The sequence below is a fragment of the Sturnira hondurensis genome, unplaced genomic scaffold (genome assembly GCF_014824575.4).
Source record: "Sturnira hondurensis isolate 20B ecotype Veracruz unplaced genomic scaffold, ASM1482457v3 Scaffold0003693, whole genome shotgun sequence".
Taxonomy (NCBI): domain Eukaryota; kingdom Metazoa; phylum Chordata; class Mammalia; order Chiroptera; family Phyllostomidae; genus Sturnira; species Sturnira hondurensis.
The window spans coordinates 853,797-997,975 of record NW_028076324.1 but is presented as its reverse complement, the minus strand read 5'-3'; positions in this window follow the sequence as shown (position 1 = coordinate 997,975).

Genomic DNA, 144,179 nt, shown 5'->3' with positions numbered 1-144,179 from the left:
GACAGATTAGAGAGGTCTGCAGATTTCATGGCTGACTTTTATTTCCATCCTACTGATGGCTCCTTCTTTCAAGTTGTGAAGTATCAGATAGGAGCAACTACCAAGAGTGAGGGAAGATAGGGCCCCAGAAGTCTGATAAAAATGAAGATGCATGGAATATGTATTTTTAAAGTACCAACTTAATTCTTATATTCTTTTTTTTCAAATATTATCTAATTTCACACGGCCCCACTGAAAGTTTGGGACTTGAACGACTGCCTATTAAGCATGTTTTGAAAACAGAAGTTCAGGGTCACTAGTGACAGAAGACATGCACTGGAGACAGATAAGATGCCACAATAAAATGACAAATTGTTTGTTGCTTTCAGTTTTATATCCCACATGTGAGTGAAATCACGTGGTTCTTAAATTTGTCTGTTTGGTTTAAATGAACAAACAAGAAAGACAAACAAACAAAACCTCAAGGACACAGACAACATTATGGTGGTTACCAGGGAGAAGGGGTGGGGGTAGGAGGGGATAAAGGGCATCAAATATGTGGTGACAGAAGATGATTGGACTTTGGATGGTGGGCACACAATGCTATTTACAGATCATGTATTGTAGAAATATATACTTGAAACCTATACGATCTTATTAACCAATATTATCCCAATAAACTTAATTTTAAAAGAGCAAAAACAAAGAAAGCTAACCCATTAGAAAACTTCCCTTGTTTGTAAATAAATACATATAGAAAAATTGTAAATCAATTGTGTCTGTTTTAAAGATTCAACTTTAGCATGCTCATTAAAGCTTAGCATACGGCTTCAAATTCTTCATTTCCTCTAAGACCCCTTTTTTCATACATCCACTGATCTATATGATAAGTGGCTCATTAATTAGATTGATCAGTTAAAGTTTAGCCAGAAAAACGGAACCCATGTAAGGTACTTTAGACAGGGAATTTAATAAGCAATTGCCAGCAGATAGGATGGTAAAGGCAACTCAGAGATTAGCAGGAAGTCACCACTAGTTCCTTACACGTAGAAACCAAGGCAGGCGCGCGGTAGTCACAAAACACAGCCACTGGGACTACCAAGTAGAAACTGGAAACAAAAAGAGCAGGGATAGTACAATTAGAGAGAAGACACAGCTGCTGATTAAGATGCTGCCAGACATACAGAGAGACAAGAAGAAACACTCTAGACTTGAACTCCTTCTTTCCAAACTCTCATTACAGAATCACTAGTTTCTCAGAGTTTGGAAATGATGGACTCACTAATTTGGGGGGATATGGAACCCATCAGAAGAAGGGCCAGAAATGATCTGTCACCAAATAGACAAATGACCAGCACAACAGGAAGGTTCACATCTGCTATTAAAAGAAAAATAAAGCTCAGTGGATTGAGCATGGGCCTGTAAACCAGAGGATCATGGTTCGATTCCTAGTCAGGGCACATGCCTGGGTTGCAGGCCAGTTCCCAGTGGGGGACACACCAGAGGCAACCAAACATTGATATTTCTCTCTCTCTTTCCTTCCCTTCCTCTCTAAAGATAAGTAAATAAAATCTTTAAAGAAAAAAAAATAAAATGGATTTTTATTATTAGGTAGGTATTTATGTAACTTCCTAAGTAAGATAATGTTGTATGTCAGAAAGGGTGTAATCCTTTTAAAAAACATTTTTTGCTCACTGCTGGGCAACTCATAAAAATATCAAGAGTGCTAACATATTATTAGCTAAAGTCACTAAAAATTCATTTTTGTCACTATGTTTTGCTATCTATCAATTTAGTTGATTTCTATAAAACTTGACTGTTAAAAGAGTAAAATAAAGCAATGAACCAAAACGACAAATACAGATTTCTTCATTAAAAGATATTTAGTAGAAAATCTTTGATGGATTTGATATATTTAGCAAATAACATATAGGTAGATCATTATTTTTTCTTTTTTTTATATTCTTGTTCAAGAACAGTTGTTTCCACTTCCCCCTCACCACTGCCCCCACCCCAGCCATCGCCACCTCCTAAAGCACTCATGAACATTTCTAAAAAACAAAACCTTTAGGGGATTTATGAAATTATAATATTTATTTCTTACTTAATCTTTATTATATTTTCCATTACCATTTAGTTCCCCTTATACCACCCCCCCTCAGCAATCACCACACTGCTGTCTATGTCCATGAAATTATATTTAAAAGGAGAAAAATTATCTCTTCTATTTTATAATACTAATATGCTAAGTATAAATCAGTAAGATGGTATATGAAATACTTTGTCGTTTAAAATATAAGCTGGGATGGGTACTCAATTCTCTTTCTATTGTATTTATATTCTCTTCCTATTGTAAATGAAAAAGAGAAATTAAATATGGTCATATTTTTCCTTCATTGCAAAAGTTGTTTTGAGGCACAACATTTTGGGAATTATATCTACCTTCCATAACACTATTTCTACAATACTTACTTTAAATCTCCCATGACGTTATATCACAGACACCTTGAATGAACAATTTCTGAGTCATTTACAACTGAAGCACTTTTAGTTTAGAAAATTAATCTTTCTGATGTTACTTTGACTGAGTACAGATTAACCTATGATTAAGTTATCTAAGTGAATCAAAGATTGTATGCATGTCATTGTAAATGTCTGCAAAAAAAATGTGGTTCTCTTATCCTTGATGTTAAGCAATAATTAGAGCTATTGTGTTTGCTACAACAATTTGATTGCCAGAGAGAAATATTTTCAACTTTAATTATTTTATCCAGTTTTAGAAAATACATATACTAATTTAAATATATTCATCATTTTAAACATTTTGATTAGAATGAACAAACCAAGTAATCACCTGCTTGCCTCACAGGTTTGGGGATTGCGTTTTGCAGACTCTTTCTGAGAAAGCATTTCCTGTCCTTGTCCCTCTCTCCTCCTCTTCCCTTTCCCTTGTTCCTCTGTCTAATGCTTGCTATCCAGATGTTCTATAGCTTCTTCCAACTAACTGTTTCTTTTCCTCATGTGTAAAATTGGTATTTATACTGGCAGATTGAGAATTCTATCCAATAGTGATTGCAGGAACATAGTTTATCTACCAACCCGCCAGAGAGAGGCTTGTCCCAGAACCCGGACCTCAAGACCCTGTTTGTCCCCGTGTTGGGCTGTACTCTCCCCTGCTCCTGACCTGTGCTGCAGCCGCCTCCTCCTCCTAGTGTGAGCTACCAACCGAGTCCGCATCTGGGACAACTACAGTCTCCCACTCCAGAGGCATCATGCACCCTGGCAAGACCATGACCTTTCAACCTTCTTTAGGGTAGGGGAAACTCTGCCTCTGGCTTTGTTTTCTATCGGTAAACCTGACTCGGGTCCCCAAATAAATAGGGACTACTTCTAGATCCTGTTATTCTTTTTTTTTTTAAGATTTTATTTATTTGTCTTTAGAGAGGAAGGGAAGGAGAGAAGGAGAGAAATATCAATGTATGGTTGCTTCTTGTGAGTCCCCTGCTGGGAACTGGCCTGCAACCCAGGCATGTGGCCTGACTGGGAATCGAACTGCGATCGTGTGGTTCGCAGGCCCGCTCTCAATCCACTGAGCTATACCAGCCAGGCCTAGATCCTGTTATTCTTGAATACTGGTTCCTAGGTACCTGAAACTGTGTTTCCCCAGAGCATACAGGCCCACAGCTTCAGCTCCAGTTGCTGAATTGTGTTTTTATTCAGTTTCTGGACCTGGAAGATGTCTGTTTTATTTTTGGTCTGGGCTATTTCAATATCATATGTTTTTATATTTTGTATGCTATCATGATTGGGAGCAAAGTAATAACCCTCACACTATAGTACTTTGATACTTTCTATACACTAAAGACTTGAAGATTACTAAGTGGGAGAATAAAGATAAATTATTTGCTATAATGTTAAAAATGCTAATAATGATTTTAAGAAAACACCACCATTTATGTGGGTAGCCATGATACAGCACCCACTGACCTGGGCAGAATTCAGACATTGTGACATTTGAATCACATGTAAACTTTGTGATGTTCTTACAGCTATCTCCATTTTATAGTTGAGGAAAACTAGGCAAATAAGCTTAAGTGACTTGCTTGATGTCCAAAACCTGAGCAGAGACACAGCAGAAATTGAAGAAATTGAAGATTTACTTGATTCTAAAACTGACACAGTTTCTAATATATCAAACCACCTCCCTAAGTGTTAATTAAAAAGTAAAAGATGTATACTATAACTATATTTCAATGAAAATATTCCTTTTTTATTGTATGTTTGTTCCAGATGTTATTTTTCTGAGCCCCCAAACTGCCCACTATTTTGCAATATGAAGAAGCCGGGAAATACTTTTGTGTGAGTGTGAATTAAATAATGCTATCTATACCACAAAAGTCTCTGTTATGACATCAAGTGACAGTTGAAATTACCCTTCATTGTCAGAATGACTGTGTAACTTTAAAAAGTTGCTTTTTTCTTTTTCAAGTTTGTTTTGTTTTGGTTTCCTGACTTGGACTAATTTAGAAAACATTGTCATGAACAGTTGTTAAGAGTTCAGCTAAAACTCAACCATGACTCCATCCGGGGCAGAGGTCAAATAAATGCTCATGCAACGTGCTCCCTTCCATGTACAACTGAACTACCACGATCAGCCCCTAATGTGGCGGTGTGATCCTGTCTGCACTTCAAATGTGAGTGAGTAGACGGGATACTACTGAGGCAGTTTAGAACTGAAGTGGCTTCCCTGTGCTCTCTTCTTGCTCCCTGGCTGTTGGATTGTATCTGGGCCGCAGAATGAGTGGAGCCTGAGTCGTGGAGCCTGAGTCGCTGAGCCAATTCTTGGAGCAGAGCTAGCTACAAGAGACTCAGTCACCTAAAACACCACTGAATTCACTTTGATGAAAGTAAAGTTTTTTAACCTTGAGATTTTTAGGAATGTTGTTACAGCAACTATTAATTAGCACACATGACTGACCACATATTCCTCAAATGTTTAACATGGTAAATATGTAATTATTTTTCAATGTTTTATATTAATCATCTAATTTTAAATGTACACTTTACTAAAAAAATAATACATTTCCTGTAGGTTTTCTGATTTCATGGCCCAGATTTGCATAACATAGATTGCAAATGGTGTGTTCAAAGCATGAAACAATATATTAATATTTGTCTTGCTAATATAGATTTTTAAAAGTTCACTATAGTCCAGGAATATATCATAAGAGCTATATTCAATCACTATGCTGAGTTTATTCCAGAACATCAAAAGTAGTTTAATATTGGAAAATTTCCCAATAAGCAACAGATGCACTGACAATGACTCATGAGAAAACTCCAACTTTTTACCTGTTACAGGTTGTGTGTGCCCTCTCAGAATGCAACTGCTTTTGGAGACAGGGTCTTTAAAGGGGCAATTTAGTTAAAATGAGATCATTAATGTGGGTCCCAATGCAGTAGGACTGGTGTTGGTAAGAAAAGATCAGGACACACACACATAAGACCATGTGATGGCACGGGAGGAAGACAGCCATCTACACACTATACAGAGTTTTCATAGGAAAACAACCCTGCTGACACCTTTATCTGGGACTTTTAATCTCCAAAATTATAAGAAAAGAAATTTCTGTTATTTAAGTCATCCAGTCTGTAGCATTTTGTTATGACAGCCTGGCCAAACTAACACACTCTCCTCCCATCTTTAATATTTATACATTCAGGGTAATAATTCCATAAAAAATCGGGCACATAATTAACTTTTCTGTTCTTTCTTGAGTAATAAATTGTTGTGCAATTACTTTAAGTCTCAACACAAAGTCTGGATTAAATAATGAATCCAACATGTTCATCAACTTACTGCTTCTGCCGTTTGAAGGAAAACTTCCACTCCCTCTTCTGAATGCCCAGAGTCATCATTGTCAGCCGTCTTAATTAGGGAAAAGAAATTCAGCCGGCTTCTGCTCTCTCTCCACGTCACCTATTTCCTTAGTTTCTAGCTGTGCTTTTGAACATTATGGGAAGAGTGGTCAGATGATACAGTACTTCTGACTGGGTTGGGCAGATTTCATGCTCTTTGGGCCTGGGACATAGGAAAAAGTGATTTTTCTCTCATAAGTATATTTCTTGTTCTTTAAGATTTTTTGTTCCTGGGAACACTTCACCTATACCTTTCATGTTATAGATGAAACACTCCATTTCCTAAGCCCTTGATTCATGTATGGTCCACATCACACAGCCTCATGCTGTTGAAGTCTTTCCTAAATAACCCACACCTACTTCATAGAAAATACTTACACATTTAATGCCCCTCCCACCAAAACCCTTAGCGTGCAAACTTATCCTGACACAGTCACTGTATCCTGCTAACAAAACCATGTGCAGTACGGTAAGCTTGAGAAATGCTGCATGTTAAATACTTGTCTCGTGAACATCACATCACCCATTTTTGTTAGCATAGTAAGAGGGTTAGTAGACCCATCAGACAGAAATGTATTTAATTTTCAAACACCTAGATGAAATGTTTTTTGCTTTGGAGTGTTATATGTTTATCCTTTATTAATGTCCTGTAGAAGTAGCATTCCATGATGTAGTACAGATACCTGAATATTTGTGCGCTCCTCAATTTATAAGCCCACTTATAATCAGGAAGGGCCAGTGTAGTCACTTGTTAGGTTACCAGTTTTGGTGAAATGGCTATGAACGGGTATGATGTAGGTCCCCTCTAGGCCAAGTGATCAATCCTGAATGCACAAACCTTCCTTTCTTCCTCTTAGAAACAGTGGAACAATGAGCAGAAATGGTGGAGTCACAAGAAAAACACCCTAGATTTTGTGTCATTGCTTGGAAGTGATTTTGTGTGAATGTGAAATTAATGTATACATAATTGCAAACACTGGAATTTTGATGCCAGCCAAATTTGACCCCGTCTGATCAATACATAATTTAGGGAACTATATTAGCTTGTAAAATGTGACTTCACTGCTAATGCGCTGGTCTTTGTTTCCACATCTTCTATAGGTAGCCCATACGTCAGAATTATGTAACAATGTTAATTCTCTATTAAGTCCATTTTATAGCTGTTTGTTAAATTTTTGCTTTTTGCCTACAATTCAAATAGATTTTTTACTTTGTAAACTGACAACCCATTAAACTCCTTCAGTTTCTAAAGAGCTCAAAATTTTGAAACTTTGAATTGTTTTCCCAAAATACCTGAAATATCATAACTATATAGTTACTTATACTTGTTTTCTGTTATTGGATTTTCCATATTCCAAAACTGAACAGTGACAAATACACTACCTAAAATAGAGTAAAAACTGTTTAAAGGGTATCTCTTTCAATCATGGAAAGTTTCACTTTCCTCATTCTTTTCAGGTCAGGCCCCTGACTCTGTCCTCCCAGAGTGCTTCTCTTTTTTGTTTCTCTAACATGTCTTTCAAGTTCCAATTCAAGAAAAACCCTGCCTCAGTTCAGCCCACTCTCTCTAATATATTTTCAGGATAGAAATTCTGCACATTTTTCTCCAGATATTGCTTAATAATTAATTTTAAGAGTTTCATTTATGTATGTCTTCTCTTCCCTAAAGGAAAGAATACCACCTTTTATTTTTCCTTTTATAGGCTATTCAGTAATAAGCTTAGAGATGAGTATACAGTAGCCCCATAATAATCTTCCATTATTATGAAAAGTATAGTATAATTCTTAAGAGGTCATATTCTGGAGTCAGATGCCCTGAGATCCTAGCCCTATTACCTAACAATGGTGTGACTCCTAGAAAATTATGTGCTGAGCCCCGTAGTCCTCAAAAGGATGCTAATCATACCTACGACAAAGGCTTACTGACAAGCATACGTGGAATAATGTATGCACAATACTTAGTGCAGTGCTTAATACCGAGGGTTGAATTGGTGATTAGGACTGGCATTTCCTGCTTTGTCATTCATTTTCATAGAATATAAGCAATCTAATGGTCACTAAGAAATGTCAGTGGCAATAATGGACTCCCGGGATATAAAGCCTACAAAAAGCTACAGGCAGCAACCTTGGAATAAGAGACTATTAGTGCAATTCTTAAAATATCATTAAGGAAGCATTATGGAGAAAGTCAGTATTAAAACCATGACATTTTATAGAATTGTGTTGGTACTAAAATGCATAAATAAAAAACTATTATAAATGTTATATAATTGTCTTTGTTTTAAATATTAAAAATTTGAAGAGTATTTGTCTCTAAGACAGTGGATAAAATATTTTATTAATTAGATTAGTTAAATGTACATATAAATCATTATTTCCTATAATTGGATATTGATGCATACTTTTAGTTTTATGAGTAAAATGTGAACACTTGTTTATAATTCAGTGTCTTAAAGATTTTTGTCAAAAGGTAAAAATTAAATTCAGACATAACCAGTATGTATCCAATATGTGGGAAATTATTCTTTTTAATGTATCTAATTCACAAATAACTTTATCACTACTTGGGAATGTATTTTTCACTTTTGTGTTTATGCTCCAGTAAACTGGGGGAAATATGACTCGGGGCCAGTTGTGGTAATGTGGTAATTAAGGCTTGAACAAATGTCATCATTAATAAGTGACTCAAATGAGGTGTGCGTAATAAATAGAAGTCTTCAGCTGCTATGGCAGGCCTGGTTTCCGTGGTAATTGTACCTGGAACTGGTTCAATTCCTAATAATGAACCAACAGAAAAGTTTAAATAGACTGAGACATTTGTAAACTACTATTGTGTTCTGCAAGTCAAAACTTCATAGGCATTGAAGACTTTAAGGATGCATGGTGTACTTAAAACAAAAAAGAATACAATTACAAAGACAAAACGCCTAATTTTAAGAATGCCATTTTAAAATCTAAAACAGAATTTGCTTATCAAGATATCATTACTTCAGGATGAGACTCATGCTTCTCATTTCAGTTCAATAACTTAATTAATATTTGTAATGCATTTAAAGTAGGATCTGGTACATCACAGGCACTATACATATGTTTTCTATAACAACAATAATAGTATTTTCTATTCACATTATGTAATTCATACCATAAATTAAATATATTATTTTTAGTACTTAGAATAACTAATTAAAGCAAAAGCACTAATTAAAACTGTTAGAACTGTTCCCCCTGAGGCCTGTTACAAGTTGAATTGTCCCCCCGACACGTAAAAGACAGGCTGAGATTCCTAGGCTTTGAGTGCCCCGGCATTCATTTCAGAGGCACCACTCCCAAGACCGTCTCCAGTCAACATACTGCCAGCAGAGAGGCTGTATAAAAGAGCGAGGCCATCTCCTTGCACCGAGGTGCCTTTGTTTCAGAAATCTCGGTTGATTTAAAAGACTGACCATTTGGGCTACTTGTTTGTTTTCTGTCCCCACTCTTGTTTCAAATTCACCAGTAAAGAGCGAGCCTGCAACCCTGGGACTTACTACTTAGACCCAGTAAAAGTAGGACCGTAGGCACATGCTCACCACCTTCTCTCTCTTTTTACATGACAGCTTGCTTGGGGGCGCCAGGTATGCTATGTCAGTCCCAGGTCTTCTACGTATCAAGCCTTTATCTTTTCAGTTTCCTGATGATTATTGCTGAAGGGCACCTTGCAAACATGAGAACCACAAGGGCTGGCTTCAGCCACAATGCTGGTTATTGATAGGCTGAGACCAGTCGAAATAAACGGCGTTCTCATTTCCCCCAATTACAGTACGTGTTAGAGATCTTTGCACGTGTTCAATGCACAGTTTAAACTCCTAATATGCCAGAAGACTAATTACCTAATTCTTCTGCTACTAAAAAGTAAAAGCCTGAGATAGCCCATGCCTCTCATGCAGGAGCTTATTTCTATTCATGGGCCTCAGTGTAGTCCTTCTCAAAAGTCTTCTCAAATAAATGAGAAATGGAGGTACAAAATTCAGTTTCACTTTTTTCTAATTTTATTTTAACCAGTTGAATTTACTCTTAAATTCAAACATTAAAGGTTAACTTCAACAAATGACTGATTGATCATTAGTTGACGGACTTTATGGGAATTCCCATTTTATGGGAATAGGAAATATGTTGGGTTAAACATATTTAATATGCTGAGTTAAAACCCTCCCCTCAATTTATATCCAAATCCAAGTAGAATTAGTAATTTTCACTTGTTCTTTAAAGGTGACTTGAGGTTGTTATCACATGTTTATATAGATCATATCTGTCTCCATTTAATTTTATAAGTTTGAAGCTTATGCCAGGCAATAATTTTTTGGTAATCATAGAAGTGTTTATTTTTTAATTGAAATATACTTCACATATATTATTGTGTAAATTTAAGGTATTCAACATGGTAATTTGATAAATTTATATATTGTAATATAATTGCCATTGTAGTGATAGTTAACACCTCTATCTATTCACATACTTTTCTGCGGTGGGAATAATTAAGATATAACCTCTTATCAAGTTTGATCATTTTAATATTGTCTGTATTCCCTACACTGTGCATTAGATCCCCAAAACTTATTTACCTGGTAGTTCTCAAGTTCTTACCCTTAAACAACATCTCTCCTATTTCCCCAGCCCCCAAACCCTGATAACCACCATTTTAGTCTGTTTTTACAAGTTTGGCTTTTTGTGGTTCCACATAGAGGTGATATCATATAGTATTTGTCTTTCTCCAACTTCTCTCCCTTAGCATAATGTCCTTAAGTTCCTTTTCTGTTGTTGCAGATGTCATGATTTCCTTCTTTCTCATGGCTGATACTTCATTGTACCTTTATACCACATTTTTTTATCCATCAATTCTTTGATGGCAGGTTGTTTTTATACGTTGACTGTTGTGGATACTGTTGCAATAAACATGGAAGTGCATATATCTCTTTCATGCCCAGAAGAGAAATTGCTGAATCCTATGGTAGGTCTATTTTTAATTGAGGATCTTCCATCTTGTTTTTCCTAGCTGCTGAACCAATTTACATTCCTGCTAAGAGTGCACAAGAGTTCCCTTCCTTCCACATTCTCAAAAACCCTTGTTATTTTTGCTCTTCTTCATAATAGACCGTCTAATACTGCCTAATAGACAGATTACCTCTGAGGTAATATCTGATTGTGGTTTTGATTTGAATTCCCCTAATGATTAGTGGTATTGAGCACCTTTTCATGTACCTGATGAGCATTTATATACCTTTGGGAAAATGTTTATTCAAGTTGTTTGGTCATTTCTTTGTTTGTCGTCTCTACTTTATTTTTTTAATTGTTTATTCTATTACAGTTGTCCCAACATTTTTCCCTTTCCCCACCATTAACACAGCCCATGCCTCTCGCCCACAGTCAGTCCCCTCTCTGTTGTCCACATCCATGAGTCGTTCATACATGTTCTTTGACTAATCCCATCCTTCTCCTGCCACCATTCTCCACCCTTCCTCCCTTCCTACAGCTATCAGTATGTTCCATGTGTCCATGTCTCTGGGTCTATTTTCTAATTGGTTTATTTTGTTCATTAGATTTCAGTTATAAGTGAGGTTATCTGGTATTTGTCTTTCACCAACTGGCTTCTTTCACTTAGCATAATGCTCTCCAGTTCCACCCATGCTAGTGCAAAGGTTTGGGCCTTATTCATTCTTTCTGCTGTGTAGTATTCCATTGTATAAATGTATCACTTTGGCTGTTTCCAACACTTGGCTATTGTAATATCATGGTTATGTCAAGCATTATTAAGATTCATAAGGCAATGATAAATCTAGTCTAGAATAGTCATAATTTTTAATGAAATTCTTGAAAATATTGTGCTATTTTTGTGATAAATTATTTCAAAAAACATGCCAAGTTAAGCCCTGGCTGGTGTGGCCCAGTGGATTGAGTGCCAGCCTGTGAACCAGAATTATCGGTTCCATTCCCAGTCAGGGCACGTGCCTGGGTTGTGCGCCCGGTCCCCAGGTGGAGGTGTGCAGGAGGCAGCCACACATTGATGTTTCTTTCCCTCTCTTTCTCCCTCCCTTCCCCTCTCTCTAAGAATAAATAAATAAAATTAAAAAAAATAAAAATAAAAAGCATACCAAGAAGTAAAGACACGAAGAAGTATTTCAATGTAGAATTACTATAGCAACTGCTCTTGAATAATCATGCACCAATAAATCGGTAAAGCACTCCCCATGGCATCATGATGTAGCTTTAACTAGTTTCTTAATTAGCAGAGTATGCGTAATGGTCTATAGGTACATGGTGCTATAATCCTGGCCATGATCTTTGTGGAATTGAATCTAGTTCATGTGTTATTACATCCCATCATTTGACATAGTGCCCAGCAGTCACCGGCTACTGACATGTACTCTGGAAGTACCATAGAAGGACAGCTGTGCTAAACAGAGTCTTACAGAATAATCAAGAAAGTGATTTTTAACCAGAGACTGGAAAATTGTGTAGAAAACTATCAGGGCAAAGGAGGGGGAGGAGTACAGTGTGAGACTATTTCAGGCACAAAGTGATAGCACCTGTGACGGTGGAACAGGGTAACTAAAAGAAGTCTGACCCAGACCCCAGGTTTCAGTGACCGAGAGAGGAGGCCGACAAGAATACGAGGAAAAAACTGAGCAGTTCCTCATCATAGGAGGCCTTCTAAACCGTAATGAGCACTGCAGACTTCAGCCGAAGACCAGTGGGTGCTGCAGTGAGTTAAATAGGGTCCCTCCAAATTCATGTGCTCCTGGAACCATGCAATATAACCTTATTTGGAAATAGGGTCTTTGGAGATATAATTAAAGTAAACAATGAGATGGGAGCATATTGCATTAGGGGTGACCCTGAATCTAGTGAAAGTGTCCTTATAAGAGACAGAAAAAACAAAGGAACCCAGAGAAGATGTTGTGAAGACAGAAGCAGAGACTGAAGTGATGTTACCTACAAGCCAAGAAAGGCCTAGGATTCTCAGCTGTCTTCCAAAACTTGGGAAAAGGCAGAGGCTGCTTTCTTCCTTAGAGCCCCCAGGTGGAACTGGGGGCCCCCAGGCCCTGCCAAGTCCTCAGTTTGGTTTGTTGGCATCCAGACCTATGAAAGAGCTAATTACTGTTGTTTTAAGCCACTCAGGCTGAAATAATCTGGTACAGCAGCCCTAGAAAATTAATACAGATATCACAGAACTATTTTTAGCAGGGGAGTTCTGTCACTTGTAAGATTAATAAGGTTAGAATGGTGAGAGTCCAAAGTGGATGAGAACAGAGTAAGTAGAAGAAATTGCTATATTAACTCTTGCTATAACTAGTAATGAAGATTGGAATCAGAGGCAAAGTAAGAAAATGGAGCAGTGCTCTCCCCCCATGAGGTAACTGGAAATGTGTGGAGAAAATTTTGGTTGTCATAGTGACGAGGAGGAGCTCGGGCCCTGACTGCCTGGGTCTCAGGATGCTACCGTCCAATCATTTGTTGAGATATTGTGTACGACTAAGAGCTGGTTCGTCTATAATCCCGGAAGTGCCTGCAATGAGGAACAGTGAAAAAATCAGCAAAAAATCAAATATTATATACTTGTTTTGTGTAAAGTCTCACTTAGCTGTTGCTATCAAGCTTTTAGATTATGCTTTCCTTACTCTTAATAGGAGAAAAAAAGCAAATCCAAATTTTTCCCAAGAAATATGTATCATATTGGAAAAGAAGAAGAATTTTCATATTAAAGGCTATTTTTGTTTTTGTATTTGAAAAAATGCCAATGAAAAGGCAGCCATACAAGTATTGCTTAATCATAATAAATTAGCCTCAAACAAAAATAATTTAGACAAGAAATGAACAGAATAATAATTAGACAATAGCCATGTCAAATAACTGACTTCTTTCAACTTATTTTTCCCAGGCATGACGTTTCAAGTAGAAGAAATGTATCAGGAAAAAAAACACTGAAGGGAAAAAAACTACAATCAGATTCACAAAGCTTTTATTCTGAATGTGAAGAGCCAACAAATTGAAGACTCGGCTGGGAAAATATAATATATAAGCTGAAAGATTAAGGATTCTTTTAATGGAAGGCTATAATTTGTAATTTACTGCAAAGCCCAAACAAGACACAAGTATACCTGTTGACATTTAATAAGCACCCAATATACCCAAAAGCACACGCCTATTTATAATCTAGTAGCATTTTACCAAGCTGAAAATACATTTTACAAATATGATACCAGTTACCTAAAGCTTTCTAGTGCTTGAAAGAGTAATCAGAAAATATAAGTGGGCTGGTGGAGGTTATTGTTGAAATGAGCTTGGAGCTTCTGATACAAATGGTTGTTTTCAACTCCCACTAGCAAATTGTTGCTATAACATCTATTTTCCTAGAACTATTTGGGGTATCTTAGACTTTCTATTGTTTTGAAGTTTCTTTAAAATTTCAAGAGTGATTTTTCAACATTGTTTTTTGAGTGGAAGCCTACAGTCATTCTGACCAAAAGGACAAATTGATACTATTCTTATGTGGCTTTATACATATCAAGTCTACCAATTCATTTTGCTGTTTAAACCACTGGTATCATTCATGAAAGTAAAATTTATGTAAATTAAATTTTTCCTCCTTTTCTCTGATTTTTTCCTTCAATATCCTCCCTTAATTTATTTTAGATAAGTACAAATGAATTTCTTTTTAGATGGGAAATATAAGATTTATTAGATAACCAGACAGCATTTTCTAGATCTGATTCAAATGGTGCTATCACTTTGACCCTTGGAGTAGCAAGGTCTTTTGAATTGATTCTGGATTTTTAATACATTCATTCCTTCTTATTCACTACTTCCTCAGGATGGTGCTAGCTAGTACCATATTCTATATTTTTTCAGTGCTGATGATAAAAATGCAAGATTAACTTCTCCACTCCACTCAGTTCAATTATAATTAACAAATACTAATTGAGCAGCTATTACTAGAGGTACCTGACACGGGTACAACACAGATGAGGAAAAGCAGGTCCTTTCTCTGCTTTTCTCTGCTCTGTAATCAAGATTACACTCTACATGGAATAATAACTGTTGCAGGTCAGGCTTCCCCAGGAAGAAGACTCTGACACAGAGATTTGTGTGCAGGAAGTTTATGAATAACAACAAAAAATACCTGGATTGTGTTGCAGTCACAAGAACATGTCACCCAAACAAGCTTTTGGAGTCACCCCAATTTGAGCTGAACTTTAGCGTTCCATCGCTGGGCAGTCGCTGGACATGGGCTACCTCTGGGAAGGAGGCCTGACCTTGGGCAAGGAAGCTCAGCGTGCCCAAGAGAACTGCCTGAACAGAGATAAACTGAGGGCCCTCTGCTGAAACCACCTCCCTCGTGGGCTCTGAGAATGTCACTCCCTCTAGAAAGGGGACCGGGACGGTGCCCTAGGACCACTGCCACAATTGTTAAACTTTATGTGAGTTAGAGTGCCCTTGAAAGACCATGACGGAAATGAGAGAAAAGACACATGAAAGGCCATGGTATTGGGAAAATGAGGTATGTTCGGGGGGCAAGAAAGGAGACAGAAAAGGTGGATTGGTGCTGCGTAATGAAATGCTTTTTAATTTCTTGGTGAGAGTCTACATTTAATTGGAACCATATAAAGAAAGGCTACAAATGAATTCCTTTTAAGAATCTGTACTTAACTGAAAACAACTGAAGAGTTTTGATAGATGCATGATAAAATGGGAGATGTGCTTTTTATAAATATGAATCTGATAGATGTATACAGAATGAACTGTAGGGAAAGGAAAGGTGATACTTTTAAGAATTGTTAAGGCCTGAGATTTTACTCTATCAGCAAATTTACAAGACTCTCAGACACTGGCAGGAGACGGGAAGCACCTGGCTCAGAGAAAATAAAACTTCATTGTTCACAGCAATAACAACAGCCAGCACTATTATTTATGTCTGTTTCCTGATCCCGAATTCTCCCTGGGTGACAAGAAAGTGACATCAGAACGTGTAGTGAGTGACATTAGGAGAAGGAAAACCCAAGTTTAGGAAACCTGACAAATCTAATAGGCTATCCTGCCTACTTTTGTCTCAGATGGACACATTTTCTTTATTAGCGGAACCAGGTACTCGACGTATCTCTACTTCCTTGGCTATTTGCTATGAAACATCTTTGTAAAGATAGTCCAGAACCAGGGCATTCAGTGCCTCTGCTTTGAAAAGTTGCAGAAATACAAGAAATCTGTGGAGAGTTTCCCCCGTCAGAGAAATGCTGTTGAATTTCCTCCCTATATAGTAATAGGTGGAAGGAAGACTTTTACATCCTTCTGTCAAAATGGATTATTGAGTACAATTGGGGCTGAAATTGCCTTAAGATGGAAGTAGATCCTGTTCAAGTAAGAAATGATTTACAGCAGCTTGTGTTTAGGCTGGTACTATTCCTTAGGGTCAACTGAGGTCATAGCTACAAGTTTTACTCTGTATATGCAAGTAAATAACTAGCTGAAAAATGACTACACTACAAATTTAACTTTGTGTATATAAACAATTTATAGCATTCACCTCTCTTTTTTATTTCTAACCTATTTTCCTTTTAGGATTAAGTAAATCATACTATTTAAATCACCATATAAGCTATTCTTTATATTCTGAAAGTGTAAATGAGAAAAATTAAGACCTTTTTCAAAAATCTCAGGGTAAAAATATAGACTGTAAATTATCACTGTATTAAAAACAAAAGACAAAAAGTCCTAATACCTGGATCTACTTACCCCTAGCCATATCACTTACTATGTTTTTGAACATACTGGACACTTATATCACAGCAGTATGAGAGTTCCAGTCTCTTTGATATCTATTATGTTTCCCAAATTTAATATACAGAAGGTAATACACATCCTCAATTGTAGCTTGCAATTTTCTTTCTCTTAGTAACTTCTCTGGAAAATGGAAGAGACAGAAGGCACTACTAGATCAATGCTGACAGTACAGTGTCTCTGTCTCCCAGGCGCTCTCAAGGCTCACAATTCCTCAACACCATGCGCCCCATGTTCCAGAGATGATGTATTCCTTACCTCCTGAGTGAGGTTCTAAAAGCCCTGCAGTTATATACAGTTTTGCCTTTCTCCATTTTTGAATATGAAAAAGCAGTCATTCCCTCATTTAAAAAATCTAGTATATGTTTTATTTGCTGTCAAAGAGAAGCAGTTCTCTTAAATGTTCTCACTGAAAAGCAATTTTCCTCCCCAGTGTTGTAATGAGTAACCCAGTCCGAGAACAGAGGATACAGATGAGAAGGCTGTGACAACTGAATGAAGACACTCACAGAAACCTGGTACGGGGGGGGGGCTCCCTTATCTCCAAAATAATTACCCCCCCTGTTAGTTAGTTTTTCAGCCTACTATAAAAAGGGTAAGAAAAGATAAGAGGACAGGGAAGAGAAAGCCAAACTACTTCATTTGCTTTCCGATCTCCTGAAATTGCAATGAAGAACAAGAGGAAAGGGTATGGTGATCACCAGAGGAAAAGGGGATGGGGAGGTAGAAGGGGGGAAGGTGGAGAAAAGGTGACGGGAGACTTGGGTGGTGAACACACAATGTGACATACAGATGATATTTTATAGAATGGTACACCAGAAACCTACATAATTGTATTAAGTGATGTCACCCCAATAGATTCAATATTTTTTAAAGATGAAATAAGAAGGTTTTAAAAAATGAACTTTGTTTTTCCTTTTATGTTTTTTACATTTCATTGTGTTTTTTTGTTGTTTTGTTTTGCGGCAGGGGTGACTGTTTTTATGTTACATCAGGAAACCAGGTGCCTCATTTCCATTTCTCTGTTTGGTGTCATCACTGGGGCACCTGCTTGTTTTGGGAAGCTATTTTGACCTCACTTTGCCAATTGTTCTGTAGAATGAAATAATTACCATGAACAAATATTTAAAGAAAATTTTCTAAAAGGAGACAACTTCAGTTCTCATAAAAATATTAATTATGAGAAGTTATACCCAGTACAATGGGTATAACTGTAATTGAAAGTATAACAGCAAATTTTAGAATTACTTTATAGAACTCTTATTTTAAAATATCAGCTCTTGATCTACAGTGGTGAACACACAACACCGTGTGCAGATGGTGTGTTGTGGAATTGTGTGCCAGAAACCTGTATAATTTTGTTAACCAGTGTCACTCCAATATATTTGATGAGAAGGAAAAAAATAAAATAGCAGCTCTAATTAACCTCTCAGATGATGAGATTTTTTTACTATTTTTTAATTTTTCAATTACAGTTTACCTAAATATTTTATTGGTCTCACATGTATACCCCAGTGGTTAGACATTATATAACTTACTAAGTAATCATCCTGGTAAATATAATTCCCCTCTGATACCATACATTGTTATTAGAATATTATTGACTATATTCTGTATGCTGCACTTTACATCCCCATGACTATTCTATAAAAACCAGTTTGATGATGAGATCTTTTAAATTCCTTGGCTCAGCCCTGGCTGGTGTGGCTCAGTGGATTGAGTGTTGGCCTGTGAACCCAAAGGTTGCTGGTTCGATTCCCAGTCAGGGCACATGCCTGGGTTGCAGGCCAGGTCCCCAATGGGGGGCATGTGAGAGGAAACAGCACACTGATGTTTCTCTCCCTCTCTTTCTCTCTACCTTCCCCTCTATAAAATAAATAAATACAATCTTAAAAAACCAACAAAATAAATCCCATGGCTCAGACTTAGTATCTTACCTTTGGGAATATTGCCTCATTATTAATTCATTAAAATGTTTGTATTCACCTAAGGTAACAATTTCCCAACTTTATTATAATTTTGTCAAATGTTAGACCCTGTGTAATTGGTTAAATGTAATATGCCATTAATTATAAAGTTTGATCTTGAAATTATTCTTTAATCCAAATACAATATTTTCTATTTATTCAGTAAAAATAATCTCACATATATCCTGATTATTGTATATTTCCTAGGCTAAGGCATATTTTATAATACTGCTTTCAAAATTACTTTAGACACTGTAGATGAGAGAAGAAATTACAAGTTTTTGTAATGAAAGAACATAAACTTTAGTAAAAATTTTGTTAGTATTTCTTTTAATTAGCTTATTTTAGTTATTAAGATGTTGAAGATAAACATTTTCTTTCAAAAACTGAATATAAAAACCACAATATATCTTTGAATTAAAGGAATATAGGTTATACTGTGAAAAACTGAAATTTATCAATATATCATATTTTTACCCTTGTTCCTAGAATTTATATTTGTACCTAATGGTAGTAGATTTACTGTACTACATGGTGGTAGTTGAAATGGGAGTAATGCAAGGCACAACACTAGAGCACACCCGAATGTTTCTATTTAGCCATTGGCAGTGAACTATGACCTTTGACACTATACAAAATTGATAGATCCAATAATAATCTAGGACTGACATTATTTTCAATGTTCTGTTGTCTGCTATATGTAGCTATTGCCCATTTATTTCCTATTTTAAAATATATTTTGGATACATCTTACAAAAGCCAAAAAACATTTCTCATGTATACAAATTTATTCTCAACATACGTGCTGCCCAGTCTAGAAACTTTAGCTTGGTTTTCAGATGATATATTCCATGACTTTAATACAAATAAAGCCTCCCCATGTTTGTGTAACAGCTTGTATCTTTCATTGGGGAATTAACATGATCTCATTTTACTCTTACAATCAACCTTTTGATGTATGTGAGTACTGCATGAAAGATTGTATTGTCAAATCAGACTCAAGTGAACCACAGATCTTTAGATTGTCACCAGTTTCAGGCTTTATTAATAATTTTAAGGATCCCAGTAATCACTAGGACAGGCGAAGCAGAGAGAGATCCCATCTCCAACATTATCTCCACATTTTCATTCTTGCAAACTAGGACAGGCTCAGGCCCGAAGTAACATGAGGGGTCTTTTAGAAATGCATGAGCCTTATCACTGATACAGAAAGTGCTCTCTAGGTCGGAAAACAGCAACATTGGATACTCAGTTTCACTGTTTATCTTCTGTTTTTTGTCAATAGACTCCTGTTTTGTTTACCAAACACTATCTAGTACAACTAAATTCATCCAGCTAAAAGCAGGCCATAGGTGAGCATCCCCACTAGAAAATCCATTGTTTTTTGCTAAATAAGTTAGTGCGCTTACAAGAGTGTTTGAATAGGACGATGCTTTCTTTTCCAAGGACTGCAGAACTGCTGTTTAACTACTGACTTCCGTGGGTCAGAAAGGCCACTTCATCCCCAGCTGATGAAAGAAGAGACTAAGGCAGATGAAAGTTAAAATGAACTTGCATGATTTCACTCCTATCCTAACCTCCAGTAATAAAACTCACCGAAGTAGAGAGCACAGAGATGGTCACCAGGGGCTGGGCGGGGAGGGCAATAGGGAGACAGATGCTGGTCAGTAGATTCTGAATCACTTCTGGAGATCTAACAAACAACAGTGTGACAGTCGTTAACAATTTTGTGTGTATACTTGAAATTTTCTAACAGAGATCTTAAGTGTCCTCACCACACAAAGAGAAAAGAAAAAAAAAAAGATGAGGAATGGTAATGGTGTGAGGTGATTATTTGTCAATTAGCTTGCTTGTGGTGAATATATCACGGTGCACATGTACGAGGTGAGGCCAAAGTAGGTTTACAGCTATGTATCAGATCATCAAGTTCCACACCTTAAATATAAATAATTTTGAATTGTTAACTCTACCTCAATAAAGCTGGAGGAAAAGATACATTTATGGGTTAAAATTTGTAATTAATTTTAATACTGTTGAAATGCAGAGTTATCTTGATAATCAGACAATAGTTTTCTGGTTAGACTTGTGAAAATTAGAAAAGTAAACACACATTTAATCAAGATCACTCTCTCTGCTCATATTTCTACTATTTTTTTTAACAATTGTCACTAGAGAGACTGGCTGTCAATAAGTTTTAGTTACTAAAAGACAGGGCACAGTTTTTACCACGGTGAGTAAAGTTTCCTTGGCTTTTAAAACTTTCCAGACTGAATACAGAAATTTTATAGACCTAAACTACAAGCAAATACATAGGTAGGTAGGTAGGTAGATCCATAGATAGATGATAGATTTTTTGGCTAAAATTGCTTGTAGAAAAAACTACATTGTAAAACCAATAGTGCATTTCACTATTCATTCATTTATTAACTCAACTAATATGTATTAATTAGCTATATATTCATCACTGCACTAGGACCTCAGGTTACAAGGTTAAAGGGCAGATGTCACCCAGTTGGTAACATCCTTATATGCTTTGAGAAGTCTCTCCTGAGAAAACTTGGGCAGGGACCTGAGGATGAGCGGCAGTTACGTACATTACCAAAGTGGGAGGTAGAGCATTGCAGGTAGTGAGAACATCATGTGCAGAGACCTTGAGTCAAGATGCAGGAAGATGCCTGTAAAGAAAAGCCACGCTGATCAAAGTAGAGAGGATGCTGAAGAGAGAGGGAAGGGGTGGACCCTGGCAGTAGGTTAAATTTCACATCTTAGAGGTCTTACAGCTATGAGGACAGTTTTAGACTTTATCCCAATGTCAACGTGAAAGTATTAGATGGTGTTCAGCGCGAGATGTGAACAGAAATAACTGATGCTGTTGTATGTAAATGGATTGCAAGAAGGGTTACTTCAACAGCCAACAGCGTATGCAAAAAATTCTACCTGCTTTACAGAGATGGGAAAAATTCAACATGTATTTGGAAGCTATAACTTAAATAGGATCAAATGATCGACTGGTTATGAAGAATAGGAGAGAAGATGTCCGCAATGATACATAAGATAGTTTTCAGTTTCAAGCAATACAGCCTAATGTAGCTAATTTAAGCAGAAAATTTGAAGTAAAATTATGATGGGACGCTAACAGTATCAGCGAGAGAGCTGAGAAACACGGCTCAGGCATTATCAGTTGGAAACAGCATCCCCAACCAGAACTGTTTTTGTGAAGAAAGATAAGCAGTGGGCTCTGGATGTAGTCACAGCAACACAACCGCAGCTGCTCTTGACAATGTTTGTTGTTCCAACATCTATCATTGTCATCTGCTACTGCCTATGTTTCTTTGCCTGATTCCTTATTAAAAACTCAACGTGGCTTTCAAGCCCGAGTTAATATGCATAAAATTCAGCTGCAAGGGAGACTAGGGGAGGGGATACCTAGTTTTGTTAAATTCACAGGAAATTAGAGCTTATTTTCCAGCAGAGAGAAACACTTTCCAAACATTAGAAAGAGTTCAAATACTAAAAAACACCCTCTGCCACAAACACGCACAAGGAATAAGGACAGTAAGTAGAAAAAGTCTCCTAAAATTGCTATGGTAAGGATCAAAATATAGATGTATGTTGCATATTAATGCTAAACAATGGTCTAGTTAATTATTATGGAAATTTTCTGAATTTGGAGACAAAGGGAAAATTTTTAAGCTGCAGCAATAGACTGATAGTTGATGTGTCATATGCATGATGGCTGTCAGAAGGCAATGGCATGGCATTTAATGGTGAAAGAAAACTGCCTACTAAGCTTCTACAACCACATAAAGAACCTTCAATTTCTGGGAGATATTACGATGTTATAAATGCCAATAATTTTAACGGAGATTAAAGAGACAACCTAGTTAAAAAGGTATTACGCTAAATGAAGTGAGACGGAGAAAGGCAAATACTGTATGATTTCACTTATATGTAGGATCTAAAGAACAAAATAAACAAACGAAATAGAAACAGACTCATAGATACAGAGAACAGACTGTCAGTTGCCAGAGAGGAGGTGGCTGGGGGCCGGGTGAAAAAGGTGGAGGGATTAAGTAGTACAAAAATTGGTAGTGACAGAATAGCCACATAAATGTGGATTATAGCACACGGAACATATTCGATAGTATTGTAATTGGGCCAGATGGGTACTTGAAACAACAGTGGGGGTAAATTTCATTACTTACGGTAATGTTTTTGTCTTCTTGTCAAATATTAATATTTTAGTATCTTTTTCTTTCTTCTTTCAAGATTTATATTTTCTGTTTTGGGGAACACCTGTTATATATTTCAGTCTGACATATCAATTTGTCCCTTAAAAATAGAGTTTATTCTTAATGCATTTAAGAGGTTGAGTGATGCTTTTGGATATGTTGCGATAATTTTACTTTATACTTTCCATTTGCCCTGCCTTTTCTATTTCCTCTCTTTTTCCTTGATGTCTTAGATTTTTCTTCCCTTTTCCCATTACTCCTTTAAGTTTGAAATTATGTATACTCTTTTTTTTTCTGTCTTTTTTTATTTTTTTATTTAATTATTTTTCAGGTACAGTTTTCTGAAATTATGTATAGTCTTAAAATCATGTGACTTAGAAATATTAACATACACTAATTGACCTCGGCAATTTTAAAATTATTAATATACTGTCTTCTGCTTTGAACAATTTAACTTTTATCACCCATCCCTTTGTGTTCAGAACTTCAGTTCTTCACTAACCCCACAATGTACATATAATTATTGATGTACACAGTTGCTATTTTCTTTTTTACCACAGTCACCAATTTTTCTGTTCAATATTCCTCCTCATGATTCAGATCTTTGTTTTCCTATTTCCATAAATACATTCTTTTTAAATTGTAACACTGAAGTTCTTGTATTTCTCTAAGAATTTTTCAAAATGACTGTTGAATTTGTACTTCAATAATATTTTGATAAGTATACAATCCTAACTTCACAGCTATTAATAAAGTTATGATGAAGATAACATTAAAAACGTATGGCTTTTTATCTTTGATAATCTGAAATCAGCCCTCAATATAGTTGTTGCTTCTTTGCAAACAGTATTTCCTCTCTGGCTGTTCTTCAGATCTTCGTTATTCTGCTCTGTCATTCTGATGGTTCTAGACCTTTTCTAAGGTCTAGAAAACCTTATTTTATTTTCCCAACTTGCAATTATTCTGAAGCTATAGATTCTTGTCTTTCATCACTTATGTCTTTATAGTGTCTCTTCCCAACCCTCCCTTCTGTATTTCCCCTTCTTACATCTTGTTTCCTCTCCCTACCTCTTGGCTTCTCTTTCATACAGAGGTAATTCACCTCTTTATCTCCCCACACTTCTTCCCGGTCATTTCTTCAGATTCTATTTCATTTTATTCAATCACTTTTCAGCTGTTTATATCATCTGCTTAACCTGCTCATTACACTAACCATTCATTATTGTATGGGCTTTGGTCATTTTCATAGAGTATTTTTACTTACTCTTGCTTTTCACACCATCTTTTATTCCATAGGTGTGTTGTCCTACTTACTTTACAATTTGTATCTGAAAATTCCAACATTTGAGATTTCTTTCTATCCATCCTCACCCTCCTGTCCTGCACTGTGCTTTTCATTCTCACACCTGATGGCTTTTTCCATTGCTAATTATACTCAAAGAATCTTTTCTGCTGGGGGTCTCTGAGGCCTGCATTTTAGTCGCTTTGCTTCACAGATAATTTGCCTTTATTCTTTCCCTGGCCTGGAAACTAAGAATATAAACTTCTAAATGGAGTGTTTTTGGACCATGCAAGCAAGAGCCAAGGTAAGAACAGGTATTATTCCTTGTTATCTCTACGTAAGATTTGTTTCTTTCTTGATCTATCTTCAAAGTAAATTGATAATGTAGCCCCTTGGCAGTAGGGCTCTTCTACCAGGTAGACAGACCCTGGCCACTGTGGGTGGTCTCCACCTTTCCCCAAAGCCATCAGAGTGAAAGGTCAAGTTCACTAGGATTCACACAGGACCCCACTTCTGTGGGTGCTCACTGGGTTGATCTGGAGACTTGCTCTCACTTTGATTTCAGGCTACGGAGATTTTTTTATACTGTCTCACCAGCTAAGATATATACTCCTAACATATAATTTAGCATTTTTATGTATTTCAAAATATATGGTTTTCTAGTCTGCCTTACTATTGGAAAAACTGCTTTTCATATTGTTGCAAAATTGAATTCCTTTTCATATATGGCATATGTGAAATGCAAAGAATCATTTTCTGGAGATCATTTGCTAAAGTAAATTGTAGTGAGATACTACATATATTTTAGAAAATGTGTTAACATTTTATATCACTAGTTCAAAAGTAACCAAAGGGAAACAATCACTCATGAAACAGAAAATACTTAGAATTTTGAAGGCAAGAGAACAAATATTATTAGCTTAATATCACATTAGCTTAAATAACATAAATTGATAAGAGCAAGTCATTATCAGTTAATATCTTTGATACTTTATAGATATGTGTGGTGGGTATACATATATTTGTGTATTTATTTAGAGTGTTATTAATTAACAAGGGCAGAGTACTTTCACAGAGTATTAACACACACACACACACAGCTCAACAACTCATATTCCAAAACCTCAAATCATTTAACAAAAGCCCAAGACTCTATAAAACTTCCCTGCTGGCAAATTCACCTTAGCTTTATTTATTTACATAGTATGAATTTAGATTCAGGGCTATAGCCACTGGCATATCTAAATTACTTTATATACTACTGATTGCTGTTTAGAATTGAGTTTTCTCATATTGTCAAGGCTAATGAAACCTCAACTTCAAGTCCTTTCACTCCTTCCCCATGATCTATAGGCTCACACCCCAAAGGGCTTTTCTTCTCCTGACTCTGACAGCTTTGAGAGAAATAAACAGACTGTACCATTCACTGTCATTCCCCGCTCCCAGAAATTACATTTGCTTTCCAAGATATTCTCTTTCGAAATCACTCACAAGTGAAACAGGGAACAAAGTGCTCTGCCTTTGCAGTTGTTGTATATTACATTATGTGATATTACTTTATTCCCCCTGTGTTTCATTATTATACAAAAGAAGCCTAGAGCTTTGCTGAAATGGGTAGAAAATAGTGTGTGGAAATACGTTACATTAAATACAAATTTCCCAAAAGTCAGTTATTAGAATCTTCTTTTTTTAAGTTATGATAATTTTATTTATTTATTTATTTATTTATTTAAATTTAATTCTTGTTCAAGTACAGTTTTCTGTCTTATATTCCCAGCCCTGCCTGCCCGCCCAGTACTCCCACCTCCTTCCCATTCCCCCCCCACCTTAGTTATTGTCCATGTGTCCTTTATACTTGTTCATGTGAGTCCATCCCCTTTTCCCCTATGATTCTCTCCCCTCTCCCCTCTGGACCCTGTCAGCCTGTTCTGTATTTGAGTGTCATTAGTCATATTTTGCTTGCTTGTTTGTTTTGTTGTTTAGATTCCTGTTAACAGTGATATCATATGGTATTTGTCTTTCACTGCCTGGCTTATTTCGCTCAGCATAATGCTTTCCAGTTCCATTCCTGATGTTGCAAAGGGTAGGAGCTCCTTCTTCCTTTCTGCAGCGCAGAATTCCTTTGTGTAAATGTACCATAGCTTTTTGATCCAGTCATTTACCGATGGGCATCTAGAATCTTCTAATGCAGTGGCAAACTTGCAGAGTTGAATGCGTACAATCAGAATTAATCAGCTCAACTGAAATTGATTACCAGCGGCATTTTAAAGAATGTCTCTATTCTTATGTCCTTCGGTAGTGTAAAGTGTCTACATGCCGAATGGAGCTAGCCTATGACACATATTAAGGCTCCTGGTGAAGGTGAGTTGATTGAGTGGTACATCTGTTTGCTCCACCCCTTCTCCTCGGATTGTGACTGAACTGAACTGGATCAGAGGAGGCTCAGTTGTTAGAAGGTGACTTAAGCAGTCACCCATCTTCCTACATTCATTTCCTTCTTTGTGTGTTGTTGTTTAGATAATCTACAGCTCTCAGCACTCCACTGTGAATACAGGTGGTGAAAACACTCAAGTCCTTCATGCAGTGTATCTAAAAGAGAGGTGAGTCCCTCTGATTGAGGGAGCAGCCATTGCCCTGCCACCTATGTATATTACTGGGGTGACCCTGACCACACTTAGTGCACACATTTCTTTACCTACAACCTACACTTCATACATTTGGCTCCAGCGGAAGTGCCTGAATTCTGTCAGGTGCAAGCAGGTAGATGGTATATGAGGTTTTTTTTTTTTTTTCCAAAAAGTGTATTAGCATCATCATGCTAAAAAATAATTGAGAAATGGTAGGCAGCGGATGACACAAGTGGTAATAGAGAAATGAGCATTTTTTGTTGCACGTGGACATAGTGAAAATGGATAAGGATTTAAAGAGGAGGTTGGCTACATGTATATGTGTCATAAAATATTCAGTACGGACAACAGTCCTGAAGAGCAGGGGATGGAACAGTAGACAGTTACTCTCTGTAATCTACTTTTACATCTCCCAACAACTGCTCCCTTTTCCACATCATGGCCATAGCAATTTATGAAATATAAATAAGACTGCTCACTCTCTTGCTTAGGAGGAGCTTTCATTTGTTCCCCCTTTACTTAGTGAAACATCCTGATTCCTTCCCAGGGTTGCCCTGTCCCAGCCCCAAATCCATGGTCATCCTGTACCAACTCTCCACAGCCTCTGTTGTGTCTCTCAAACATGCTCAGTCCCCTGGCTATGCTAAATCTTAACCCTGCTATGAAAGTTTTTCTCACAATTCTTGCATAGCTGCCCCATCCAACTCCTGACATTGAAGAGGTCTTCTGACCATCCTATCCAGGTAAATTATCGGCCTGGCCCGTTTATTTCCCCCATAACCTGAATCACAATCCGCAAAGTTATTTTCCTCTCATTCTTCTGCCAAGTTTTTGAATATCCCACAAGAATACAAGCTCTGTGAGGACTCCTAAATGTCTACTGTATAATACTATTCTTAGAGTTGGGGATAGAAACATGAATAAGATACACCAAAATATTTGTGTCTCATGATGTGTATCTGCTGGGAAGGATGAGTTAAATAGCTCTCACCATAAAGGGCTTAAGAAAAAAATAGCAGATTATATAAAAGTGATAGCTAGACAAAGCACCCAACCATTTTTGTTTACACTTCTTGTTTTAGTTACAGTCTGAGTTATTTAACTTTCATTTATTACATTTTTAAGAAAGGTAATAATGTGACATTTTGATTTTAGAAATATACACTGTCTGGGTATAATGAGAGTTCTGAACTCTAAAGCTTAAAGCAAATAGTAGATATTAGGTCAGTTTTGACATACTATGAAATTCTATTTGAAGTACACTATTTTGCATTGACATTTCCTTACTCGCTAATTCTATTTTCTTCAATTGTCTGGATATATCATAATATCCTTCTATTATTATGTTAATACAAAAAAGACATCAGCAAATTTGTTTTTTCTGTCAGTTCTTTATAAAAATGATATAACATTTATTGATATGCCATTCTTACCATCACAATGTCCAATCACCTGTGATTCCCTCAAGATTTATCCAAAGTATTTTAGATATTGACTCCAATGAAAAGCAAAAGTTTTACATATACATGCCCCTCAAAGCAAAATAATGTCTTTAAATCCAAAAGCAAACTTTGAACCAAAAATGACGAGTTACGAAAACAATTAAATGTGGATTATTTTAGTTTTTATTGTGTTCTTCATTCTGTTTATAATAATATATTTACATATTATGAGCTCTTCCTAAAAATCTAGGAAAAAATATCATTTTATATATGTCATGCTATTACTTTAAGTTCTTTAAGAACATAGAGAGCCTCAAGAGAGAAGGAAATGTTATTTCTGTTATATATATATCAATAAAATACTAACATCAGTGTCTATGTACTTTATAGAGACTGCATGGAAATGAATACATGGGTCAGTAGACACTGATTTTCAACTTTGATTTTATTTGCAACTCGGGAGTCGTATCAAGTACGTATATCTCACAGTGCTCTTCAGTGCACTGCTGTGCTTCTTTTCAGGTTTGCCTAGCAACTATTAATCTTCTCTTATATTTTAAAACCTTACAAAAAGAAATAAGAATTCTAAACAGATCAGAATATGCCCACAAGTAGCTTCTCTATGGACATATGAATGCTTAAGTGCACACTCAAGAGTCTTTTTTAATGCAGATTCTTAGCCAATATTATGAGCATCTGTTTCCATGATGCTTTTCGATACACTAAAATTTAGAACCTAAATGTCAACACAAAGAGTGTCTGGAGTTGTAAAGGGACAGTTTTATGTTCTTCAAACATTTTGTTCAAAGAAACACTTTGAGTTCAGCTACTTACTGAAATTTAACAGTCTGAATAAGAGAGCTCATTCTTGCCATCTTCTCAAGAGGTATATATCCAGGTATTACTTTTGATTTAGCAAACATTGTCCTACCACTAATATTTATGAACCCTTCTCATATTTCTGATTCAAAGAGGACTCTGAACAGGCAGTGGTGGAAAAACAAACAAACATAAGACTCTTTAAACTGCCAGGAACTTAACTGACATACCTGTTTATTAATTAAGTTCAACAAAAGACAAATTATTAGGCACACATGGGATTATCATTTCCTGAATATTCTTGTGTGATAAAAGACTAAATTCCATTTGAGGGTTAAACCGATTACAGCTTAGACCTCAGTGAAGAGGTGGATAAAGGATATTTTAGAAACCTGCACATGACATGCTGCCTTCTCACACCCACAAGAAAACTTAAAGGTAAGTCTCCTACCAGTCTAAGAAAGATTAAAACATTATTTTATGATTTGCATTAAATCAATAAATACATTTAATAGCATCTCAAAGTCATAAGCTTTGGACCAAGATTCAGGATTAAAGAATAATAATTTTTTCTCTGAATTACCATTAGAAATCAACCTGTTCAGCACTCTCATTTTACTGCGAAGGATACAGAGGCCTATACCTGTAAGTATTGCTGAAGATCAACTAAGAAAACCTAAAATTAATGTCGTTCGACAATTTAGATTTTAAGGTCCCGACATACATCTCTTTCTCTTCATATTTTAGCAAACCATCCTGAGTATAGCAGACACCTAATAGTTTTTGAAATGAATGTCTTCTATCTGCACCATAATTTTTCATCTGAATGTTTTCCCTAAAAATTTAGAAATCTAATATTAACAATGGGGTGAAGTTATAATCGTAAACATCTGTGGATACCTTCCATATTATAAATTAAAAATGAGTCACATGTGAATCCCATGGACTGAGCATCAGATCTATCACCTATTTTGTCCTAAGAATCCCGAAGTAAGTCAAGTCTGGAGCATTCTTCCTAAACATCCACCAGCATGGACACTTGTGGCCACTGACCCATTCATAATCAAATGTAAGTCTCTATATCCTGTCTGGGGTATAGGTCCTGGGATGGCTGCATGCAAAAAACTTCCTCAATATCTCAAATAGCTTGAACATTGGTTTTTAGATGCAACTTGCATTGCCTGTATATACCCTTCAGGTAAAAACAAACAAAAAATTCTACTTTCATTCTACTAACTAACTTAGAGCCATTAGGTAGATGGTGGATGAGCAGACTCAGGAGTGAAATACTTCAGAGGATGCAGCGTGTTTTTCGAGCAAGGGATTCTGACTAACAAATTCTGTTTGTTACCATTATCACAACAGAATAAAGCACAGCAATAGTAATTTAAAAACTATCATGCAACTTTTTTTTTAAAGACCAAGGTAGAGTAGATATTACTGAGTGACAAACATGAACAAACACACAATAAAACTACATGGCACAGCGCAGGCCATTCAAGTGTCTGACGGCAGGCTTCCTGTCATACATACATTGGATACCCTGCTCATTTTCTCTCTTTACAGTTCTACACATTATGTACAGCTTTTGCTTGACTGTTACGTATGTGTTAAAATTGTTATAGCATAAGTCAAGAAATAAAGTGACATTAAAGGCTTCAAATATTCCCTGAATGGCTTTGAGGATTAAAGTTAATAACTATGAACAATTAGAATACAGCCCTTATAATTGGGTAATGTGTATATTTTACTATATGTTAATTTTTTTTAACTCTATTCAATAGATATCTCCTTCCCATATTCTCCTTCTTTTTTCCCCGATTAACTGCCTCTTTCTATCTAAACGTTTGCTAAATATACTCTATGTAAAAGTTACAGGAGTTTCACACAATTTTCTCAAGAACTCATAAGTAAAACTGTATACAACTCTTTGTAGATTTTTGCTTAGAATGGTCTATAGTGAAAAAAGATCTGCCTGCTTGAAGTAAGAAAGTGAATTACTTTGAGACAGTGGAGAGATCTCAAAGTAGGTAGGGATGCTGCTTGCACTGGCCTGCAGTGCCCGTGGCGTTATGGATGGAAAATCAAGACAAATTCACATGGACTACCAAGTCCTGTGGAGGAAAAGGGACAGCATGGCTACTCCCTCAAGGGGGGGTGCCCTGACCCTGCCTAGACAGGCTTTTATTGGTGTTTTTGAGCAAGAGTTCAGGTACAAGTTACTCATCATTGTCAGGCAGTAAACAGTAGATAGCATACAAAGAACTATTAGGGCTTCATCTAAGTTCGGGTCTATCAGCTAAAAGGCTACAAAACTTTGGGAAAACAAACTCATTTTCTTCTCCGGCATTTATCATTTAACTAAGAGCATTCTTAGCAAAGCAAGCTTCACAGGATTTTACATATCTTTTCTCAGGCCTAATCATCCGGGAACCCCACCCTTTCCAGCAGAGGGCTGTACTGCCCTCTGCCATTGTTTCAGGCTTAAGTCAGACGGGGGAGGCAGATAGCCAAGGAATTCTCTGAGATTTCTCTCAGACAGACTGAGGACTCAGGCTTCCTCAAAGCGGGTGGCGTGGGGAGGGCGGCAAGGGTCCATCACCCTCTTTCTCACCCTCTTCCTCTTTTCCCCAGGTCCTTCCTTGGGGCCTCCATGTGATCATGCCTGTCTTAAGTCGTGCCCTGACCCCTGGGGAATCTTACCCATCATTGGCTAACTGATCAAGCATTGTCTCCTTTGTGGCTTATGGTCTGAAGTTTGCTCACTCAGCCTTAGCCGTGAGGGGTTACAGCTCATGAAACCAGGCAGGGCGGTTCCCAACATAGGGAGGCTATTGAATCAAGTTCTTTTTTCAGAGGTAGAAAAACCTGCCAATTTACAGTACAAGTAAATCCGGCTATCCGCAGGATCCATGGAATAAAGAACTTCCTCCCAGCTGTCATGGAGACTCAAACCATGGTGACTGTATAGTTTGTATTTACCCCCCAAATAAAAATATAAACACTGCTTGGCTTTAAAATACTCCCCTATTGTGAAAGATGCAAAAGGGTATTTTTCCCACACATATCTGGCACCTTATAAAAAATTAAAACTCAGTGGGCATAAAAGGGAGAACCATGTCATATTTCAAGGGAAGAACATCTGGAGAGAACTGGCTTTATTGCAAGGTTAACTGTTTCCTAAGTACCACGTATGCTAGATTTTAAAAGACAGAGTAAAGAGTAAACAGCACTTTGGGGGAGACAAAGTGCCACATCTGTTTGACCAAGAGCTCCACAATGAACTCTTTCAACAAAGAGCCACATTTTATTCTCAATAACAATGGGCTACTGTGCATGCCAGTTCTACTTAACCATCCCTGGCAATTCTGGCCAAATCCGTATTGGTTTCCTGGTTTATATACAGATGCACCTATTATTAATTCTATTATTATAGTGAAGTCAATATGGGTTGTGATTTACCCTGCGTAGCTGTAGATTGTTAAGACTGCTGATACTGAGTCCTGATTCTTGAAGCTTTTCCTTTTTAATTTTCTTCTATCATCAACAACTAACAATTTCCTTGAGTTTTTAAAAGCCTTTTATAAAGATAATAGTACAATTGGTTATACATTTCTTTATGATGCATAGTATAAATTCTTCGGATTTGTGCCGCTGTGTTATGGTTATTTGACTGTTTTTCTCTCTTCTGTGATGCCTTCTGCCTAATCCTGTTAGGTGATGCCTTTCCTTTTACCTGTAGAGATGTCCTGGGGCTCGTTACTACCAATAGTGCTTTAATCTGGGAACTAAGTTTATGCAGTCAACCTAATTTCCTATTTTCCTGATTCATTTGTTGGCATGTCATTCATTCAACAACCACGATATCTACTGTGAGGTACTGTGAGGCTCCTAACATGACTCAGATACAGATGCGGTTCCTAATGCCACAGTCTTATTTCCATCCCCTCCCCACATCTACCTTCACTCTCACTGTCAGTAATTTTAGAAATTGCATTCATGTTCTTCTTCTTTTGCCTTTTTCAAGGATACCATTTGAGGTTTTCTTTAGATTCATTCTGGTTAATAATGAGATATTTACCAAACACACTGTATGTGTGTTTGTGAGTAGTAATTGTGCTTTTCATAAAATTTCTTAATCTATTCTCATAACAAACAATATAAGTGAAATCTTCCCTATTTTATGCATAGAGTAAGAATGATTTAGACATGTAAAGAGACTTTTCCGAGGCCACAAAGAATAAACGAGCAAATCCAGGACACATACATGTGACTGTACAACTCTGAAATTCACAGCTTTCTTACTGGTTGTCTACTTAGAACTTTATTATATTCCTCCATATTTACCTTGTTACTAGTAAATACGTCAATCACTTATCTCTATTGTCGCATGTATTTAATGTACATTTCAGTTAGATTTACAGATTTTTAGTACTTATCTGTACCCTGCACAACCTAGCTTAGATCTTGACAATGTTTCCTGTTAAACATTCATTTTTAATTAAGCACTTTTCTTTTTAAAAAGTAATACTTCTAAATACATACAGTACATAGACCATTTTCTTCTTTTATCTCAGTAATTTGGTAGCGCAAGAATTAAACACAGTTTTGTGACATTGGGCCTCACAAATAGGAAATCTGTGTCTAACAAATTGTTGAGATTGAAAACAGACTCTGCTGCTGCTTCACAGGATGCATTTACTAGAGTGCGACAATTTTCTGAATATAATGAGGTTTAGACGAACAATTAAAATAACGAACTCACACCTTTTATTAGTGTACACAGCGATGAGGGATAAAAGTGGCCGCCGTGCTCTACTACACCAGAACAGCCGCGGTTTCCTGACGGGGCGATTTCTTTGTTACAGAAAAGGAGGTTATCGATGGCTCATCTTAAAAAATCAATACATTAATTAGCACTTGGCAAAATAAGCAGTGCAAGAGTCAATAGTTAATGTCAATATAACCCCAAGTTAACATTTATTATATACATTTGATTATGAGTGAGTTTTATAGGATCAAGCAAGCAGAATAGCCACTACACACCTTCTTTTGTTCAACTAGAATTATGAGGTTGCACTGTATTCTTATTAATCCTCTCAGTTCTAAATTATCTGGTTCCCTTGGTGAGGAAAACCAGTTTTTCGTTTGTGGTTGAATTAACAGATTATTGAATTTGTCTAGAATCCACTGATGTGGTATATTTTGTTAATTATATGGTGATTGAAGTCAAGTTAAAGTACCCTTCCCCATACTATTGTGAAATAGCAGTCTTCTATGGGAATAATTTATTTACCTGGATCAATCAGTCAACTGTCTTTAGGAACATAAAGGTGTAAACCCTTGATTGAAAATGTTACCAGTCCCCATTTTGGGAGTGAATCTGTAGCCTGCACATCCATAATAAGCCATGGATGTTCGAAGGCATTAAGATTTTCATTTCTTCTTCCACTTTCATTACAAAGGATGACAGCCCCAGCTTTCCCACGTAGGAAACTCCACCGGTCCTTTCACTGTGATCCACAACAGTAATATTTGTGCTATTTGTTTTATTGTCATTTTCCAGTTCTCGAATCTAAGAGCTAGTCTTAAGTCTGAATATAAGTGCCTTATATTCAGCTTAGTCACCAATTCAGTTCTCACTTTTGAAATTAAGTTATTAATTTACAACCAGTGTGGAATAAATGTGGAATAAATACAAATAAATGTGGAATAAATAACCAATGTGGAATAAATACAACCAGTGTGCAGGTTGTATTTATTCCACATTGCTTCTAATTCACACCTACACTGAGGGTTTCTTCTGCGAATTCCACAGCCATATCCTTAGGGTAGCATACTGGGTAAAAATCGGAACTGGTGCTTCCAGACTTCTCGTGCTAACGAAAACATACCACGATCTTGTGGGGGCAGGGCACTGCCTAGTAACACGCAGCAAGGAAATGCCAGGCGGGGGCCATGGGTGACGCTGAAGTGCAGTAGAAAAGCTAGATGAAGTGTTAGCCCTCCAAAGTCATGAGGCAGAGACTGTTAAAGAGAGTTTGAACTCAGTGGCTGGTGCCAGAGGTGTGGCCTGAGAGGAACCTGACGAATTTCACCCTCACCTTGCCTTGGACTGGTGACTCCAAAATAACTAAGCTGGCTTCAGAAAATTGCTAAAGTGGTGACCTTCACTGGATATTAAAAGAAAATACACAGGCTTCAAAAACTTACACAAATGAGCAAAATAAAACAGCAAAACTCCAACAACCTCTTTTCAATGTCTTTGTTGCATTTTGAATTTTCCACATTGAACAAGTGTCATTTGTTTTGGAAATAATGAGTAGGTTTGTAGAAACATGAAACATAGCAGAACAGTGAGGAAAATACGAGTATCTGAAAAGGAACCTGTCAGAGTTATTTGTGAAAATGTATCTATTTTATTTTATTTTTTTAAAGATTTTATTTATTTATCTTTAGAGGGGAAGGGAAGGAGAGAAGGAGAGAACTATCAGTGTATGGTTGCCTCTTGTGAGTCCCCTGCCTGGACGGCCTGCAACCCAGGAATGTGCCCTGACTGGGAATCGAACCTCGATCATGTGGTTCACAGGCCATCAAACCGCGATCGTGTGGTTCGCAGGCCCGCCCGCGCTCAATCCACTGAGCTACACCAGCCAGGCCAAAAATGTATCTATTTTAAAGACTCACAAACATACTGTTGTTTAATAATCAATGAGTGCTTTTATCATTAAAGAAGCAGGGGGAGGGGTGGAAGGAAGTTCAATGGTAATGAAAAAATACAATTTAAAAAAAGGGAAAAAGAAAAGAAAAGAAGCAGATTCAATATTTCCCTCTATTTAGTCATGAGAAAATAACTACAAGAAAACATTACAATTGGGATCCTTCCTATTTTTCATGGGAGAGAAGCGAACTCTATTCATTCCCCTCCTTTTCCTATGCCTATGCATCCATTCTTTATTTAGGCATATTTTCCTGGAAAAACTTTTGGTCAAAACTTATGACACTGCTTGGCCTAAGAGCTAATTCTCTAGCTCTATTTTACTGACTCGATGGTAGCTGACAAAAGTGATGGAGAAGACTGGGTAAGAAAGCCATGATTTTAATTGTCTAGAGAACTCCAATTTGCACAATTAGGGCCTAGGTACATAAGAGGAGTAATTCTGGTGTGAACACATGCCAACCAGCCTTCTGCAACTCCATACTCTTTTGAAGCCAAAGCTGTGTGACTTTCTAGAAATCAATAATTCATGGAGTCCACAGGTCTTTATTGATATATTTTATTGATTTTTAAAGAAATCAGAAGCTCTGTCATATAAATAACCAAAAAGAAAAAAAGGTAAGCAAGAAAGTTTTGAAATTTAACTCTAAAATGCTATGAAAAATAGGAATAGTGATTCTTATAAAAAATTCAATGCCATTTTCCTCTGCGCATTTTTAAACAGTGAACTGTTTTGCCTAAAATCAAATTCTTATTTCAGAAATTAAGTTAAATTTTAATAATTCAGTAAATGCTTTTTGAGGTAAGTTTTCCCCAGTGCTCTCATTTGGTGTGACTCAAATAGAATGGAAGAGAGAACATTCTTCCTAATCCAGTGTTATCTGAAGTAGTAGAATTTTCCCTCCAAAGCTAAATGGTGCATCTAGAAGGTGCTGTTGATCTTTGAAAGTCTTGTCAGATACCTATATTTTAAAGTGTGACATTGCAGGGTCAAGTGCAAGGTTTCACCTGGCATTGCTAGAGATGTGGTGTTACACCTGGAGCAATAGGTACTTTGGATGTTACCCACCTCAGTAGCTGTTATTATTTTCCTCAACAGTCTTAGAAAATTAGAAGCTCAGTGTTTATTTATTTTTAATTTATCATTGGGATACTCTTTTTTTTCTCAAGTGCAAGAGTGAAGAAACTCAAATTTACTGAAAACTGCCTCTGTAGATGAATTAATTAAATGCATGCTCTGCTTCAATATATTTTGGCTTTACATAGCTATAAGTTTTAAATATTTCTTGTTATTTTTATATAATCACTCTGGGTTTCAACAAGTTTAGGTCATAATAGCTCTTTTATGAAAAGGATGGTATTGTTAACTCACAGGCATAAATGAATGTTTCACATAGTGATTTATTACTGTACTCAGAAATAATTTTTTAGGACTAATTGATTTGTCTTAACGCTTTAGACATTTTTGTTTTGGAAATAAAAGGAAGTGATCCACATCTTAAAAAATGCTCTTTGCTTCACAAAAGTCAAGTTTGTACAAATTTTCCACTTTTTAAATTATAGCAACCTAAGAAGAAAAACAAATCAACTGTTGAAGCAGAAAAAAAATATCCAAAATTTAACATCTAGGGCACCTACAATTAAGTCAGTGAACCAAAGCTTTCCATTTTGAACAGATGTTCCACACCTTTTCCAAGTACTGAACAGGTTTTTATACACACTTGGTCTATTTATATTGTACTTGGCTTGTCTTCAAGTTTCTATTAAATGACAGCTTTTGAATGAAAAGGGACATTTGATTATGTCAACATCAGGAGACACATTACTACACACGTCACTTCGTTCATGAAAGCAAGCTCCTTACTGATCAAGGAAACTGGTATTTGGACCTGGAGATCATGAGTAATTTTTTCTGACTTTTCTATGTAATTATGCTAGATTATCTACAGACAGAACAATTCCCGAGGTTTAGGTGTGGTAACTCCTTTTTTATTTTAACATTATCTTTTCATTTACTGTGTGAGATGAAGCCCGCCTTTGGCGTAAATGGTATCATTTTTCACTCCTGACTAGGTGTTGGTAAAAAAAAAAATCCTCACTTTCAGTTACCAAAACAATAAAGCAGCCACACACTGTTAGTCCGAAATTTATCTACACACCTGCTCAGGAATTTTTAAACTAGTAGACTGCAAAACTCATGGAGGCACGCTTATTCAGGAGTCTATTTATGTTTCTTCCCGAAGTAGTGATGCATAAAATAAAATGTCATCAAAAATAAAGAATCATTGTACATTATCATTCAATCTTGTAAGTGTGGTTTTACTATTTCATTGGAATTAATACTGAAGGTCTATGTATCAGCCACAAATAGTCTGCTTGCACTAGCCTTACTCCTCCTCTTTATCCTTACCTGCATACGACTGGGCTGTGCCTCTGCACAGGGCCAACTCTAGACTCCTACTCACACGATGCGATGTGATAGTACAACACGTACACCTATTCTTTTTTTTTGGGGGGGGAGGGCCTCACTAGGACCTTGAGAAGAGAAGTCAGAGCTACAAATATAACCTGGAACCTCTCCTTCAGCACTTTCCATAACACTGCTCAAACAGCATATCGTATTTACTATTGACATCTTACAGCTGAAGATAAAAAAAAGGACACCTAGCTTCCGTTGCATAGGATGAAGAACATGGCAGCAATCTCTCTTGAATTTTGGGAGGCTAGATGATGCTGGGGCGCGCAAGAGGGTTGGTCAGGATTTGGAAGCATCGTGGTGTTGTGAATGTGTTTATGGAAGAAGTGTTAGGTGGAGAAAACAAGAAAAAATAAGTCAAATTTCAACATGACAGTTTGCACAGTTTCTACCAGGCAGATTGCAAGGGTAACGGGTTATCATTAATAGGCAAAAGAAAGAAAGACAATGGTTGCTATAAATAGGCAAAAGAAAGAAAAACATTAGCAGAAACTGGTCTCAAAGTCTTTTCTCCTTAGGGATTATAAATGAAGTCTTTTGTTGGTGAAAATCTAAAAGAAAGGTCTTTTTTACTCATAATTCCTTCCTAGTTTCGACAAAAAGGTTATGTATCATTAGTCTCAACTGTTCTGTCAAAGTGCCTTCCCTGTTCCAGTGTTTTTAAAAATTCCTTTCTAGGTATCTTCTAAATTTTAACATAATTTTTTAGGCATTTTAACGATGTCACAGATCAGAGCAACGCAGTAATCACATTTCCATCCACCTTGTCTCACCCACTGGCACTCGGAACCCTGCAGTCCTGTGACTGTCTCACTCTGTTTACCCCAACGGGTCTCCATCTTCAGACAGACAAAAACTGAAGAGGCTGTTAAAATATAGGTTCTTCTGAACCAATGAAGATGTAGCATATCTTAATCTGAGCTGTAGCAAAGAACTGCTTATTTTTAAAAGCTCCCACACTCTGGTTTCTCTTCAGATCGCTTAAATTTTTCCTCTTTTAAAAGCTCCCTAGTGACTAAAAAATTTGAAAACTCCCTACTTAGATAAAATGTATATCATGTAAATAATCTTTAAGTTGCTCCAAAACTGCATGACTAAAACAAGCATAACAGAATGTTTCTAATGTAATTGGTTATCTAATCTTGAGTAACTGTTAATAAGAACTGCCTCTAAAATCACAAATTCTATGTCCAGGAACATGATGAAGAGACAAGACAGTAAATCTGATGTTTATACCTTGTGTGGCTGCTATTGGGTAACCCCGAGTCAATATTTATGACTAGAAAAGATTATCTGTAAAATACTCAAGGCAATGTTCACATTTTATTTTCAATTAAAATCACTTGTTAACTACCATAGTTGAGTAAGCTAACATACAATGCAAATTATCTCAGTTCGTAAGATCTTATACAAAATAAAACAGTCTAAATTAACCCCTCCTCAACTCAGTATCTAGCATAGTGACTAACATGTAACATACATTCCATTATTATACATTGACTCAGTTAACAATAAATTTCATTTTATTTTTTTAAATTTAATTATTTTTCAAGTAGAGTTTTCTGTCTGTTACTCCCATCCCATCCCACCCCCCACCGTGCTCCCCCCTCCCTCCCATTTCCACCCTTCTCAGTTGTTGTCCATGTATCCTTTATATATGTTCCTCTAACTCCCTCTCCTATTTCCCCTGAAAATTTCATTATAACTATTTCCCATTTGTCGACACTTGACTAATTTTAATGTCTTTAATAAAAATAAAATAAACATTTATGTTTTACGAACTTTAATAATCAAAATATTTCATTAAAATCAGTGTATTTGAAGAATCAGAAACTAAAAGTTGTAACAGTACCCAGACATTTCTATAAAGTTCAAATTATACTTATTGGAAAACAGGAATGTTCTTATTTTTCAAACTTTTTAATTACCATAAGAGAGGGGAATATTTTAAAATCAAACAAGTGGGTATTTTTAATGGGGTAAACATTAAAATGAATGAATGATTCATTCATTCATTCATTTAATGGGGTAAACATTAAAATGAATGAATGATTGAAGAACTTTTTTCATTATATATGCCATACAATCTTCCATCTTTGTCACTCACACTATCACTCATAAGCATATTCTTCTTAATGAGTTAACACAGTATACATGTCACACATGGGGAATCTTGGTGAAATGCAGGTTCTAGTTCCTGGGTCTATATAGGAGTCTGAGTCAACATCTCTAGCACACTAACAGGTGATGACTGGTGATCTAACTGTATGATCTGATGCAATTTATTCACTCACTCTGGATATCTGTGTTCTTAGCTGTAAAGCAAGGGGTTTGTTGTATATCAGCAAGGTGTCTTGCAGTTCTAAACTTAGATGTGTGTAGCATTCTATTACATGCTATTACTTACTTGTCTTATTTCCCTTTACTCATTTAAAAAATAATACACAAAAGGAAATGTGCCTGTGAAATCATGCCAAGAACTCTGGAAGGACTTTCCGTCTGTAAAGTCCTTTGCCCATTTCTTGAAGAGCTATGCAGTGACCCCTGCTGACTAGACAAGACACCTCAGCCACCAGCTGCTTACAACCTGGCTTCAAATGGCTTTAGTCTCAGATAGGTGCTCAGCAGGCACATGGCTTTAGCTCCTCTCTGCAGCTGTTCACAGTTGATAATGAACAGAGTCAATAATCTTTCTCTTTCTCGCTCACCCCCCACCTTCCCAGCCCTCTTGGCAACACTGGGTTTTTACCAAGCACAATTGAGTCACCTTTTGGCTGTTGAATGTGGAAACGAGGTACGTGCCATGTTATATATTGCAACTTCATCTGCAAAGTTCTCAAACAGTTACTGTAGAAACTGTCATAAGGAGTAGTAACTTGCAAGAACATAAATGCCATAACAGTTACTATATTGTTATTTATATGATAGAAAAGTTAAGTGTAGTTTTCACATACACAGCCACATTTTTCCTAAATATCATTTAAAGTTACCAGACATAAGTATCTTTAATTGTATTGAAGTATAAACATCCTCCAAGAGCTAGTTCTATGCTGTGTTCTCCTGCAACAAGCTTACTAAGTGAAAAGCTGAATAAGGCTCTATCATCCATTATTCCGAGCAAACAATTTATGAAAGTAATTCTTACAAGATTCAGTAAAATATTCTGTAACAAATGCATTCAAATAAATTTCTGTCAGGTATCATTTTCCATTCAGTAATAAAGCTGATAAATTTTAGAATAACAATATAAATAGACTTTACTAAATAGAGCTTTTTCTACAACACTTTCATTAGCTAACAACAACAACTGTGAAAAGTTTGGTTTTATTCACTATGCATTTTTTAAATGTATTCACTAAGCGCATACTTATTTCTATAATGCACTGAACAGATGCAGCTACACAGTAGCTGCACACAGTATGCTGTACACAGTAGGGAAGTTATTCAGGAGTGGATAGGCACAATTCTTCTCATCCTCCCCCTTTCCATCATTTTACTATGTCCAACTGAGATTCAAGTTTGACTAACTTCAAACAAAATGATAAAATATCTGACTTTTTCATATGCAACATAGATGAATACAATCCTTAATCCTAAAACTCATCTATGCATTGGAATTTCAGCCAGCAAAAGTTGGATACTTTGAAGTATTTTTAAAATCAGCATTATACCAATTAAATAGGACTGTGAATACCACCTGAGATATCTATCACTTCATCTATAAATCCAATTATTGGTAAATCCAGAGTAGGACTGTAAACAAGAATGTTCTGGAATACCTCCCTATGAGAGTGAAATCAAGGATATTGAATGGCACTCTGCCGGGCAGACCCACACTCAGAACGAAAGCTGGCAGGATATGCAGTCACTGATAAACAGCAAGATGTGGTTGAATAACCACCTACAGACAGGGCTGAAGAACTTCTTTGTGAGCATAATCTATGAGCAATGCAGAGAAAGTGGCATTGCTAAGGGATCCCAGGAAGACACAAGAGCTCGAAAACTACTCTGATGTGCCCTTCTCAAGGGACTTTTCCACTAATGACATAAGCAAAATCATCACCACAAGAAATGTTGACAAGCATTGAGGAAAAAGGCTTCTCTTGACCAAATTGAAGGTTGGCACCTGGCACAGTGTCCCATTTAATTGTATATTCACTGCATATCTCTCTTTTTGGTGTGAAAAGAATCTAATCTATATACACCATTATATCAAAGATATGCATACAATTACTTATAAACACATTTTTTAAAAAGACACAAAATGGAGAAACTATATATAAACCCTATCACCAACAAAGGGTTAGTGGCCAGAAAATAAAAATTACACTTCTAAGTCAGGAAGAAAAATCATACATTTCAATGGAAATATAAGCAAATGCAGACATGAAGTTCACAAAGTAAAAAATCAAAAGGGTCAAGATATACATCAAAAGATGTTTTGTCTTATAAGTTGTAATGTAAAAATAAATTATAACAATAATGAAATGCTATTTCACATTTATAACATAGTAAAACATTTATAAGCTGATGATAACAGGCATTTGTGAACATGTGGGAGACAGGAACTGATGTATAGTCATGGAGATTAGGTAAAATGTTACAAATTTCCAGTAAATTTGAAAATGTACATACTCCACAATGTAGAAATTCCGTAACTAGAAGTGTAACTCCGAAAATTCTAACACATGTACAGAGAAGACACGTACAAAGACACAGCATAAAAAGCTAAGTTTTCTGTAGCTAATGAATAAGTAAATGGAAAATAAACACATGATGCCATTCTGAATCAGAATCTACACTGAACAACTAAATTTTGATATATGTGACTCATAATGTTAAAAGTTACATAAAAAATAATGAGTGCTTCATCATACTATTTATAATTTTAAAATAGAAAATTCAAGCTTTATGGTGATGAAATAAATGGACAATTAATAGAAGCATATAGGAATAATTAGGTGTGATATGCAGGAATTTTATCACAAACATTAACTCTGGGGAACAAGCAATGAATGAGGAAGGAGGGTTGAGATAAGTGTAAGTATTTCAGTAAAGAAATGATGTGAAGTAAATGAAGAATAATGTCAACATCTGCTTAATCTTACTCATGGGCACACGTGCACCAGTGGTGCTACAGTGTGTAAACTTTCAGATGCTTCTTAATTAAAAATTTAAAAGGTGTATGTTGAAGGACACATCTTTGGATACATAAATGCTGGAAGTGTGTTACAGGAGAGCTGTATCAAAAATACTTTTATGCTGCTATTCATTTAGCTAATCAAGATCACGTCTCTACAAAAACAATTATTTATTTTAAGTGAAAGCAGCCACGCATCTTTCCTTTTAGATGCCTATATATCAATGCAAAGAAAAACAAAATGCTTCTCTCACATTGATTTTTAAGACGTATGCCTTCTGTGTTGATAAGAAAAGCTCCAAATTAAGCAGATTGCTTTGTTACAGAGGGGATTTTTCCCAACCGTGATCACAGAAGGCAGTCCTAAAACACAGCAGTAGTAACAAAAATTGGCATAAAGAGAAGACAGTAAAATAAAAATAAGAAGCATCCCTGTTCTACAGCTCTGTCCATCCACCCTGGATAAAAGCCAGAAACCTGGAGGGTAGACTTAGACGCCTTGTTTTCCCTAAATTCTGATGGAAGTTTAATCCCCACACTTTGACTTGTTACAGTTCCAATAAAGGTTATTCTACTCTCTTCCTCTTGCACTACTTCCCCTGCCCTTGTCCTATTTCAGGCCATTATCTCTGACAGCATCACTGAAATATCCTCCTAATTGGTCTTATTGACCCTGATTGTTACAGATATATCACTTTTCATATTTTAGTCAGTCTTCTATTTAAAAAGCGGATCTCAGGGAAAGCCTTGTCTGTCCCACAGTAACATCTTCCCTTGCTTTCCAGGGATTCAGAACCCCATCCTTAGTTCTTCCTTCCTCAATCCCTAGCTTCCTCCTGAGCCACTTCTCACCACTCACTTGCAGCTGCGTGACTTCACCCTGTTTGCGCATCAGCACTTTTACGCCAGCTCTTGTTTCCTTCACCCATGTGTCCTTCGTTTCTTCTGGGAAACTTTCTTTTAATCTGGGCCCAGTGCCCAGAGAGCTTTACAAATCCTGAGATACAGCATGTACACGTGGCCTCATGACTGCCGCCTCCTGGTGTGCACGCCTTTGGGTAAACCTCTACCCCTGAGTGCAGTACAACCTGCGACTTGCTTCTAGCCAATAAAATGTGACAAGGGGAATGCAATGTCACTCCTGGAACGATGCTTTCTGGTACAAAATGTTGTCTTGCTGGCATCTTCCTTTATCTCCAGTGCTAGCTTTGAGGGGGTAAGCCACCATAAAATAAGTGGGCATACTGAAGTAGACCACTTAGCAAGAAACTCCGGGTGTGCTCTAGATGCTGGCTCTCTCCAGCAAGAAATGGAAACTCGCAGTCCGGTGACCACAAAGAAACAAATTCTGCCACAACCAGAGGACTGACACCTGAAGTGGATCTTCTCCGGTTGAGCCTCTGATCAGAGCAGCCAATGCCTGAAGTATAGCCTGTGACAGACTCTGAACCAGAAAACACAGAGGATCTGTTGTTGCCTGATTTCCGACCTAGAAATCGGTAAAATAACAGTCGTCCACACACATGCACTAGTAGACATCTTTTAAGCTACTCAATATGTGCTGGTTTGTTACTATTAAAAGATACACTGAGACATATTAACATGTATGAGTCCATTTGAACAAAAATATACTCCATTTTGACAGTGCGCAACCAGACGCAGTTAGACATGCTCCCCTGACCAGAGCCAGGGGCCAGATGTGCAGCCAGAAGCAAAAGCAGGCTAACAGTTGTACGAGAAACAGAGTTTGCCCTTGCGCTATTTATTACTTAATGTACTCGAACAACTGTAAACCTACTCTTGTCCCACCTCGCATTAAAGAGAAGCTGCAAAAGCAAAGACAAAAAATGGATTAGCTGTAGCTTAAAGCCTCATTGGCTTGTTTGTAAATGCTTGCCCTTAGATTTTGATTCCATACTTTTGAGGCATTTCTAGGCTTAGATTTTAGGTTGTTTTTGCAGTTTCCATGGCATTAGAGTGATCTCAGTCTAATGACCTTCTTGTTCAAATAATTTAACACTACACAGCCCTAGATAACTGATATACTATGTTATGTGGAAGTTATAATTAAATCAGTCTTCCTGGCTACCTAACCCCATAAATTATTTGAGATGTACTCTTAGCACAGTTCCTGAAACACACTAGTTTTGCAATTAATGCTCATTGACTTAAAAAAGTAGATTTTATGTAAAAGTTGAAATCCTAGACATTACAGCAACATTTCAAACTCCGAAACCCTTGTGATTTATTTAGGAGACTGAAGAGGAGGAGACATTGTCTCAGGTCTTCCTGAGACATGATATGTGAGCCACTAGACTCTAGTGAAAACGCTTCTGGAAGCTTCTCCTCTATTTTTTCACAGTGCTTTACGCGTGTCTCTTACTAAGGTGCATGTATACATCGTTGATACGTTCTCCTAGTGCTCAATACACTTTGATGGTGGCCACCAGATTTTTAGTCTCACTACTCCCAGTTCTTAATGTACTACATAGCACAGCTACTGAACTGAATGATGCCAGGAAAATAAATTACTGAGTAGATCGCTGACTCTCCAACTGCCCCAAAGGTTACTTATTGACAAGTTTTTCAGTGACGCAAGACTGATATATTCCCATGATTCCTGGATTATTTCAGAATCCTCAGTCAGGGTGGAGTACATCAGTGTACTCACCAAAGGATATTCTCTTCAAGTTCACTAAAAGTTGTGTTTCGAAACATCTGGGACCATCACGATTTCAGCCCCATATAGTCTCAGTTAATAACAAATATTTGCACAAATATTCAGCATTCATGCTACTTAATCCTTTTTCTACTTGGTAAAATTTATTTGAATTGGTATAAAGTCTAAAGATAAAGATAAATAAAGTATTAAATAATAACATTTTGTGTGAGGAAGGACCATATGTTTATTTTTTTCTTTTTACAGAAAATATTCTTAAATATATAATATGGCACATTATATCAATTTGGATTTTTATATAATAATATTGCATATTGTATCTATTCATTTCAATAACAATAATTCATAAGATATCATAATGAATTGCTACTGAGACAACTCAGCAAAAATATTTTATATTTCAAAAATTTTTCTTAATACAGTTCTATGTTACAACCATAATTTCAAGGTCATCCCTTTCATTTGATAATTACAGTAAGATTTTCTACACATGAGTAAGCAAATTTGGGAACAGAAGATGATCAGAATTTGTTGATGGTCTGAGGTCAGCATGAGTTATTTTGACCTTACTTGATTTTTAACTTCAAATTGATTAAGGCATGCTAAAAAATTCATAACACCTCAGTCAATTTGTTAAAAACTTAAAAGCACTGTATTGGCATTCTTACACTGAAAAGAAGTAGATTAGAAATGTTTTGGAATTGATGGTAATGCTCTAAAGGCCATATTCTATTTTGTCCAAAATTATTTATAATTAAAAGAACTAATTCACTGATGGAAAAAGCTCCATTCTTAAAGAATGTCTTCATTTTGAACAAAAAGCTCATTTTACAGAGATTTCACATGTAACAAACTCAGTACCATTAATTGGGGAGTGTGGTGAGGCAACTGTCATTAACAAAGCAGCTCGATTTTTGAAGATTATCGAAATTAATGAAGATAACACTGAAATGGAAACAAAGCGGCGTTATGGAAAGTCATTCAACTATAATGAAAGCAAACGGCATTGCAACTTAATAGTAACAAGCACTAAAATGTTATATCCCCAAACCTGAACTGACCAACCAAAATCAGAACTTGATGGGTAGCCGCAGACCCCTCCCCAACACTCACACCCCCATGGGAACGATTTAATTTAACAACAATGACCAATCACAGATGAAAAAGGACGGCTGCAATTTTTTTACGGAGAGCATTTCATCTCAGAATATTCTTGTCCCAAGCTACACCACTGAGAATTATACAAACTTCTCTCTCCCATAGCCTTGAGGGGCATCACAGGGACGCAGCACGATGGTTTTAGATGAGCACATACTGAGCAAGAACAGATTAACAGACCACAAAAAATGCACTTGATGAACTTGGATACAATCAACACAAAAATCTTTTCTAAACTAAACTTTAACGTGTCAGAGATACTAAGAGCTTTGTTCAAGGCACACAGCAGTGAAACTGCTTGGAGCAGCAAGGCCAGTGTGAAGCAACGTGGATAAAGAAGCAGCTGTGCCAGTNGCCTTGAGGGGCATCACAGGGATGCAGCACAATGGTTTTAGATGAGCACATACTGAGCAAGAACAGATTAACAGACCACAAAAAATGCACTTGATGAACTTGGATACAATCAACACAAAAATCTTTTCTAAACTAAACTTTAACGTGTCAGAGATACTAAGAGCTTTGTTCAAGGCACACAGCAGTGAAACTGCTTGGAGCAGCAAGGCCAGCGTGAAGCAACATGGATAAAGAAGCAGCTGTGCCGGTCAGATGGGCAGAGCCTGGATGGTGTGCAATGCAGCGGAATGCCCCGCACTGTTCGACCTTTGAGTGTAGCCCACCCTATATTCCTGACCATTATTAGCTAAGTTTAACCCTCCACTGATCCCAGCAAGTCAGGATTGATATTACACCCGCTGTCTTGGGACCAGAGTCTGCTATATCTAAATGACCGAGGTAATATTCTGTTCTACCTTAAGAACTTTGTTCTATTTCTTGGCACACAGCTAAACTATATTATGTCTTTCCCAAAGCTATGTATATGATTAGATAAAATGTAAGCGAAATGATATACACTATTTCTAGATCAGATGCCCTAAATATTTCGAGCAACCTTCCCTACTCTGCCTTACTTCCCATTTACAGCCTGGATACGGAAGACCATGGTGATCCTGGGTATCACGTTTTGAAGGTGGCAGAGCATCTCTCAGCCTGAGTCCTAAATAAGTGTATGGAGCAGGGAACAACCACCTTCAGTCACACATATTGGAGTTGCTTAGGAAACAAAATTCATGTTGGATTTCGGTGCTGAGGTTTGAAAGCACGTGCTATAGCAACGAAGACAAGCTGTGCCTTTCTACTTGCTTCTAACCTTTCACACCTTTTAGTTTGCATAGGTTGTGTGACAAGACTTCTCCATTAACTTCCCGCACATAAACCATGACTCATCTGAGAATCAAGGCCGTGTTTACCCCACTCAGGTTGAGCAGGTCTGTGTCTTCCCAGGCCAAACTCCACAAGAGAAATTCTTTCAAAATAGATTCCCCCCTTTCACACAGAAACCCCTACCCGAAGACTTCTATTATTGTGCTCATAGTGGGTTAAATGATGACCTTAAAAAGTACAGCCATGTCTCAATCTGGGATTTGTGAATATTACCTCACCAGGCAAAAGGGTGAAAGTCACCATGTTTGGCAAAAGATGATATTAAGTTAAGGATCTTGAGGGGGAGGAGCTTATCCTGAATCCCTCAGATGAGCTCTCCATGCATCCTTATAAGAGGCAGACAGAGGGACTGTTGGGACACGGTGACACANAAACTCCACAAGAGAAATTCTTTCAAAATAGATTCCCCCCTTTCACACAGAAACCCCTACCCGAAGACTTCTATTATTGTGCTCATAGTGGGTTAAATGATGACCTTAAAAAGTACAGCCATGTCTCAATCTGGGATTTGTGAATATTACCTCACCAGGCAAAAGGGTGAAAGTCACCACGTTTGGCAAAAGATGATATTAAGTTAAGGATCTTGAGGGGGAGGAGCTTATCCTGAATCCCTCAGATGGGCTCTCCATGCGTCCTTATAAGAGGCAGAGGGACTGTTGGGGCACAGTGACACACTGAGCAGAGTCGCACAGGGAAGAAGAGGTAATGTGACCTTGGAGACAGAAATGGGAGTGATGTGACCCCCCCGCCCCCCCCGCCAAGGGACACCTGGAGGCACCAGACGTTGGAAGAAGTGAGGAGTAGAGCCAGCAGCAGAGCCTTCAGAGGGAGTGCAGCCCTGGGAACCCCTTGATTACGGGTTTCTGGGTTCCAGAAGTGGAAGAGAATAAGTGTTGCTCGTTTCAGGCCATCTACTTTACGGTGATTTGTTACAGCAGCCATGGCAATCTGACACAGAGAGCCCACCCAACACAGCAGAGTCCTTGGAGACGAGCATCACTCCAGGTTCCTGTTCCACAAAGTATGGCAATTTGGAGTTTTCAAGATCCAAGTCTCACTCGAGGTCAAGAGAATACTTCTCATATAACAGACTCTGGACCACACTCTGCTGGTACCAACATGAATATGACTCAACTATGCTTTTCTAGAACTCAGGAGTGAAAAGGGGAGAGGGCATATACATAAGTGATTATAATATAACGTGATATGGGACCAGAACTTCTGTACAGGATCCCTAGAGTGTCTGTGTAAATACTCGAAATAGTTACTCCATTCAGGGCTCCTTGCAGCTCCCCAAATAGGCCCAGCAGGCTCCCTCCTCAGATATTCACATTTTTCACACGGCTGTCCCCTTGTCTCCTGAAGCTTTAGCCCAAACATCCCCTCCAAGCTAATCTTTCATGGATCGCCCTATGTGAGTCTGCACTGGTCTCTCCCTGGCCCGTTGAAAAGGTTCCCCCCTCCTCCCTGATCTATTTTTCATAGCAATCATCATTGCCTCACAAACTTTTATATACATATACAAGTATATGATTTTAACCCACTTATGTGTTTATTTCCTGTATCTTCCAGAGGCAAGTAAAGGCATCATTTTACCTGTTTTGTCCACTGTTACATCCTTAGTACCCACAAGTATTTCTGGTACAAAGGTATTCAAAAATAAGAGTTATTTTCAACTAACACTTTGGTTGTATTTAATAAAAAGCAATCCTAATTAAATGAACTCCTTCAAGCATGAGTAGATTCACATCACCTAACTGTAATATCCTGTTTCTGAGGCAGGGTAAAGTAGAGAAGGAATGCTTAAAATGAATTTGAGTAAGCTAATTCTTAAATTGTCATTGTTTGTGAAACTTCAATATAAGCAAAAATAATTAAAGAAAATAACAGAAGACACAGTATTACTCTGGTAGTTTAAGGCAGAAAAGTTGCACATGGCAAATGAGCTATAACGTCTATCAGCCTTATAAAAATGTCAGGTCAAGAGAAGCACAGCTCAGTGGTTATATTAAGATGAAACTTAGCCCTTTCTTATGGTCTGCAGCACTGTAACAAGAATGTTTTACTGACACGGTGCCATAGTACATTCTCCAGAACTGCAAGTTCACTCTCCCTCCAGCCAGTAGCCAAGACAAACAATTACTACAAAGCACTTGGCTCATGAACAGGGTGGAGGAAACCTGCTTCGAAGACTGTTTTCATCACCGACATTTTCCACTTGGTGCTTCTCCACACCCACACATTAATGAACCTGTGGTCCCTGTACTTTTCTTCTTATCTTCTGTGCAAGCACATTTTATATTTGTATCATTTCTTTATGCTTTAAATGCTACTAGGTCTGAAAGACTTTTAAGCAATAAATATAATTTCAATGCTAAAATAATTAATTTGAAGTTTTGGGGTAAGTAAATAAACATGACTATGTACTCCAAGAAGAAAAAATATATAAGTTAAATATGATTCTCATAAGTCTTCACTAGTATCATTTCTCACATTAATTATAATAAAAGATATAATAATACTTAATATTAGCATTAAAAGAGAGGTCTGTATTAATATCATCAGCAGCTAATGAAAGTAAATTTTAAGTGGGAAAAACATATCATAAAATCACACCAGCAATGGCCATGACCCAAGGACTCTGTGTAATCTGCTCACAGGGCTCTGGTCTGTGCACAGCACGGGAGATGTAGCTAGTCCTTCCGTGCCCCCACCTGCCGCCCTCAATTATTCTGGAGAATTTGGAGACACAATTACAGTTAACAATGGAACATGTAACTCAACTAATGCATTATTCTAAAGTAAGCAATGTGGAAAAATAGACCCCAGAAAGAATATGTCTTTATTCCATGAATCCTTTAGCCAAGACATTTAGTAATAAACATTGTATCAGCCCTAATTTCTACAACCAGAATTTGTAAAAGGTGAAGCAGATTGCTCTCAAATACTACTAGCAATGATTCTGGAGTTTACTACACAAGACAAATTCTTTCGCCAAACATACAAAAAAGAATTATTGAGAACTAAGAGCAATAGACTGTTTCGATGATGGAGTATTGTAAAAAAAAAATAACTTATCAAAAGTTATCTGTAAATAAATTCAAAGTGCATACTATGGCTTTGATTAGGCATAGTAGCATTCGGGAAAGGGCAGCAGACAACTCAATTGCTTTTATTCATATGTATTTGCATTATGTCTTCCCACAAGGCCTCCTGCTGATGCCAATGCCTGCTAAAAGTCTGAGGCCCCTAGGCCAGAGTGACTGTTTTGAAAATGGTCACGCATCACAAGGGGGTCATTGAGGGTCAGCCCTGAAACTTCTGATGGAACAGGTCGAAAAAGTCACTCTGTTCTCATGTGGCTGAGATACGAAAGCGGGAAGTATTCCAGTCCGGGGCTGCTGAGTGACCATCTTGTCCTCATTTAAGAAGTGCTTGGTGGAAGCCAGACACAGGGAATCAGAGTTGAAGGGGCCAGGTCACACTTTTTAAGCACCTGGTTTCACTAACTGAAAACTTACGTAATTCTTTTACCTCATTAAAGCCTTTTTCTTTCTTAAGTCAATTTGGGTCGGATTTCTATCAGTCACAGCAAAACACATCATAGAAATACAAGGTTGTATTCAAAGAAAGAACTACAGTTAGAAAAACAAGACTGTTGCATCTGAGAATTTTATACGACATCAGCGCACAAAGCAAATACAGGCAAACTCTTCTTGAAGGACTGTTAGATCCAGGCCCTGAGGACTTCACTGTGGCTTGAGAGAAGGAGGGTCCAGCACAAATAATGCCCCCTTTTTTATTACAAACTCTTTCACTATAAATCATGAGCATGTAATTCTGTGAAATAACAATATGACACTCAAACACCTAATATGGCATTTTAGGTGAAATGTTCACATTAAAACTATAGACTTACAAATAATTATTACACCCATATTATTACCCTACCGACCCCCCTCACGCAGGACCTCTATAGGAAGAAACAATGCATCATCAACAACAATGGTGAAAACAGGTTTGGATGCCGATGGCAGCATAAGAAAATGTGCCACAGAAGCAAATGTTAACAGGACTTAGGAAGCACTTTCTGGGAAGAGGAACTTTGGTATAGGGCTTCAATGGTGCTGACAGGTGGCAGGAATGTCTCTATTGTGAGTATGGGTGTAGCTGACTGAGTACAATGTCATTAATATATTAAAAGCATGTAATAAATCCAACTTGCTTTGACTGTTTCTGTACATAATTATGTAAAAGCCTTCGATTTATAACTTGCCTGCCCAAGAGTTGAATTAATAAACATACTGGTTAACACAGAAATATGAAAGAAAAAGTTTCAGGATTCCCAGACTCTGCTAATATTAAAATGTACAAACATGAGTCTGCTCCTAGTAGAAGACTAATTAGTGAAAAGAACAATTAGTAACATTTTAGAAAAGTAAAAGAAATAAGTAATAGCTTTCCAATAATCTCTAAACCTAACTTTTTCATATTTACATTATTAGATCCAAATGAAATATTAGCATTCCCCAAGCTGATAAATGTCCCCCAGCAAAGAAATAATTCATCTAATTCACATGGTTTCTCTGATATAAGTGTTCTATTAAAAGACCTTAATTATATCTGAATTAAGGCCTTATTATGGAGCCTTAATTATATGTGAAAGTTCCATTATAACACTTGGCAAATGAGCAGACTATTTAAATCAGTCTAGAGCTACCTGCGAAGTCTGTCTTCTTTCATTGTTTTTGCTTAGCTCCTAGAACTATAGAAGTAGGTGAGTGGGAGAGGGTTTTAGACATGTCAAGAATAAGGAACTATATATGCCCGTAATCATTCTATGTAAGATTTGGCAGCTTTGTTATTCATATAATCTCTTTTAGGAATTTGCTTCTGAGGAAGGAACTGTGTAAACCCAGTCTCCATGATTTGGTTTAGACACGAAAATCACAAAAATGGAAAACCCCTGTGGCTCTGTTGAGATTTTTCTGGATAAAAAGGCCATTCACCTAATTTTTCTCCTCTCCTCCATTAGTCTTCCATCTTCTTCATCAAAGCTGGTTCTGATATCCCCACCTGCTCCCTGGGTGGGCGCTATAGAAAGAAGATGTCCTTCCATTCTTCCACCCAGGCTTTGTCCAAAGGTTCTTTTGGAGATTTGGGGTGCAGAGAGAACACTGAGGGTCTCTGGGTCAGTAAAGAGGTGTCTCTACAGCACAGACATGAGGAACTGAATTGTTCATCCAGAAAAGATTGAAAAGAAAATTAAAACTATTTCCCCTAAAGTAATTTTCAAGTAAAGAGTTTAGAAATAAAAATACCTTCAAAATATACATGTACAAGTGAATGGATTCACTTTCTTACAACACTGACTTGGGAATTAAGTTCTGGGTCTAAAATATGAAAGGGAGCCAGTAGTATAAAACATAGCAAAGGTAGCAAACTTATCTTTGTAATAAGATACAAAGTCAAGTTACATGTCAAGTTCATGTTTTGAAACTCTTACATTCTTAATACTTTCATCATTCAAGGAGAATGATTCATTTCAATGCATATCCAACAGTTTAGATGAAAGAACATATAAGTCTTTGAAGTTATTATTCGGCATAAATAGCATTTCCAGAGATGAAGCTCAGAGAGTTTCTCCCATGTCATTAGAAGTACAATTATTATAATAGTAAAACATGTCAGCTTCTATATGGAGAAAATAAAAAATGCAAATATCTGAAAATAGAGTTTTATTTTAATATTTTCACTGATAATTTTGCCCTAATTTTTAGACCCCTAAACTAATTAGTTTGCTTATCCATAATCGGTGAATAACACTTTTTCAAAAAATGAAATGATTTCAAATATAAAATTCAGATGAAAAATTCTTAGGAGATTGTGTGTCAATACACATTTATATGTTTTTGGTCCAGTTTTTTTTTAAGTTTATAATCTATTCTAAAGAGAAGGAAATATCCATTTCCTTCACATATCTATTTTCTCCTCTAATTCACTACTTTATTCACCAGTTGTGATAGATGGATCTGGTTTCAAGGGATCACAAAGTTTACAAATATCAAAATTACATGAAAACTGAAAAGTGCGACCACCTTGGGAATTCTCAGCACCTATTTTCAAAAATCTGTTGTGAAGGATCCTTTCTCATCTGTGGAATGTCAATGATGAATCAGGTTAACTTGTTCCTTTCTGTGACACTCAAGTAAGGAAAGATGAAATACTTTATGTAAATGCCTGCTGTTTGGCAATCTCTTCAGTCACTTTAACACAGTCTTTTAGCACAGGTGCAGAAACAGTCAAATAACAGTACATTCAGAGAAAGAAAGTACAGTGAAAAATGTCCTTTGCTATCAACTGTTGGTAGCCCTTGGGTATTAGACAAATGATCTGGCTTTCACTGAAGTGTGTATTTACAAATTGAGGTGAAAGATAAAAGATAAAGAGCATTTTGTTTAGACTCACTCTTCCTGTTACCAGAGAGTCAGAAAAAAGCCAGAACATTCTGAGACCCCACTCTACCTCTCTGCACAGGTAGATTCAAGTTCACTCATCTAAAGAAGGCATACATTGGATAAGAGTCACTTAAAGAGGTGAACTACAAACAATTATGTATACACATATGCATTTGTTTCATTGATAAGGCATGGCTAACTGTAAATTCTCACTTATCCCAGACAGGAGCAAAGCTAGGGTCTCTTGTCTTCCAGTGCTCAAATATCACATAAAATGATGTTGTGCCATTAAATCATTACATTAGTGAATAAGGAGATATAGGAACATGAATTTTAGTGAAAAATTCATCTCGATGTTACAGTGAAATGAGGGGTCAGAGGGGAAATAAAGGTGGGTCCCTCACTGCTGCAATCTAACAAAGAACTGAATACCGGAGGCTGAAAGCAAAAGCTCACCTGTTGCCCAGTAACCCTGAGCCTGGTCCGGTAAGACTGCCAGGCATTCTGAACAAGCGAAACTATGACAGTGCAGGAGAGGGGGGAAGCCTTCAAGTCCACGTGTAGCATCTCCACGAGGTGGGAAAAGGAAGACCTTGAGACTGTGTATTCACCCCAAGGCCTGGAAGGTAACAAGGGAAGGAACAACTACAGTGCCCAAAGAGAAGCCCCTAAGACAACTCTGGTTAACTGCTCGCGTCCCATCACGTGTGCAAAATGAACAAATAGAGTTTGGAGTAAGATAAGGATTCAGGCTAACAGATCCTCCACATACCCACGTTTGGGTATCCTGTCTTGCTGGGGAAAGCTGACACCACCTTTACCCATCATTCAAAATGTAGCTTCGTCACCTCCACCCCACCAACTATGTAAGTCCTCAGAACAAAGGAATCTCTTTCTTCTCTTGGCCCCTGAGCCACACGGGAACCCTGTCCAGCTGGCCTCTTGCCACCCTTGCTTTTTGTCTCCCATTAGAACTTAGCATTAATGATAATAAACTTTGCTTCCACACTAGTAGGGTTACTGACCTGTGATTCTTCACTGTGTCAGTAAGGAGAACCGAGTTTCTGGGAGTTTATCCTCTAACATCAAAACGATTAAATTATAAAGTACATTCAACTATAAAGTTTTACAAATTTTTTATCTTTTAAAATTTGTATTGAAATCTTATCAATGTTATTTTTGTAGCAAATAACTTATTTATATGTCCAGATAAATAGATCAATAAATACAAATATATACATAGATATTTGTGGCACAAAATTATTTAATATAGTAAAATAATCTGTGAGGATGCCTAGCCTTCATATTACAAGTTTAAAATAAAAGACCCTATTAGGTCATGTAAAAATTCTCTAAAGTCTTAGGTACAAAATTTGGGGTCAATTTCTGAAAGCACAATTGTAGCTTTTATTATAAATGTCACTATTCTAGCGCTGAGTACATTATGCATTACTTTGTTCATGAATGTGAAAGTTTCCTTTCCTATTATCATATAATTTTTTCTTTCCTATTATCATATAATTTTTTAGTGTCTTCAATTTACATCATAAATGCTATTAAATAGGTTTCCTTTTTTCACTGTTGACACTGGCTGTTCTACTCAACAGGTGGAACGCAGCTCTTGGCTTTTTTCCTCCAACAAGTAGATGTTTCACATGAAGTGATCAAGAAATCTCAATGGGAGACTATTTTGTACAACCATTATCCCTGCCTAAACACAGTGAAGTGGCTTTTTAAAAAACAACGTTCTATTTACCTATGTCACACGTATGCTACCCTGAAAGGCTTTTGGTCTATGGTGTTTGGATGATTATGCTAGTGTGTGGTTTCCTTTGTTATTTTTTATTGTTCTTTGATTTTCATTTTATATGCCTTTAAATCCATTACAAGAATTGTACCAAAGAAAATAAACCTGAATTCAGTTCTTTTAATCACTCGAAGAGCCACTCTAAGAGCTTTAATTAATACGAATTTTTACACTTCAATTCTGAATGGTTAAAAAGAAAAGCTGAGACATTTAATCAGCAATGTAATTCCTGAGCATTGTGTTGAGAAGAAATTGCTGATGAAGAGGACATGCCACATCATTAGCTTGTTCACTGTGCTCAATTCACACTTTTTCAAATATAATATGCACTATTTAATTAGCTAAATCATATAAACTAGAAATGTAGAATCTTCATGCTACTTAAAGTTTGAAAAAGTGTTGCTTCAGTGAAAGTTACATGTTTGTGGAAAGTAAGGTTCATCTCTCTTTTAATGTTGGTTAAATTTTTCTCCTATTCTTTTTATACTGTTAAGTTTTTACTCTTCCTTTTCATTTCTTAACGCCAACATAGACTTTATATGACAAATAGTTTGCTTTGAACATTTCTAAAAAGATCAGTCATGAGAATCAAAATTGTTCAGTGTGGACTCTTATTAATTATAGAACTATGAATTAGTGAGAAGTGTTTACATTTGTAAAACAGGTGGAACCTGACTGTGAGATATAATCTTTTTGACAGATTTTTGCATTATAGACCATTCTCATAGCTACAGGACACTTTTCACTGACTGAATGATGAAAATAACTATAATACATGTTTATAAAACTGTTTTCTTTCTGTGTGAGCTGTACAGTCAGGTCCTGCAATTAGTGCCTCTTCCCAGCATAGTGGGCTGGATGCTCTAGATAGCTCCACTTTCCTTTCTCTATCCTGCGCATCCTGGTACAGTTTCAGTTTCCACTTAAGAAAATACATCCGGCTCCTCAACAGTTACTTTAATCTACTTTGGAACTTTCTCCGTGTCTGTTAATGGCTTCTGATCATAAGAACAGGGAAATGTGCAAGAGGCACGAACCCAAGTCAACTGTCACCTCTTACCTTACTAAATATTTTACAACCTCTCAAGTTTAAAAAAAATGGGGCCAAGTCAAATTCCTACTGCAGGAAAAATGACAAAAATGAATTTGACAAATGCTGTTTTACTTTTAGTTCCAGAAGAAACATATTCAAAACAAGTCTAGGACCTTAATCTATTAACACAGAACATCTATTTTAGCAACTTAGAAAAACCAGTTATTGATTCTCTTATTAATAAATATTATACATTGGGTTTTGTCATAGTTCTATGAAAAATGCATAGGTCTAATAATATTTTTAAGATTAAGCTCAATGATTCAAAGTAGAATTAATAATCTCATCAACAAATTGATTTATCAAAAAATCTATTTTTCAATGACTGATAAGAACTGATTAAATTAAAATGGCACATTTATTTTCTCAAATACCAATAATTTCAAATGTCAAAGAATAAAACATTTTGAAATATATGGATTTCTGCATCAATCATCAAGGAGATCACTAAAAAAAACAAACCAGTAAAATAGCCAAAGTAAAATGTTTCAAAAATCAAGTTTTGTAATATAAAAATAACTCACACTCTCTATAAAATGAGATTGTTCAGTTACTCATCATTCTATACCAGGAAATGTCATATGCATAGATCTTAATACTGAGAATAGGAAAGGCTATTTCAGACTCCTCACAACTTTTTCCTTACTCCCTTCCCCCTGTGATATCTCTAGATGTGAAAATAATATTCAGGACTGGAATCAGCACATACATAGCAAACTAACTCTATGCACTAAACTTACTTCTTTTGTCCATTCCTCATTTCAATTTGCCTTCTGGGGTCTCATTATTTCAGGATGAGGATTGTGGGGAATCTTACTTCCCAATGCCCAGTAAGACTGGAGACGACTGGATATGTTGTTTACTTCCTCCCACAACCAGTGGTGTTTTATAAAAATGGCATTTCTTACTAATTGATAGATTTAAAGTAATTACGATGATTTTGTGGAAGCATAGGGACTCAAATTGCACCTTTACTCTCTGAGCATGACAGTCCTGCGTTATGAATGACTTGTTAAGGAACATGCATGACTCAAGAACTCGAAGAAAGGTGAAGTGAAAATTCTGAATGACTGAAATTGTTTATAGTGCTGGCATAAAAGATAATCACTGAATAATTTTAGCACAAAATAGTACTAAAATAGTACCTTTTAAAAAATTAATATGGCATATAAATATGAAGATTGGATGCCAACCTAGTGATTAAAGAAAAACAATTCAATAATTCTTAAAAAAGAGGATATTATCTAAATGTCGCTTGAAACGGATATAATTAATTAAGGGATAAACTAGAAATTTGGGTTGCTGTTATAATTATGTATAAATATAATCTCAATGTTTAAATAATTTTTCACTGTTTGTAAGCTTCGGCCTTATTAGTTCACTCAAAATATATAAAATGGTGAATATATTCATATATATATATATATATTTACACACACACACATACACAAAGAGACACAAACACACATATACATGTGGGATTTTTTGGTTTTGTTTTGCTTTCGAATGTAAATTTCTGTCAGCTTGGATTTTACCATTTAATTTTTCAAGGTGTTTCATGCTAATCAGGTGTTCAAGTGATCACTGAATACTTTTTGATGATGAAAAGGAGAACATTTCCTGGTAAATATAATTTCAAATTTTAAAACCCATAAATTCACATTGGGACACCAGATAAATTGTGTATGTCTTCTATGGCTCTGTGTTTTTGTGTCTATTTTTCATGCCATCGTGTGTTTTTCTCTCAAGTTCTTTGTCTGCATTTTACTTTACAACTTACGAAAGATTTCCACCTGTAAGTACAAAACCATTTTGTAAACCACTACAAAAAATCTATGCAGATGTATTAGCAGTGAGCACAACTCAGAACACGGGAAAAAGAAATAAATATGGTAATGGGAAAGGAGTACAGAAGACAAATCACTTAGCAAAAAATGGTATCTATTTGTGATAAATGACTGTGAAGTTCCAGGCATGTTCATTATTTCTAAGAAAGGTTGTTTTAAAAGAGGAAGAACTATTGATTTGTAATAAACTTTTCAGAAGACATTTATTCATGCATTGCTATTTCTTGATTTTCTATTGATATGTTAAGAATTCATCATATATATTTTCAATATTTTTCCCAACTTTTTATTTAATAATTTTTCAAGTACAGTTCTCTGTCTATTACTCCCATCCCACCCCACCTGCGTGCCCCCCTAACTCCCATTTCCACCCTTCTCAGTTGTTGTCCATGTATCCTTTATATATGTTCCTCTAAATCCCTCCCCTATTTCCCCTGAAATTCCCTCCCCTTTCCCCCCTGGTCACTGTCAGCCTGTGCTCTATTTCAGTGTCTTTGGTTATATTTTGCTTGCTTGTTTGTTTTGTTGTTTAGCTTCCTGTTAAAGGTGAGATCATATGGTATTTGTCCTTCGACACCTGGCTTATTTCACTCAGCATAATGCTAATCAAAGTCAGTGCCATTTCAAAATCATATAGACAAAACAAATTCTTTGGATATTTTAACGACTCCTTTTTTAAACTTCAATTTTGTTATTTACATTATTACAGATGTCCCCACCCCCCACCCCATTTTGCCCATCTCCACTCAGCCCTCACCTACCCTTCCGTCAGGCCATCACCACACTGTGGTCTGTGTCTACAGGTTAAGCATGTGTATTTTTTTAATCTGTGCCAAACATTAGTCTACTTCAATACTGAATATTTGCAAGGTAATGTTGTAGTTTATAATGCAATCAACACCCATTAAAGATTCAACAAATAGAAAATATTTTAATATAATATATAGTGTAATTAATCCATACATGTTAAAACCCTTCTTAAGAAATCTGTTCCTAATTATTTACTTGCCTACACTTTTTCTTTTCAAAACACAATTCAAAACTTAAAGATAAATGTTTGTAAAATAACATTGACAAGCTTTCTATGCCTAGATTTTCCTTCTGACTTCAGTTACATTAGGCCTTCAGGGATGCAAAAATGCTTTAAGAATAATTTACTATGTCTTATAAAGTTATGTGCAAGAGCTTAGCAAGTAAACTCATTGTGTTTACTTTTTATATTGGATAAAATCTTGAAAATAGAAGTAAGGTGATTTTTCACAGGTCATGTTTCAAGTTGAAAGATAGCATAACATTGTAGAATATTTTATCACAAGACTTGATCGCTGAGTTTCTATCTTTTTAAAGAACTGAATGATCTATCATTTAAACAAGAGACAGTAGTTTCAAGTATAATTTCTACCCTTTATAAACTTCAAAATATGATCATAGTCATTATAAATGCATAAAACAATACTGAATATATGGCAAAATTCTGTTCCTTAGTTAACAATTTCCACTTCACTTTGAACAATAAGTGCTTCCAATGGATTGTTTTAGAATCTCTGCTCATTTTTTATTGCATGGGCAGCTATAATGATTGTAATGGAGAATGACACAACACAGCAACCCTTTCTGAATTCTCTCTTCTGTACTCTGGGAAAAGGTACAATTCAAAGCAAACAAACAAACAAACTATATCATACATGCACACATAGGTATATAATATATATCCTATTCTAAATGTTCTTTCCTCTTTGTGTTCTTCTAAAAGTATCTAGCTCACATCCACATCTCGATGGCTTTCCTGCTGAAGTACTACCGAATAAGAGTCCTATAATGGAGTATGTGCTGAAACTAAAAGCTTGTAGCCTGTCTACCAATTGGCCTTTCAATGACCAACCTGCCTACTTCTACACCCTGTAACTTCTTAACTCACTTGCTGTAATAGTGACTGGCAGCTTGTCTGTTTCATTTCGCTCTCGCCACACATCCTCTGTCCCGATTCTTGAGTCCCTTCAAAACACTTTTGTAGATTATCCTTGCTTTTAGACTCAGCCTCCTTGATGAAATTACTGCATGTCCTCACCAGCCATCAAATCATCAGTGTTGCTTCTAGTCTCCTTCATGGAATGAATCTGCTCTTCACGGTGATGAAATCCAGCATCCATCATGCTCCTTGACTTTGACTGCACTTCCAAATTTATAGACACCTGAATTCCTAATACTCTCCACTTATTCTCTGTGATAATGTGCCTGCGCACGTTTCTCTTATTTTTTTTATCTCCAGAATAAGAAAGGGCTCTGTTAGAACTTCCCTTGGCATTCCCTGCATTTGTTACCTCACACAACTCATTCCTCCCAAGGCTTCAACTAACTTCTTAGAACCTGGAAACCAGATCTCCAGCCCAGACCTCTCTGTCCTGAGTTGGGCATTTCTTGCTGCCCATGTAACACTGCCCCTGAAGTTCAATCCACATGTTCACACTTAAATCAAACTTGACTGGTCACATTCTGTTTTACCTCTGTCAGTTTGTGTAGCAAGGCCATCTTACAGATCTATAAGATGATAAGGTTGTCAGCATGTTTTAGTTTTACTGTTTTAAATTCAAAGTCCAAATTTTGATTTGGATTCTTTTCCCCCCAACACAATCTGTTCCTTGAAGAGTAGGAAACTTTGTGTTGGACAATTTTAAGTTTCTTTTTCCCAAACATAATTTCCATATTGTTTTGTCCAATCTCTCCTTTGCTAGTTAGTTAGCAGCTACCTTGAATAATATCTCCGATGAATTCCAGTTTAGAGTTGCAAAATAAATTCTGATTTAAGGAGAGCCCTTTCCACTATCATTAGTCAGGTTTGGAGCTCCAGGAATAACTTCCCTGATTATATCGGAAGGGGTAGCAAGAAAGAATAAAGAAAAATATTTCTTTCACTAACTTCAGTTTACATTATTTCTCTGTTGGTTTCATGGCCTCCCTGACCAGCTTCTGAAGGTGCAGAAGGTCTTTAGAGGAAGAAATTCACTGTTGGCTCTAGTGAGGTACGCATGCATTCTTCACAAGGCCCTAGTGGTGGGGGGCCAACAGTGCGCACTCCATGATATAGAGGGTAGTCCAGTCATTTTCCTTAGCTCCTGTTCACTGTTCCTGCACCCTGTAGTTTCTTGTCCACAGGATTCAATTGCCTATCTCTTCTTCCCAGCTTTCCTACACATAGTCTGCAGGGTGTGGGACTGGCTGGTTTAAGCAGGATGAACATTACCCCTTTTTTAATAATTACTAATTCTCCAAATCTTTGTTGTTCTCTGGGCCCAAATTCAAGCCATAATTGCCAATCTACTGTTCCAGCACTCTGTAACAATTGTGTTTCAGAATTCTTCTATGTTTTCTTTGCTTCACTTTTATCTTTCTGGTCTATTTCAGACATTTTGTACTCTGAAATCCTGTTTTATTATTTCACTTTCATTTTTATTATTCAATTCTGTTCCATTGTCTCTTTAATCAAGTTGATAGTTTTTAAACAAATTCAAATCTTTTAATCATTAGTCCTTTTTAAATCATATAATTCATGAAATTCATATGGGATAATCTATCTATGGAATATTATTCCTATATTTTGAAATTCCTGCCCTGGCTGGTATGGCTCAGTAGATTGAGCACAAGCCTGCAAAACAAAGGGTCACTGGTTCGATTCCCAGTCAGGGCACACGCTTGGGTTGCAGGCCAGTACCCTGGTAGAGGGAACACGAGGGTCAACCACACATTGATGTTTCTCTCCTTTTCTTTCTCCCTCCTTTTCCCCTCTCTAAAAATAAATAAGTAAAGTCTTTAAAAAAGGAAATTTCTACACTTTTTGTAATTTCTAAACTAATTTCAGTATCAAATGATTATTTCCTTGTATTACTCAAGGGTTTATTTACCTTTAACAATGACCTAATTATCTTCACTTACAGGTTTTATAACTTTAACAAGCTTATGAAATTCTCAAACAAAAGGGAATATGTCTTCTGTTTTAAAATTGTACCAACCACGAGACATGAGAATAATTTTCCACAATTGGAAGTTTTAGCAGGTATTACACATTATGAAGAAGTTGGTGACCATGGACAATGTTCTTCAAATTAAACTTATATGATAAATTGCCATTCTTTTTTACTATAGATTTTTTATGTACTGAATATGACATGAGTATTTGGAGGATGAAAATATTCATTTCAGTCAATAATTACTATTATGGTGATAATATATTCCATAGTCATTATTTAGCCTGATAATTTTATAGAATATCTGATACATTCAGAATACTAGTCCAAGAATTAGTTGGTTCTTCTGGTTTTCTTATGCATCCACAGTACAAGGGCAGGTGTTGCTTAATCAATGAAAATATTAGAAGGTAGTAGGATGTGGAAGAAAATAGGTTTTGTAATGAGAAATAATGAGAGAAACTCTTGAAGCAGTTCTACGGAAAATGAATTCATTTAAAATAACTATCTTAATGAAGATGATGCAATAAATAGAACAAAGTACGCATAAATGATCCATATTTTCATAATAGGTTCTTTTTGATTTCTGAATATAAACATATCTAAATAATAACAAATGTCATTTAAACAAGAGTTCTCAAATGTAAATATCTCACATTTAGTTTTCCCTCTTCATTCTGTGTGTATGCCATATATAAATATGTAGGTTAACTACATGAGTGAAGACTGATGTGCTAATTTTGAACTGGTAAACTTCAGGAAAAAAATGTGACTGAGCTATATTTTCTCAAAATGGAATCTGTAATACAAATTTTAGCACCCATTTTCAAATCCACAGTGCTAGACTCTGATACATCAAACGAAGATCTTTCCTGCTGCTGGAAAAGTGGCAAGAGCCCTGACATCTCCACTTTTATTAGTTTTCTAATTTTATTTCCAGACCCATACCTTATTTGATAGGAAGTAGATTTCTGGTTCACTGATACAGGAAAAACTCTGTAAATACACAGAGCCATATGGTAACCAAAAGATTTAAAAAGTTTGACACTTTTAAGAATTACTTCTCATCCTCAAGGAGTAACTAACTTTGGAAGCTTTCACCTAATGCTATGGGGTGATATGCAGGGTAACTCTTCACTACTAATTATATTGGAATGCAGTTTTAGAGCATATGTAATCTGCTGGAAAGTATTTCATTTCCTAAATGATTTAAAAATTGTGTTCATCATGAAATGGAAATATACTTATTACAAATACTTAAATACCAGTAACAGGAAAAAGTATACTTTCCCTTTGTGAAAAATACCAGAAATTAAAAATGATATAAATTCCTTAAATATATCCCCCATATTTATACTGTTTGACTACAAAAAAACAAAGGTATATTGAGACTCAATTGCTTGCTTTATTATTCTAAGCAAGCAATTGAGGTTCCTGAACATAGGAATATATGTTCTTATGTCCTAGAACATATGTTCTAGGTTCTTGAACATAAGACATTCAGGAACAATTTATTAATATTACTGATGTCAGTTGTTCATGTAAAGTCCATCATAGTAGTATTTGATTGTTGTGCAAAATTGATTCTAAAAGAATATATTTATTTCATGGCTAAACATATGATGTGAATTGGTTAATTGTAGTATTTTAAATTCAAACATATCTTTATTTGAAAACCTTTAAGATTATTAGATGGAATGTAGAAATACATCAACAAAATGAGATCATACTGAAAAAAAAAACCAGAAAGAAACCTGCATGACTGGACCACACATGGCGAGGAATAACATGGGTGCCATTCCTTCCTTTTCGGACTTTTGCCTCTGCCATGCATCGTTCCTGCTGCTCCAATAAATTACTTTGACCAGTGAAGAAAAAAATCCTGCATCCATTTAATCACTTTCTCTCCTAAGAGCCTTATTTACTTTCTAATTTTCTTTTCTTTCTTTATTTTTCTTCATTAATATATTGTAATATAATTCATATACAATAATATTTACTCTTAAGTGAATAGTTTTGGTAACTGTCATTATCATATAACTGCCACCATAATTAAGATATTGAACCTTTCTAGAACTACCCCCTCTAAATTTCTTTGTGAATTTTGCACTCAATTCTCTCTCCCGACTCCCAGCCGCAGACAACCACTGATTTTATTTCTGTATTACTAATTTTGCCTTTTCTAAAAAAGTCATGTAAGTAGACATGAACAACAGGATGGTGATTGCTGGGGGGAGAAGGGTATAAGGGGACTAAATGGTAATGGAAAGACTATATTAAAGATTATAGCCCTGGCTGGTGTAGCTCAGTGGATTGAGCATGGGCCTGCGAACCACACGATCGCGGTTCGATTCCCAGTCAGGGCACATGCCTGGGTTGCAGGCCAGTTCCCAGCAGGGGCCAGTTCCCAGCAGGGGCCGCATGAGAAGCAACCATACATTGATGTTTCTCTCCCTCTCTCCTTCCCTTCCCCTCTAAAGATAAATAAATAAAATTAAAAAAGAAAAAAAAAGAATATATTAAAGATTATATATAGTTTAAAAAATCATATAAGTGTAATCACAGAGTAATCTTTCTTTGTGTTTGTTTACATGGGTTAATCTTTCAGATATCTGATGTTGTCTACATATCACACTTTGTTTTTTTATTGATGATTAGTATTCAATACCATAAATAAAATAAAACTTCTTATCATTCAATAAATGATGGATATTTTTGTCTCCAGTTGTTAGTTATTATGAATAGTGGTCCTAGGGACATTCACATACATCTTCCCACAGATATATATTTTCATTTATCTTCAATGAGTACCTGGTGGGATTTTTGGATCATAGGTCAAGTGTGTGTTTAACTGCTAAACAAGACTTTGGTGTGGCTGTATCACTTTGTATCCTCACCAACAATATATGAGAGTTCCATTTTCTCTTCATTCTCACCAGCACTTAGTCTAGTCTTTGTATCTGAGCAATTCTGGTATATGTCACTATAATTTAAAATTAATTTATCTGATAAATTGTGATAGTGAGCAGCTTTTCAGATGTTTATTTGCCTTTCTATATCTTTTTGGTAAAGGGTCTGTTCCAAATATTTTCCCCATTTCTTAATTGGGTTGTCCTCTTACTGTTTAGCTGTTATAATTGATTACATGTTTGAAAAGAAGCCTTTTGGAAGGTATACTTTTCAAAACATTTTTTCTAGTTTGTGACTTGCTTTTTAATTTTTAAGCTTAATTATCAAAGAACAATATATTTAACGTTTATAACATACTTTTAATCATGGCCTTTATGTTGTGTATCTATGTTCTATTCAAAGAAATCCTGCCTAATCCAATGTCATGAAGAGTTTTCACTGTTGTCTTCTTGAAATTGTATAGTTATAGAATAACTACAGTTATAGTTATAGTTTTTGATTCTACACTCTATTTCAAGTTATTTTTTGCATATGAATAAGATAAAGCTAAGGTTCCTTATTTTCCATATGAGTATCAGTTTTCTAACCACCATTTGTTGGTAAAATTATCCACACCATACTGAATGAACTTGGCAACTTTGATAAAAGTTAATTAAACCTATAAATATTTCATATATTTTTATATTGCTCTCTGTTCTCAATTTCTTTTTCCTTATTCATCTTACTTTTTTTCTCTTTATCTAGTCACATGATCTCTCTGGAATAGCTATCTACTCCCATTAATTTATGCACCCTCCTTTATTCTTAAAAGTCTTTTACAGATTCACCCTAAATAAGCACACATCCCTGGAAACCCTGTCACCTCATGGTTTGACAATGTGTTCGTTTGCATTCACTTGCATAAGATTTTATTTAACTATCTGATTCAATGTATTCACTCCAATTTATTTCGGGGTAACCCAGTAGCAACTTTGCCCCTTGAATCAATGAGCTTGGGTTTATTCATATTAAAAGGGGGAATTTGGGTGCAGGAATCTCTACAGGTATTTCTTCATTTACATTAGAAAATCTTCCATAAATGTGAGTAAACAATTTTCTCTGCCTATCAAAATGACCCCTGTATGATTATTAAAAGGGAAGCCCTTCCATTGCTCTACATTTTAAAAAAATTATTATTTTAGAAATGTGCACCAGCTACTTCTCACGTCCTCACATGTGGGGAAAGAACACCTTGACTAAGACCCCTGCCTAGCTCCACACAGCTGTTTGTTTATCAGTGTCTCTTGAGTGACACGAAATCAAGAGGCAGCACATGGGAATGTAAATCACAGTCTAATTTAGTTGTCACTGTGTTGTGACACTTGGTTAAAAATGCTTTTTAATTGTGACTATAAATTATACATGAACAATTCTTAGTGACAGTCTTAATATACATCAGATTGTTTCACCCAAGGGGGAATAGCATCATCAACACGAAGCAAGCGCATGTCTGAAACTTTTATAAGAGCGATTTGGGGAAAGATCATCATGATAATGTGTTCTGGTTTAGTTTCAACCCAAAACTCGTTGAGTAGAAAGAGAGGGAAAGGAAAAGGGAGAGAGGAGAGGAAACTGAAGGGGGAGAAGGAGAGAGAGGGAGAGATAGAGAGAGTAGATAGTGCCCTGCAGCAGAAATTCCAATCCTTAATGGAGGTAGATACATTCTTGAAGCAGTGGGCATGTTCCCGTACTTTAGGTAGTCTGCAGATGCCTTAAGGTCTTCCAAATAACCCATAAGCAAAAGAACTCTAACCAGAGGCTGCACACACTGCATTCCCAGATAAGGCTCTGAAATTCAGAAACAAAGTATGACGGATGAAAAAACAAGTGTTCCATCATGTTTAGTAATAACATTAAAGCAAGTAAAGGATTAATCACTGGCTAGTTTAAAAATGAGGAGACACAGTATGGCCTGTAATATCTGAGCTAATGAGAAAAAACTGGGATGGCCTAGATGACTAAGAAAGGTAAGAAATTGCCATCTCGGCTGCATATTCTAGAAAGGAATAGTGTGACTGAGATGACACTGGTAGAGAGAATGAGGGGCACAGACTAACAACAGACACACACTGATTGGCTGGTCAACATTTATCACTACATTTATTGAGTATCTTCTGTGTCAGTAAATCACTTTTGGCTGACAGTTGACAACAAAGGATAAGATAAATAGGCTTCAGGTAAGAAAAAGGTTTCAGAAACAGGAGTAGCTGGCTAGAAGGAGCTGGAGAACTAGAAGCAAAGAGTGGGTTTTATAGTAATGATGACAAATGAAGTTACTTAGCAGCAAAAAGAACTTAAGAGGAAGGGGTGGGGCCAGTAGCAAAAAAAAAAAAGGTTTCTATTGAATCACCTATAATAAATTACATTAATATTATTAAACTAAAACCAGAGGCCCCAAATGGAGCCACTTATGTTAAGTCCCACATCACCAAACCAAGACCATTAGAGTGTTCACTCTCCCAGCAATAAAATGTCAAAACAGTTCATCAGAAATTATCTGATCAGCGCTAGTTAAGTCATCTGCCTGACAGACGGTGATAACCAACCTTTTTTTTCTACCCACTTTTGTGCCAAGTGTAACTTTCTTGCTCCTGCCCCATTTTGCCTATAAAAGTCTTTTCGTGTTACAGAGTCCCTGGAGTTCCTTTCTGTCTGCTTGAGAGGATGCTTGCTGATTTACATTGGTTTTTACTGAAATAAACTCTTAAAAATACTTCAATTTTTATTATACCTCAGTTTGTCTTTCAGTGGTAGTGATTTGGCCTCATTCATGACCTTAACTCTTAATCTTTGTCTAGAATCTGGCATTACTTAGGCTAACAGAGAATTTGACAGTATGTTAGTTTCATTCAATGTTAAGTTTTTATGACAAAAGATATTACATTCACTAGTAATAATAAAAATTAATCTTAAAAGTACAAATTAGAGGTAACTATTAAAGCCAAAGAACAGTTATAATGCTTATTATCATAAAATAACTGGAAGGTCTTCTTTAACATTTATTTTAATATTGGCATCAGGTTATCATATGGCAATTTTTCCCATGGTTATTTTCATTCATCAGCCAATATCTTATATCTTCCTAGAAGAGAGTTAACATGCAACTTTACTTCCATTAAAACAGACAGGAAAATGGAAATATAGAGCATACATGCCATTTGCCTTGTATAAAAATCAGTGTTAATGTTGATAATGTGAAAAATACGACAAATATTATTTTTAGGATTAAATAAAACAAAGTTTTAATTTTCTATTAGAGCTGGGATAATTAGAAGGGAGAGAGCTAAACCAATGAAATACATGGTTTTTGTGAGCAGCAGATGACATTGCTGGCCTGGAAAATTATGGTATGTATATAGAGATGAAGGCTTGAAAATTTCACCCAGGATACTAATTGTGACTACCTCTAAACAAAGTCATGGGGTTGGAGCTAAACAAGGGGAAGATGAACACAGAAGCATTAACTTTTGCTTTAGAATAGTCCTACCTTTCCATAATTCAAAAATAGCAATTACATATTACTTTTAAAATTTATTTTAAATGAATCAAAGTGTTCCTCCTGGACTTTCCATTGGCTTTAACAGCTGGGTGCTCTGTGCTAGCTGTCAAAATATTGGGAAGCACTTAGTACATTTATTCTTCTACTTTGCCAAGAGTGGTATAATATTTGCAAAACACAGCATATTTGAGCAACAGAAAATGACTTGACTTTTATATCACACCTGTTCACTGCAATGGCTCTGCTCCACTTTCCTGATGATAACTTATTCAAAATCATTACTGGCAACCACTTCATTAATATATTGACAGAGCAATGATACCAGAACCAAATGTCATTTTTTTCTTCATTGTGACTCATTTTTTTCTCACCACTTTGGACACCCAAATGTAGTGATAGCAAAACCAAAATCATTATAATAAGGCAATATCAGGGTAATGTGATTCTTCAGTGTGATGAGAATCCAGACATAGTAATTTAGTAATCTGATCTCCCAGAAAACAAATTTTATTCAATGGGATGATTGTCTTTCAGACTCAGTCTGGATTGCTTTGATATATACCATTATCTGCATGAAAGTCTCTAACCTTCCAGGCTCTTTGCTAATCTTTTGAATTTGCATAGTTACTACAAATACACAACTTCCTGGAAAATAATATAAATCCAAAGATAGAAAATTGATTATTCTACAGCTTGGTCAACAAGAGACTGGAGCAATGCTTACCACAACTTCTCTTTCATGCCTGATACCTTTTATTTACTTCATGATCTCAAACTGTTTTGTTGAACAGAGAAATTGTCATTACTTTCTTAGCTATAAAAAATTCATACCCCTATGATGTAGATCAAAGTCCATGTTTATTTTTTTCACCATCTTTGTTAGGTTGCTTTCTAATTGAGTAGTCTACTGACATCTATTAAAATTTAACACCTACCAAATTCTAAAGACCCAATTAAGTTTGGACCAATTTTTTTTTTGATCAAATGAAGTACCAAAGCTTTGAAGTATGGATCAAGGAGAAACTTCTTTGTTTCATGCTTCAGACTGTACAACTTATTTCTTGGCAAATAACTGAATAATAAGTCACAGAAACTGGTCTAAAGAATAAGAAAAGTATTGGCATATTTTGGCTTAAATGAACTCCTGTCCAAAGGAGTGAAATATACCTGTGGTCATTTTCACAGACATGCATGCACTTCTTTGGTAGATATTCGGTTTGTATCAAGAATTTTTTTATTATTTTATTTATTTATTTTTAAAGAGAGGGGAAGGGAGAGAGAGAGAGAAAGAGAAATGTTGATGTGAGAGGGAAAGGTCAATTGGTTGCCTCTTGCATCTGCCCTGACTGGAGATGGAACCCGCATTTGAGGCATGTGCCCTGACAGGCATTGAACCAGCCACCTGTTCCTTGAGTGCAGAACACTCAATCAATGGAGCCACTCAGGTCAGAGTTTTATTTCTTTCTGTGACTAACTGGTATCCATGTTTTCCTTTTACAAAGAAGGGCTGGATTTTTTAGGATACTGCATATATCCTCTTTACTCAGCTTTATCTACACTTAGATGAGGCTTCACCGGTGTTGCTGGGGCAGGACTGGATCATGACAATGAGCACTCCCCATCCACCTGCCTCACCTTAGTCCTCCTTGACGATTCCAGAAGGGGGCAATCAACTCAAACCACTTTTTGAAAGCTGAGATGTTTTCCAGTCTTCCAAGAAAGAGCTGAGCTGAGGAGTCTCCTTCTTCCTCTGGATTATCTTGTGTATGAATATAACTATTAAAACTCCCTTATGACAATAAAGGATTGTTGTGCAACTATGCATTGAGATGAAGAGATACCCATTTCCCAAGATATAAATCAGTGAATGAAAACTCACCTAAAGCTATCACTGTCATTAAACTTTATAGTTATATAAGTCCATACTTCCAAGTAACAGTATTTTTTCTTATACTTTTTTTTACTTTGAAATACAAGCAAAGATTATGAAGGATGCATCTTACTATAATAATAGAAGCAGATAGTGAAAACACTGATAAATTCTCACACAAGTTGAGGTTTAGATACAAAGGCTATAATCCTAAGAAAGTCATGGCAACACAGCCACTAAATGTTATTCTGACAAAAACAATCTGCCATAGATATTAATTTGACAGACAAATCTCTATTAATTTAGAAAGTAAGCTAGCTAATAAAAATAATCTCAACTTTCAGTTCTGTAGAGAATCTTTATCAGTAGATCTATAAGATCTATATCCCCAGAAATGCATGTCATTCACCAATCTACCACCCATGGGCGTCGCCACGACCTTATTTGTGATTGAGTAGTAGTGAAAAAGTAGTAGTGAGTAATTATATCTTCCTTGTTTGAAAAGGAGTAAAATCTTAAGTGAGGGGAAAACAAGCTATCTTGGATAAAAACAGTATATGTTATTTCCCTTTCAAGTGACCTCTGTTACATAATAAGAAGAACCTATTCAAAGTTCAGGATACACCAGCTCCATAAAAGACAGTCTGTAGGCTAATGGTATTTGAAATAATTTTGCCAAAATCAGAACAATATTATCGTAATACACTAGTAATTTGAGCATCTTAAATTTGGGAAATAGTTACATCTATAGCATAGGGTGATATGGGCACTGTAGGGCTAGGCTACTTGGCAGATTGTCTGTAAGTATTTCAGTGGGGTCCAAAAGGACTAGAGCAGAAGTTGTTTTGGTGAAGAGACCCAAGTTGTCCATAAATATGGTGATCTAAATGAGCCAATCAAGAGGATTGCTCGAAAATACCACTGGCAAAAAAAAAAAGAGGCTGTAGTAACAAAATTTTCTGAAATATTCTATGACAAATCTAGAAGAATTCAGATACCATGATCCTTCCTTGTGATTTCCCTCAGAGGATATACAGGTTGTGTTAAGGCAAAAAGTAGGAAAAACAGCCATTTAGCATCTACTGTATTCTAGGCACATCAGTGAGCTGAGAAAAGGCATGTTCCCTCAAAGGCACTAAAATGTATTTTTAAAGTTTTTTTTAAAGTACATGACAGTTTAAACACATCTAAGGTTGAATTCAAGTGGTTGAACTGACAAGCAGCATTCTAGGACTGACCCCAAAACTAACACTTTTGCAAAATGGCACGAGGCATTACCAATTTACTCTTAGCATTGATGCTATAGCCCCACTTCTTGAAGCTTCTTCTACAACCAACAGACAACTGGAACAATTTTATTTTCTATCTGCATATTGGTCCTAGTTTAACCATTAGTTTTAGTTTTATTAAAAGTGAGTGAGATCAGACAAAGTATATTATAAATAATAATCAAAGTTGGAGGACACATGGATTTGGTGAAGAGAGAAACTGTGGTCAAAATTCCATATTCATAGAATTTAAATATATAAAAATAACATTAAATTCAGTTATTGAAGCTTAGCAAAAGCACCCAAGGAAATAGATGTCTAACATATTTACAATAAAAGAGACAAAGTCAAAGGAGAAAAAAACAACAGGTGGTATCAAGAGTGTAAGAGGGTAAAACAAAAGAGATTAGGAAAAGTAATTCTCAAAAGTCAGATTTATATTGTTAGGGATTTGTTTTCCAGGGAAAGAAAGCAATTACAGAAAGCATTTGCATTTATTAGTTTTGGTTCCACATGTGGACCAAGTGAATGTGATTATTTATATGTATTAAATAAACATATTTACCCTTCTTTCGGGCTCCTTTGTAACCAGTCACCTCTAGGACAGAACCATGAAGCTTCCTGCCACACAAAAGTAGAAATGGATCAAAAGAGACCACAGATAAGTCAGGCAACATTAAGCTACCTCTTGACCTCTTTAGAAAGAGAGAAACCTGGAAATAGAGGCATTGTCCATAGAGAAAAAGCATTTTCTAAATTCTTTAAGCATCCATTTAATATAGGTACAGCTCAACCTACTAGCTCACAGAGCATTATCCACAGGGTTTGGACCTTCCTCCCAGATACACAGATAGCTTCCATTTAATGGGAGTTCAAGGGGAAGAAGAAGGATGTGAAGGAGACAGAGACAGAATCTAACTTCCTACCAAAGAACTGGGGTTGGGGAGAAGGAGTAAGAGAGAGTGGAGGAGTCACAAGTATAGATTTCTCTCAAAGTCCCTCTACAATGTGTGTGTGCATATGTGTATGTGTGTGTTTAACCTCATTGGACTTTTAATCTACATTTAGTAGTAATTCCTATATTTCATTTTTATGGTTAATGCCTTCACCATAGTTTGAAGACTTGTCACACTCTGGTATAACCAAACCTCATGCTGCTGTTCCACCCTCCCATAACAAAAATCTGTTCACTTTTGTATCTTTGATTGCATTCATCTGTCCAGACTATTCTTTCTTCTTATTGCCACCTACCACAATTAAAGTCTGTAGTGCACAACTTTCAGTTTAGTATTTTAAGTAGTTTTGGTCTATCAATACAATCCTCATTGATCTCCCTTTTTTTCTGAATTAATAGGGTTTTGTGTATAAACAGCAAAAATTACCAGGAACCAACTGCCTTGTGTTATTGGTAATTGCTGTTTGTTAAGTACTTCCCTAAATCAATTGTAAACTATTCAAATACACAAGTTACAGCTTAAACCTTTGTGTTATTAACCTGACTCACCCCAGAATAAGTATTCGATCAGTGAAATGCTATGGGTATAACTTATTACACTCCTTTAAGTAATAAATTTACATCAATAAGAAATGAGGAATACATATCCTTCATCATTATACAACACTGTATTCTTTTCTAAAACTTTTTTTAGAATATTCAAAACATAAAATTTTTCATTTTAACTTGGATAAAAACTCCAGAATTAGAAACAATATCTCTTCTATTTATAATTATTGTCTAGGTCAACTGTTTAGAGATGGAGATAATGAGATTGATGTACTGAATTCAGTCTTATGAAATAATTCCTTTTCAGAGAACTGTACCACGTCAAACACTGTTTGCCTGCAAGGCTGAAGTCATCGGTCAGGAGGGCGACTGGTTAAGAATGCAGATTGTTTACAACTTCGAACAACGATAAAGATATTTAGCCTTGGTTGGTGTGGCTCAGTGGACTGAGTGCCGGCCTGTGAACCAAAGGGCCACTGGTTTCATTCCCTGTCAGGGCACACGCACGGGTCCTCAGTAGGGGGTGTGCAAGAGGCAACCACACACTGATGTTTTTCTCCCTCTCTTTCTTCCTCCCTTCCCCTCTCTCTGAAGATAACTAAATAAAATCTGTAAAAAAAAGGTATTTAAAAGTTCTTAGAAGATCGGTTTATACACATGCAGAACTATTTTGGCCTGTTCATATCGTTTACTTGAGATAGAAGAAAATTAAGAACAAAAGCCTTAATTGTCAGCTTAGCACAGGGCACTTCTGACAATCTAGTCTATATGAACTTAAAAGTATGAAGTTGGATCTAAGAAGAAATATACCAAGACACATCATAATTAAGTTACCCAAGATTAAAGATCAGGAGAGAATCTTAAAGGCAGCAAAAGAAAAAAGGAGAGAGTTCCCTACAAAGGAGTTCCCATCAGACTGTCAGTTAATTTCTCAAAACAAACCTTACAGGCAAGAAGGGGCTGGAAAGAAGTATTCAGACATGAAAGGCAAGGACCTACATCCAAGATTACTCCATCTAGCAAAGCTATCATTCAGAATGAAAGGGCAGATAAAGTGCTTCTCAGATAAAATCAAGTTAAAGGAGTTCATCATCACCGATCCCTCATATAAAACATTAAAGGGACTTATGTAAGAAGAAGAGAGGATCAAAAACTATGAACATTAAATGATAACACACAATTATCACAATAAACACACAATTATCAACAACTGAAACTAAAAAACCAAAGTAAAAACTAAGCAAACAACTAGAACAGGAACAGAATAACAGAAATGGACATCACATGGAGGGTTATCAGTGGGGAGGGGAAGGGGGGAGAATGGGGGAAAAGGTGCACAGAATAAGCAGAATAATTTTTTTAAAGATTTTATTTATTTATTTTTTTTTTAGAGGGGAAGGAGAGAGGGAGAGAAACATCAATGTAATGTATGGTTGCCTTTTGTGCGTCCCCTGCTGGTAGTTAGCCTGCAAGGAACCGGCCTGCAACCCAGGCATGTGCCCTGACTAGGAATCGAACCACGATTGTCTGGTTCGCAGGCCCGCGCTCAATCCACTGAGCTACGCCAGCCAGGGCTGCAGGATAATTGATAGGTACAAAATAGACAGGGGGAGGTTAAGGTCAGTATAGGAGATGGAGGAGCCAAAGAACTTGTGTGTACAACACATGGACCTGAACTAAGTGGGGCTGGGGGAATGATGGAGGGAAGGGATGCAGAGCAGAGGGAGATAAAGGGGAGAAAAAAAATAGGACAAAAGCATAATCAATAAAATATACTTAAAAAGTATGTTGTGAAAATGCTGTTAAATTTGACAAAAGCACTTTGGTGTTTTTCATTTTTAGGTAACAAATAACTATTATTTTATCCTTGGCAGGTAGAGAAGCTCTCTCTACTTTTTACTAGTTATTTGTTATGCTAACTCTGCATTTCTCTTCACCTAAATAACCTGTTCTCTAGGGACTGACCTTTCACTTCCGCTCTGCCCTTTCCAATTCCTCTTTCATCTGAAGCTCTTCCCACTCTAGAATTTGTCATCCCCCTTGTTACTGTGTGCCTGCTTCAGCATGAAACTGAAGTTTTTAGACACGATATTCTCACTGTTCTAATTAATCTGCTCACCTACCCTTTACATGACCGTTTCTCAGGTCCCGTGTATTAATTAACAGCCCTTGCTCCAAATTGTTTCTTGCTGTGTAACGGCACCTTATGAACAGCATAAGGAGTGATGAACATCTGACTCATAAGGTGGAAAGACAGGTATATGATCATCCTTTTCAGGCTTCAGCCACCTCAAGCATGACAGTCTCCGGAACCAACAAGAAACAGAACTCTGTGATCTGAATCCCATTCCTGGTGAACTTGGAGATCTGCTTAGTGAAGGCAGCTGGTTATTTGTACAAAGTACAAACCTTGTTTTAGCACAGTAATAAATAGGGTATAATTAAGAGAGGAAAGAGCAGGCTGAATAATAGAGGTCCACACTCAGAAATCCAAAATCCAATGATCCGAGGTAAGCAAGGGAATGTTTGTGAGAAGAACAACTCAGATCTCATAAACAAAGCAGCTAAGCCTTTCTATTTTATAACTTTTTTCTCTTGGATGTATGGCATCCACAATTTGAGGGTGGCTTTGGAAGGTGTTGCTGATTCTTTATTACAACAGTGAGTTCCTAACAAATGAACTGCTGCATGGATAGAGCTCAATAGCCTTTGTTAATTATTACTATGAGATGAATAAGGAATAATGATANACTCAGAAATCCCAAATCCAATGATCCGAGGTAAGCAAGGGAATGTTTGTGAGAAGAACAACTCAGATCTCATAAACAAAGCAGCTAAGCCTTTCTATTTTATAACTTTTTTCTCTTGGATGTATGACATCCACAATTTGAGGGTGGCTTTGGAAGGTGTTGCTGATTCTTTATTACAACAGCGAGTTCCTAACAAATGAACTGCTGCATGGATAGAGCTCAATAGCCTTTGTTAATTATTACTATGAGATGAATAAGGAATAATGATACACTAGTATTTCTTCAGGACGAAATGATGCTTGACGTAAAGAAAATAACTGACAAATATTTGTCTGAAAATAATACTAATCTCTTCCATGCTGAGTTGAGATTTGAAGTAGAATTTTTTTTATTATCTCCCTAGCTACCAAAGCTTGCATACTTAGGTTTTATTATGCATTTGGTATTAACTGAAATAGATGATATTGTTTTTAAAATTCCTGAGAAATCTTGAGACTGAAGCCTATAGTTGAGAAAGATAACTTGCCCATATTGTCTCACCAGCTTGTGGATTCTATAACAGTGTATTAAAGTGTGGATATTAAGCTATCATTACGTAATTGTTGAAAAAATAAACAATATTTTATCTGATGATTTTTTAAAAATTATGTTCTACTGTACTATAATAAGTAGTTCCATCTCTAAATTATAGCTTAATGGACATATTTATAACACAATTATGTTCAAAGCTATTTTCAATATAATTAGAGTTCTCATGCTATCACTAATTTTATTTTATTTAGAGGTAGCTATATAGAACATACAGACAACTTACACAAAGATATTGTAGAAAATGCATTTATGAGGAACACAACCTGGCTTTATATACCAGTGCTAGTTCTGAAAAACTCTGTGATCCTGGACAACTTTTTTGTGTAATTCAGGTTTTCATAATAAAATTAAGATGATACATACCTATTTCAAAGCATCACTTAGAGAACTAAATTAGATAAATACATACAAGTTCCTGGCTTAGTGAATGCACATAATTCTCAATATGTATTGGATTTGTTAATCACTTCTTATCCTCCAATTCTCTTCATGAACCATCAACTCTTTCTTTATGTATTTGAACCAACACTTCAGTGGAATCAACAATTAAAAAGCAAGCAGAGACATGAACTACAAAACATTTTGTTTCTATATTAATAAAGGTATTCTGCAAAATAAAAATTTATTATAATATATCGTAATATAGTAATATTACTATATTACGATATATATTGGGGTGAGTGATTTTATGTTATTGGCATTAAAAAAGGAGGGCTAAGAAAAAGGATTTTATGCTCAAAGAACTCCAAATTCTGAAATTTGACAACAGAAGCAATGGAAAAGACAGGGTAAAAACGGCACACTGCCTTTGAAGCTCCATAATTGTTATGCAAAGCTCCATCTTTGCATAAATTTTTTAAAAAATAACAAAACTATTAAAACAGGTAGCTCAATACAATAAAGCCTCATTATACAATACTTTAAGGTGACCATCTATCCCAGTTTATCAAGAAGCAGGTTCATATCTGTTGCCCCACCTAATAAGTACTACCCTCCTTCACTCTCAAAAGTGCCCTGGTTTAAGTGATGAATTGTATGTTTACTTAAGCATGTATGATATTCCTTGAAGTCACAGTGTAGTAGCAAAGACACCTGTGACTGATATCATACAAGCATGTCCAGCCTGTATGACAATTGTTAGTCCTATTACAAACGGTAGTCAAGAACTATTAATAGTTCTCCTCTATGCCATTGCTTTGCATATAAACTTGTTTAATGTTATGAGTATTATAAGAATGCCAAGAGATGGTGGCAATTATTGTGAACATTTCATTTTGGAACTAAGATGTCTCATTCCACTTGTTTATCTTGTCTGACAATGTAATTTGCAGTGGTTTAATTAGCGCATTTCCAACATCAGAAGTTGTATGCAAAATTAGCTGGGTATTTTATTATTTTGTTCTCATTTAACATTAGTTACTCCTGATTCATTATCCTTTGCTTTTTTTTAAAGAAGGAAAGAGGTCACATAGTTCGTTTGTAGTAAAGCATCACCACTAATAACATAGCACTTAAAAGGCAGCCAAACTTAGTTAAGATTTAGTGGGTTTATCCTGATTATTTCACTTGAGTGAGACATTATATAATTTCAAGGGCTTCTGCTTCTACTCTATGAAAGGTAAAAAAGCAAAGCAAAGCAAAATACGTTTTAACTCTGCCACAATTCTGTAGAGAGTGTAGCAGTGACGGGTCTGGTGGCTACAGATGTTCACTTTCTCTGGACGTCTGCCACCAACTGATCCATGTTTGACATACTCTGAACTTCACTTAACATCATGTGGTAGCTGATATATGAAATATGTTCTGCTGTCCCAAGTCAATATTCTGCAGCAGGCCATTTCTTCCAACGGCATTTGTGACAGGGCAGCTTCTGATGAGAAGGGAAACTGAAAAGACCAATCTTATTTTTTATTTTGATTATCAAGGAAAGGTGGAATTTGGAGTTAGTTACCCTCCAGTGAGCTCTCTGAGAATCCTGTGTGTGCAAGGAATCCAAGGATCGCTGGGGGAAATTGTGGAGGAAACCGGAATGAAAGAAAAGTAAAATCCCCTCTGTGAACACTGGCATGGGAGTTTTGAAGGTGGAGAAGCAGAGGCTGCTCCGTTTTGAGTTGGCACCTGAACTGTAAGCAAACAAAGACTCTCAGCCCGATGAGGGCAATGGGGGTTCAGTGGGATTCGGGGGACTAGGGGGAGCAGAGCAGGCAGAAAACTTAACCAAGCGGGACACAAGATTAGAGAACTGAGGAGATAAATGCAAAACTAAAGAGCCTGCGAGCTATTTTGGAAGATCCTTCCAATTCCGTTAAAACTTGGAATCCAATCAAACTGTAGTCTCATGAAAGCTCCTCCTTGCCGGTAAAGGCCTTGGGGCCTGAGGAGATATGTGATTCATAAAAGTAATCCCCTGCTTGCGGAACAAAAATTTATTTATCGATGCCAGATGTTAACAAGGACAGTTCTTATTCACTGCTCAGAAAACGTATGCTGTTTTGCATTAAATTAAACCATTTTAACTAAAAAACTACCTGAGTGGAATCAGTGAAGCTGATTCTCTTTTCAGTAGTGAATAGCTCTGCTCATGTTTTCAAATTAAACTTTGCGGAACATGTGACTCTTTCAGAGTTTGATGGAATGTTTCTATATTTTACTAAGTTTATTTGTTGATACATTACTTCAACTACTAAGGTTATTTAAACATATGATTGATATAAATAAATCTATAATGACAAAATAAATTATTAAAATAATTATCTAGTTAATTCAATCTAATGGGGATGAGACCAACTTTTTTCAATTATAGCATTTGATTTTAATAGGTTTAAATATTTCTGTATTTTATTTTGCCTTGATGTAGTTTCAGTACAGCCCTAGAAATAATCCATATTTTCTTAGCATTCACTAAGAATTTTTATGAAATTGGTTTTGAGACCTTTTTCTGTGACATAATACTAAGTTGATTCAAATATCAAAACCAGCATTCTTTAACAAATCTCAATGCCATGTCTACTTTTAAAGTGACTAAAAGAGAATCATAGCCTTTTCTAAGAAGTCCTTTATTAATCCCAAAATCAAACATATTTCTGAAATTTATTTTTCCCATCTCTGTATCTATGTCATGTATATATCATCTATATCCTCCTATAATAAAATTACAATCATTCTCTTTTCTTATTAAAAATGCTGAATATAACTTTAAACTGTTTTTCTACTTTTGTCTCAATGCCTAAGCTCTTTTGGATAACTCATTGTTGCCATGGTTTCTGACCTCCAAGTTTCTGTCCATCACTTTATCATCTCTATCAAAGACATGGTACCCACTCTTAAAGACTCAAATGAAAAACTACCTTCTCCATAAAATCTCTCTTTTTTCTATAACAGATATGAATCTCCTTCCTTTGAATCCACCTAATATTTTACTTGTATGTCTTCTGATAACTCACATATTTGGTCTGTGAATTAGATCCAAGTCTGGATTCAAATCTAGTCTGACACTCGAAAGCTGTATGAAACCATTCAGTTCATTTAAACTTCCTTGTTAGTTCAGTTACTTGAAACATAGTTTTTTTGTTGTTGTTTTTTGTTTTAAACACCTTTCAGCAGGGCTATTTTAAGAATCTGAGAAGACATGTCCTTGGAATGCTATAGACATTTGGTAACTATGTTTGGTTTTCTCTCTCACTGAAATTTCACAAAAGATGGCATGGCTTTGATGTTAGAAGCTTTGATACTTAGTATTCTGTTTCCTAAGGTATAATTCAAGGACTTACATAATGAGAAGTTTTAAAAAGTTGAGTATTTTTGTTTGTTTTTGTGAGAGTCGCCTTTTATTTTGGTTCTCAATTCCTTTTCTTCCTACGAAGGAAGAGCGCAATAACTTTTGTTGCAAACCCCTGTTCTACCAACTTCCCGTGGATGCAGCAGGGTCATCAGGTCTTTACCTGACCCCACCTCTCTGCACAGGTGATGGACCAGGAGTAAGTTCCTAGCCCAATCCCACTCAGTCAAAAAACGTTCCCTAGGAAATTTGTAAAGGAGAAATTTCATTTGTAAAAATGAAAATGAAAGTCTGTCCTTGATTTCTGTTTGATGAAAACTGTGGAAGGTTAGTATCAAAGCCTGGAGTGAAGCACGTTTATGTCCCATGAGGGAAACGAGATGTGATGCAAAAGAATGACACTAATGTACAGACAAAAGCAAACAGTACAGTCACAAAAACGAAGAGAGGGCCCTGGGTGGCATTGGCGCCTGGGTCAGGTATTTCCAAGCCTGGCTGAAGGCCCACCTTCCTCATCATTTGTTAATTCAAGTTATTTTATTTTTCCTCAAATTGGAAGACCCTTGACTTTTCCATAACTGATAACAATGTCACATTCCTACTTCAACCCCATACCCCATGAATTACCAAGGAGAAGGGGAAATTCACACACACACACACACACACACACACACACACACATCCTTTGCTAACTGGCACTGGTAAGGTTATAAGATAGTCTGACATGGTGACATATTTACTAATTTGTAGAATTAGCATACCACTGGATATAAGTTACATATGGGTAGAACCCATCTTTTCTTTGTGGAAAACTGAATGATGAATTATAAAAGGAGCAGGCAGATTGTTAAATCACTACTACAAGGTTTTTATACACTTTAAAAATCAGCTCAAAAGAAATATGGCTTTTCGGGATTGTAGCAATGGAAGGAGATCATCAAATTACACCCTGCACTCAAAGCAGGATTCTGGGAGAGGCGGATACACAGCTATACTCTCTGCGGCTGTTGCCCCTAAATTTTGTCCAAATTTAAAGCAAACTATGCTTGATTCAAATCTGGAAGTATAACTTTATCTATATGGTGTGTTTATGTATGCATTGGACTGGGCCACAGGGTGCCCAGATACTTGGTTAAACGTTATCTCTAGCTATGGCTGCAACTGTGTTTCCAGATGAGATAAACATTTGGTAAACTGAGCAAAGCAGATTTCCCTCCACTCTATGGGTGGGCACCGTTCAAACCACTGCAGGCCTGGAGAGGACAAAGGGATGGAGAAAGGGAGTGTTCGTTATCTCTGCCTGAGTGATTGAGCTGGGCCAGCTATCTTCCTCAGACCAAAATTTACACTAGCTGTCCTGGCTCTCAGGCTTTGAAAACTTAAAACATCAGCTCTACCATGCCACCAGCTTACAGAGGGCAGCTCGAAAAGCTTACCAGACTCCATAATCTTGTAACCCAGTTCCTCATCACAGTTATATCTGTGTATCTATCTATCCATCTATCTATCTATTCATACTATGGTTTCTATTTCTCTGGAAGACATGAATTAATACACCAAATCTCTACTTTATTCACAAAATTCTATAAATTCCACGAATAGTGTGAATAAATACAAAAGAGCTTATAGTAGATTCAAATGTGGGTTATATATCATATGCTGAATAAGTATAACTGTATAAAACAATGAATGCAATTCAGTTGAATATCCTATGATGAATTCGTTTTGCCAAGATCCAATACGGCATTTTTCTGGTGTTCAAGTTGGAAAACGTGATCATGCTCTTAAAATTTAGAAGAAATGAAAATAAGCAAAACTGAGTGCTACCCCTAAATTTTTCCACTGTTTTCTGTACCCAATGTTCAATATTCACCCTGAACACACACACACACACACACACACACACACATTTCTACCTGTTCTACCTGTTTCTACCTATGATAGTAATAATCATCTCAGGATTCATGATTTCAGGGTGAACTTCAATTATCGTCCCACTTTTACTTTTTAAAACACCTATTAACAACTGTTTATTGAATATCAGCTATGTGCCTATTACGGTGGCTGATATGAAGAAGGCTATGGGTTGAATTACATCCTCCCAGAATAACATGCTTGTGTTCTCACCTCCAGGACCTCAGGATGTGAACTTCCGTAGAAACAGGATCTTTACAGAGGAAATCAAGTTCCATGAGTTACTAAAGGGACTCCTAATTCAGTGTGTCTGGTGTCCTCACAAAAAGGGGAAAATTTGCACAGAGACTGATATTCGTCAGAGAACAACAGGTGAAGACAAGGAGCTATCCTGAACCTGGGAGGGCGGCGTGAAAGAGATTTCCCCCAGTACCTCAGAGGGCGGATGGCCCTGCCATCACAGTTTCCAGCCTCTAGAGCTACGGGACAATAAATTTCTGTTGTTTAAGTCACTTCGTTTGTGTTACTTTATGATGGCAGTCTTATGATCCTAATACAGGAAACAAAAAGATAAAAAAGGAAAGTCCTTTCTATTATTAAATTAGGGATTCATTGAAATTAGAACCTTACACATCTTAGCTCAAATATTATTTTTCTTAGAAATGCTTGATATACTCATATACATATAAATATGTGGTAAACTCAGCCTTATAGCTTTACTACTAAATTAAGACAATATATTTGAACAATAGATAAATCCACTAGGTTTCAACCACAGTTCATATATGGCTTCAATCATTATTCAAGGAAAAATTGGTCAGATGTAGAATGAATTGTCACACTTGGCAAGAAATGCAAATATTTCTGCTATATGACATCAAGTCACAATTATAATTGCTCTGTGCATAAAAACAAATATGCACTTAAATATATTTAGCAATGTGTATTCAATAAAATTGCAACAAAATGTATATAAACATACTTAAGATGACTCCTGGCTTGGAACTATATCTGTTTTGACAGTCCAGTAATTTCAAAGTTCACATTCAGGGTTCAAGTGCATCACTGGGAAGGACACAATATTAGATTATTCACAACACAGCTAACCTTCATGAGTACACTCATGTCTCTCCCCTATATTTCTAGACCATAAGACAATAGGAACTCTGTACATCTTGTTTGCTGGCTCAGGGTGGTTATGTTGTTCTTACATTTTAATGCCAACATGATTATTACAAGATGTGACAAAACTAATAATGATTAGAACATATTTTAGTAATCTTAGCTAGAGCTCCAGAATCCTGGTAGTATTTTTTTCTGGATCTAGATACAATTTACTTATGCATCATTATTCTATTGGTAAACTGCACACGGCTACTGCTTTCTTAAATTTCCTATGAAGTGTTGTCTAACTTATTATTATTCAGTCCATCTACGTAGGGTGCTGGCCAGACAAATCATGGCATGCTTAGGGACGATGAAGGGTAAAGGGAATGAAGGGAAATCTTCTTTTTCCAACCGTTTGAGGTATTTCTATATTCTTAATGTACGCATTTACTGCCATTATATTTCCTCTTAATTTCTCAAAGGAGACCTTACAGACAAGAAGGGGCTGGAAAGCAGTATTCTAACTCATGAAATCCAAAGACCTACATCCAAGATTGCTCTATCTAGCAAAGCTTTCATTTAGAATGGACGGGCAGATAACGTGCTTTTCAGATAAGATCAAGTTGAAGGAGTTCATCATCACCAAGCCCTTATTATAGGAAATGTTAAAGGGACTTATCTAAGAAAAAGAAGATAAAAAATATGAACAGGGAAAGGACAGCAAACTCACAGTTATTAACAACCACACCTAAAACAAAAGCAAACTAAGAGGACGGCTAGGTCAGGAGCAGAACCATAGAAATGGAGATCACATGGAGGGTTAGCAACAGGGGAGTGGGAGGAGGAAAAGGGGGGAGAAGGTACAGAGAATAAGTAGCATAGATGGTAGGTAGAAAATAGATAGCAGGGAGGTTAAGAATAGTATGGGAAATATAGAGTCTAAAGAACTTGTGACATGTGGACATAAACTAAAGGGGGAGAATGGTGGGGGAGGGGTGTGCAGGGTGGTGGGGAACGAAGGGCGGGAATAGAACAACTATAATGGCATAATCAATAAAATGTATTTTAAAAAAACTGATGTACACATCCCATAGATTTCTATATGTTGTGTTTCCATTTTTATTTCTTTCAAGACACTTTTATTTATCTTTTGATTTCTCCATTTACATAGTGGTTGTTGAGGGGTATAATGTTTAATTTCTCACATATTTGTAAAATTTCCAGCTTCCTTCTTGTTATTCAATAACAGTTTCATATCACTATGGTCAGATATGATAGTTGGTATGATTTAATTTTTTTAAATTGCTACAACATATTCTGTAACCTATCATATTATCTTTCCTGGGAACTATTCCATGTGAGCCTGAGAAGAATGTGTGTTCTGCTGCTGTTAGATGAAAAGGTCCGTAAATCTGTTAGTCCATTTGGTCTGAAGTACAATTTAAGTTCAAGGTTTCCTTGTTGATTTTCTGCCTGATTCACTCATTGTTGAAGTGAGTCTCCTGGAGGCAGAATATAGTTGTTTTGTTTTAAATCCACCCAGCCACTCTATGTCTTTTGATTAGAGAATTAGATCTATTAAATTTAGAATAATTATTATTAATAGGTAAGGACCTACTTAACTACATCTTCTGAATTGTTCTCTTGTTTTATAGCTCTCTCTCTCTTTTCTTCCTCTCTTGCTGCTTTTTCCCCTGTGAACTGATGATTTTCTATGGTGGTTATACTTTGTTTCTCTTCCTTAATATTTTGGAAATCCACTGTAGTTTTTGCCATGTGGTTACCATAAGGCTTACGTAAAACATCTTATAGGCATAATAGTCTATTTTATACTATGACCATTTAACTTTGACCACATAAAAACTCTACCTTTTAACTCCCTCTGATTTTATGTCTTTGGCTGTTACAACAGCAATGTATTAACAATGCATGGTGGCTATATTTTTAAAACTTTTGTTCTTTAACCTTTATAATACAGTTAAGGGCTGACACACCACCATATTACAGCATTAGAGCCTTCTGAATTTGTGTACTCACTTTTAGCAGTGTATTACATATTTTCATGTCATTACTCAGTATTCTTTCACTTCAGCCTGAATAACCCCTCTCAGTATTTGTTGTAAGGCAGGTCTAATTGGGATAAGCTTTTGGTTTTTTCCTGAGGTTTGTATCTCACCTCTCATGAAGGACAATTTTTCTGGGCAAAAGATTCCTAATTGGTGGTTTCTTTCAGCACTTTAAAGAAACAGCTTTCTGCTGAGAAAGCTGTTGATAGCCACATGAGGGTTCCCTTGAATGAAATAATTTTTATTTTCTCCTGCTGTTCAAAAAAAATCTCCCTTTGTCTTTGATGTTAGACAGCTGTATCACAATGTGTCTTGTAGAAGATCATTTTGGATTGAAATTTGGGGGCGATCTGTTTGTTAAGTTTGTAACTTTGGATACCAGATCTCTCCAGATTTTAGAAGTTCTCAGCCATTATTTCTTTAGATAAGCTTCCTATCCCCTTTCCCTCTCTTCTCTTTCTTGAATTTCAACACTGTTTTACCTAATGACATCCCCTAAAGTCCTGTAGGCTTTAATCACAACTTTTCATTTTATTTTTTTTTCTCTTTGATGGAATTATTTTAAACCATCTGTCTTCGATCTCACTGATTCTTCTGATTGTCCACTCTCTGAGCATCTTTGGAAAATGTATTTTGATTTTTTCTCAGGAAATTCCTGTATCACCATATCTTTGGAGCTAGTTCCTGGAGATAAACTATATTCATTTGGTGAGTAAATTCTGAGATTTTAGACACAACCTTAGGATCCCTGCATAGACAGAGATTAAGTTTCTTTGCTCCCAGAATAAGTGCTGAAAACAGATTACTTCATATTGAAAATACAAAGTTACTTTTTTCTTCCATATCTGACATTCCCAGTTGGAATTTTTGTATGCTTGGCAGCCTATTAAAGTAACAAGTAAGGTACCAAATCTTATTTTCTGGTAATCTTGGAAGTTCAGAGAACACACAGAAGGAAGAGTAATCCAAATATGTGGAATCAAAAGTAAGCTCTTTGAAATAGGACTGTTCTGGGATTAAACCTAATATTTAAACAAAGGTTTTTAAAAAGGTGCAGACATAGTAAAAGTGAAGACCCTCAAATGAGAGTCTCTGAGGAAATGCAGGAACTCACTATGAACAGGCGAAATTCTCAGACTAGTAATGGGATGCCAGAAAGACAAGCAGAGCCAAGATCATACATGACTTTGCAATCCGCTAATGTCAACATATAGCCAACTTTAAGGCGTGTTATTTATTGGGCACTCTATCCATAGATTTGTGTTGGGTCCACATAGGAGTTTAAACAGAGAAGAGACATGAAGGGAACTGATTTTTAGAAGCCTCACTCTACCTACTCTGCAGAGAAACAGATCAGTGCAAGGACACTGACGGCCCGCTGCGCATCGGTGTCAGTGAAAGGTCCCAGGGGACCGATGTACAGTGAAGGGAGAGAAGAGGGAAACGGGCGAAAATCTGGAGTCGCTGTGTAAGCAGAATGGAAAAGTGACCAGAAAGGCGTGAGGCAGGAGGGAGAGAGAAAAACACTGGTGATCCCTGGGTTTCTGATTGGCATCTGGGAGAATAGTGGTCCTGTTCACTGGGATTGGAAAGACTGCCCTAATTTTAGTCTGACAGAATTGTTCTCGTACATTTTAATACATTTACTATGCAAGGTAAACTTTAGGACCTTTTGTCAGCTAAATTGGGGCACATCTAATGTATAGATTTTAGATTTAGGAAGCTATACTTCCATGAAGAGAACAAACATTTGACTTTACAGAATTTTCTCATCCACAAAAATACTTTATCTCTAAATACTGTGTTTTTTATTTCACATTTACTATTTTTCCACTTTTCTATATAGTTTTATAGTTTTCATCATTAGGCCCTATACATTTTTCTAAAATTATATCTTATATATCATAATAGCATTTGACTAAGATAAAATAAACTATTTTCTTAAATGTTCTAACTGGTAATCATTGGTTTATAAAAAAGGCAAATAAAAATAATTTCATTTAAAATAATTTTAGTTAAATATCATTTTTCTAGACAGTCATGACCATCTAAAAAAGAGAAAAAAACTTTGCTCAGATATTTGTACCTTTCAGTTTTGTCTTAGTAATTGTATCATTTATCTCTTCTCCTTCCAAATGTTAAATAATAGTGGTTATAACTAGCTTTTAAATATCTTTTTCTCATTTTAATCATCATATTTCAGTAAAATATTGACTCATGGATTGTGAAAAAATATCATCTTTAAGAAGTAGTTCTCCATTCCAAAATAAGAAAAAAAGTCATTTATTTTGTTAACTGATGTTGAATTTTATCAATCATTTTGTAGAATCTATTTTACATGTCACATGATAAAGTATAGTATCCAATTTCATGATTTTAAAACACCACAGTATTACCTGGTATTCTTTTTACTTTAGTGCTGCATTTTGTTAGCTAATATTTAGTTTGTGATTCTTGTTTTCCTGTATACAAAAAATACTGGTCCATTTTTAGTGAGAGTTAAGTTTGGTGAGAGGACAGCCTGTATTGCCAGAATTGTGCAGCTCCTATGATAATTTGGGAAACTTTCCATCTTTCTCTAGATATTAAAATTATTCTATCATTTAGTGTTTTGCTTCTTACATGAAAGTTTGTTTCATAGATTAAGGTTAAAGCATAGTCATGGAAACATCTGATTTGAGCAAGGGAGTTAGTGCTGAGATCAACTTTGCAATTTAATTCTGCATATTGAACTTTGGCCTCTCAAAAACCTGGGCATATTGTTCCTACTTTCTTTGTTCATTAATTAATAGAGACAGATTTAGAAACAACTCAGATTTGTGTTTTAAGACTTGAATGTTTCCATTTCTGCTTTGATGCCTATAAAATCACTTTGCCCTTAAAAAACAGTACGTTCTCTAAAACGTCTAGATGTCTATCTATATAGTTGACAAAATCATAAAATGTAAGGCTGTCTTCAGCTTTAAAAATATATTACAAACCTACTTTAATATTGTTCTTGTTACAGTAATTCTGGTTTGCTAAGAAAAGCAATTATAGGTGTTTATAATCAATATTTTATAAGCTTGAAATCTATCATTTTATCCTGATCAATTTTTTCTGTTATTTTCTTTATAACCTAGGAGATTCTCTTAAGTTGTCTCACATATTCCTTCCTGCTTTTTCTGTGCTTCGTTCCATCTCATCCCATCTCGTTCTGCCGACCTTTCAGCCAGCTCGTGCTTGTGTGTCTGCCCTTTGCCTTCACAATTGACCTTTACCTTCACAATTGACCACAGTTCCTAGTTCATAGAAACGAGGTTCTTAAAGTTACTGAGACAATAAGCCAGCAGACACCTAACATTTATTTAAATTCTGAAGTTAAATCCCTTGCACAGCAATATTATACCTACCTCTTCAGTGTTTCTCATTCTTTATGTTTAATTCTTTCACTACCTCCCATTTTCTTCAGTTATACAATTTCTCTTCTGCTTAATTATTTTTAAGCACTTAGAATTTTGTTTAAATTTGGTATACATAACCAAGGCAAAGGTAGTAGATTTTTGAATCTCATCTGTCTCCAGTTGGATTTTTACAGAGCAGAAGGGAGCAACTTCAGTGCCTTCGATACCCTGTAGGTGAGATAAACTATGAGTGGGCCTCTCAGGAAATGTTATTAAATATCCTATTTTTAAGATAAAGCTGAAACCTAGCTTTATTATATAAATATAAACCAAATATATTATAACCTATGTATCCTAAGTAAATTAGGTTTTATGTACTTTGAAGTTTTGAATGTGCTACTATACAGAAAGAGTTGGTGGGAAATACGGAGCTGTCAGTGTTATGCTATTACATTATGGTCATATCTTTGTGTTGAACACATGTGGAATGAAAAATGAAATTTGTGTCTACATAACATATTCTGATATCTAACTTCTTTCAATTCCTGGAAAATTTAGTCACTATACTTCTTATTTGAACATATTTATCATATACTGAAATAGTGTTGCATTTTCTCAACTTTTCCCCCCAAATAATCATGAACATACAGATTAACCACACGAGTTATCGCAGGTTGATCACATCCAAAACCTAAATCAGTGATATCAACTTAGAAGTTACTCAGTAGACAATTATTTCCTTTAGAGACGCGGTCTCTACGATCATAAATTTGATCATAGAAGTAACACTCATAAAGAATATTTATAAAATTTTATATTTTCATCAGTAATCAATAAAACAACATATGGTAGATATAGGTACTTTATCCTAGAAATAAAATATTACTTTCTATTATTTAAATACATGCCCTTTGCCTTACCAGGAACTTTGGGAGACTTAGTCTGATGTGTAAATTAAAAAATTCATTTAAACTAATGATGAATATCATGTTCTGTGTTACATTTAATAATCTATTAAAGATTCCACAAAAACTTTAGAACAACTACCATAATAAATGACCTTGGCACACAATTACAGAAAGATGAAACACTACCAAGAAGGTGAAAAGAACAGATCAAAAAGTAAATCAAAAAGTTTGAAGGCAGAAATAGAGGTAAAATATCAGTTACCTTAAAGAAGACAGGAAGGCAAACACCAAGAATGCATGAACTCAAGTTATCTCCTTTCAAAAAATCTAAAGCCTTTCTGTTATTTACAAAAATACTATTCTTCTCGTCATTATATATAAAAGAATAGAAAACCATATAGTTAACTTACAAGCTGAACACATAGGTCTGCAATAAATTCCAAACAGGCAACTGACACTGATCCTAAAAATCCATACTTATCAATCAGTTATTTTGCAGTCTAAGTAAAAATGAATTCTCCATGTTTATCCCCACTTTTCATTCTAGTGCCTTATAACCCTTCGGGAATAGTATTTCATTCAATTTTCAAATTGAACTGGTGTTCCATTGAACTTCCAGTCTTCCCTGAACTAAATCTATAATCCAGAGGTAGGTAGTTTGGAGAAAAACTACATACTTAGCTTTTCTCACTACAAAATTCTTTGAAATGACAGTTTTTAAAGTAAAACATCTTTTCTGTCAGCTGACAAATTACACCATATTTCTGGCATTTAAAATATGTAGTTTTTGACAATATCACTCACTCTAAAGTGATCACTTAGAATCTACAGATTTTAATTCAAAATCCACTTGTACTGGTCCTGAGAAAAGCTCAAATAATGCCTGGGTTAAACAGAACCAAATGGCTTGCAAACAGTGAAGACCTTTTATGTCATCACATTTGGTTAACTGACTTAAGTCAAATCACTGACAAATATAATTTAATGAAATATTTAAGAAGGAAAAAAATCAGTATTACTAACCATAATCAAGGTATTTGAAATTTCATTATTTCATTGAGTGTGACACTCTTTATAAAATGCTATTACCCTCTTCATAAACCTTGATTTCAATATAAGTCATTTACATTCAGAAACCTTGGTCTAGTTTATTAATCTGTTTCTTCTTAAGTAAAATGTTAATTTCTACATACTTATATTCTCAAATATGATAATTACAAATATTTTTTCAAATTCTAAAAAATGTATTTTATACATTCTTAATTTAAATAAATTAAAATGCATTTGGAATATTTCAGACTGAGTACATTTTACTAATAAGTGATTAATCTAATTTTCACTTCACACTGAATTTTGTTTTTCTTCATACCTGTAAAGTCCCATCCCAAATCAACTGTGTGATAGTACTTTTCCCTTAAGAGTAAAAAATTAAGCCCAAAGAAAAATCACCTTCATTCAAAATCTCTTTTTCAATAATTCCACATATGGATATGCTAATAAGAAAATATGACATTTCAAAAATTACCTTTTAAATAAAATTCTAACTTGTCTCTGCAGACCTCTGACTGTTACATACATCACCACACTATATAGATAGCATCGGCGCATTGGACAAATCTAGGTTGAAACAGTGGTTCGGCCACTTAATCGTTGAGTGATTGCCAACAGGTTTCTTTACTCAGTGTTTACTTGTATGTCTCAACTCTACAACAGACAGTGTGTACAACCTACCAGATGAGGTCATTGGAAAGAATGCTTGAAATAATTCAAGCAAAGTACTTAACAAAGCTGATCATACTAAGCACTCATGGTAGTTAATGGCCACTATTAATAGTGCTAATAGTTCAATAGTAGCATCAGACAAGATATATCCTATTTTGTATATTACACTGACAAAAAATGATAAAATATAGTAAATGCTACTAAACAGAAACAAAGGAAATCTTTCCCCTTAAAGATCTGATCATTATTTTGGAAGGCGGATTTACACAGAAATACTTGTAAAACTTGTGAAGTTCCATGGACAACATAGATAAATGATGCAGGATTTTAGTGAGAGAGCTTGGAAACAGCTTGAAAACTAAATGAGATTATACTTATAGATGAGAGGTGAAAAAATACCAAATGAACAAAATGGCCTTATCATCAACTCCAAAATAACAGCCTCACCAAAATTGACCTGTCTACTTCTCTACCCCTTACAAAAGAAAAAATTTTACCCCCGCAATCACATCACTAATCATTTAATTTTTCTCTCATGTTGATATCTGCAATTCCAGGACTCACCAGTGGATTAATCCAACACTAGTTTTCCATAGGTTAAATCTTTACATCACAAAAATGGTTCTCTGCCTATTATTGGAGATTACCAGCCACTCCTTTCGGTTTTCCTGGGATTAAGGCCCCAAATTCCCCCTGTTAATTCGACCCTCACCATTTGTTCTTACATTGCATTCTTACAGACAACCTTCCTACTATTTTGCTGTACAAAAATCTTTTCTAATCATTCATTCTACAGTAAATATTTTTGTAGGTTATATCCCACACTGGAATTGTCTCAATACCTTCTTTGTAAATAAATACTGAGAAGTCCAGGAAACACTAGAATTGCAAAAAAGATCATTGTTAGTGTCCATTATAAAATTGTGTTTGGTAATAAATCCTTTGCTTGTTACAGTCAAGATGCTTAGTTTGTCCACTGTCTTATATACATGGCTACATACACAGGTGTGTGTTATTATATGCTAACGTTCAACCAGGAGCTTTATCATATGCGTTATTTGTCCACTTATTTACTTTCACATATGCCCTCCTCAATTAAACACCAATAGTCTATGTGGGTTTGCACATTCAGGATACCTGCTAGAAGTTAATCAAAACAGTGTGCATGAAGAAAAGGAAAGGCAAGTCCATCAATAGAACAGAACAGAAATTCCCCAGATACACCTGCACATATGTAGTCAACTGATCTCTGACAAAGGAGCAAAGGCAATCCAGTGGAGAAAGGATAAGGGTACTCTGTAAAACAAGTGATGCTCAAACAAATGAACGGCCTCATTGAAAAAAAAATGGATCTAAGCACACTCTTTATACATTTCACAAGTATTAACTTCAAATGGACTATAGACCTCAATATAAAATGCAAAACAATAGAGCTCCTACATGGAGAGAATCTAGGTGACCCTGGATTTTGTGGTGATTTTTTAGCTAAAACATCAAAAGCATGATTATTCATGAAAGAAAAAATTCATAAGTTGAAAATCATTAAAATTAAAAACTTCTGCTCTGTGAATGACACTAAGGGAATTTTTTTTAAAAAAGAGAAGCCATAGACTGAGAGAAAATATTTGCAAAATACCTATCTGAGAAGGGGCTAGTATCCAAAATATTTAAAGAATGTTGAAAATTTTCAAAAACCAAACAACTCAATTAAAAAAAGGACAAAAGGTCTGAGCATACACCTCACCAAAAACATTAACAGATGGCAAGTTACATGAAAAGATGTTCAATGTCACATGTCATCAGAGAATTGCTAATCAAAATAAGATACCATTTATATAATATTGTAATAATTATGTATGGTGCTAGTTAGGTACTTGAATTATCGAATGAATCACTTTATAAATTATATAATTCTCCAACTACTATGCTGTATACATCCAACTAATATAAAATAATATTGAATGTTGATTGCAACTGAAAAATAAAATTAAAAAAATAAAACTGCCCTGGCTGGGTAGCTCATTTGGTTGTAGCACCATCTTCATATGTCAAAATTGTGGGTTTGATCCCCACAACTCAAGAATCACATTTGAGAATCAACCAAGGAATGTACAGATAAATGGAACAATAAATCAACGTTTCTCCCTCTCTCTTTCTCTTTCTCTCTCTTTCCCTTCCTACCTCTCTCTTTCTAAAATTGATAAGCAAAATTTTTTAAACAAAATAAAAATAATTAGATATACCAAATGCCCATTAGAATGGCTAAAATTCAGTCCACTGATGATAATAAGTGTTAGCAAAGAAGCAGAGCCACAGGAATTGTCATTCATTGCTGACGGGAATGCAAAACTGTGCACTTTGGAAAAGAGTTTAGAAGTTTCCCACAAAGCTAAACAAACTGTTATGATATGATTCAGCAATTGTACTCCTTGGTATGTACTCAAATGAGCTAAAAATCTACACATACAAAAAAACCTGCACAGAGAATATTTATAGCATCTTTATTTATAATTGCTGAAATGTGGAAGCAACCAAGATATCTTTCAGTATATGAATGAATAAAAAATGGCAGTACATCCATACAATGGAATATGATTCAGCAACAAAAAGAAGTGATTTATCAAGTCACAGTAAGACTTGGACCAACCTTAAACTCAGGTTGCTAAGTGAAAGAGCCACTCTGAAAAGATTACATGTATAGCATATGATTCCAATGACTAACATTATGGAAAAGGTGAACAATGAACAGAAAAAATATCAGTGGTTGCCTGGGATCAGAAGGGAGGAGGAAGGAATGAATAGGTGGAATGTAGGGCATTGACAGGCAGTGAAACTGTTCTGTATGTAGTACTAGTCAAAACCAATAGGACACACAGCAGGAGAGTGAACACTAATGTAAAGTATGGACTTAATAATAATGTATTGGCACTGTCTCACTGATAGTAAAAAATGTATAACACAAATGCAGGATGCTAATAATAGGAAAGCCTTCGGAAGGAAGAGAGGGGTAGAGATACAGGAACTCACTGTACTTTCCACTCAATTTTTCTGTAACTTAAAACTGATAAAACTTTTAATCTTATTAATTATTTTTAAAAGAGAAAAGGTATTGTAGACTTACTGAAATAGCTTTATTGGCTCAGTTATTTTTTAATACAAATGAGAAAAAAAGGAAAATAGATCTGACAGGAAAACTGATACCCAGTTTGAAGAGCTTTCCGAGGCTTTCTCTAACCCATCTTATTTTATATAAGGTCTCATTTATTTTGTGGAACTATACTATAAAACAGTGATTTTTCAACCTTTTGTATGTTACAGAACACATAAACTAATTACTAAAACTCTGTAGCACACTAAAAATATATATATTTTTGTCAATCTGACAAAAATAGGTATAATTTTGATTCACTCACACAGGACAGCTATTGTGTTGACTGTCGTCATTTTTTTATTTGACAACCTAAGGGGGAAAGGTCAGTACCACTGACTAAATAGTCAAGTATCCCATGTTTTAAAAATCCTTGCAACACACCAGTATGCCATGTCATACTGGTTGAAAATCACAAGTATAAAGAATTGACTTTGTTAGTATTTTTATACAATGTCTCTTGCTAAAAGTACATACAGTATATAAATGGAGGAAGTTGACATTCAAATTAAACCTATAATAAGTGCTATTAGAATGATTGAAGAATACTATGTAGGGGAGTTTAAAACAAGACATGTGCCCCAAATGGAGTTGCTTATGCTAAGTCCCACATGATGACCCGAGACTTAATTATGGTTCAGACTCTTCTGGAAAAGGAATCTTAAAACAGTCAATCGGGAATTGCCAATCAGCTCTAGCAAATGAGGTAATCTATGTGATGGACTCCAGTCATTCTCTAAAGAAAAGTAACCTTGCAATAACCAACCTATTTTTTTTGCCTACTATAATTTTTTTATTCCTATTCTTTTCTGCCTATAAAAGACTTCCATTTCTCACAGCTCCTTGGAGCTCCTTTCTATCTGCAAGCTTGGAAGCTGCCTGATTTGAATTGCTTTTTGCTCAGGTGAACACTTACAATTGTTAATATGCCTCAGTTTATCTTTTAAGAGGTGATACAAATGCTATTTAACATTCACAAAGCACACGCTCTCGGTTCACAAGGGTCAGAGAACGGCACCACCAGGCAGAAGGCAGGAAGCTTTCATAGGGTAAACAATAAAAAGAAAGAAAAGATAAATAGAAAATGAATAAGAAATAAGGAAATAAGTGTAGATCCAGAGTTGGCTTGGCATTTGGGGATTGGCTGCTTGGTCAGCAGGAGCATTTGGAGGTACTGGAGAGCTACCCATTTTGGTTTGCTGACCCGCCATCCCAGGGAGGAATGGCTCCATCTAGGTCCTAGAAATTTATGTCATCAACGCCTTGAATAACAAATAAGCATAATATTTTATACCTTGGTGTGCATCCTGCAGTTTTCCTATTTCCTACATCTGAATATTTAGTTTTCAACTTTCTTTACACTATACACACCTGACTGCCATGACCCCCACTCCTCCCAGCCAAGCCCCCATTTTCTCCCCAGGACATACACTCTAGACTAGCTGCCACTTAGATGCAAAAGAGGGGTACCAGTTGCTTTGAATGAGAGACAAGAACCCGTTAATAGGAAGCAGATCATGGTGATGAGATCAGGGAAAGTGGTGCAGAGAGTAGACAACTGAAAGGGAAGCAGGTATTTGTCATTCACAAAAACCAATTTGTAACTTGAACTTGGATTCTGTATGCATCTAATTCCAATAATCTTAATACCCTTTAGATATTTTCTAATCTATTACTATTTGATATTTTGAAATGTTCTTTACTTTGTGCATCTGGCCACTGGAAGTAATATCATACTCTGCTTTGTTAGCACACATTTGCTTTGTAAAGCAAAACAAAAGCTGTTGAGTGAAATCCTCTGCTTATCTTTTTCCCCACAATACACTTTCAAAGGAATGCAAAGGATGTACAATCAAGAGTGAATTCTCTAAGTGCTTACCTCTGAAGGGGATGTTTGATATTTTAAGCTCTTTAGAAATATGTATTTATACAGAGAGTAAAACAGTTGACTTGATCAATTTTATTTTTAAAAAGGCAAGTTTTTCTCCTACTTGAAAATATGAATAAAATATAGTCAGCCTTGCTTTATTAAGACATATTATTAATTAAAAGAGCAAGTGCACCCATAGTCCCAAAACATACAGTAATTATTTCTCTGTGTTAGTTCTGAAGAAATTTGTCCTCAGTGAAGAATAGGACAGCAGCTTCTAATACAAAGAAATAACTCAGCCCACTTACACAGAACTTAAGAGCTCTCTGAAACTGTTATTATTTTCTTCATTCTGTAATCTAACTGCAAAGAGATTGGTTGGCTCTAAAAATAAACATAATATATACCTATCTCTCAGGCATTGTCAAAAGCAATATGGAGAGACTGATGAGAGTTCTTCTACAGATTTTTTAATGAACTTCCTTTTTTTCTTGACTCAGTTCTAGTATCATTCATTTTTAAAGCAATCAGTCACATCTCTCTGCTGGGATGAGGGTCTGCTGACTAATTCTGCCAAAATATAGAATAAAGAATGACAACAAGTCCAAACTAGACACCAGTGATGAGCTAAGTTTGTTGTAGTAAGTCAAAAACATGAGATAAAAAAGTGGAGTATGGACTTAGTTCTATAATTTAAAATCCTTATGACCTTGAGGATCAAAAAGAAAGAGTAAATGAATAAAAATGCTCTTACTTTTACATTCAAGTTTATTCCCATCTATTACTTTAATTATCAGGCAAGCCTTGTGAACCATACATGACCAGAAATGTCCTAAGCCTGTATTGAAAGGCTAATCCGGTTCACAAACATAGAAATGTGAAATTAAAGTTCTGTGATGTAAGCATTCACCTGCATGGCACTGTTTGACAAAAACATTGCCTAGTCATCAAGGTTAGTTCTAAGAAATTTAGAACTAACCCTTGGGGTAGCTCCTGGAATGGTTTCTGGCACTCAATAGTACTAATTAAGTCTATATATGTAAAATTATGTTTTGGTGACATTTCGTGGTATTTACAAATTTCTCAAGAATATCACCCCAATAAATTCATTTTTTAAAGCACAGTGCTCCATGAGAGTCATCCTGAATGAAAATGAGGAGAGTGGTGATCAATGTGAGAAGGTGTGCAGGACCTAACAGGCACCCATCCCCCATTAGTATGGAATGGTGGTTATTTAAGAATAAAATAAAAGTATTGTTTTCCTTTCGAAGACAAAGAGCTGCTTGCATGGCTTTCTTTGCTTTTATTTTAAATGTGCATGGCTTAAAGCAGATTTAAGATGAAACTGGAATGCCATGCAAATGGGAGACACTCACTGGCTCCATGAGAGGAAAAGGGATCATTCTCGGGTATTGGTGTTCTCAGACTCTGTGAATGACCCAACAGTTCCCATCATTACCTGTTTCTTTTTTTCTCATGGACACTTAGCTGTAGCAAACGTTCCCACTTCTTCTGGTGTTAGTCCATTTTTGAAGTGCAAAGATGGCTTTAGTCTGTCCTGTATGGATACATCTAATTTTTGAAAACAAATGATAGATTTGTTCTGAGTCATCCACACTTAGTCTTTTTCTAAAAAGAGAGATTCTTTTTCTTTAAAGATTTATTTATTTGTTTATTTTTAGAGAGGAAGGGAAGGGAGAAAAAAAGAGAGGGAGAGAAAGATCAAGGTGTGATTGCATCTCATACACACTCAGCTGGGGACCTGACTGGCAACCCAGGCATGCGCCCTGACTGGGAATCCTTTTGTTCACAGGCCAGCACTCAATCCACTAAGCCACACCAGCCAGGGCCACACTTAGTCTTTTAAACCAATGTATATGACTGTCCACATTTAGTTTTTCAGACCAAGACATATGGCCACAGCTATTAAACTGCCTTATTACGTTTATGTCTATGAATATCTAGCTAACTGCAAACTACCTACTGCTGATTGAAAAAAAGCAATATGCTGTAAAGCAACTCCCATCAACCTCTTCACCAAAAATATTTGAAATTATATCTTAACATCTTTATTTTATTGTTGACACTACTACAGATGACCTCACCCCCCATCCCTATGCCCACCTCCAGGTGCCCCTGACCCCCGCTTCCTTTCCTCTGGCCATCGCCACACTGTTGTATCTGTTGATGGGTTATACATATACGTACTTTGCTTAAGCCCTTCACCTTCTTTCATCCAGTCCTTCCCCCCCCTCCCCTCTGACAGCTGTCAGTCTACCTCATGTATACATTATTAGCTCAATGTAAGATTAATACTTATTAGAAGTATTAATTAATTATTGTTTCAATACAGGAACAGTTATATTAATCCAAAGAATAAGTCAACACAGATACTAACAGAAACGAAGAAGCACAAGATACACTATCCTCACTGTGTGAGGGAATTGCGTTCTATAAAGTCATGAATGCCGAATTAGCAACACTGATCCACTGCTCCTCCGGGGGCAGAAGGGTTAAGTGGCTTGACTGAGGCCATTCCACTAACAGGCACAAGTTTGGGGTTCAAACCCAAACAACTGTCCGCAGAGAAGGGGCTCTGTGCCCTCCACTGTATTTCCTCTGAGTGCTCCTACCCCCTGGTCATCCTGGTTTCATAGCTGAATAAGAAAACACAGCATCGCCTTGTTCCACTCAACCTGGAAACATGTAAATCAGGTAACAATGTTTTCTCCACTTTGCACATGTCTGAAAATTACCAAGAAAGTCCTGCAAGTATTGATTTGGGGATGAAAAATACATTTTAGTGAGTAGGTAAAATCTCAAATATGGAATACACAAATATTGAGAATAACTGTAATGGCAAAAGTCAAGGGAGATGGAAAAAATAAAAAAAATCTAAGGATGTTACCACAGAATAAGTAACAAGTAATTTTAAAATTTCAGACTATCATGTTAATCAAAAACAAAAGGGAGAAGTACTATGAAAGGTACCAAAGAGTGCTCTAGAAAGTATAGAAACTGAAAACTTACCTACAGACAACGACAATGTCTGGTCCTACAGAAGTATTAGGCAGTGAATATTACTACTACTGGGCGGCCATGATACTACGTGTGCCCACGATTTATGGGGGAAGAACTGCACAGTGGAATGCTCTGCCTGCATTCATGAGGTTACTCGGAGCTAATGTCACATATAAAGCTCGAATGCTAGCTCTTCGATGGATCCAAGTGTCTTTTTTCTCATTAACATAAAAGCTCAAGGCAGGTGTCCTGCTTGATAATCTCCTTCCTACAGCGATTCAGGGACTTGGGCCCTTCCATCTCGTGGCACTGCCCTTAGGACCTTCTGGTCCTTTGTATCCCTCTGGATGAAGAGAAACAGCGGTTTTGTTTATTAATTTTTTAAACCTTATACTTTATTTTAAAGTATTTCTTTAAATATTTTATTTATTTATTATGAGACAAAGGAGAAGAGAAGGAGAAAAAGAGGGAAAGATCAATGTGCAGTTGCCTCTTGAGCTCCCCATACTGGGGACCTGGCCTGCAACCCAGGCAGGTGCTCTGACTGGGAATTGAACCAGCGACCCTTTGGTTAGAAGCCCACACTCAGTCCACTGAGCTACACCAGTCGGGGCAGAAATAGAGTTTTTGGAGAGCACATCTACTTCTTAAAATCTTTGGCTGGGAATTATGTATGTGACTTATGCTCCCAATCAGCTCATGACCATAAATACAAGGGGGTTGGAAAATAAGTCTGCCAATCAGGATGACTGCTTCCCAGTACCAGCATGATAATATAGAAGAGAAAGTATCTATTTTGATTTAACATTGACATTAAACCAGACATAAAGGTAATATTTATGATATCTATAGTCTAATATTCTTAACAACATTTTAATGTTCTTTTTTTTCTGGTTCAGAATTCCAGTCCAGGATTATATATAGCTATCATTTTCCTTTCCTTTCCTTTATTCTAGAAGGGGTTAGTTTGTCTCTGCCAGACTTTCTCTCAAACAGAGAGATGAGCAAGCTTTGTCTTCCAGATGCAAATAACCCAACCAAACAGGCTACTTTTGGATGGAAAAATGAAAACAATTAAGACACATCAGTTTCCTGCAGAATTGAAAGTTTGTCAAAGTACCTTTATTTTGTTAATGAGTTATTATTAGGCAAAAAGATTCATTAATCCATGAACCAGTTAGTGGCTGAAAAAGTATGTTGGTAAGTAACTCTAACATTTGGATACTGAAGGTCACCAAGTATTATTCATAGACTAGAGAAGAGAAGATTAATGTTTACAGTTTGAGACAAGAAAACTTGCAGATATGCAGGTTACGCTTTTTCATACTGATTGTAATGGAGCAAAAGAAAGGCAGTAGACTGCAGAGATCTCAATCAGCTGCAAACAAGCTGGTCCAAAGAAAACCCTTGTCACAGCAACCATTTCCGACTAAATCGCTTGTTATCGTTGCAAAGCAACCCTCCTGGTGTCATTTATTTATATGTTTCTTTTATCCTGAGTACAATTCTCAATGTTCTATCACTTCTTGGGGAATCATTTTTCCAAAACAGTAATCACTACGTCCTCCAAACTTGTGCTGTCATGGCTGCACAGCCAGCACTCAAGTGCAAAGTGCTCTGGATGGTGTCCGCTGCTCCACTTCTACAACCCGTCCTATCAATGAACTGCCTCAAGTCATAGCCTGTTTAATTTAAGTTCCTGCAAACTTCATATCTAAAGACAAAACCTGCAATAGGAACTAATAATTTAAAAAATAAAATGTATAAAGGACACACGGATAAAGCCAAAGAGGAGTAGGATCGAGGGTGGGAGGTGGGGATGGGTAGGGTGGGGAGGAGTTGTGGCGGGGAAATGGAGACAGCTGTGCTTGAACACTGATAAAAAAATAAATAAACAGGAAGATGCAATTCAAAAGAGTTCACTTCAAAGAGTTCTATAGTCTATTCAGAAACTTGGCAGATGTCAAAACATGCAAGGTTTCCCAAGAAGAGAATATTTGTGCTCATGTTAGTAAACACAAAAGTGGCAATGAAGGAAATTTAGTTAATCTAGGAAAAACATAAACCTCGGATACAAATGACAAAAAATAGCAAAGCTAAGCAAAAGATAAAGATGAGGGTAAAGTGAATATTTATTTTTAAACAACAGTAACCCCGATCTTCATCTTCCAAAGTGAGGACTGACTCCACATGTTGCAACAGCCAAATGACTTAGCAGCACCCCAGACCTTGAGAGGTAACATTAACAAACATTAATGAACGTAAAGGTAACCCATCCTTTGGGCACCTGAAACTGCATTGTCTCATTGCACAGTAGCCTGCATACTCGTGTAAGAGCATCTGTACACACACAGAGCTTGTTTTTAATGATACCTACTTTGAAGTTGGCATTTTTTCAATATTAAATTCTAGAAGTTTAAAGAAAGGTGTTTCCCACTCCGTGAGATGGATGATTTTTACATCAGTATTGACTGACTAACAATCCTACTGTTGATTTTCAAAGGATGAAAAAGGATTCTGATAAATGTAAGGCATATTTCTTTGCAATATTTTATGTGAATTTCAAAAATATCTAGATTTCTGTTCACTTGTTTTACGCAATACATTTTCATACACAATATAGTGATCCTCTTCCAGCAAAACACACTGCACTCAAACCCACACACACATCATGAGCAGGAACTAGCCTTGCTGGATGGTGCAAAATCACAATAAATATCAAGTTTGCTCGTGTGGGATTACACACACAAACCTCCAAAGTATGCGCAAACTATGAAAACACTCTACAAGCCTCTGCTATGGTGTATCAGCTGGTCTTATCATTATAACTTGCATAAAATATACCTTTTCTCAATGAGCCATAGATTTTATGTATTAGTATTCTAACCACTATGCATTATACATGATAAACTACTGTTTTTTCAGAAAATATTACAAACTATTTTAATGCACGCCTAAATTTACTATGTCTTATGTCATAATTTGTATTATTTTTAAAGCAGTATCTATTTTGACACTGTATTTCTTAATTTCTTCTATCAAATCTCTCTTCAATCAAGGCTACATTTTGATGTGCAGTGACCAGAAATTAGTCTAAAAATTAATACACCAAATAATAATTGGTGTATTATTTGTCTGTGAATCACATCAGTCCTGTTTATATTTTCATTTTCTTGTTCTGACCACTTACATTTTATTGGGATATCACTTTTGCAGTGCATTTTACATTAGGTTGCTTACCATTTAGAAGTATTATTTTAAAAACTTTTTAACCATAATCATTTTTAGCCAATCTTGGATTGGTTTGAGATTTTCTGTAAATTTTTGCTAGCATTATTCTGATAATGAGCCATGAATCTGTTAAATAGCTTAGGCTAGTAGACATACAAAATTAGTTTAGTGTTTGTCCCCCCAAATCATCACTCATTCTTTATAGGTTATAATTATTATTTCTAATATGTGTGTGAGAGTGTAAGATCAAGTTTAAAATGTATTTTATCAAGATGTTCCATGTTACGGCATATCAAAAATTGTTGTACGGCAGATTTGACATGTTTAAAATAATAGCATTGCTGTGGACACAAGTGATGTATCTCAGTAATAAATTCAAACTGTGCCTCACAATTGGCACAAAGAATCTATATGTGTGGGGCTAAAAATATGGATTGCACACACTTTTGTTTATCAACATATTGGCTCCATTTTCACAAAAACATCTCTAATAATCTTTTGAAACAATGCAAAGAATCAAAAGTTGGTTTTTGAGTGATTCTCTTAATCCAATGCTCTATTTGTTATAAAACAACACAAACACTCATTAATTTCAACTTGTATTCTGCGATATTTCACCACTGACTCTATTAAACATTAATTGTTCTACCTAACTCTTGTCACTGACACACACTGAGCTGAATGCTATTCACTTTGATAACTTGGTTTATGTTCCCTTTTCTCATTTTACCAATGACTATATAGCAATCCCATGGTTAGTTCCTTGTCCTGTATCATTGTTTTTTTTAACTCATATATTAATTGAAAGTACAAAATCTGGAGGAGGAAAAACTTGCTTGTAATTGATATATGGTAGGAAAGCCAGCCAGCAAAGAAACTGCTTTCGAAGATTCAACAGAAGAAATCTTAGAGTGGTCCAAGCCACTCTGAGGCCCAGCAGCAGATCTTAAAAGGGAACCTGCAAAGCTCCCAGCATTACGGCAGGGAAGCTTTCACTAAAATATGATATGATTGCTGGAGTCATAAACAAAAAGGCCCTTGAACTTTCTTAAGAAAAGTTCTGAAAGTTACTTCTCAGACACTGTTTTCAATGAAGATCACACAGACTTTTTCAACTAGACTGAAGGGGGTCACGGGAAAACGTTATGATAAAAGAAGGATTCAAGATAGTTCAGAAGGATATAATTTATTGTTTGTTTGCTTGCTTGAAGACATGCACTGCAATATGATGAGAACTGAGAGAACAAATGTTTGGCTCAACATCCCTAGAAAATTATATTTTGTCACACAAGAAACAATATTGCATTTGTGAGCAGATTCATTCATGAGAAAGAACATTCCAAAAATATTTGAGGAGTTAGTTTTTTCCCTCACCTGAGAGATCTTCCATTCAAAAGTTTTCTCCACATTGCTTAGCAGTGTCTAGTGCAAAACTGAGCAGCACAAACCGCAGGATGTCTCTGCCTTCTGAGAATGGCCTTTTGTTGAAGAGCGGTAAGGCGGGAAATGTGGAGAAGCTTTTCGGCGGGGCTTGAAGGGTGAATGTCACAAGACTGGCTGTGCACTGCTACATGCTGAATTCCAAGTGATAAAAGTGCCCCTGATTTCTTGAGTACACTTCTTTTTCCGTGTGTGATTGTAAGATACACAGCCCTTGACTATGAAGCCAAGGTCTGAGGATTTCCTGGTTACACAACTTTTCAAAACTATACCATTCACAGTTAAGATAAAGTTACTTAATCATAGTAAAAAATAAAATTGCATGTTGCCTAAAATAAGGTCAAGATTCTAAAGTTATTTTCCTCTTAAAAATTGTTTATAACTCACATAGAATATATTTTATACCAGCCAGCCAGTTCCATTGTGTGCCACGTGGTTAACCAGGAGAGTAAAAGCTCGGTGCCATCAAATATATATCCCTGCTGGCACTACTTCAGTAATTTACCTAGCCTAAGGTCATTCTAAAGCAGTTTAAATGCATCATTAATCCACAATCCTCTAAAATACTAAAATACTTAAATAAATTACAATGGAGTAGGATGAGCCTGAAGAGAGGAAAAAACTGTCAAGATATGATACATTTAAATGATGCCAAAAAAGTCTCTAAGACTCATGAATAAATTATTGCTAAAATGAAAGGCATAATAAAGAGCCTAAAGGACATGATATATCCAGCTTTACACGGTCCAGGGAGATTAAGAAAATTAATCTTGAATTTCATTTTTTGCTTGTGCATTTTCATTCATTTAATATTAAACTTAGTGATTCAAAATTTACGTGTTCATTTTTATTACCTCCTTTTTCTTATTCCAATCCTTTTATCCTTCTGATTGCTGTCCTTTTATTACTAGCAATATGTAGTAAACATAAATCATCCCCCTGTGTGCATGTATTTGTATGCCTTGGAAGTGGGGGGGGGCATAAGTCGGGTTACCATGATCAGAACTGACATGTACGTGGAATTAAAGAAAGAGAAAATAAATTGGAGGCATAAATTCAAGAAATATAATGTAGATCACCCAGGACTTCATTTTTCCTTAAGTAAACAGATTCCCACAAAATAAGATCTTATGACGTCTTGCCTACCAGTAAAGCTTCCTGACCAATCAGGAAGGTGCTTCAAATAATCAGAAATTGTAGAATCATATGCAAATCAATGACCAAGCTAAGGCATGAATCCGGAGGAGGCAGATTCTAACAGGACTAGAAACATGCAGTAGTGAAAGCTCTTCTCCTCGCTCATTCCTATGTGAGAATGCCATGACTGGCAGCCTTGTTCCACTGTTACATGGGCTCCCCCGCAGCCCCTAATTGTAAGCCTTCCTATTAACTACGTTGTCTGAACTACTCTGTGCAAGAATTCTATACTTTTATTTCTACGTTCAAGGTCCATCAGTTATATTGGTAGGTCATAGCCAGGTCTTCTGTAGGCCTAAAAGCTCAATATAGAGTAGGGACACCCAAGTCGAAGGGAAAAAGAGTGACTTTAGGTAGCACGGGGTGGATCCCAGAGTCCTGATGCAGCTCCACACAGCACAGCAGTGCAGAAAGCTGAATGGGAGGTGCCAGGGGTTAGTGGAAGAGTACATGGAGAGTTATTATTCAATGGGGATCAAATTTCAGTTTTGCAAGATGATGTGCTATACAGTGATATTGTACCTGCAGTTAACAAAGTTCCATTGAGCACTTAAAAGTTTGAAAGGATAGATCTCATAATAATAAGTAGTAATAGTAATAGTAATAGTAATAATAGCAGTTAATAGTAATAGCAATAGTAGTAATAAAAATAAAGTAACTTTGCCTATGCTTTCCTTACTCCTATTACTACTACCATATTCCTTACCACTCTCTGGGATTCTCTATAAAGAATTAGGGATCAGCCCTGGCTGGTGTAGCTCAGTGGATTGAGCACAGGCCTGTGAAGCAAAGGGTCGCTGGTTCAATTCCCAGTCAAGGCACACGCCTGGGTTGCAGGCAAGGTCCCCAGCAGGGGACACATGAGAGGCAACCACATATTGATGTTTCTCTCCCACTCTTTCTCCTTCCCTTCCCCTCTCTGTGAAAATAAAATAAATAAATAATACTTCAAAAAAAGAACTAGGGATCAAAGACATGTGTCAATTTATGCACATTTTATGTTTATACTTTTTATTAACTACTTTCTTGCCCTGGCTAGTGTAGCTCAGTGGATTGAGTGTCGGCATGCAAACCAAAGGGTTGCTGGTTCCATTCCCAGTCAGGGCACATGCCTGGGTTCCAGGCCGGGTCCCCGGTAGGGGGCACATGAGAGGCAATCACACATTGATATTTCTCTCCTTCCCTTTTTTTCTCCCTTCCGCTCTCTAAAAATAAATAAAATCTTTTTAAAAAAATTCTTGCCTAAGCTAACTTCTTTATATCTTATAAAGTTGAAAAAATACACACAAAAGAAATTCACACCTATAACTAGTGTTAAAACTCATGTTTTTATGAATAATGCACTATTTATAACTGCATATATTCATGTGAGTTTGCCATAAGGTAAAAAATTAGGATATATTTAACTCCATAGCCATTTGTTTATATATATATATATATATATATATATATATATATATATATATATATATATAATGATGTGCATGGCACTGGGAAGGAAGAGCAGAAAAGAAAGACAATATTATATTTATGTTAAATGCCTTTGTAACTTCTTAGTAAATATATATAGATATACATATATATATGTATTGAAATAAAGATAAGAATGATAAATTTTAAACTCCTTAACCTATAATAAAAACAAATAAATGCTAAAAAACTATACAAAAACTCTTGATAAGAAAGTTATATCAAATTAGCCCAGCATTTACCTTGGAACTTCAAAGGAAAAAAATGTTTTCTAGCCTCTGAGAGCAATTTCTCAGATATGATTTATGGGAGAGTTGTGTAAACATTCCTAAATGGGGAATGCAGTACAGAATTAATAATATGCTCACGGACCTTTCTTGTTCTTTATATTATTTTGAAACAACCTTAAACTTTGGAATATTTGCAAGTACTTTACAATTTTTTCCCTTCCAAACCATTTGATAAGTTTCAATCTTGATGTCCCATGACCCTGCATATTGACATGCTTCTACATAATCATAAAATCATCAAAATCAGGATACTAATACTGATTCATTATCATCATTTAAACCACAGGTCCTATCAAATTGCATCAATTGTCACCCAAAATATTCTTTGTAGATAATCTAGTCTCAAAACCACGCATTACATTTAGTTGCTACCTTTCTTCATCTCCTGTGATCTGAATTATGTCTAGACGTCTTGATTTTTATGATGCTGAGTCTTCTTAAGATTGTAGGCCAGTTATTTCACATTATTTTTGATTTCTCTACTGGTTTATATGCTTCCTTTCAGGTTATTCATCTTTGGCAGAAATACCACAGAAGTGACACTGTGTTCTCACAGCACCTTATCAGCTGGCCCACAATTTGAATTTGCTTCATTACTGGGGGCCATTTTCATCACTTACTAACTGTGGTGTCTGCCAATTTTCTTCACAGTCACATTGCTCATTTTCCCCTTTGTAATTATGAAGGTTTTACATGCACACAATCACATCTAAGTTCAACATCTAAGTTCAATTACAATATTTTGTAATCTTTGTATTATAAAACACAAGTTCACATTGATAGCTTCAGTTCCAACCAAACGTCTCAGGATTCATTCTAGCTGTTCTCCCTTTCCACATAAACTTCTTTAACTTAGCTCCCCCTTTCCTTAATAAACTTAGTTGTTTCATTCCCTTTTATTTAAACAATCTTCCATCACAGCCTCTACCTAATATTACTGTGCAAATGCCTCTGTCACCTCACCAAGGTCCAGACAAGTCAAGCCAGGTGATCCCATGTGGGATGTCCCAGTCATTTGCTTGGCCTCTGACATCCTGTTCCAGGCAAAACTAGGCAGACACCCATGCCACCCTGCTTGGACGACAGGAGCCTGCACTAGGCCATATTCACACCTGGGAGAAGACCCCCTTGATGCTGCTGGGATATAACCCCTGTGCCTAGTTTCAATGTCCCTGGTTATAGTCTACTTGTTTGTTTGTTTGGTTGATTAGGTTCTACTTATAGGTGACACCATATGGTATTTGTCTTTCACCGCCTGGCTTATTTCACTTAACATAAGGCTCTCCAGTTCCATCCATGCTGTTGCAAAGGGAAATTAAGAACAAACTGACAGTAACCAGAGGGGAGGTGGGATGGGATAATGGGGAAAAAAGGGGAAAGGGTTTTCAACAGCATGTATAAATGACACATGGACAAAACCAAAGGCAGGTAGGATCAAGGTTGGGAAGCAGGGATGACTGAAGTGGGGGTGTAAAATGGAGACAACTGTACCTGAACAACAATTAAATTTAAAATTTTTAAATAACCCCCATGCCTAGCTCTATGTCCTCTTATAGGCGTGGGCAACCCTCCTACCCTGGTGGACCTCTAGCATTCCACTGCGCCCCTGGCTGCGCCTCCACCTCTGTGTGATGCCTCCGCACCAGGCCCTGGCACTGCCTCTAGGCCTAAATTGTTCGAGAATGGAAAGAGGAAAGGAAGGAGGGGAGTTCTTGTTAGGATTTTAAAGAAATAAAGATGTTCTATTTTTGTTCTTTTTTTCTATGATTTAACCTCAGTAAATTTTAAAGGGATTATACTATACAGTAAATAATCAGAGTTCCAGAGTGGTGTGGTCTAGGTGTGCCCTCTCCTGGTTGTGCAATAAAGAATCTAACTGGCTTTAGTTGTTGGTGGTGGGTTTTTTTTCCCCTGGCATGCAGCCTCTAAAGTCTTTGACTTTCCCAGGTGATCGGAGGGTCTTTGTTACTCATGGTGAGCCCTGATAGATTGCTAACTAGGTGACTCATGGGGCCCCTACATAGTTTAAACTGGGGAGATGACTCAGGATGGCTACTGTCACACCAGAGGAAGCCACCATGTGCTTAAAGGTTTTGAGACACATGATAGTGGCCTGACATTTAGGGAAGGAAGGGGGCTTGTGGGGCTAGAGATTGAGTTCAACCTCATGATCATGTTCTGGTGGCCAATGATTCACTCAATCATTCCTATGCAATTAAAACTCAATGAAATCTCTGGTATAAAGAACACATGGACAACAACTAAGGGGGGTGGAAATGGGAGGGAGGTAGGGAGCACAGGGGAGTGGGCTGGGATGGGAGTAATAGACAGAAAACTGTACTTGAAAAATAATTAAATTAAAAAATTTAAAAAATAGAAAGGCAAGGATTCAAACCAAAAAAAAAAAAGAAAAAAAGAAATCTCTGGACACCAAGCTTGGGTGAATTTCCTTACTGGGTCCTGAAATCCACGGCAAAGCACTAAATACACCTATCTTTTGTGCAAATTTCTTAATATTGCATTGTTTTATATAGTAATTTGCTATACAGATTTAAAAATATGGTGCAAATCTCTGATTTCTTACTAACTTCATTAAAAGCCATATGGGAATTAATAAGATTTGCAAGCATCTTTTGGGAACAAAGCCCAGTACATGTTGAGGGATTGCACATATTGGTACATGACATACAGAGTTGTCTTACAGATTTAGGTCAGTACCTCTCAACCCTGAATACAACTTAGAATGACCTTGGGAGTTAAGCAATAAAATGTCATGGACAGCATCCTGCACCTAGATACTCTAAATTGGTTGACCAATTTAGTGAGGCCCTGGATGTGGCTGTTATTTAAAAGGTTACCTAGGTGATTGTGATCCACTTATATGATTAAGAGGCATCGCTCTACAGAATAATACTTCCTGTAACTTCTATTATATAAATATTACTATAGCAAAATTATCATCCTTTAAGATTCACATATGCTTACAGCCTATCTCATGATTAGTGACTGAATTTTAAATTCATTATTTTGTAGGTACTAGATTCAGTCTTCAATTATATAAGTAATCCAGAGGACCTACAAAGGAAGCAGAAAAGTGATAAGAAATGGACAGTCAGACCTGTGAAAAGATATAAGTCCACAAATATATAGATCTAATAAGAGATGATAGTATAAAATGAAAGGATAAAGAGTTAATGATCTGAAAACTATACAAAATGTCTCTTGAAAATTCCATCAAAATTAGAAAGCTTTTATAATGTAATCAAGTGATTATGACATAATTATCCCAGGTTTTTATTCCAATTAAACCTCTTTCCAGAATATACAAATTTTATATGGAATTTTTACTTAAGGGAAATCCTGGCCTAGTTACTTTTATGATAGGATAACAAAGTCCTGGCTATGTTCTAGCAGATGCATTACATCAACACTATCATTTATGTTGAGGTAAAATTTACACGAACCTCAAATTTTACTCAATGGATAAAAGTATAATTTATAAGTGAGATTCTTTGTTAATATATAATTACATATGTATACACATATGCATAAGTATTTCATAGCACTATGATTAAAGATTAACTGAATTATGAGAGGTATTTGGAAGTTCACACTCTATAATATTAAAATATTTTGTATGAAAATATGTAGTATAATTTTTGAAGTCTCCATTATATTCTTGCAGTAACACAAATAGAAAACCCTGGAAAAATAAATGGAAAATGTGTTTGTGACCTCATACATTCTTTCTAATGTATCCCTAATCTCTAAGTAATGTGTTTGTCAATTTTTGTCCAATATCTAATCACAGAATGGAGATGCTAAGAGGAACATGCAGAATGTTCTTTGCAAACTAGGTGGTATCAATAAGGGATAAAATTAAACATTGCCGTTAGTTCTGATCATTCATTTTCTTTGTTAAACTATGATGCAGACATTGTAGCTTGAAGTCCTTGTCCTCTCTACAAGGTTCTCCAGTTGAAGTAACTCTACTGCCACATTCTGCAGAAAAGTCGAAACAAACAACAACACATTCCCTCTCTCAGACTCATCGATTTCCTCTACAGACACTAGCCCGAATTTTTTACCTAAACACATCCATCTCATGCCTCTTGTCCTTATCCCTTCTTGCCTGTGCCAATAAAAGAAGATACTTCTCACCATTTCCCAGGGAGACACATTTAAAGAGTACATCTGCACTTCCCCAGCACTAGTATTTCCTCCCTCTTCCTAAAATCTACTAACCATCACAGATTATAAATGTGTGTAAGTCTAAAATATATTACAAGTAGATGTAAAAGAAAACCCCACACATCTTCACTACATTTGTTTCTCTACAAAGGAAGGATTAGGGAGAGTTTACTAGGGTTGGGATCCTAAATTTCCCAAGAGAGCTCAGGCTCCAGTGTAACATTTCCAAATGACAGAAGAACCAGTGACGTTTTATAACTAGTTATGACAATACTAGTTGTTACAAGGAAAACTTCATTACATCAGGAAAATTAAGATGAATTAAGCTCATAACTCACTGTATGGCTTGGCCAAATAACTGTTTAATTTCCTCATCTGATTTATGAAGCAGTCAGACAAGATTATTTTGTCCATCTTGAAGTGAAAATCAACCACATTGGACAGGTAAGAAAGTAATATTTGGTTTAATATACTTATACTCAGAATTCCCTGGTATATGAGCATTATTTTTTTTTGCACTATAGAACCTGCAGATGGAGGTTTGCACTTCGCTGTTGATGGCTGCTGACTGATCAGGGTGCTGGCTGCTGAATACTGGGGTGGCTGGGGCAATTTCTTATAAAAGGACAACAGTGAAGTTTGCCACATCGATTGATTTTTTCTTTTCATGAATGATCTCTCTGCAGCATGCAATGCTGTTTGATAGCACTTTATCCAGAGAACTTCTTTCAAACTATGAGTTAACCCTCTCAATCCATGCCAATGTTTTATCAACTAAACTTTTGTATATTCTAAATCCCTTGTTGTCCTTTCAACAATATTTGGAGCATCTCCACTAGGAGTGGATTCTGTCTCAAGAAACCACTTTCTTCACTCATGCATAAGAAGCAATCCCTCATCCACAAAAGTCTGATCATGACATCACAGAATTTCAGTCACCTCTTCAGGCTCCATTTCTAATTCTTGCTCTCTTGTTATTTCTACCACATCTGCCATTACTCCCTCCCCTGGATTCATAAATCTCCCACAGTCACCCAGGAGGGTTGGAATCACCCTCTTCCAGAATCCTGTTAATGTTTATATTTTTACCTCTTTTCCATGTAATGCAAATATTTTTAATGGCATGTAAAATGGTGAATCCTTTCCAGGAAGTCTTCAATTAACTTGGCCTAGATCCACTAGAGGATCACTATCTAGGGCAGCTATAGCCTTAAAAATATATTTCTCAAATGATTTGAAAGCCAAACTGCTCCCTTGATCCATGGGCTGCAGGACGAATGCTGTGTTAGCAGGCACAAACCATGAGTATTGTTGAGTGCCTAGGTGCAATGTCAGTGAGTACTAATATTTTAAAAGACATATATATATATATATATATATATATATATGCACATATATGCATATATAGATGTATATATGTATGTGTACATAGTCTGTCCAGAAAGTATCCCACTATGTTATACTCACACAGTTCTCCCAATCACCATCAGCTACCCCATTGTATTTTCCTCAATCTCATCAACAGTCTGAAATCTCTTCCTTTTCAAAGGTGATTTTAGTTTTGGAAAAAGCCAGAAGTCACAGGGCACCCAATCCGGACTGTACGGGGGCTGAGTCACCTGGATGATTTGATGCTTCACAAAAAAACTCTGCACGAGATGTGATGCATGAGTGAGCATGTTGTTGTGATGAAGTTGCCAGTCACCAGTTGCCTATAACTGTGGCCTTCTGAATCATCTCAGTAGTTTCCACAGAGGAATGTTCAAGTTTAATATAAAATTTTATACAGATCTGTTGCTCTACTCACCCAGTCATTTTGAATGCAATGGCCACACAGTACACATGCTCCCTCAATGGTGCCTACCACCCCCACTGACAGTACAGTGAAGGCATGATTGTTCACACTTACACATTCCAGTCCACTCTCCTTGGCCGCCAGGTTACATGGATGTCATGCAAACCATTCTCATTATATTAACAATGGCTGGATTTTTCCAAACAAACAGACTACACACACACACACACACACACACAAACACATACACATTTATACATATAAATACACAGTTATATCTAGACATAGCTACAGATATCTCTCTATCTCTATCTCTATATAGATATAGATATCTATAGATATCAATAGATATAGAGATAGATATTGATATATATAGAGAGAGAGACAGAGTGGCGGGTCTTTAGAGCTAACAAAAGTAAATTGTATTGTAAACAGACGTGCTGCATCCATGCTTGGTTGTTCCATTCACGGGGCACAGGCAGAGTAAACTTATCATAATTCTTTAGAGACCTAGGATTTTTGAAATGGTACGTGAACACCAGCTTCAACTAAAAGGCACCAGCTGTATTTGACCCTAACAAGACAGTGTGCATGCCCTTTGAAAGTCCTCTCCAACTATGGAAGTCCTAGACGGTGTCTTCTTCCAATATAAGTCTATTTCCCTAACATTGAAAATCTGTTCTTTAGTGTAGCAACTTCATTAATTATCTTTGCTACATCTGGATAACTTGATGCAGCTTCTAACATGGGTATGGCTTGCGGCACCCCACCCCCAAACAATTATAGTATCATCAAAGATCAGAGATTACCATAACAAATATGATAATGAAAAAGTTTGAAATATTATGTCAATTACCAAAATGTGACACAGAGATACAAAGTAAACAAATGCTGTTAAAAAATAGTACCCGTGTACTATTTTTTTAATATAAAAGCAGGGTTGCCACACATCATCAACCTGTAAAAAATACAGAATCTGCCAAGCACAATAAAGTGAAGTGTAACAAATCAAGGTATGCCGGTATTAGTAGTTAATGGCAGAAAAGAATTTTTTTCTTCTAATTTTATTTTGTTCTTAGTAACAGCAATTTCAACAAATCCTGGCTAAATGTAATGCATATTTAACAAACTGATCAAATTTGCAATAAGATACTTGAAAAGTCTAAGAATCCACTCACAGATGACATTCATTATTAAGCACTAAATATTTTAATGAATGGCACATAAATTTATGAAAAATATGTTACCAGTCAACTGCAATTCAATGTGTCTCCACTATACACTGTGATAAAAAATTTATAACATACTTCCAATCATACAAAAGGAAAGCTATTTTTAATATTACATTTTAGATTTAAAATCCTATTTTTATGCACTTACCCAACCCTAATACTGCTCAGCATACTACTATTCAGGCTATATGGAATAGAATTTAGGAAAGAATCATCAAGATAAGATTTGGACATCCTGTGGTATTTTATATTGATTAAAGTGAACATTTAGGGTAACCTCAAATTTTGAAAAAATAATCCCCAAACCTGTACTTTCATCGATGTGACAAGTAAACTTAAACATTTTGCTTTGGTGATGGTAGGATTTAGCAGCTTATTTCTGTTTATGTTTTTCTAGAAATACACATATATCAGCCTCAATTACTCACCACAAGCTAGTAGAGAGACCTACTTACCTTTTATGCTTTATTTTATGACTCTTTTCCCTGGGACCATGGTGAAATGAATAAAATTATTCTTATTCACTATCCCTAAGTGATGTTTTTGATAGTCATGGCTCAGTATTTTATAGTTACTCAAACTTAATAAACCAGAGAACAAAATGACGTTTCCTAAAATGAGAAATGAAGTATTATTCAGTACTTCCTCTCAATGTACTCACTTGTCTATCAATCCTGACAAGGGCAAAATTCATATATATATATATATTTATATGAAAATACATATATATGTATGTATATGCATACATATTCAATGTCACATTTGGTGGAAGAAAATCACAATCTAAAACTAGCCTTAAAAATTAAAATATATGTAGAAAATAAAAGAAATACATTGTTTTTATAAGTGTAACAGGATTATCCTGCCTAAATAAAAAACTGCATTGCAAAACTAATAAAAAAATGAGAAGAATCTAACAAACATATACAAACTATTATTTTACATTAAAAGGGGCAAATATATTAAACTTAGATTGAAATATATTAAAAATTTATTTTTAATGATTTCATCAGAATCAATATATTGAATCAGCAAAATCAAAATCAAAATATTTTCTAAGTGAAAATATCACAGAAATTAGTAAACATATATATATATATGTGTGTGTGTGTGTGTGTGTGTGTGTGAAAGACAACTGGTAAATTATTCGTAGTAAATATATTATCATAAAAAGATGAAATTGATGAAATATGTCTTAAAGTATTAGAAATATGGAATTAAAATACTCAAAGAAACAATGTAAAAATTATATTAAGTGTGATAAATAAAATAATAATAATTTTAGTGTTCAAATCAGACAAGTTGCTTAAAGCGTATGTCCATAGTTGCCCACCCACAGACACGTATTTGTTAGGTGACAGCACCTAGGAATTTAAATTTTAACTTTCTAAATACCATGAAACAAATGACTGTGTAATAGCATGTATTATTTTTGTCCATTTATAAGAACATTTTAAAATGGTATTTCAACTAATTTGATGCCATTGTGTGAATAATATTAAGGGAGATGACCCCATTTAAACAGCTTCTTCTAATATTTCTTCACATCTTTTAAAGGTTGAATGTAGCCAATAAACCTTCTTTTATCAAAAATCATGTTAATACACTGCTGAGATGAACACAATAGCAACGGAAATGAAAGAAGGTCAAAATTAGGTGAGCAGTCATAGAAATGTCAGAAAGAAAAGTTCAAAACTCCAAAGCCAACCATAATATTGGTACAAACAAGATGAAGGTAATTAATGTGTTTGGAGTAACTTAGTATTATGAAGAATGTAAAACCACCTCATCAAACACAATGCTATTTAATTATCAGAACAGTTAGACCTTTTCCCCCAAGACACAGAACTGAGTACGCCTCTACCAAATAAAGCTTGTCATATCTTTCTTAGCTCTTATAATTTTTCCCTTATCTCTTTCATCAGTTACAGCCCTGAATTTTTTCCCTTTCTCTCCTTTCTTCAAAATCCTTGTTACATGACCACTAATTAAAGTGAACATAGGTAAACCAAGGGAGATGTTTCCAAAAGGGGAGGAGCTGTTCAGAGGAGTACCTGTGCTACGACATCAAACCAATGGAAGTTCAAGGTCTGCAGAATTCAAATGAAAACCAGCACCCTGGAATATACCAACCTATACTTCCAAAATGACTTATATCATGAATTGTGCATTTAGTGCTCCCCTGTAGGTTGTATTAACTCAACCACAAGCTCTTTTTTAATAAGTTAGTCAAGTTTTAAAAATAAGTCTCTTCTAAATTATTGTAATAGCTACCTGAATGTGGATACATGTTGGGTCTAGACATTAAATGGATGGAAGTTATACTGCAGGTAGTGTTATCATTACAGTGGATTCAACGATTATATTTTGTTCTCTATCTTACAGGCTTTTTTTAACATGGCTACCTTCTTTTCATTTAAGTTAACTGGAGCTTTACAGGTTTTCTATAGCACACCCAGGTGGCTACATGTTGGAAGAAATCTCACAGTGATCTCAGTATCAGAATCAGTCAAGTCTTTCATAGTAACATATTCACTCTGGGAGAGACTGACAGAAAAACATGCCTATTAACAGAACCTTAATTCATGAGTATGACAGTAGTTTACCTTTTTATAGTCATAGCTTTTTGACAATACCTACATGATATCTACACATGAGTTAAGCATAGTTATTTTTTGTATAGATATAGTGAAGCTCAAATGAGTCAAATATAGAAAACAACTTATCTCACTACTCATTCATTCAAGAAATATTTATTGAGTACTTACATTGTGGTTGGGTAATGCTGGGCACTGGAAATAAAAAATGTAAAGATAGGCAATTCTTAACTGTATTGGCTTCCTGAGGCTGTCATAACAAATTACCACAAATTAGGTGGCTTAATACAACAGAAATGTATTCCCTCACAGTTCTGGAGGCTATGAAACCAAAATCAAGGTGTTGGCAGGGCTGCACTGCTTCTGGAGGCTCTTGGAAAGAATCCTTTCTTGCCTCTTCCAGGTTCTGGTGGCTGCTGGCATTCCCTCATTCCCTCTGGTTTGAGACCACGTTACTTGAATCTCTGCCTCCATCTTCACACTGCATCTCCCTCTTTTGTTTGTGTCCCCTTCTCTTCCGCCTATCAAATATCTCCTGTGTGTCTCTTATTGGATTTAGGGCCCAGTAGGGTAATCCAGAATGGTTGCTGCATTTCAAGACCCTTAATATAATTACATCTGCCAAAACCTTTTTCCAAATAAGATCATTTACAAGGTCAAGGTATTAGTACACGAACATATTTTTGGGAGAGGGGCATCAACTCAATTTACTAATGAGTTTAAAACACTTACTGATAATGGGAAATAAATTACCTAAACAGATAGTTAATATACAGACAGATTAATTCCATCATAAGGAGAGGTGGGGAGGAGGTTTTTCTCAGGAAACGCTTAGGGAAGTTACCAAAAACAAGCTTGGAAGTTCAGGTAATGTTTCCCAGTAAGAACTTGAAGGAAAGCAAAAATTATCCAGGCAAGAATAAAAATAAAATATATGCAAAATCCTAGAGGTGTAAGAACATGATATTCTCAGGAACCTAAAAGAAGTTCAAAGCAGTTGGAGCTTAGGTAGTCTTGGCAGTGAAGTAATAAGGAGTTGGACTCAAGAACTGAAAAATCCACAAGGACAGGATGTCTAAATAATATGGTACTAAACATGAATGAGTTAATAATGAGATCAAAGGGAAAAATCAAGAGATACCTGCAACAAGTGAAAATGAATATAAAATCTATGAAAAAGTTAATGTAGTCCAAAGAGGGAAATTCATAGCATGACAGGCTTACCTCAAGAAACACAAAAATAAAAACAAACAACTTAACTTTATTCTTAATGGAATAGAGAAGGAACAACTAACAAAGCCCAAGTGAGTAGAAGGAAATGATGACAATAACAGCAAAATAAACAAAATAGAGTCTAAAAAATATAAAAGATCAGTGAAACCAAAAGCTGGTTCTTTGAAAAAATAAACAAGATTGACAGACCTTTATCCAGACTCATCAAGAAAAAAGAGAAAGAGGATCCAAATAAATTAAATATGAAATGAAAGAAGAGAAGTAACAACTGATTCTACAGAAATACAAAGGATTGTAAAAATTATTATGAACAAATATATGCCAACAAATTGGACAATCTAGATGAAATACACAAATTCCTGGAAACATCCAATCTTCTAAAACTTAATCAGAAAAAAATCAGAAAATCTGAATACACAGATTGCAACTAATGAAACTGAAGCAGTAATCAAAAAACTTCCAACAAACAAGAGTCCTAGACTAGATAGCATCGCTGGTGAATTTTACCAAGGATTCTGAGAACTAACACCTACCATTCTCAAACTATTCCAAAAATTTCAATAGCAGGGAAAACTCCTAAATTCATTTTATGAGGCTAACATTATCTTAATTCCAAAACCAGATAAAGACACTACAATGAAAGAAAATTATAGGACAATATCCCTGAACATAGATTTTAAAATCCTCAACAAAATATTAGCAAACTAGATCCAGCAATACATTAAAAAGATTGTAGACCATGATCAAATAGGATTTATTCTGGGAATGCACAATATTCACAAATCAATAAATGTGATACACCACATAAACAAAATGATGAATAAAAATCACATGATTATATCAATAGATGTGAAAAGGCATTTGATAATATCCAACACCCACTGATGCTAAAAAACTCTCAGTAAAGTGGGAAAAAAGGGAACATACCTCAACATGATAAAAGCCATCAATGACAAACCCAGAGCCAACATCATACTCAATGGACAAAAACTACAAGCATTTTCCTAATGTTTCTAATTTTTCATGAACAGAACAGGGATGCCCACTTTCATCTTTCTTATTCAGAATCATAATAGAAGTCCTAGCCACAGCAATCAGATAAAAGGCCTCCAAATTGGATAGGAGGAAGTAATACTATCATTATTTGCAAATTACATAATACTGTATATAGAAAACTCTAAGGATTCCACCAAAAATCTACTAGAACTGATAAATAGATTCAGTAAAGTAGCAGGATACAGCATAAATTATACAGAAATTTGGTTGCATTTTTATATAGCAACAATGAACTATCAAAAGGAGAAACTAAGAAAACAATACCAGTTACTACTGCATCAAAAAAAATTAAATTAAATAAAACACCTAGGAATCAATTTAACTAAAGATGTGAAAGACCTGTACTTGGAAAATTATAAGACACTGAAGAAAGAAACTAAAGAAGTTACAAATAAGTGGAAGCACATACTGTCTTCTTAGATGGTAAAAATTAACATTAAAATGTCCATATTACCCAAAGCAATCTATAGATTAAAAACAATTTCTTCAATTAAGACACCAATGGTGTATTTCACAGACTAGAGTAAATATTCCAAAAATTTACATGGAACTCCAAAAAGCCCAAAATAGCCACAGAAATTTTGAGGAAAAAGAACAAAACTTGGAGAAATCTTGCTATCTTATATCAAACTAAAATATAAGGCCACAGTGATAAAAACAGCATCATATATAGATATCAGTGGAACAGAATAGAAAGCCCCAGAACAAATCCATACTTTTATGGTCAATTAATATTTGACAAAGTAGGCAAGACATATAATGAGATTTAAGACACTCTATTTAATAAATGATGTTAGGAAAATTGGACAGGCATGTGTGAAAAATAAAATTAAACTACCTACTTACACAATGCACAAAAATAAACTCAAAAGGGATGAAAGACTTACATATATAAGACTCAAAACCATAAAAATCCTAGGAGAAAACATAGGCAGTAAAATCTCAAACATTTTTCACAGCAATATTTTTTCTCATATATCTCCTCAGGCAAGGGAAACAAAGGAAAAAATAAACAAATGAGACTATATGAAACTAAAAAGTTTCCGCACAGTGAAGGAAACCATCAACAAAATGAAAGGACAATCCACTGCAAGGGAAAACATATTTGCCAAGAGGTTAATATCCAAAATGTATAAAGAAATTCTACAACTCAACACCAACAAAAAAAAATCCAATTAAAAAATGGGCAAAGGACCTAAATAGGCATTTCTCCAGAAAGGACATACAGATGGCTGATACACACAAAAAGAGCTTGACATCAATTAGCTTGATGTCACTAATCATCAGAGAAAAGAAAATTAAAGACACAATGAAATATCTCCTCACACATGACCAAATGGCCACCATCAATTAATCAGCAAACAACAAGTGTTAGTGAGGATGTAGAAAAAAGGGGACCCTCCTGCACTGTTGGTAGAAATGCAGATTGGCACAGACACTGGGGAAAACAGAATGGAGTTTCCACAACAAATTAAATATGGAACTGCCTTATGACCCAGTATTTCCACTTCTGGGAATATATCCTAAGAATCTGAAATACTGATTTGAAAGAACATATGTGTCCCTATATTCAGCATTATTTATAATACCCAAGATTTGGAAGCAGCCCAAATGTCCATCAACAACTGAGCGTATAAAAAGATCTGTGGTACATTTATACACTGGAATACTACTCAGCTGTAAAGAAAAAAAAAAGAAGAAAATCTCATCTTTTTTGACAGCATGGATGGATCTGGAGAGTATTATGCTAAGTGAAATAAGCCAGTCAGAGAAACTCAAATATCATATGATGTTACTTACATCTGGAATCTAATGAACAAAATAAGCTAATAAACAACATGGAAAAGATCCATAGAAAGAGGGAACAGACTGACAGATGTTAGAGGGGATGGGGCAGGGAGGTTGGGTAAAAAAAAGGTGAAGGGATTAAGCAAAAAAAGAGAGAAAGAAGGAAAGAAAGGAAGGGAAGGAGGGAGAGAGGAAGGAAGTCCTAGGCAGGGACAACAATATAGTGATTACCACAGGGAAGGAAAGTAGAAACTAGGAGAGAATAAAGGGGAGATAAATGTTGATTTGTTGATTGAAGGAGCCTTGCTTGGGGTGGTAAACACACAATACAATATATAAATGATGGATTACAGAACTGTACATCTGAAACCTATATAATTTTACTAACTGATGTCATCCAAATAAATTTAATAACTTTTCTTTTAAATCTAAAACAAAGAAGAGCTTAATACAGTAAGCCATATTAAAGAATTTGAACTTCAATCCCAATGTGTGGGAGGCCAATGAATTGATTTAGGAAGGGCAGTGGGTTGTTTCAACGAAGCACTATGAATATCAAGCCTGGCTACTGAGGGTGGAGTGAAGGACAAGGCAGGAGGCAGGAGCGTTAAGATGAGGGTGTTGTACATTGTTTATGCTGGTACAAGTAGGTGAGAGGCAAGGGGGATTAAGGAGAAGTGGATGATCCCAAGAGAGCTATTTTAGGAAGCATTACTACTGCTTAGCAATCAACTGAATTTTAGTGTAAAGACAATGAAGATCCAAATATAATGAACACCTGATAGATGATGATATAGTTCATTAAGATAAGAAACACAAAAGAAGGACAGGTGTAGAGAGTGGAAGAAAAAGATGAACTTCACTTTAGACATTTAAAGTTTAAACTACCTGTTTCTAGCTTTCAGACTGGTATGCGGATCGTAGGCTCAGAGGGAAATTTGGATTAGACAGGCTGATTTGGGCACCACTGATTTACATATGATAGCTGAAATTATGAGGGGCTGGGTGAGATGCCCCTGTGGAGACCACAGAACAAGAAGTGATTGTGCAGACCTCTGGAGAATACCCCATTTTAAGGAAGAGGACAGAAGTAGGAGTCTACAAAGGACTCTCTAAATGTGTTTACGTATGGGTGGCAGGAAGGATGATGGGCAGGGGGAACAGGAGAATTAAAATCGGAGTTCGCACAGTCTGAATCACTCCAAGTTCGCCTGTTCAGCCTTCTGTCCTGCTCTCCACAGGCACTTTTTCAAATTTCTGAAGTCTCCCACCCCTTCCCCTCTTAGCCTCAAATGAAGAAGATTGTTTCAAGTAAGAGAGAGAGCTTAGTGAAATTCCATCAAGTACTCTGACTGATGAGAAGGCCTCTGGGGAGTGAACTGCCAACAGGTTTCTGGTGACTGGTGAAAGCAGTGAACACGGAGGAGAGGAGTTGGATCCGGCCAGAGGTGGGCAGAGTGGAAAGTAAGGAATCAGGGGCACCAGGTTTGGTGATTAGGAGCCAGGGACGTGTCACAAGGGCAGAGTGGCACTTAGGGCATTTTATTTTGGCTTTGCTCTCTTGCTCCCCACACTTCTGCAACAGGGGGAGAAACTTGAGCAAGTTTAAATACTGTTTTGAAGGACCGATCAGAAAGCAAAAGGTTGGCAATAAATAAGTGAGAAGAGAAAAGTCAATATGCAAAACCCTTTTTTAAAAAGTTGTGATCACAGTCTGGATAGAAGTACCGTATTTGTCCCAAACACAAGGGACATTTTTCCATCGTATCAGGAGGCAAATAGAGGACTGGTAAATAAATGCAGTTTCTTTCTTTTTTTTTTTTTATGGCATGACGTCTTGGCTCTCCCGATATGAAAATTCTACATTCACCGAGGAATGAGGCCAAGCTATCTGCTGAGCTTGATCGGAGAGGTGGTGACAAGAGAGATTCGAGAAGAGAAGGTTGGAACAAAGCAGCTTTGGAAAACACAGATGAAAAGCTAAACAGAAAAGCACAGGATGGTTCTTTACTGGTAGTTTTGGCTTTGCTGTGTCAGATTTTACTTTTAACTTGAAAAAGATTTTTTTTTCCCTCCAGAAGACAATACTAAGCAGACAATGCTTAGATGACAATGCTCCCAGCATTACAAACAAAACACTAGCAACAAAGACCAACAGCAGAAGCCTTGAGCTAAAACATATTTCTCATACACACATTCCAATAACTGGGAGTATGTTTAGGTTCCACAAAACCTGTTTTATAATGCAAGAAACTCAAGTGTTTAAAATGTTTCAAGTCTTTTATCTATTCAGAGGGTTACTAATTGATCAAATCAATCCCTATGTGAAAGGTATCTTCAATAAAAATTTCAAAGGAAAAGAGTGGGGAGGGAAGAGTCTGAGCAGGAAAAAGCCGGGAAGAGGGGTTCAGGTGATACACTCACTGGCTTACATTTCTAGCCTTTTGTGAATATTATCCCCTTGGCCTCCTTGATGCTTATTGTTCCTTCTACATTTCACCTAGTGTTAGAACTCAACATGTTTGCCTCAAAATGCTGAGGATCTTGCAGAAAATGTAATCCCTCCAGCTCATGAAAGAGGAGTTGAAAGCTTCTACAGAAGTTAAAACAGGAGACAATCCCATTCTGTAGTTACCAATCTGACACCCCTCTGTCAGGCTATCTAAAAATAATAAAATTCAATCAGCCTGGGGAGTTTTCCAAGCACTTTATGCACCTTAGCTAATTTAACCACTACATCAACTCAGTGAAGTAGGCACTAATTTTATGCTTATTTAGAAATGTTTAACCTGAGGCACAGAGTTGATAAGTGACCTACCCAGGATCTCTCAGCAAGTAATAGAACTGAAACTAAAAATAGACATCCTGGAGGAGTGCCCACACTCTTCGCCACTGTGCACATTTCCTTTTAGAATTAGTGTTTCATTGCTTATGTTGCTGTGGTCTAGGATACTTCCTATGTAGTTTATTATATGGTAAATGATATACAGTCCAACACTAATATTGGTAGAATCATCACTATATGATCTTGAAAACTTTTGAAAAAAACTCATTGCTTTTGCAATAGAGGATAGTAATATTGTATCTATCATGATTTCCTGTGATTACTAAAGAACATCTTGACATGGTGTCTGGCACATGGAAAAAATAAATAAATATTACCTTAACTTTGTTAGTATATTCTTTTATTACTCTTATTCTTATTGTCTTATCATAATGATTTTATTACTTTTATTATTCATATATTATCTTAAATTATTGGCAACTTAATACTGCCTTCTCCTTATTCTTGTAGTAACACTGCCCACTACCTATACTTAATCAAACTGCTATTCCTTTGCTCTGTGTATCTATTTGGTCATTTTCTAAATTTATTTTGACAGGTATATTGTTAGCTTATTGAGTAGGTCGCCACATGGTTTCTTAACATTTACCTTCAGCATTACAGTCTTTAATCCTTATTGTAGGATTATACATACTATGAAAAACATCTAATTACCTATGTATCATCTACATACATATTAGAGCCACACTATACCTATATTGTTTCGTACTCTACAGAACATTTCACAAATGTTTAATTACCTCTCCAAATTAGTAAGGTAATTGCAGAGGGAAAATCTCGGACCTGGAGGTGCTCAAACCATTAAATCTCCGTTTTCATAACAACCTTCGCCACTTCTCCCACTCTCTCCCCTTCCTTGTCTGTCTGCACTCCCACAGGACTGGCGCCTCGTTCTCTCCTGGCTTCTTTGGTCTCTGACCAACCAAGGCCACACATCCAGCTGTTTATGTCCATACTGACCCCACCAATACTTCTTAACTGTCTTAACATACACAATATTTTAGTTGTACATTTAGTCTTACCAGTTAATTTTTGACAATTTTGTTTACCCCCTCCACAAGTGTAACTACAGTCAAGAGCATACCTGAGATGAATTAGCAAGCCCCTTAACCTTTTGAAAGTCCCCACTTGCCTGAACTGTGGCTGTTAACATTGCTCATCATTTCCTCTTTTTATGAATCCACAGTGCATTGACTCAAGTTTCGCCTTTGTGCCTTACTTAACTGCGGAGGATTAAGTCAGTCCACGTGTAAGAAACACTTAGGGCAATGTAAATATTATATCGTGTGATAACTGATGTTTTCTCTACCTCTTCCAAACTCCAAACACTTAGAGCATGTATTTCTTACAAAATGATAAAATCGATCCCTGTATTATAAGTGTGTACATGTCTTTTCTTAATGAACAAATTATAAAATAATTGAAAACAGATTTATCTCTTCATCACTTGTTTGCATCAGGGTCCAGCACAGTGTCATGCACACATTCACTAAATGCCTATTTTATCAACAATAGACAAGTTGATAGAGGCATGTTTTCCTATTATATTTTTATTAAGGTTACACAATACTAAGCTTACTTATTACCTTCAAGGGATGTTCTAAATACTAAGAAAAAGGTAGCACTGTTCTTTGTTAAGCTTCTCTTAACTGAATATGTACTATATAACAGTCAATTTACATATATTAATCCAATTGCTTCTCTCTGCTACTGTTTTATGAGGTAATATCTGTGGTAACAGATGAAGAATGGAGGTTTAAAGATATTAAGATGCCCCAGACAATGTATTTCAGGAAGTGGTAACACCAACACATGAACTTGAAGTATCTGCCCTTCCCTTGGCCCAATTCCAACCCTGTCTCATTTTGATAACAGGATGGGGCTCAATATTCACCTCCCGTAGTAATGAAGCTCTAATGAATCCAGAAACCTCATTATTCTCCCCCTTTTCTAAATGCCAGTGATACACATAGAAGACTCTACTATGAACTGCTTGTTTCTTTGTTCATGAATATCACTTTTATCTCTCCAACTCACTACTGAGAAAATTAAGAGAGGGCATCATGCGATACACTTTTTCTGTAGCTCTTAACTTTAACTAAACGGAACAGTAATTACATAAAGTAGCTACATGATTTCTGATAGTTTCTACTTTGCTTTTCAACTTTTTTCCCCAGAATAATCCAATTCCTCTTACGAGCAAGATTTGAACAACAACAGAAATAGTTTTCAAGTGCTTGCTTGTAATCACACAGAGAGAAAAAATGCCCACTTGTGATAGTGATCGGGTGCTTAGTTTTTGTTATAGGAAAGGGGGATAGTTATTACAAAGAAACAGTGTTGGAATTCTACAAATTATATTAAAACTTCAATTTTTGAATAACTTTAAATCCAATGTACCTAAAATTTATTTTGGCAACAAGTGATTATATAAAAATCAAAATTGATGGCCTGTTAAGGATTGGACCAAAAGTTACACAGAAAGCTCTTTTATTTTCTAGACCCCATTTATTTGTTTATTCAACAGCCTTCCCTCCCAGATTTAACACATCGATGGCAATTCTGTACAATATGCATCGTTCTGCGGTGCTGCCTGGACATTGCCTGGCAAAAGAGCCATCTGTAAGTATTTATTAAACAAGTACTAATTGCCTTGCTAAAGGCAGTTATACATGCATAGACTATATATAACAATAATCTATGTCCATTAACCCTATGTCATTAAAGATACTAAGCATTCAGTCCTCGCTGCAGCACTACAGGAAAGTACCATCATTTCCATTTTACTAAAGAGAAGACTGATCTGGGGAAGAGCAGTGACTTGCTAAACAGGTGACACAAAGTGCTAAGTGCTGGAACCGGAATTTGAGTACTGATCATTTGACGCCAGAGCCCACACTGAAAGAGAACAAGACAGGATAGCCACTCCGATATTTCAAATCAAGTTCAGCTGAGTTCTCCTGCTGGAGAGGCATGCCAAAAATACAAAGAAAGAAAACCCCAAACTTACTGAACCTTGGTGGCACCCCTGAGCATTTGGTAGTTTTTAATATGATAAAAGTTTTGAAGTCATTTTTAATAAAATGCACTGTTTCTAGCTTCCTAGACTTTATGTTGTGAACTAATGCTGCTTAAGCATTTCAATACTTGAAACACATTCAAAATTAGCCTTCTCTGCCCTCGCTGAGACACTACCTCTCCTTGCAACAAAGAACTGAGAGGCACCTGCTGGGAGTCTATGACAACCACAACTTTATTGATTATATACCAGATAACAGCAGCCTCCTCTGTGTATAATCGCTGCAACTCTAACAAGCTAGGTCCTTAACATGATTCTCACATTTGCTAAATAGATGTGAATACTTCCAGAGACTGATGCATTTCTCTTTATCCCTCTCTGTACTTTCCTAGAGTTATATTAATAAGATTTAAATGATGTTTCCAACTCAATTGACTAACAGGTTTTTGTGCATTCAAAGCAACAGAAAAAGCAAGAAGTTACAAAAGTAAGAAAAAGTGTAGAGAATGAAACATTTGGGTGGCTTAATTTTCCTTTATAAGTGAGACCACATTGTGGGGACATATGTATGTGTGTATTGCTAAATGAATATGTGAAATGAGTACATTTCATTGGAGGGTATTGTTAATCCAGTCCACCTTTTTCTTCTCACCACACTGAAAGTAGAAATGCTGGAGAAAACACTGTTGTGATGAGCCTTTACTCTAAATATAACTTTATTTTTTACCATTTTCTGGCCACCTAGTTGAAGGTTGGTAGTAACACATACCAGCGTTTGAGTGAGGAATAGTGGTAGTAAGCATGTCTTACATGTTTATGTACGTCTGAGGTCTTCTCCTTGAACATTGAATAAACTCAGTATATCTATGTGTGTATATGTGTGTGTGTATATATATATATATATATGTATATATATATCTATATATATATAGATAGATAGATATATATATATAGAGAGAGAGAGAGGCTGGTAGTGCAGATGTGTGTGTGTGTATAATCTCATTTGTGTGTGTGTGTGTGTGTGTGTGTGTGTGTATACACTGGGCCTGTCAAAATACATATTCTCAGTGGCACAAATATTTTGTTGTTGTTGTTCACTCAAGCATTACAGATGCATTTTCAGATAACTTAGAAACTATAAGTTTTATGGTATCACAGACAGAGGTCATAAGGACAGCAAGTATTTAATCTAGCTTATGAGTGCCTTTATCTTCACTGTCATCTTCAGAACCTTCCGTTTCTTTGTGTGTTTGAACCTTTGATTCTATAAAGATAGTTTTATAAATATATATGTAAATATGAAAGATAGAGAAGAACAGTGTGAATACGCCCAACGGTTTTAAGAATCTAAGTACCCAGGACTCACCTCTTCGTCGTAAGCAAGCCAAGCAAAGGAGAATGGAGAGTGACTGCTGGACAGAACAGGACCAAACCTGATACTTTACACTACACACATCGCATAATGAATTTTCCTTATTTTAATTATTATTCCCTCCTTTAAAGCAACTCTTGGTGTATCTTACCTGACTTTCATCTGTATAAAAGTGTTACAAGAGAAGACACAGTTGCACAATTCCATAAAGATTGTCATTGTTTCTCTATAAAACTTACAAACAAAACTCCATTCTCTTCTCTACACCATTTAAATTGTTCAACCTTTCTCAAGCCTTTACCTGTATATTCTGCCCTTGATCTCCTTTCTTTTATACAAAGCACACACATGTGGGAGGTTAATTGATTCAGCACAGCTTGTCCAACCCAGCAATGAGCAGGGGGAAAAAAAACTCTTATTTTTTTACCAGATCATGAATGAAAGACTATGTTTCACACTGTCTCCCATGGGGGCAAGGTGATGAACTAATCATGTTTTGATTTACTAGGTCACAGCAAATAATTAAGACACATGTTATAGGCATCATGTGGTGTGATCCTATAACAAGTCAGAATGAATTTTCTATAAATTCAAGAAAAGGTCTTTAAAGCCCTAATTTAAAATCTATACCTTAGCTAATTAAGAACAGTACAGCTCAAATTAATGCATCCTTTTATATCTAAGGTGTTGATAATGTACAATCCTAAGTATAGGAGGAGAGAAAATCTTAATTTTTTCTCTTGTACTTAGTTCTTCCAATATCTAAGGTGTTTGCTAAAAAAGACACAGACACACTCTACAGGTTTGGGGATCACCATGACAAAGGAAAGCATGTTTGCTTATACTGGGTACCGGTCATCTGACATCTCCCCATCAAAAAACAAGTTTCAAGTACCACAAAAAAAGTTCTTAACCAGAAGGAAGAAAAGTTCTTAGCCAAAGTGGAGCTAACACTAGAAGAGCTGGACAAAGATGCTGAGAAAATTCCATCAGGAATTATAAATATATGGCTTACACGTGGCTCTACCTACAAACAATATATTATCTTACAATATTTTCAATATCTAAAGTGTGATCTCGGGAATTTATGTACTTTCTCATGAGGCAGGCATGATTAGCCCTATTTAGTAAACAGAAATTCTGATGTACAAACAAACGAGAAGGTTCTACAATGCGATTTTTGAAATCCACACTGGAGGACATTTTTTTCCCACTGCTTTTGGAGAAAGGAGAAGAGGGAGGAAGGGAAAGAAAGAAATATCCATTGCTTGCCTCTCATATGAACCCAGACCAGATATCAGAAGCACATGGACTGGGGATCAAATCCTCAACATAGGTATGTGCCTGGACTTAAGAATCAAACCACAGCCCGTTGGTTATAGGATGGCACTCCAACCAACCGAGCCACACCAGCTGGAAGGTTCTACAGTTTAAAAGTGACTTGAGTATCTATTTTTTGTTTCTTTGTTTTTTAATGTGGCAAAAAAAAAATCTAAGCCAAAAATGTTTCTAAAATCATTCTGTACAATTCTGAAAATGTCTGATTTCAAATTCTCAGATTTTCATCCTAGTTTTTATTTCAAATACTGTAAAAACCTCTTCATACAATGAATATTCTTGAATTATTTCTACAGCTCATATTCTTTGCAACTTAGTTGCTAAACTATTTTACAGCTACATTTTCATCAATCCTTTCAATGTGTTCAAGAAAAGAGTTTTGGAGTAGTTTTAATTTACTTATATTTGCATAAATGATTAGGAAAAGATATATAATAATAGGGGATGAAGTAGGTTTGCTCTAAAGTATCACTTTTTTCTAATTATTCTAATGCACAGCTTAATGAAAATCTAAATACATAATGCTAATTCAGTTGCAGCTTAAACCAATGAATAGTTGTTCAAAAATTTTAAATGAAATTAAGAATTATTATATAATAATCACACAGTAATCATCCTAAGCTAAACATCATATTCATTATCAATAAATTATTTTCAAACATATGTATATATTTCTAAACTACATAAAAGAGATAATTATATCATGTCAGTCTTAAAAATGTAGCAAAATTAATTCAACTAAAAATAACATGACAATTATGATTGATGATTTAATAACATCTAAACAAGAACTACAAAATATTTTTATATTTTTATAAAACCATACAAATTTCAAAAGATCAATATTTATCTCAGTAACCTAATTCCAATTTTGCAGAAGCCAAGTAACAAACACTTTTAATTATTGCATGATTAAAACTATTTTTTCAATCCTTTTTGGTTGTATGAAAAAAAAAATTTGAAATAAATAATTAAGGAATTTTATTTCATAATTTTCTTTTTTGTATAATAGATGAGACAAATGTTTAAACATTATGAGACTTATAAATATACTTTTAATGTAAAAGAATAATAACTACAAGTAATTAATTTGTAATCATATAAAAGACTTGAGAAGTTTGTAAAATACTAAACAACCTGAAAAGTAATACTCAGTTTTAATTGGTATTTTCTATTTATCTCCCTTTAATTTACTTCGGATAAATTATTATGTAAATTACTGTTAACATAATAAACACTATACTTAAGTGTTTATTATGTTAACAGTAATTAACAGCAGATAGACAAACTGTTAGTAATGTGCTCTGATACAGCAGATAGACAAACTGTTAGTAATGTGCTCTGATAAAATACAAATTAAAGTATTTTAAAAGTGTTAGCCATTCTCTGATTTTGAATTTTTATGTTAAAGTATTTCCCTAAAACCCAGGGTGATAATTAAAGTCCATAAAACAGTGGAAGTTTTCACCTCCTGTGACCATCGCCACACCACACTTAAAGCCATAGCTGCTATTTTACACAAAACTGCTGTAAAAATAGCCTTCTTATTTGGACATGTGACTTGCTTTGAACAACTTCAGTACTTATTGCTTTCAATGCCCCAATCAGCACATAATCCTTAACCTCAGCATTTTACAACTTGGTGATAAACACAGTAAAAAATGGCTTTTGTAGAAAATTTACCGATGAACCAAGAAAATGTATTTTTAACATAAATGTGCTAAACTTAATTAACACATTACCCAGTAGTCAAATCATATGCCTCAATTGAAAACATTTGTATTTAGCTGACTTGCTAATATTGAAATAAAGATTCATTAGCAAACTATTACATCACAGTGTTAAGCATGTTTAATTCATCATCGCAAGCCACTTTTTACCTGGTCACTTGCGTGTGTGTAAAACTTAACTGTTACTTCTCTGATGGTTGTATCATGTCAACATACCCTAATTTTCATTCAAATTATATTTAGTAATATAATGAAAACAATAAAAGTTTGCCTTTCCCTGTTTTATGGTGAATTCTGTCTCTCAGTAAGTGTTTAATTGCTAATTTTTTAAAACTTTACTTTGTATCTATAAGAAAGTACTAATTTTAAAACCCTTATTTAGGCTAAAATACTAAACTACTTGATCGACATTCATTTTATGACATTTTACTTCTATCTGTCTTTATTCTTGGTTTCAAAACTGTTGCATAGGATTAGGAAACTGCAATAGCACAAGATATTCATCTTCTTACTCTACAGCATATGAAACTTTGAGATGTAGCTCATTCTCTCGCCACTCTATGCCTTTTATACTCATTAACTTATTATCTGATATTAAGTATCATTTTCTGGGAACAAGGAAACCATTTCTGAAGATTATAACAAGTCAGAGTTGATTTGCTCTATTTTGTATTTATATGGCATTGGACATACAAATTTCTCATTAAGGGTCAAAATGAATAGAACCATGTAAAGATTGCATTAATGAGATTAACTAGCATTTGATGTTAGCTATGATAGCAAATATTTCAGCTGGTTATTAATTGAATGAGCAAAATTCAAGAAAAAAAATCATTTTCTGATTGTTATTTTACCAATATTGGATGGAAATTTTACATAATAGTGTATTAACTACTGATGTTAATAACTTTAATGTTCATATCAAGGGATGGAGAAATAAGTGATCTAAATAGAGAAAAAAGTTTAATCTCCAAAGTGCCCATGTCGTTTTTTCTCCCATTGGAATGAAAGAACAGAATATACTTTAACTCCGAGTTACTTCCCTATCAGAGAAGAGATCAACAACTAAATACAAATATGTCAGCATTTTCCCTCAAAATGCCAATCCACCAAAAATCCATAAGCAACTAGTTATCTTTAAAGTTTAGCAACTGGTACTGATTACTTGTCATGATAATAAAGCAGATTACTGCCACATACTTCACAATTAACCACTCCCAGCGTAAAAAGAAAGTAAACTTTAAATAGAAGAGCAAATATTTAGTTGCCATTACTCTGTATCATTGTTGTCCACAAATGGACAACCTAGGCACTTTTTATGTGAAAGGTACATAGTGTACAGGTGATGATGTTTGCAATTAAGAATAGTAATATTCCAAGGTGAGGCACAGGAATAGCTGAGAAAGTGTTAAATCAACATCAAGAAGAAGGCTGTATTCTATTGTTAAAAGTTTAATTACAGAAACTGTTTTATTTATCAATAAACAAGGAATGCAACAGTATTCGATTTCATCAGTGTTTTGTGAAGGATGTTTTTCATTCTTGCTCACTAAGGAAGAGAGTTACTTTGGCCCATGTTAAGTCCTGAGCGGTGCACATACTAACGGACTGTACACTAAGCAAACAGAAAACATACCACACTGCACGGTGTTTCTGAGTCAACACCAGGAAAGCTCTCAACAGCAGACTGTTATCCCCAGACTGTGACACTGAATGGCCATGCTTGACTCTGCATGTATACCCCGCCACACCACCTTAGAACAGGGGTGAACAAACTGAGACTTTAAGTTTCCACAGGGTAAAAAGCTGTTGCTAAGCAAAAATAACAATCCAAAATTTAGAAAACTGTAGCTTATTGTTTTTGATAACTAGTTCAACTGTTTCACAAGTTTAATGATTCAATTTGTCCAATTTAATATTTATACACAAAGCAGATAAAAGGCAAAAACAAATATCTGTGATAAACTTGTACCAAACCTACGCCCACTTTGCACAAAGAAGCAGTTACCTTTTACCCAGCTCCAGACAAAAATCAACCTAAAGACCAATTGTGGAAGATTATCTTTTCTTCTTGACCTCTTACCCTCCTTTTCTAGTTTATTTTGCATTTCATGATGTCATGGACTGCGATCTTCAAACAACTACTTGCTCAAACCCCCAAATCTCTAGACTCCTGTAGTGTCAGCTCTGTAAAGGCTTGGGAGCAAAACCAAGCCTATCCCCCCCACCCCCACCTGCTTCCTGTGTCCCCAGGAGGGTCCAGTGCCTTACCAGTTTTCCTGTGACCTTTCCCTGGGTAGTACTTACCTGCTGCTCCCCAGGCTCCGTGGATTTCACAAGATGCTTGTCCTTGTACAGAGACCAGAGGCCAATGTTGGGCAGGAATATTAAAGCCACCATGAATAACAAAGTCATCTGCAGAAATCTCTTCTGTTTCCTCTTCATTGCAAATTATAACAGGTATGAAAAGTTGAAGGAGATGGTCCCCTGACTGCTCCTTGCGTTTAATGCCCAAGTCCTTTCCTCTCCCCACCGAAGCACCAGAGACTGAGGAGAAGCTAAAAACTTTTGTTGCGTGCTCAGCACCAATCTGCAGGATTCAGAGGGAGTTGAGCATCTGCAGAACAAACACACAGTTACTTTCCCCCCAGAAAACTATGACGAAGGCGGTATCTATTGGCTTATAAGTAAATGACTTGACTGAGGTAATCATTAAGCCTATTGACCTCTATTAATACAAGGCAGATGGAGTAAGTATCATTGTTTTATAGAGTAATCATAAGTTATAAAAAGTCAATGGCGCGCTAGATACTTAGGGAAACGAGAGTTTTGGTGTTCCCCCCACCCCCACCCCCAGTGCGGAGGGCTGGGTTGGGGAGGAGCAGGTAAGTAGCTAGAACTGCGTGGGAGGAGACCGCTCAGCCTTGGCAAGTGTAAGGCAGGAAAGTGCCTGCTTTTGACATTGGAGCATCACCTTCCTTGTCTAGCTAAACATCTCCTGCTACGTTCCTCTTGGGATAACCCACCTGAACTCAAGTTCAACTCCCTCCGAAGCCAGCGTTCAGGTGGGCTCAATGGGGATTCGGGGACACGGGATCCCGGGAGAACTCCCCTTTGGGTGGAGGTGCACAAACTCCTGGCTGCTCACGCGCTGTAGCTGTCCGCACTCATCCGCAGGCAGAGACTGGGCGACCTGGGAGAACGGAGGCTACAGATGTCAGCAGAGTCCGGCCAGGAGGTGGGAGGGCCGACGCTTTCCCTGCGCAGCTCCAGGAAAGTGATCCTCCTTGAAGTAACCACTCTGCCCATCAATCTCTTCCCTTCCTCTGGGGACGCTCTCACGCTCCGCTGTTCATGTTACCATTATTTTCCGGCAACTGAATGAACCCAGAGAAACGTCAGGAACACCGAAAGGGCACTGTCTTCAATCTCCCCTCCGGGAAAGGAGTCGGAGGTGGCGAAACCGAGTCTCAGTGAGTGAGGGTGTTGGGGAGGGCGAGCAGACAGTAAAGACGCGCCAGGCTCGCCCCCAGCAGCTGCTCCTTGCTCGCTGGTGGTCTCCTGACTTCCGAGGAGACGGGGAGACTGTGCTGGTGTGGACCACGTGTGGGGAGCCCGAACCCGGGAAGGGAGGGCAGCTGCCTGGAGGGCGGGCAGTTCCTCCCAGCTTCCAGATCCTATACAAACAAACCCAGGAGGAGGGAAAAGAAGAGGCAAAGACACAGCTGGAGAAGGACTCGGAGCTTTCAGCCTACGCGGATATTCTCTTTTTCTACCAGGCCTTTTCGGAGCAACTTCGGACTGACGGAGATACCAGCTTCCCCGCTCATCTCATCCACAAGGCGCCGGGCCAGATTCCGGAGGAAAAGTCACCAGCTGCTCGTGGGTTTGCTCTGGATTCCTCCTTGGTGCCCGAGGGAGCGCAGGGAGCTGGGGCGCGGCGGTGGGAGGCGGAGGTTAACCGAGGCTGGGCTGGTCCCACGGAGAGGGGTTCCTGTGCCCCGCTGCTCAGGCCAGGTACGTGGTGAGAAAGGAGCAGAAAGAACCCCGAACAGAGGCAAGGCTGAGGCTCAGGGTTCTCAGGCAGCAGCTTCTGAAGCGGCACCGTGGAGACCCAGGGCGGCTGTACCGGGGTCTGCAAACACCCAGGGCCCCAGTTACGATTTGGCAGTGCCACCCCACCTCCCCCGCTCTGCTCATCTGCACCTCCCACTCCTTGTGAAAGGGCTACCTGTCCCCCTGACCTCACACACACCTCCTATGATTCCCGGCAAATGTGGGGATCAAGGTAAGTCTAGCAGAAGGGACCCATCCTTCTCCCCAGCGTAAAGATACACCAACACCCCTGACCGCACACCCACGAACCTGTGGCAGTCTCTCCAAGAGACTTGCGCGCCTAGCACGGTGCGCTGGGTCCTCTTGGGATCGGGAGCTCATAACTCCTGAAGGAATGGGGACTTTGATGAGGCGACAGCTATGCATGCAGTGCCCGCTGTGTCAGCCTGTCTAGAACTAAAAAGAAACAACATGGTCATCTCTTTGTCACGACCCAGATGTGATGCTCACGAGCTTGTGATAGATAAGGCTGCGAGATCCAGAATGAACAGTATTTTCTCTCTTCGTTCCTTCCTCTCTTTTTCTTCATGTGTCTCCCTCCCTCCACATCCGCTCCCCGCCCCCCGCCTCCCACTTCGACTCTCTCCCTGTCTCACTTGAGAAAGACAGAGATTTGCGTGCCTTATGCTTTCACCTCCTCACGCTGTAATTTTACATGTACCATATTTGAACAATATATATTGACAGTGTGACTGCATGAATAAAGCTTTGTACAGAAACATTTGTTATTGTGAATCACTTGCATTTCAAAAGAGTACATAAACATATTTACTAAATGTTTTTGAATGTGTCCTTCAGGTAAAGACCAATTGCATTTGAATTCTACAAGTGCAAACTTCAGAACCTAGAGAGCACACCGCCACAACACACACACATGCAAACACACACAGCTTTTTTTTTTCTGTACTCTGCATTATTTTCCCATCTCCTTTTTCTCTCTTAGCAAGTGCAGTTCTGAGACAGGAATATGAATCCTGGGAAGCAACATAACTGGGAGAGGTCTGCTGTGAAGATTGTCTGGTTCTCAATCAAAATCAATTTGGGGGAATTGTTTAAATATATGGGACATGTTCTCTCTTACAGATAATGATTAACAATCAAAAAGCAAACAAACTCAAAAGTGGTCTTGGAATTAAAAAGTTAAAAATCCCTCACATTTTAAATAATATCAGTTTCTTTAAATCTTAAAAAAGTATTGGTTTAAAAAAAGAGACATAGTATGATTCTTGCTAAATCCAGATTCCAACCTGAATTGTGCTTCATTACTGTTACAGAAGTAAATGGTCTTACATCCAATTCGCAATCCCAGAACATTACATTACAGGGAAAGGATATAATGACTATCATTTCTCACATCGAGTACATGCAGAATACATGGTCAAAACTGGGAAGAGGAAAGTATTATGTCCACCTCTGCTTTTAGAGTGTAGACAATCACTTTTGTGTGTGTTAAATTTATGTTTGTTTCTTTGAGATCGTAAATTTCCTTCAATCTGGTCTTCTTCTACAATTCCACATGTAAACCTCCAACAGATGACAATACTTCTAACTAAAACTGATATTTTAGGTTAAATTCACACACAACAACAAAAAAACCCCTTAATGACCATTAATTCCATTGTTTGGAAATTCCAGATTGAATGCACACATGCACACACACTCTCTCTTTCTTTAAAGTGGTTTGATCAAAATCCTGTTTTTAAAATTCATCTTATATCCAGAGATGCCCATTTAACCCCAATTGCTCCTCCATTTTGTTATGATTCAAAGGGAAACCTCAGGTAATGAATCCCCCGTGCCTAGCAATGTGTTAAGATCTCTACAGGGACACATGGAAAGAAAAAAAATGGTGTCTGTGACCTTGAATAACTTACAGCCCAGTTGAAAATCCAACATGAAGGCAATTGGAATGAAGTGCACAAGCTTAGCTGTTTGTAGGAACCTTTGATTGAGCCATGATTAAGGCCTACCTTGAAAGAAGAAGAAAAATATCACTTTCGTTATGGCTCTACTACAAAATTTCATGACTTTAAATGACTATTTGACTCTATGTCATGATTCTGTGCATTTGAATAGGATCTGCGGTGAGGGGGGGCGGGTCCTGCTTCATGTGATGTAGGTTGGGGGCCTGTGAGTTGAACTGTCTGGGCCAAGATGACTCCCTCCTGGACAGTAGTTGATACTTAGTATCAGCCATTAAGTTCATCAGAGGCAGCTGGTTGCAGCCTCTCAGGTCTCTTTGACAACGTGGCGTGGCCATGGCCCCTTCCATAGCCTCAGTTTCTCACCACATGGTGGTTAAAGCTCAAAAGGGAACTTCCCAAGAACCTGTGTTCCAGGAGGGAGAAAACAAAAACTGCCCTGTTCCTTTAAAGGCCTGTTACTGGTACAGCCTCACTTCTACGATTGACCCAGGACTAGCCCTGATTCAAGGCCAGAGGTCAGGGATAAAACTGACATCTCAGTGAGAGACTTGAGAAAGAATGTGTGGCCATTTTTAATTCACCATGGATATTTAAAGGCACATAGGTAGGAATTCACAATGAAAGCTTAACCAGATTAGCCAGTGGATGATGAGGAGAACATGGGGAGAAGTTTTCACAGATTATTCAATTACTACAAAGATAGTAAACTGAATTTGTTTTAGTTTAAAAATAGGATTATTACCTCATTTTCAACTTATAAGGTAAATTACTAGGGATGCAATGTACAGTATGATAACTATAGCTAACCCTATATACAGGAAAAGTCATTAAGAGCATGCATCCTAAGAGTTCTCATCATGAGGATAATTTCTTCTTCTCTTTTTATTGTATATATATGGGATGATGGGTATTAACTAAACCTGCTATAATCATTTTACAATACACGTAAATTAAACTGCTGTGCTGTATACATGTACGTGTGTCCAGAAATGAAGATACATTTAATTCGTCTTTTATTCAATAATAATGTCTAGAACATAAAAGTTTCCACTGAATAAACTACTAGACTTTTAATGTCTGTCTCTATAAAATAGGGAAAAAAGAGTCAACTTAAATACTAAAATGTAATATTATCCAGTCTCTATCATTGTTGAAATACTTCACCAATAACCCCTGAGTGTGAGTGTGAGTATGTGTGTGTGTGTGTGTGTGTGTGTGTGCAAATGCTGTTGGCCAGAGAAAGCAAAGACAAAGAATTCCTACAGAATTGTCAACACCATAAGGAGTTAAAAGGTGTGCACAATTAAATGTGCTGTGAATATAAAAAGTGAAGAAGGTTATTTCTTCTTGAACTAAATACTTTCTAACTAGACAAGATCTTTACTTTATGGCGTTTAAACTCTTAGTAATTAAATTTACCCCTACATGTTTTTATTTCTCTACTAATAGAACACACCATGACTCTAATGCATCTTCTTTCCCTGTATATTTAGTTGTAAAACATTTATTTAGTACTTACTATATGCCAGGCATGTTTATGAGTATCTCTTTTTTTAAGTATTGTCATTTAAGTCTAAAAATAATCCTATTGCATAGGTTCTATTATTATAAAGCAAGAAGATGGTAAGGATCTTGTCCAAATAAGTGCTAAGGTAGACATTCAAACCAGACATTTTGCTCCTTCGAATTGCAAGATCTAAGCCACTACATCATATTTTCCTGAACAGAAGTTCTTCTACCTTTTCTTCTGGACAAAGATGTTAATTTTCCCTTTTTCTATCTTTTTCTCTCATATTTTACTTTTACCTTGTGAGAAGTAAAGGAGCTAAATTTTAAAAAAACCTTAGTTTTTGGAGGCAATAGTCACATTTCATAAACACAAAGCTTCTCTGTCCTATTTTATTTGTCTGTTTTGATGTGTAAAAAAGAAGGCTGCACTAAAGGTAAAGTTATATAATCAACTCTTTTTATGCATTACATAAATGCAACTATATTTTTAGTTTGTATGACTATAATTTTATATAGATCACTCATCGGATTTTGAGCTTAGAGTTGACATTTATCATCTCATATACAATATTTGCACCTTGCACCCTTTAAAAGGGAGTTTTAAGCTATATTATGCCTTTGAAACATTTGCTTTAAACAAATAAACTATAGCCATTTATTTCAGTGAAAATTCTGCATTATATTTGAATTGATGAAATCAACAGGCAATAAAGTTATTAAATTAGAAGAAAAGATTTTTCTTAACAACTCAATACTAAATACAATAAATGATAAACTTTTAAAGATGCAATTAATAGGATAAGTGAAGTCGCTGAAACATTACTAAGAAGCCATTGAATGATACATGGCATGTTACACTTTCTACTTTTGGAAAAAGAAAAAAGAGTGTCATACACACATTTTGTATTGAATATCAAAATTTTTCTGAAACAAATCTATGGGCATAAAATAAATACATTAATTTATGTTAAGTTATTCTATTTTACGATATAATGATATCAGTTGCAGACATTTAAAAGTAGTTTATATGGCCCAGGGATTGGGGACACCATAGTGAACTATGCTTTCATTCAATTGACAACAGAAAAAGTCAAGTATAGAGCCTGGTGACTAAACATTAAGACATAAAGGAAAAATGAAGCAGGGAAGAGGGATAAGGAAAAGCAAAAGGGGGAGTTTTTAACAAGCTCGTCCTGGCTACTGTGTTGAACATAGATTGTTGGGTAGGGAGAAAGCAACTAGCTGAAGTAATCTACATAAGACTGTATTTCCTCTCAGGGTGATCGCAGTGAATATAACAAGAAGTGGTTGGACTCAGATCATCTTACATTCTATAAAACTGCACTGAATAGTTGTTGGAATAAATGTGGTGTGTAAGAGAAAGAGTCCAAGACGGTCCAAGTTTTTTTTTTTTTTTGTCCAAATTCTTACAAGACTAGCTTTGTCTTTTACTGAGATAGAAAGACCTTGAGGGAAACAGGCTTGAGGGAGAAGACTGAGAGTGTTTGGTTAGACTCAGGAAATCAACAGGGCTAATGGTGTAGATATTGAGTTAAATGTTTGAATACAAGACTTTGGAATTTGACAGGGATGGAGGGGCATGAAATGTATGTTGGAGGTATAAATCTAGAATTTCTTAGAATGTGTAAAGCCATAAAATGTAATGAGATTACCCAGGAAGTGAGCACAGACAGATGATAGAACAAGCAAAACTCCCCCAACAGGAAGAGCCCAGGGATAAGGACAGAAATCAGCAAAGGCGTTGAGAGACAGTGGACAGTGTGGTTTGAGGACACCAGGACAGTCAAATGAAGGAACTGTCTCAATAAACGGTAGTGACCGCCTCCATTAAATAAGGTCAAAAAGATAGAGTTGGAAAGTGACTGGTGGACTTGGCAATTGTAAAGCTTCCTTACCCCACTGGGAAGGAGAGGTAGCAGCGTCAAGCCCAGTCAGAGTAGCAGTTCGGACTCTAGAAGGAGGATCATTATAGAAAATTGGATAAGAAAAGATGATCTCTACAGAAAATTGGATAATAAAGTTTTAATTAACATAATTACGCTAAGCAGTTAATGACCAAAGCAGGGAATGCATTTAATTTTGTGCTATACAAGCCTATTTATCTTTGAAAGCAATTATCAAAAGAAAATGAAAAGATTCTGAATATTACTAGTTATGAGAATTTCAATTATTTTCTTCCTTATTGAGAAATGAAGACAAAATGGATTTTACCTTCACTGCATACAATCCTTGCAAACTCCTAGTCAGAACATTAAAGCAAGGCCAAAAAGTCAATGACTTAGCTATTCTTGCCTTCTGAACCTCTGATTAACTTGAGGATTGATAGTTAGCTACTCATTAATGTGCTCAACCAATCTTATTGCAAAATTACTCTTTACAAAACCTGTGCCGGACTATTTTCCTACCATCTAAACAAACCCAGACCTTGGAAGAATTCAGGATTCATATATTTCTCCCCCCTTATCTTCTGGAACTCTTTGAGGATCTAATTTAATCCTATATACACATGCACAATTTCTATCAGCATATTATGCAGCAAGAATTTTAACTAATAAACCCTAATACTACTAAAATACCATTTTATTAAATAAAAGAGCTATTATTGCATTGGATAGATATATTGAAGCACTGTTGGGGGTGCAGGGAAAGAGAAGTGGGGAGAGAGACTAACCAAGGAAAAATGAACATTGACATGCACTGTATCCCTCAAATCCTTTACATATTTTGTAAATTCATCACCATGTATCACTATCAAATTCTGTTCAGTAGCTGCTCTTTACTTTTTCCCTTTCATTATGTGATGCTGTCTGAACATTTAAGTTCTGATTTTATTTATCTATCGGCCTATTTTACAAAAGAACCCTTAAGTAAAAGAGGGCTCAGGTCAATTGGATCTGACATGCTTACGAATCATTAACAGTTCTGGTGTCCTGAATGACTGGAACCCTATCAGCTGGGATCTGTGATATCATCTCCAGATAAGCAACTATCTCTTTTTAGATCTCCCTTTGAGAAGCTCCAAAAGATATCTGGATGGTAGTGAGAAGAGCAAAGAGAACAGGGGAGTCTTGTGTTTAAAGCTCAGTTTCGTTACTTACCATCTGAGTGAACTGGAAAGACATTTACTATCCTAAGTCTCATTTCATCAAAAGTGTGAAATGGGAAAAGCAAAAACCTATTTCAAGGATTGTTGTGATGATCAAAACAGATAACATGCAGATAAAAGTATTTCCTAAAATATTAAAGTTTTTTCTAATGTAGTTTCATCTATAAAAGCAGAATAGAATAAAAATAAGCACATAAATAACAGGATCTCATTGAATAGTTAATTCCTTATCATTACATTGCTTTTTCCTTAGTAAATCACAGTGAAAACTGCTTTTTATTAAAAAGTCAGTCTACCTCTAAAAACAGAGGAGAGGAATCTTTTCTGATTTTGCTAAACCTCATGTTCCTGATTAAGACAAGGAATCTTTTAGGACACTACTAAGTAGTTAATGATTAAAGTTTTAACAATATATTGTTATCATAATTAATGCAATTTTGTCACTAGTTACGCTATCAATAATTCTGTTTGGTAAGTAATTTTTATGTGTCAGACTTATTGTTCAGCATATCTTACATTTATTATTTAATTCAATAGTTAGAAAAATCTCTGTTTCATTGCTACTATTAGTAAGAATACCCTCATTTTAAAGACAGGTTACCAAAGCTCAGGAAGATAAAAGAACTTTTAAGAA